At 44.8% G+C, this 131,860-nt stretch overlaps 1 protein-coding gene across 2 annotated transcripts; it reads right to left on the reverse strand.

The window, feature by feature from the left end:
* Window positions 1-63,356: 63,356 nt before the first annotated feature.
* On the reverse strand, window positions 63,357-105,811 carry capns1b (calpain, small subunit 1 b). 2 transcript variants are annotated; one of them, XM_060856045.1, is made up of 11 exons: window positions 105,706-105,811; window positions 105,091-105,214; window positions 94,160-94,178; window positions 91,507-91,599; window positions 86,148-86,205; window positions 84,369-84,433; window positions 79,025-79,093; window positions 75,826-75,904; window positions 73,579-73,695; window positions 68,245-68,303; window positions 63,357-65,233 (listed from the first exon to the last, which is right to left on the reverse strand). In XM_060856045.1, exons 2-11 carry the CDS (start codon window positions 105,180-105,182, stop codon window positions 65,207-65,209), a joined length of 678 nt encoding a protein of 225 aa, XP_060712028.1. In that variant the 5' UTR covers window positions 105,183-105,214; window positions 105,706-105,811; the 3' UTR covers window positions 63,357-65,206. The 2 variants fall into 2 exon arrangements, with proteins under 2 accessions (XP_060712028.1, XP_060712029.1); XM_060856046.1 differs by having other exon boundaries at window positions 105,657-105,738.
* Window positions 105,812-131,860: the final 26,049 nt, after the last annotated feature.

The following is a 131,860-nucleotide window of genomic DNA, read 5'->3' on the forward strand; positions in this document are numbered from 1 at the left end:
TGCATGTCCTCGGTGGAGTGGGAGGGGGAGTTAAAGTGTTGAGCCACGGGGTGATTGGGTTGGTTGGTTCGGGCGGCCCAGAGGTGTTCTCTGAAGCGTTCCGCAAGTAAGCGGCCTGTCTCACCAATATAGAGGAGGCCACATCGGGTGCAGCGGATGCAATAGATGATGTGTGTGGAGGTACAGGTGAACTTGTGGCGGATATGGAAGGATCCCTTGGGGCCTTGGAGGGAAGTGAGTGTGGAGGTGTGGGCGCAAGTTTTACATTTCCTGCGGTTGCAGGGGAAGGTGCCGGGGGTGGAGGTTGGGTTGGTGGGGGGTGTGGATCTGACAAGGGAGTCACGAAGGGAGTGGTCCTTGCGGAACGCTGATAGGGGAGGGGAGGGAAATATATCCTTGGTGGTGGGGTCCGTTTGGAGGTGGCGGAAATGGCGGCGGATAATACGTTGTATGCGCAGGTTGGTGGGGTGGTAGGTGAGAACCAGTGGGGTTCTGTCTTGGTGGCGGTTGGAGGAGCGGGGCTCAAGGGCGGAGGAGCGGGAAGTGGAGGAGATGCGGTGGAGGGCATCGTCGATCACGTCTGGGGGGAATCTGCGGTCCTTGAAGAAGGAGGCCATCTGGGCTGTGCGGTGTTGGAATTGGTCCTCCTGGGAGCAGATGCGGCGGAGACGAAGGAATTGGGAATATGGGATGGCGTTTTTACAGGGGGCAGGGTGGGAGGAGGTGTAGTCCTCCATCCCCCATCACGAAGGACTCAAAGCCCTCCGCTTCTTCCTTTCCCGCCGCACTAACCAGTACCCTTCCACTGACACCCTCCTTCGACTGACTGAACTGGTCCTCACCCTGAATAACTTCTCTTTTCAATCCTCCCACTTCTTCCAAACTAAAGGAGTTGCCATGGGCACCCGCATGGGCCCCAGCTATGCCTGCCTCTTCGTAGGATATGTGGAACAGTCCATCTTCCGCAACTACACTGGCACCACCCCCCACCTTTTCCTCCGCTACATCGATGACTGTATCGGCGCTGCCTCGTGCTCCCACGAGGAGGTTGAACAGTTCATCAACTTTACTAACACCTTCCATCCCGACCTGAAATTCACCTGGACTGTCTCAGACTCCTCCCTCCCCTTCCTAGACCTTTCCATTTCTATCTCGGGTGACCGACTCAACACAGACATCTATTATAAACCGACTGACTCCCACAGCTACCTGGACTACACCTCCTCCCACCCTGCCCCCTGTAAAAACGCCATCCCATATTCCCAATTCCTTCGTCTCCGCCGCATCTGCTCCCAGGAGGACCAATTCCAACACCGCACAACCCAGATGGCCTCCTTCTTCAAGGACCGCAGATTCCCCCAGACGTGATCGACGATGCCCTCCACCGCATCTCCTCCACTTCCCGCTCCTCCGCCCTTGAGCCCCGCTCCTCCAACCGCCACCAAGACAGAATCCCACTGGTTCTCACCTACCACCCCACCAACCTGCGCATACAACGTATTATCCGCCGCCATTTCCGCCACCTCCAAACGGACCCCACCACCAAGGATATATTTCCCTCCCCTCCCCTATCAGCGTTCCGCAAGGACCACTCCCTTCATGACTCCCTTGTCAGATCCACACCCCCCACCAACCCAACCTCCACCCCCGGCACCTTCCCCTGCAACCGCAGGAAATGTAAAACATGCGCCCACACCTCCACACTCACTTCCCTCCAAGGCCCCAAGGGATCCTTCCATATCCGCCACAAGTTCACCTGTACCTCCACACACATCATCTATTGCATCCGCTGCACCCGATGTGGCCTCCTCTATATTGGTGAGACAGGCCGCTTACTTGCGGAACGCTTCAGAGAACACCTCTGGGCCGCCCGAACCAACCAACCCAATCACCCCGTGGCTCAACACTTTAACTCCCCCTCCCACTCCACCGAGGACATGCAGGTCCTTGGACTCCTCCACCGGCAGAACACAACTACACGACGGCTGGAGGAGGAGCGCCTCATCTTCCGCCTGGGAACCCTCCAACCACAAGGTATGAATTCAGATTTCTCCAGCTTCCTCATTTCCCCTCCCCCCACCTTGTCTCAGTCGGTTCCCTCAACTCAGCACCGCCCTCCTAACCTGCAATCCTCTTCCTGACCTCTCCGCCCCCACCCCACTCCGGCCTATCACCCTCACCTTGACCTCCTTCCACCTATCCCACCTCCATCGCCCCTCCCCCTAGTCCCTCCTCCCTACCTTTTATCTCAGCCTGCTTGGCTCTCTCTCTCTTATTCCTGATGAAGGGCTTATGCTCGAAACGTCGAATTCTCTATTCCTGAGATGCTGCCTAACCTGCTGTGCTTTGACCAGCAACACATTTGCAGCAGTCTCTCTCCACAGATGCTGCTTTCCAGCATTTCTTGTTTTGAAAAGAGATAAACAGTCAGTTTATTCATTACTACAAACAAGAATACTAATGCAACACATATATTTCCAATCCATGTGTAAGAGGAGAATCCAAAAAGATAAATTTTATAATCAACAGATATACAGAGCAGTATCTGAATTGTTCATGAAGAGTGGATAGTTAAATGTTGTAGCCATTACTTGTAGCATTGCCATTGGGAAGATGTTTCCCTTGGAGGAAGAGACTAGGACATGAGGGCACAGCATTAGAGAAAAGGTAAGATCTTTTAAAACAGAGAGCCAAGGAGTGGTGAATCTATGGAATTCGCTGCCATGGAAGGCTGTGGATGCCAGGACATTGAGTGTGTTTAAGACGGAGATAGATAGGTTCCTGAGTGTTCAATGAATCAAGGGGAGAAAGTGGGAAAATGGGGTTGAGAAGTTTATCAGCCACGATTGAGTGGCGGAGCAGACTCAATAGACTGAATGGCCTAATTTCAGTTCCTACATTTTATGGTCTTATGATATGTGAACAGCAAACTTCACAATCCTTAGCTTCACAGATTGGTTAAGATTCTGTAGTTATGATGCCTTGCAACCCTGATTGAATTCCAGCATTCAGGAACATGAGAGAATCTTTTATTGCCCTGTCTACATTTTAACTGAATTGCAGCACTCAAATTTGAAGGGATTTTCACTTGTGACATAGGAGTAAGCAGGGGAATACTTCTTCAACTGTGATCTTCACAACATGCAAGTGTCCAGGGATGTGCAGGCTAGGTGGATTAGCCATGGGAAATGCATGGTTACAGAGATAGGGCAGGGGGGTGGATCTGGATGAGATGATCTTCAGAGCATCAGTGTGGACTCTATGGGCCAAAAGGCCTGCAGGAATTCTATGATAATAGGTGGTACACATGAAAACATTCATTTTCATTCATCCCCTCCCAGATGAGTTCAAACTAACTTTTGAACTCCTACAGTTGTGTATTCCTGGAGGGTAAAACAAACATGCCTGCAAGATATGGCTTTCTGCCACTTGGAAGCAATCGTCAGTCCCTTAGCTATCTTATTAAGCTTCTCCCTGTTTGAAGTTTCCCTGAGAATATGTGCATGTAATAATTCAGGCCCTGCAGTCCTGTTCTCTGACACATACTTAAATCATGCTTCTGAAAAGACTGACCTAATTAATATTTAAACCCCTTCGCAAAAATAGACTAACACCCATATGCCACTAGTTTAAAATCCAACATATATTAATCATATCTGTCATAACACCTTCCACAAAGATAACTGAAAATGTCTCATTAAGAAGTATTCCCCCATAAATACCATTTTTCATTTTTGGACGATGAAAATGTAACATGGGAAAATACGGCTTTAAACCAAGACGACTGTGGAAGTAAGTATCACAGTTGTAAAAGAAAATAGCTGCTGGAACTCATTTTGAGTTGTATCTCCAATGTTGTCTAATTCAAGCAGTGGAGGAGAATGCTAGTTACCTCAAGTATGTGTGTGTGTGCATGAACATTCCAGACAGTTCTGCCCACTGATAGACTTTTGTTTGGTTTTTTTTCAATCAAGATCAATTGTGTGTGTGTGTGTGTGTGTGTGTGTGTGTGTGTGTAAAGGAATAATCAGCATAGTACCAGCTTCTTGATTTGCTCACTGGGTGATTGATAATGTAAGTCCAACTGTTCAGCTCTTTTTCTTCTCTGAGCAGAGAAATAAAACAATTATCCTGCACAGCTAATTCCGAGTTATTGCTCACCTTGCAAATTCCCTTCTTGAAAAGAATGAGGGGTGGGTGTCTACTTTCAGAGACCCAGAAAGGGTGAATCTTGAAGGAGTGAATGAAAAGATTGAGCATCAGTTTGTAGTCAAATTTGTGTCCTCATCAAAACATTGAAAGGAATTGAAAGGAAAACAATGTATTGATGCTATAATTCGGACTAGTGTCAGGACTAAGCTTCAATGACTTCCGTCTTCCTTCTGCAACTATAATGTTCATGTCTTGTCTCATGTGTCTGTTTGTATGTGTCTGGGAATATTTTAAAAGCAGTAGAGTTTAAGGTAAAAACCTGGTGTATATATCACTTTAAGTGAACAGTTAGATTAAACTGACAATTCAGTGGTTTAATTAAATTTGCACATTTGAGACAACCTCAAGAATGATGGGACTTGATTTCCAGAGCATTACCTCAGTGAATTGTGATACTCATAAAAAATTATTTTCAACTCTATTTCTATGACGCATTAACAGTAGTAATAATTGGATGTTATACATACAATGAGTTACAAGCCAACCATACTTAAGTCCATTTTCATCATAGCAACCAGTTTACTTCATACATCCTCTTGACAATGTGTCTGCGATAACATACTCTTTTTCTGGCACATGAATGATTTTTGAGTTGTACAGCTGGAGAATTAAACTCCACTGAAACTATTGTACATTCTTGTTCAAACATTTGTCAAAAAAAGAGATGGTGGTTCATATAGATAGCAGCTACTTTCACGTTATTGGTGATATCTATTTCAAAATGATGTAGAGCCAACATACAACTGAAATGTCTCCTCCATCGTCAAATATTTCTGGTGATATGCTGTTAGTTTCTTTGAAAATATCTGACAGGCTGTTTGATATCCATTGCGCCATCTTGTAATAAAATAGCATCCAGACGAATGTCACTGACCTCGACAGCCAATTTTATAATTCACAGCTACCAAACTGTCGTCAGCAGATAGAAAGTCCAGCGGTGGAGGACAAAACTGAGCTAATCTTTAAACAATTATGTAAAGATTTTATTTACCAAGGTACACAAACATATACCTCCTAACCTAGGCACAATCCATTTATAGCAGCACAACTGTTACATACATAGGTGTTTTTATACATTTGTTATAAACATAAATGATACAGATGAAAATGTGAGGGGAATGTTCAGCAAATTTGCAAATAACATCACGAATGGTAGAGTGGTTAAGAGCAAAGATGTTTGTAGGTTACAGGAAATATAATTGGGTCAGTTGGGCAGACCAGTGGCAGATAGTGTTTAACCCTGATAAGTGTGAGGTGATGCACTTTGTAAGAAGAAACAAGCTGAGGGGGTATTTAATGATGGCAGGACACTGGGTAGCTTAGAGGAGCAGAGGGATCTCTGGGTATTTATTCACAGATCCCCCAAGTCGGCGGAGCACATGAATACGATTGTTAAGAAAGCATATAGGAAACTTGCTTTCATCAGTCATAGCAAGGAGGTAATGTTGGGGCTGTAGAGAGCATTGATCAGGCCGCAGCTGGAGTACTGTGTGCAGTTCTGGTCACATCACTTTGGAAGGATGTGATAGCACTGGAGGGGGTACAGACAAGGTTCACAAGGATGTTGCTTGGGATGGGGAAATTGAACTAAAAAGAGAGACTAGGTAGGCTTGGATTGTTTTCTTTTGAACATAGAAGACTGAGTAGGGGACATGATTGAGGTGTGTAAGATATGAGGGGTGTGGGCAGGATGAATAGAGAGCAGCTATTCCCTTTGGTTGAGGGGTCAATCACGAGGGGGGATAATTTTAGGGGAAGGGGCAGGAGATTCAGGGAGGATTTGGGGAAAAAAAATGTTCTCACTCAGTGAGTGGTGGGAATCCAGAACGCACTGTCTGGGAAGTGAGCAGAGACTTGAAACCTTACAAGGTTTAAAAAATATTTGAAAGAATATAACATTCAAGGACATAGGACAAGTGAAGGAAATTGGGATTAGCGCATCTTTAGTGGTAGTAAGTTGGTGCAGACTCAATGGGCTGAAGGGCCTTTTCTGTGCTTTATGAATCTATGAAATGATCCCCATTGTCTCCATCCAATTAACAGATGGGGGCCTCGATTTAATAGCTCACCAAAAAGATTGAAGCTCCAACAGTGCAGTATTCCCTCAAGTGGGTTTTACACTGAAGTCTCTTGCTCTCCCAATCTCTCCATTCCTGTCTGCTTCCTTTATACATGTCGACAAAACACTTTATCCTGTTCCTAATGCCTTATGAATGCAAAATCTTGGTGTTGTCAGAACATTGATTTCTCAGGAACAGTGCAGTACTTTAAGGTGTAATTGGAAAGTGGAACAATGGAGCATTGGGAAGTGTTAGAATTGATAGCAGAAACATCTTCATTGCCCGAGAGGAAGCAGTGGTGTTGATTAATTGCTCTGTGGCGAGGGGCTAACATGTACTCAGCAATCTCTGCTGAAATTCATCATTAGTTCTTTCCAACACATCAAGATAGAGGTTGGAGTCTTCAATTTGAAGAGACAAAACCCTTAAGTTCCTGTGATGGGCACTCATCCAGTTTTTAGCAAGGCTGGGAGAGTTGGCAAGGAGTCAAACACTTTGTTTTGTTTCTGAGGCAGAACAAATTAAAATTTCTGCAATCAAATAAAATCTGCTGTGTTAATTTTCCATCACTACCTGCTCTTTGGTGTTAATAAATTTTAGAGGTAGCTTCCAACATGTTTTTGATCATGTTTATTCTCCTGTTATTCAGAGACTAACAGAAGCTTGTGTTGATTTAGAAAGTTAATTCCGATAATAAGTTTCAGATCAATAATTATTCCCTTCTACAGAGGATTTTGCAACACATTGCCAGAAGTCTAGTTACAGGACAGACTAGCACACAGGTTCACGACATTATAGCACCATTTGGTTTCTAAATTCAGTCAGAATGTGGGAGGACAGCAAAAGAACAGGGAGTGAGGGAAATGGAGCTTAACAAAGGTAAAATGTGGAATCCGGAGGGGACTATGCCTCCTCAAGGACCATTTGGTGGTTAATCCTACCGAAATTTTCATGGACAGATGTATCCCTCTCCTCCCCCCACCCCCGCCGCCAGTCCCTCTCTCTCTCTTGCTCTTTCTCTATCTCTTTCTCTCTTTCTCTCTCTCTCTCTCTCTCTCTCTCTCTCTCTCTCTGTGATAAATGGATTGGTGTGGAGGATAGGGATGGCAGGCTACCTGCCACAGATCTCATCTAGTAGCTATGGCCTTATTCAGTCAGCAATGCTGCTACCAAGCCATTCTTGTTAATGGCCATTGAATACCCCCATGTGGAATGCATTCGGTGTCTTTGCCACCCTCAGCACTTCCTCTGACTGTCATTCAACTTGGAGGAGCACTGATTCATTGCACAGTACTTCGGAGCACAGATTTATGGGCTCCTTTCGTTTTCGATTCTGAGCATCACCATGTGGGATATGCAAATTTATACAAAGGAGCTACTGCCAACTTTGTTGCTTCCCAACATCTGCCACATGCAAAAAGTCAGAAAAGCCTTTCGAATAACACCGGCCAGAATATTCAATTGGCAACACTGTCTAACACTGGTCAACAAACACTTTGTAAGTTAATGTCTTCCAGAATCCAGCAACATATTATTTAATACCCTAGGCTAAATTATATACAAGCTGCTTTCTGCCACGTCTGCATGTAACCTCATTAAAACAGATGTTCTTGGGTATCAGCCATTGTTCAGTGGGTCTCAAATCTGAGTTATAAGATTCTGGGTTCAAATCCCACTCTGAGGACTCAAATACAATAATCTAGACTGATAATTCAGTGGTGCACTGTCAGCTTGTCATATTCCAGGTGAGCTTTCTTTCGTCATTCATGGGATGTGGGCATTGCCAGCTGGGACAGCATTTATTACCTGTTCCTGGTTTTCCTGGTGAAGGTGGTGATGAGCTACCTTCTTGCAGTAAGCATACCCACAATGCCATTAGGGAACTCCAGGATTTTGATCTAGTGACACTGAAGGGACGGTGGTATATTTCCAAGTCTGGATGGCGAATGACGTGGAAGGGAACTTTCAAGGGGTGGTGTTCCCATGCATCTGCTGCCCTTGTCCTTCTAGGTGGACATGATCATGGAAGGTGCTGTCTAAGGAGCTTGGTGAATTTCTGCAGAGTCTTGTTGATCACCCCAAGTGGATGACCACTCTTGTCTAATTTGAAATCCATTTGCCTTGGTTTTCACCATGTTCCTGAATTTACCTGTGTTTCTTTTCTGATTTTCTATTTCCATTTACACAACTTCCCCCCCACCCCACTATTTATCTCTCCACCCATTCCTGATGAAGGGCTTTTGCCTGAAACGTCGATTTTCCTGCTCCTCGGCTGCTGCCTGACCTGCTGTGCTTTTCCAGCACCACTCTGATCTAAACTCTGGTTTCCAGCATCTGCAGTCCTCACTTTTACCCAACTTATAATGCTGCCTACTTTGGTATTGTCAGCAAGTTTCAGTATCTGGTTTTCTATCCAGTTATCTAAGTAGTTATTAAATAAAGTGACTATATGTGGCCTCCTCACATAAAAACAGGAAGACGAGTAGGCCATTCAGCCCTTTAAGCTCAGGTGAAGTGGGGGCTCATTCAGAATCTCGTATTAGCCACTGTCAGGACTGCAGATTGTCCTCAATGAGGGAGTTTGTACCACAGACTGGCACTGCTCTGGATCTCTTCACTTCTGCCTGTGGATCCCATACTCAGGGTCTTGTCTCCTTCTCAACCATCCTCCCTCTCTGATGGCTGTCCTCCAAGTGCAGCTGGAGAGATCCTCATCTCTGACGGCCTCGATCTCAGAGGAGCCAGCTCCCATTCCCAGTCATTCACTTCCTGATGTTCAGATGGAATCTAAGCAGCTGCTGTCCTGATGCCAGAAGGATGATGATCTCCTGAACTGGCAACTTGGTGGGCGGCACGATGGCACAGTGGTTAGCAGGCGACTGACTGTGTGGAGTTTGCACATTCTCCCCGTGTCTGCGTGGGTTTCCTCTGGGTGCTCCGGTTTCCTCCCACAGTCCAAAGATGTGTGGGTCAGGTGAATTGGCCATGCTAAATTGCCCATAGTGTTAGGTAAGGGGTAAATGTAGGGGTATGGGTGGGTTGCGCTTCGGCGGGTTGGTGTGGACTTGTTGGGCCGAAGGGCCTGTTTCCACACTGTAAGTAATCTAATCTAATCAAAGTTTCGCATTCTATCCAGACTTCTCTCCTGACTTGTCACGGGCTGCTATAACATTTACTTCAAGGAGGTAGGTGTTTAGATTTACCTTTTAAAACTTACCCTGCCTCATCACTCACCCCGAAATGAATAGGAAGGGTTTACAGGGATATGGGCCAAATGCTGGCTAATGGGACTCGATCGGTTCAGGATATCTGGTCGGCAAGTTGGACCAAAAGGTCTATTTCCAAATTATATGACTCTCTGAGTCTCTGGGTCTTTGCTTGCCTCCAGCTACTTTCCAAGAAAATGCAAAAGGTGTCCAGAGATGGGCTTTAACAAGCCATTACCGAGATTAAATGGGCTGCTGAGGGGGTCTGGTGAGATCAGATGTACGCACACCTTTCTCAGCCTCACAATGGTACAGGACACAGAGGTGGGGTGTTTGGCTGCACAATGCTTCCCGCCATTTCTCTGTCCATCTGCTCCATCTCAAAGCAAGCCACAAACTCTGTCCCCATAGTGCCTGCCTTCAGCTACACTAACTGGTGGATGCTTCCCATTGAAGAAGGGAAACACAGAAAAGTTACAACACAAAGAAAGGCCATTCACCCCATCATGTCTATACTGGCTGAATAAAATAGCAGCCCATTCTAATCACCCTTACCAGCACCTCGTAGCTAGCCTCACTCTTCAGAGGCAGATCCAGATTCATTTTAAATAAGGTGAGGGTCTCTGGCCCAACAACCAAATGGGGAGGCGAATTCTAGATCCTGACCAGCCTCTGGGTGAAAACTGTTCTCCTCATGTCCCCTTCAAATCTCCTGTCAATCACCTTAAATCTGTATGCCCTGGGTCACTGATTTCTGGTGGGCAAACAATTACAGAGTCATAGAGATATACAGCACAAAAACAGACCATTCAGTCCAACTCATTCATGCCACCCAGACATTCTAATCTGATCTATTCCATTTGCCAGCACTTGGCCCATATCCCTCTAAACCCTTCCTATTCATATACCCATTCAGTTACCTTTTAAATGCTGTAATTGCACCAGCCTCCACCACTCCCTCGGGTAGCTCATTCCATACATGCACCAACCTCTGCGTGAAAAATTTGCCCCTTAGTCTCTTTTTTATCTTTCCCCTCTCACCTTGAACCTATGCCCCCTAGTTCTGGACTCCCTCACACAAGAGAAAAGGCCTTGTCTATTTATCCCGTCCATGCCCCTCATGATTTTATCTATATCTGTAAGGTCAGCCCCCTCAGCCTCCAATGCTCCAGGGAAAACAGCCCCAGGCTGTTCAGCCTCTCCCTAGAGCTCAAATCCTCCAACCCTGGCAACATTCTTGTAAATCTTTTCTGAACCCTTTCAAGTTTCACAACATCTTTCCGATAGGAAGGAGACCAGAATTGCACACAATATTCCAACAGTGGTCTCACCAATGTCCTGTACAGCCACAACATGACCTCCCAACTCCTGTACTCAATACTCTGACCAATAAAGGAAAGCATGCCAAACGCCTTCTTCACTATCCTATCTACCTGTGACTCTCCAAGCTTCTCATTATATTGGATGTAAGTTTGCTCGCTGAGCTGAAAGGTTCATTTCCAGATGTTTTGTTACCCTACTAGATAACATCTTCAGTGGGCCTCAGGTGAAGCAATGCTGAAAACTCCTGCTTTCTATTAATAAATTTAAATTTCTATTAAGAATTTTAAAATACAAACAAAAAGTGCTAGAGAAACTCAGCAGGTCTGACAGTATCTGTAGACAGAGACACAGTTGTAACATTTGGAGTCCAGTATGACCCATCCAATCTTTTTTCACAGTTGCAATTTTCAAGACTGTGGAATGCTCTTGTAGTTCACCTGATAACTCCTTATTTTTCTCTCTAAACTTTCTTAGAGAGCAAAGGGGCAAGCATCTTACTGCAATTTAAGGGAATTTATCCCGAACAGAACTTTAGAAGGTTATAATTAAGGAATAAGGTAGCTTAGTAGTTAGCACTGCTGCCTCACAGTGCCAGGGGCCTAGATTCAATACCCACCTCAGGCGACTGTGTGGAGTTTGCACATTCTCCCCGTGTCTGCATGGGTTTCCTCCAGGTGCTCTGGTTTCCTCCCACAATCCAAAGATGTGCAAGTCAGGTGAATTAACCATGCTTAATTGTCCATAGTGTTAGATGCCATTAGTCAGGATAAATATAGGGTAGGGGTCTGGGTGGGTTTCTCTTCAGAGGGTTGGTGTGGACATGTTGGGCCAAATGGCCTGTTTCTATACTGTAGGGATTCTAATCTAATGAATTCGCACTTACTTCCTTTAAAATCCTGGAATGGGGACTATCTGATTCTGGGGGCTTATCATTCTTAAAACCCATTATCTACTTCACTATTGGTTTTTTATTGACATTACTTTTGAGAGTCCTTGATCCCAATTCAATAGTAGCCTCCTTGAAATTTCCAAAATGTCTATTCCACACTTTGTTCTTTCAGTATTTGTGTTCTCTTCCATCCTTTTTTTTATCATCTATGCTTCTAATTTTTGGCACAGAGAGCTCTTGTGTCCTAAGTGTATAAATGGACTCTGTATCACATTAAGTTGTTTTGCAGTGACTCTCGCTAATCTTCCATTTTTACCCTGTCAGACTTACCTAACGCTAGCCTCTCAGCCGCTCTTTCACATTTCTCCCCTTCAAGCACTATGTTGAATTTGACCTACTTTGGTCTCTCAATCCTCCCTTCCTTGACCTTTCACCTTCCCTCCCACCCTTTCTGGGGCATTGAGCATTCCGCCTTTGAACAAGGTTCCTGGTACCTCATTGCTCCCACTGTGGTGGGAGGGAAGGTGAAGAAGGACTCATGCCCGAAACGTCGATTCTCCTGCTCCTTGGATGCTGCCTGACCTGCTGCGCTTTTTCAGCAACACATTTTCAGTTCCTTCAACAACACTGTCTCAGGTCAAAGAACTTACATACACACAAATAACCTAAAATGCTCTGTGTGGTTATTCATTCTTAAACATTTTAATCCCCTTATTTCAATATCTGAAAAAAATCAATTTTTTTTTGTTGCGTAGTTTCAAAATACAACAAAAACAACAAATGGCAATTTTTAAATATATAATTTCCTTTGCTTCTGTATTACAAAGAGAAAAATTAAATTATGACAGGCTGTCTCCAACTGACAAAATAACAAAAAAGAAAAGCACACAGTCGAATTTATTAATTGACGCATAATTACTTTTAACATGCAAATGTGGGCAATGTTTTGATCTTTGGTACATACATAGGTAAAGAGACATTGCCATCACATATGCATTCCAGTATCTAGTTGTGTGCAAAATCAAAATCTTCACACCCTCCACCCCATTCTAATGTACATCATTTGCATCCACCTTATGGAGCACCTCCAACCAAGTGTGAGGATGCGGGACCCTGACAAATGATCTGATATCTATTTGAAATGTTTTGCCTGCTTAAGTATATTGGACCATTCCGTACCATCTGTCCATCGTGGAGAAATTTATGAAGAAAAACACCTTTGACCACAAGTCCATCAGGAAGTGGTCAGCACATAGTGTCCTTGAGACCCTTCGGGAAAAGGAGAGGGTGGATCCTATCGAGCGGTTCCCTGAGCAGACTGTCAAAGCCATTTGGCAGAATGCCTCATCACCAGAACTTTCCAACAAGCACCAAGACATGGCTTGGCTGGTAGTGAGAAGGGCTCTGCCTGTGAGATCCTTTATGCATGCCCGGACTCTCAGCCCAGACTCAAAGTGGCTGTGGGGGGGAGCGAGACTGTCATACACCTCCTCCTGGAATGTGCCTACGCAAAGGAATTCTGGAGAGGAAGCAGTGGTGTTTGTCGAGGTTCGTCCCGAGAAGCACCGTGATACGGGACTCTGTGCTCTACAGTCTGTTTCCTGGGACGCACACCGATACGAACATCAAATGTGCCTGGAGGATCATCAACTCGGTGAAGGACGCTCTCTGGGCGGTCCGAAACCTGTTGATCTTCCAGCTAAGGAGTTGACCCCGACTGAGTGTTGCAGACTGGCACATTCCAAGGTCCAGGACTACGTGTTGAGGGACGCGCTGAAGCTTGGGGCAGCTGCCGCCAAGGCGCGGTGGGGAAAGACCACCGTGTGACATCTGCCTGCCTAAGCACAGGGGTCCGACGCAGTAAGGGGGCTCCGCTGACCCCCCAGCTAAATATGTGGAGAGTAATCTTACAGACCTGTATATATGAATGATTATTCTGTCTCTGTATGCAAAGAAATGGAATGTTTACTTATGTATGGCATGACCAATTGTACAGATCATCAAAGTATTTTATGAATAAACTATATTTTTGAAATTAAAAAAAATTTTTGTAATATTAAAAAAAATCACTGCCTTCCCTCAGCTTCCTTACACATGGGCGTTGCTGGCTGGGCCTTGCATTTATTGTCCATTCCTAGTTGCCCCTTGAGAAGGTGGGAGTGAGCTGCCATCTTGAACTGCTGCAGTCCATCTGCTGTAGGTAGACCCACAGTGCCCTTAGGGAGACAATTCCAGGATTTTGGCCCAGCGACAGTGATTTCCAAATCAGAATGGCGAGTGGCTGATGGGGAACTTGCAGGTGATGGTGTTCACATGTATCTTCTGCCCTTATCCTTCTAGGTGGAGTAGTCATGTGTTTGGAAGGTGCATTTGGAGGAGCCTTGAGTGAGTTACTGCAGTGCATCTTGTAGATGTGGCACACTGTGGTGGGTGGAGAAGGGACTGAACTTAGAAGGTGGTAGATGGGGAGCGCACTGGGCTGGCTTAGTCCTGAATGATGTTGATCTTAAGTGTTGGTGCAGGTGTAATCATCCACACACCCTTAGAGCTTTACAATACTCCATTTCACCTGAAGACATTGGAACCCACAGTCTCAGCCACTCAATGGCCTCAATGTTCTCCCAGCACCACCCATCTCCAGTGTGCCCGCTTTGAAATTCTAACGCATGCCCTCAAGTCTCGGCACGGACATTCCCCATCCTACCGTGAAGGTCACCACCTGGATATTCTCTGATGCTCTTCAAAATGTATTGCCAAGGTGCAGCTTTCTGGAAGCACAGCATTCCCCAGGCACAGCATTCCCCAGGCGCACCATTCCCCAGGTACAGCTTTCCCTAGGAGCAGCATTCCCCTGGCACAGCCTTCCCATGGCATAGCATTCCCCAGGTGCAGCATTTCCTAGGTGCAGCATTCCCTGGCACAGCATTTCCCAGGTGCAGCATTCCCCAGGCACAGCATTTCCCAGACACAGCATTCCCCAGGCACAGCATTTCCCAGGAACAGCATTCCCCAGGTACAGCATACCCCAGGCATAGCATTCCCCAGGTGCAGTATTCCCTAAGAGCAGCATTCCCCAGGTACAGCATTCTGCAGGAATAGCATTCCACAGGCACAGCATTCCCCAGACATAGCATTCCCCAGGCACAGCATTTCCCAGGTGCAGCATTCCCTAGGAACAGCATTCCCCCGGCACAGCATTTCCCAGACACAGCATTCCCCAGGCACAGCATTTCCCAGGTGCAGCATTCCCCAGGAACAGCATTCCCCAGGCACAGCATTTCCCAGACACAGCATTCCCCAGGCACAACATTTCCCAGGTACAGCATTCCCCAGACACAGCATTCCCCAGGTGCACCTTTCAGGCAACACCTTAAATGAAAGCCCCTCCCGTCCTTCCTGGTGACCATGAAGAGTCACATGGAATATGGCCCTATCGGATTCTCAGTCTTTCATACTGGATGTTAGAATGAGATCCAGTCTGCCCCCTCCCAAAAAATCCTATTTTATTAATTTGAAGGTGAACAGGGTGTGTGATTTCCCTTGGCCATTAACAGTAATGGATTACCTTCTCATTCTCACAGTCTGAACACGAGACCTCAGTGTGTGTAAACTGGCTGCTGCAGCTCCCCCTCATCATGACAGCATTGCAGAATCACTTATTGGCTGCAAAGTGCTATGGGATCTCCCAAAGTCGTGAAAAGTCTTGCCTTCAAACAAAAACACGGGCATTTTCAAACCACTAAGGGCAAGATACTAAGTCCTCACCCCCAATTCTGTCCAGACCCATGATGACAATCTGTCTGAATTTTGCCTTGAAGGATCTTAGTGGAGATGAACTTGGGTGACTTTATCATGGGTCCCAACAGAAATGACCTTGAAATTGCTCTCAAGAGAATTACATAAGGTTAAGAGGAGGCCATTCAGCCCTTTGAGCCTGCTCCATCATTCAATCAGATCAAGACTGACCTGTGACCTAACTCCAAATGTTTTCCCTGGATCCATAAGCTTTGAAAGTCTTACTCAATAAAAATTTGTCTGTCAGATTTAAATTTAACAACTGAATTTGCATTGACTGCTGTTGAGGAAGAGTGTTCCAGACCTCCACTCCTCTTTGTGTGTAGAAATGCTCTTGACCATCTCTCCTGGATGGCCTGGCCCTAATTCTTAGTCTATGCCCCTGCTTCTAGAAACTTCAACCCAGTGAAAATAGTTTGTCTTTATCTACCCTCTTTCCTGCTAAGATGCTGAAGACCTCGATCAGATTACTCCTTAACCTTCTAAGCTCTAGAGAATAATGGCCTAATTTGACTAATCTCTCCTCATAACTTAGTTCCTTAAGTCCAGGCATCTTCCTTGAACACCTGCAGTGAACTTTCTCCAGGGCCAAAGCACTCTTTCCAAGGTGTGATGGTCAGATCACTAAGTGGGATCTACCTAGGGTTCGGTATAACTGCAGCATAACATCTGCATCCCTATAGTCCAGTCCTTAGAACATTTCTTTGGCTTTCTTAATTATTTTCTGCATCGCTTCATGACATTTTAAAGAGCTATGCATTTGAATGCCCAAATCTCAATGGACATCCACTGTGTTTAACTTCAAAAAATACCATGATCTCTCACTTTCAGTCTGACCTTGCACTTGCTTACATTAAAAATACCTCTGCCAAAACTTTGCCAATTCTCCCAACCTATCAATATCTTGTTGTAATTTTATACTGTCATCAACACTATCTACAATGCTGCCCAATTTTGTGTCATCAGCAAATCTGGATATTTGACATTTTATGCCATTGTCTAAGTCAAAAAGAACATTGTGTCTCAAAACGGATTCCTGCAGGACACCACTACTGCCAAACTAACTACTTACCCATCATTCCAACTCTGTTTCCTGCCAATTTCCTATCCATGTCAGTAATTGGCCCTTGATTCCATAGGCTTCCACCTTAGCTAACAGTCTCTTGAGTAGGACTTTAGCAAAAGTCTTCCGGAAGTCAATATAAACAATAGCCATTGATACATATCTGTCCAGTATCTTTCTCACCTATTCAAGAAACTCTGAGGTTTGTCAGGCATGACCCAGCCTTTTGAATCCAAGCTGACCCTCCCTGATTAACTGAATTTTTTTGAGGTCATTGGTTACCCTTTCCTTGATTACAGACTCCAACAACTTCCCCATTACAGACGTCAGATTAACTGGTCTGCAATTCTCTGGGTCTCCTTCTGTCATCCTTTATAAAGAGTGGAGCAAATTTCTAGACATGAGCAAATTTCCAATCCAGAGAACTCTGAAAGGTTATAGTTGGAGCAATGTGGAATCCCTGGAGGGATATAGGGGATACAAGAGTTTACTGAAGAAGGAAATCAGGCAGGTGAAAAGGGGGCATGAGATGGCCTTCGCTGAGAAGATCAGGGTGGATCCAAAGATGTTCTTTAAGTATATTAAAGGAAAAAAAAACTAGAGATAGAATAAGACCCTTCAAGGACCAAAGTGGACATGTTTGTAAGGAACTGGAGGAGATGGGTGAGGTCCTCAATGAATTTTTCTCCCTATGTTTACCATGGCGAAAGACATGAAGACTTGGGAACTCGGGACAGTCCATATCACAGTAGAAGAGGTGTTAGACCTATCAGAATATATGAACTTGGATAAATCTCCTTATCCTGACCAGATATAGCCAAGAGCTAGAAGCTAAAGCAGAAATTGCAGGGGCCTTGGCTGATACATTTGCATCAGCGTTAGCCCACGGGTGAGATCCTGGAAGACTGGAGGGTAGAGAATGTTGTGCTCTTTTTCAAGAAGGGCTGCAAAGAAAAACCTGGAATCATCTGTGGTGGGTAAATTAATTGAGAAGATTCTGAGAGATAAGGTATACAAGCATTTGGAATGACAGGGTTCGGTTAGGAATAGTCACCGTGGCTTTGGGCATGGGAGATCATGCCTCACAAATGTGTTACAGTTCTTTGATAAAGTGATCAGGAAGGTTGATGAGGGCAGGGCTGTAGACATAGTCTATATGGATTTCAGTAAGGCCTTTGATAAGGTTTCACATAGTAGGCTGTTCTGGAAGGTTAGATCACATGGAATCCAAGAACAGCTGGCAAATTGGATACACAATGGGCTTGATGATAGGAAGCAGAGGGTAATAGTGGAAGGGATGCTTGTCAGACTGGAGGCCTGTGACTAGCGGAGTGCCTCAGGGGTCCATGCTGGGCCCATTGCTGTTTGTTATTGATATCAATGATTTGGATGAGAATGTACAAGGCATTATTAGTACGTTTGCAGATGACACTGAAATATGCAATATCGTGAGCAGTGAGGAAGGTTATCAGAAATCGCAGCAGGACCTTGATCAGCTGGAGAAGTGGCCTGAGAAATGGCAAATAGAGTTTAATTTCGATTAGTGTGAGGTGTTGTATTTTGGAAAGTCAAGTCAAAGAAGGAGTTTCATGGTGAATGGACAGTCTTAAGGAATGTAGTGGAACAGAGGAACTTTAGAGTTCAGGTACACTGTTCTCTGAAAGTGGAGTCACATGTAGACAAGGCAGTGAAGTTGGCTTTTGGACAACTGGCCTTCATCAATCAGGACATTGAGTATAGAAGTTGGGAAGTTATGTTCCAGTTGTACAGGACATTCAGAAGGCTGCATTTGGAGTATTGTGTTCAATTGTGGTCACCTTGCTACGGGAAGGATGACGTTTTTCCTTAGCGTGTAGGAGACTGAGGGGGGATCTTATAGAAGTATATAAGATCATGAGAGGCACGGATAGGGTGAATGCACTCTCTTTTTCCTAGGGTTGAGGAATCGAAGATGAGAGGACATCAGTTTAAGGTCAGAGGGAAATGAATAAAAGGGAACCTGAGGGGCAATGTTTTTCACAGAGGGTGGTATCATATGGAATGAGCTGCCAGTAGAAGTTGGTGAGGTGGGGGGGGGGGGGGGTGGGGGGGGGAGGTAAATTAACATCTTTTAAAAGGCATTTGGACAATTACATGGATAGGAAAGTTTTAGAAGGATATGGGCCATGTGCAGAGAAATGGGGTTAGCATGAGCGGACATTTTGGTCAGCGTGGACCAGTTTGGGCTGAAGAGCTTGTCTCTGTGCTGTAGGCCTCTCTGACTTCTGTGAAGACCCATGGATGGAAACCATCAGGTCTTGTGGATTTGTCACTCTCCAGTTCCAGCAACTTCCCCGTTATCGATTATTTACTTCAGCTGGTGTTATTGAAACCCTGTCCCTGATCCACTGTTAATTTCCCAAATTGGCAGGTGTTGCCACTTTTCTGCTGTGAATACTGAAGCAAAATAATTGTTCAGCTTGTCATTGACAATACCCCCACTCTCAGGCTTCAGTGGGCCAATGGTATCTTAACCAGCCACTTTCCTTATAGATGACTATAAAATCTCTTATTGTCTTATATGTCCCTTGCACGTTCCCTTTCCTTATCTTTTTAGCCGCACTTATAAGCCGCTTTGTGGTCTTTCCGTTTGTCCCATTCTGTGGGATTTGAACAGCCCTTTGCATTTCGATAAGTCCTTTCTTTACTGATTAATTACAGATTACAGAATAACTGTGATAGGCATTTTCAGAATCAATTACACCACTGAAGGTCATCTGGTCACCTCAGAATGAGCAAAACATCTAGAACCATGCTTGTCCCTCTCTGCATGGCCCTATACATTGTTTTGCTTCAGATAATAATCCAATTCCCTCTTTAATACCTCGAATGAATCTTCCTCCACCACACTCTCAGGCAGTGCATTCTATTCTAACTACTCGCTGTGTGAAAACACAGAATAAAATAATCTAGATGATCACAGAGGCTCCCCAACTGAGTCTAACTTGATCACTGCCTAAGAATCACACTCTCCATCTCTGGACCAGGGTCCTTATCTGAGGAACAATCCAACAATTTGAGGGCAGCATGGTGGCTCAGTGGTTAGCACTGCTGCCTCACAGCGCCAGGGACCCAGGTTCGATTCCAGCCTCGGGTGACTGTCTGTGTGGAGTTTGCACATTCTCTCCATGTCTGCGTGGGTCCCCTCCGGGTGCTCTGGTTTCCTCCCACAATCCAAAGATCTGCAGGTTAGGTGAATTGGCCATGCTAAATTGCCCATAGTGTTCAGGGATGTGTAGGTTAGCTGCATTAGTAAGGAGAATGGATCTGGGTAGGTTACTCTGCAAAGGGTTAGTGTGGACTTGTTGGGCTGAAGGGCCTGTTTCCACACTGTAGGAATTCTATTTTTTTATTAAAAAAAACAGGTCATTCAGTCCCTTGAGCTCTGTCAGTCAACAGATTATCTGCACCTCACGCCCAATTTCCTCTCAAATCCCAAACTACCCTTTCTCATCAAAAATCACATCGTTCTCAATTTGAAAAACTTCAACTGACCAGCGCCACTCTAGTCAACAGATTGCACTGGTCTCTGGATTAGAAGGTGAGGTGTCCAAATCCCACTCTGGGATTGAGCATAACACAAAGTAACACATCCAATTGCCGTTATAGCCCATAACTGTGGTGGGGAGTCAAAGTTCCTTGCTTTGCTACCCATCTCCCCAATATCTACTCCTGCCCATCCAGGGTCCGGTAAGATTTCAGGTTAATGAGCTCACTTCAAACTCTGATTTTTTTGTGTGCCTCTGCAGATTCTGTGCGAACCCAGTGCATGTCGAGCAATAATGTTCTGTTTTGACTTCAGCTCAGTTCATGAACTGGACATCCCTGGCTGAATACAGCACCAGTGAGAGCAGTTTCCTACTGAACACTCTCACCTTTGAGCAGGCTCTGCACTGTCGCAGTCCTGAAATGGTTAATTCCACATTGTGCAGAAAGCACACAGTTACTATTATTTCTGTTTTGTTTCCTGTTGGGAGCGTTCTCCTGGTAACTGAATATAAAAAGCAGGTCACACGGTAAACAGATTATTTGCTTTGTAGGAAGGCAACCTCAGGATGAAACAATCCCCTTGATGACAGCAAAGTCTCCACTACCAAGCACAGCTGCACTGCCCAGCATGTGGAAGATTCCCAATGTATCATCAATAAAGGACAGAGTCTCCCTCTCTCACTAACCCCCCCCCCCCCCCACCCCCACCCCACTCCATACTGGGTTATGGAGTTCACAGAGAAGCAGAATCCCACAAGGAACAGGGTCTGTTCAAGCTGCTCTTTTCAGTGACACAATGGGGCTAATGCTGAAATCCTAAAACCATGAGAACTGGGTGACTAATGGAGCCATTATACATAATGCCAAGATGGACCCAGCCACTGCGTGAACAGGAGAGACAGCTGACCTCAGCTGACCATGACACTCCACAGGAAGCACAGCTGAGCACGACACAAGCTGGGATAAGGGGTAAAACAGGGCGGGCAAAGGGGTGGGGGAGACAGAGGGTGAGGCTGGGTGTGAGGGGAAAATGGGAGTACGGAGTGAAGTGAGGCTGGGGGTGAGGAATAGGGTGAGGCTGGCGGTGAGGGGAAAATGGGGGTGAGGAGTGGAGTGAGGCTGGGGGTGAGGGGATAATGGGGTGAGGAGTGGAGTAAGGCTAGGGGGTGAGGGGAAAATGGGGGTGAGGAGTGAAGTGAGGCTGGGGGTGAGGCGTAGGGTGAGGCTGGTGGTGAGGGGAAAATGGGGGTGAGGAGAATGGAGAAGTTGGGGTTGAAGGGGTAGTAAAAGCAGATATCCCTGGGTAGCTGGAGGTAGTGGCTGGGGGTGTGTATTTACTCCAGGCAGGATTATATTCTGGGTGGATCGGTATATCAGTGGGCCGGAGTGCATGCTGCTGGGCATCAATGGAAATTCCAGAGAAGGTTGTAAATTCAGGGACCAGTCATTTAATGGAGGTTGTAGGGAGACAGAAATGCCTCCCCCTCATTGAGTAACCCTCTAGGGCCAGGACCCTGGAGCAGGTGGGCAGGTCCTAAAACCTCCAGTGGTGGGATTGGAACCTCAAGGTAGCGGGGGGGGCGGAGCTATGCACAAAGGGGACATTTTGCTGGCCAATCAATTGAAGACCCTATTCACAAATATAATGGAGAGCTGCCTCCATTTACCTGGCAGAATCTCTGCATTAGTCAGCAGCCGACATCAGTAAAAGGTTGGAGGTGGTGGTGGGAACCATTCATTTGCTTAACTGAGACCCCACCTGAGCGCTAAAGGGCCTCCTCAACACCATCATTCCCAAAATATTACGCAACAAAGTATAGGCTCTCCTTCTGATGCTTTTTCCTGCCACACACCTCCCCCCCAACTGCAGAGGGTTAATAATTTGTGTCAGAGCCTTTGTCTCCCTATTCTTTGTGTCACTGTTTGTTTAAACGCCTTATTAAGGAGCATGTACAGTGGGAGGGCACATCTGTACATGAGTGTGCGCGGCTGCATGAGTGTGAGATTGTGCACGAGTCTATGGGCAAGTGTGTCTGAGAGAGTGGAGGCACATGTGAGAGTGTATGTATGAGGGAGAGTGTGTATATGAACGTGTTAATGGGTTAATTGATGTGTGAATGCATACAGAAGTGTTTGTGACAGCGTGTGTGAATGTACTAGTCTGTATGGAGTGGGTTTGTGAGTAAGAGTTGTATAGGTGCACTCAGATATAACAGGGCAAGACTAATCTCTGGTATGACGCATGCCAAGGTCAAATAACCAATTAGCAAGGTAGTCACGGGCTGCTGTCATCTGTAGAATTACATCCAGTAAAATCCTTCAAAACAGGAGCAGGCAAAACATCCTCATCTTGTGATAAAGATGACACGGAGAGAGAGAGAGTGAGATAAGATTTTCCTACAAGTACTCCCACTCGCCTTTCTTTACGTAATACACTGCTTTGCACAGGCTTTACAAATTTGTTAACAATGTCCTTATTTCAGTATCACAGCAACACCAGAATCTAAAGATCTGACCTTATGTAAAGGATAGTAAAAATGCTCCCTGAACGTGGAAGTGAGTCTTGACAAACCTTGAATTACTTAAACATTTACTGTTGTGTTTGTAGAAGCAGAGCATCATACAGCACAGAGGGAGGCCATTTGGCCCATTATGCCAATACTGGTTCTTCAAAGAGTATAATTCAAATAGTGCCACTTCTCTTCTCTCACACTGTAGCCCTGCAAGGTTTTGTTCATTTGGTACTATTTGACTTCCACTATCTTCTCAAACAGTGTGTTCTAAAACACAAGAACTTTCTGAATAAAAGAAATTCCAATCTGCACCTGACTATGTGCACACCCGTGACTATCCTGAAGCTTCTGTAAGTCAGGGTTCTCCTGCTCTTCAGATGCTACCTGACCTGCTGTGCTTTTCCAGCACCACTTTCTCGGCTTCTGTAAGTCAACCCCATTTACTCTTTTTCAAACTTGCCCTTTAGCAGGAAATATCAATAGTAAAATTTAGAAACAGCACATACAGTAACGTGTCTTGAAAATGAAACTCCAGTCCAATCAATATCTTCATTTCCAAGTTGTTTTTGTTAAAGTTTGTTATTTCTTCTGGGTTGACACCAAGCACATTGATGAAAGATTCACTGCACGTGTCTGGAATATCCTAGTGTTGGCCAACAAAGCTTCTGCCATTTTGCCTCTCCCTACTGCTGGCTGGGGGTGATGTGAGGAAAACGTTTGTTACCCAGAGGGTGGAGACAGTCCACCATGCACTGCCTGGGAGGCTGCTAGAGGCCAGTTGCCTTCTGAGGCTGACCTTTCAGGTTCTGGCCTTAAAAAAGTACCTGGATGAGCTCTTGGCACATTCAAGGCTGTGGACCAAGAGCAGGTACACAAAATTAGGTTGAAGCTCAGGTGTCTCTCACATGTCAGTGCAGACTCAATGAGCTGAAGGCCCTCTTTTGCATGATCCATGATCTGGTCAGCAAAATATGCTGTGGAGGTCTAGTGTTGGACGGTTTGTTACACTTTGTCTTTGAAGGAAGTGAGGGTCACTTTGAGGTAAGCGTCGTGGGATCTGCAAGATTATCTAGTTGGATCATTACACTGAAGTCCTCCAGCCAGATTATTATTGAGCGTAAGGCAGGGTGAAGTGCATGTGCTTATCTCCCTCTACATGGGCTGCAGGAAGCATGGAGCCTGCATCCATGAACATGGGTGTGGGAGTCACCAACACATCGAGTTAGAGCACATCTACCACCCCTGAGAAAAGGAACAGTAAGTGACTTCACCACAGGGAATAACATCACCTCAGAAAATGACGTCACCAACCCAAAGAAACCCAAACATATAAATAGTAAGCAGGAATTTTCAGCATTGCTTCATCTGAAGCCCATTGAAGATGTTACCTCGTAGGGTAAAGAAACATCTGGAAATGAACCTTGCAGCTCAGCGAGCAAACTACATCCAGAACCTCAACCTGAGCTACAAATCTTCTCAAAACTCGCTAAGCCACCAACTAATACCAGATGTTTGGCCAATCGAATTAACACCTCATTGGTTTCTATGAACAGAATGCTTGCATTTGACACCAAGATTCTCCATCACCAGGCATTGAGGGCAAGGTTGTGTTGATCTTTGGACAGATACAAGTATGTTCCATACACTACCTGCTAATACTTGCAATGATCTGTAAAACCATTAGCTGGCGAGCAGGTTAGGATGAACTCTTAATTGGGAAACCAAGCCTCATAGCTGTGGACAATGGATGATACTACATAGGAAATAGAAGCAGGGGGAGGCCTTTCAGTTCCTCCATTATGGTTCGCAATTAAACCCAAAAGTAGCCAAACCTCCACCTCAAAACCATTTTCCCAAACCATCCCTGTATCCATTGATATCTGCAGAAATCTATCAAGCTCTGTCATGAACATCTTCAATGACTGAACTTCCACAGCCCTCTGGGTCAGTGGATTCTAAAGATTGACCACATCCTCAGTGAAGACATTCCTGCTGAAATCGGTATCAAATTATTCCGATAGCCTGTCCCCAGTTGTACATCCCCAATCCACACCAGCACACTGGAGAGGGTGCAGAGGAGATACACCTGACTGGAGTGGGATGGAGCTATGAAGACATGCTGGATAAGCTCAAATTGTTAGCTTTGGAGCAAAGAAGATTGAGGGGGGGGTTTGTTTTCCTGACAGAGATGCTTGTGATCATGAGGGGGCAAGGCCAGGTTGAAGAGAAAGCAACAGTTCCTTTTTAGATTAGATTAGATTCCCTACAGTGTGGAAACAGGCCCTTCGGCCCAACTAGTCCACACCAACCCTGTGAAGATTAACCCACCCAGACCTATTTCCCTCTAACTAATGCATCTAGCACTATGGGCAATTTAGCATGACCAATTCACCTGACCTACACATCTTTGGACTGTGGGATGAAACCGGAGTAAACCCACACAGACACGGGGAGAATGTGCAAACTCCACACAGACAGTCACCCAAGGCTTGAATCGAACCTGGGACCCTGGTGCTATGAGGCAGCAGTGCTAACCTCTGAGACACTGTGCCGCCCTTTTGTTGAATGGTAAATAACAAGGAGCATAATTTTAAGGTGAAAGGCAGGAGGTTTAGAAGGGATTTGACGAAATTTTGTTTCACCCAGACAGGGTGGGCGTCTGGGTCAGAAAAAGGTTGGAATAATGAGTTTGCCTGGGCAGTCCTGTTTGTGGATTTTGGGAAAAAGGTGGGAGTGGGGTAGACTGTCCAGATATTCTCTACTTCCCCGTAGCTGGCCTGAACTCTGCACTTTCTTTGACTGGAGTGTGGACTGAGAATAACAACAAAGCTATAAACTGACTTCTACATTTACTCCATTACAACAGTGAGCTGGCTTCAAGGGCTTTTGCCTGAAACATCGAATTTCCTGCTCCTTGGATGCTGTCTGACCCGCTGTGCTTTTCCAGCAGCACACTCTCAACTTGAGGGTTGGAGTATTTGAGCTATAGGGAGAGGCTGAACAGCCTCGGGGCTGTTTTCCCTGGAGCATTGGAGACTGAGGGGTGACCTTATAGAGGTTTATAGAGAGGCATGGATCGGATAAATAGACAAAGTATTTTGCCTGGGGTGGGGTATAGGGTTAGGGTGAGAAGGGAAAGATGTAAAAGAGACCTAAGGGGCAACTTTTTCACGCAGAGTGTGGTGCATGTATGGAATGAGCTGTCAGAGGAAGTGGTGGAGGCTGGTGCATTGTAACATTTAAAAGGCATCTGGATGGGTTTATGAATCTGGAAGGGTTTAGAGGGATATGGGCCGGGTGCTGACAGGTGGGACTAAATTGGGTCATTTTGAGTTTATTTTGAGTTTAGAGTTAGAAGTTATATTTACAAAATTAATGAGAAAATTCAACAGGAAATCAAAGACAAGGAAAGATAAGTATTCTTCTTCATTTTAGAATTAAGTTGCCTTTCACTACAGAGCATCTTCATGAAAGCACACATTAATTGAAGTCCTCTTTGCCTATGATTGTAACTCGAGTTAACTGTCCTCACAGAAATTCTACTTAATACTCAAACAATTTCTGCCTCACTTCAGTATCCCACATCCAGAGACCAACCCCGCCGCTCAGACACCCCCATTGGTTTATCTGCTAAATATCATCTATCCGATTGGGCATCTACCTGTCAGTTAAATAATGTAGGGGAGGCGGGACCAGTTGCAGATCGTAGCCATTCATTGGACACGAGGTCTGTCAGTCTGCGGTTTCCTTGGTGAATCCAGTTGTGCAGGGTTCTGTTTCTGGAGAGCCCTATACTCCTCATACGCTCTCACACCCCATAGCTGACACCCCACCAGTCCTCCCAGACCCCACTCCAATCTCTGACCCCCTTGAAACCCCTCCACCCCACACTCCCCTCCCCAACTCTCACCCCCTGACACCCCACTGCTGTCTCACACTGTCACAGACCCACTCTCAGGCAACTGCCTGTGTGGAGTTTGTACATCCTCCCGGTTTCTCTATGGGCTCCCTCTCCAAGTCCAAAGATGTGCAGATTAGGTGGATTGGTCACACTACATTACCATAGCATCCAGAGATGTGCAGGCTAGGTGGATTAACTGTGGGAAATGCAGGGTTACAGGGATAGGGTGGGATGTTCTTTGTAGAGTCGTTGTGGATTCAAAGGGCCAAATGGCCTGCTTTCATGCTGTAGGGCTTCTATGAGTTATGAAGAGAGAGTGGATCAGTTTGGACTATATTTACTGTCATCTAAAAGAATGGGAGGAAAGAATCTCATAGAAACCTGTAAAGATTTATCAAGATTAGACAGCGTAAACACAGGAAGAATCTCCCAATGCCCAGCAATCACAGTCTAGGGATATGGAGTAGCTATTTAGGACTGAGATGAGCAATTTCTTCATCCAGAGAGTGTGGAATTCTCTGCCACAGAAAATAGTTGAAGCCTAAACGTTTTCAAGAACTAGTTAGATATAGTTCTTACTGCAAAAGGGATTGAAGGGTATGGGGAGAAAGTGAGAACAGAGTGTAGCAAGGAAGAGGCCCTGGACCCAAAATGTTACCTCTGATTTCCCTCCACAAATGCTGCCAGACCTGCTGAGCTTTTCCAGCAATTTCTGGTTTTGTAACTGGGTATACTGAGTTGGATGATTATCCATGATCATATTAAATGGCAAAGCGGTCTCGAGGGTCCAATGGCCTACCTCTGTTCCACTTTTCTATGTTTCTGTGATTAGTTCAATGGGACAAGTGCTCACAGGCTTGGAGCTTGTTGTGGACTTCTCACCTTTCACCCATTGGCCAGAGGTCCCTCCTGAAACCATCTTCACTTCTCCTGAGGGTCAGGCTCAGGAGGAATAGAACCTGATGAGAGGCTTCAGTCCACAGTACTGTCTGGGGAGGGGCTCTTTTCATTTGTTAAAAATACTGATGATTCCAGGATGAACCTCAAATGTAAATATAACCCTTGACTTCTTTTCTCGACTGTGAACTATTACCTTAAACCCCTCTCTCCTGTAACCTTCATGTCCAATAACAAAAGCGAGATCTCCATGGACTTGTTTGTCACTGAGGTTAAGATCACGGTGAGCTGTCTCTGTGTCTGCCCTCCCTTCCCTTTACCCAACAAGCCAAACCCCCAAAGCACACCCTCCCCAACCTCCACTTTAACTCTGAGTTTGCATCTTCCTTCAGTTTCTTTTCTCTCCCTCTCATGTCCTGTACACACTCATCTTGTTCAAGAGACCTACCAACTGCTCCTTTGACCCTAATTCCATTAAGCTTCTGACCATCCAACTTTCCCTCCCAGTCTCCAGGTTAGATGATTGATGTTCATGGTTCTCCCTCTTTAAATACTGTCCCTCTCTCTCTATCCAAGAACAAAGAACAAAGAAAATCACAGCACAGGAACAGGCCCTTCAGCCCTCCAAGCCTGTGTCCATCCAGATCCTCTATCTAAACCTGTTGCTTATTCTCTAAAGGTCTGTATCCCTTTGCTCCCTGTCCATTCATGTGTCTGTCTAGATACTTCTTAAGTGACACTATCGTGCCCAGCTCTATCACATCTGCTGGCAATGTGTTCCATGCACCCATCACCCTTTGCGTAAAGAACTTTCCACGCAGAGTTAAAGTCTTATAAATTGTATCATGACCTACCAACTCTTGTACTCAATACCCCATCCAATGAAGGAAAGCATGCCACATGCCTTCTTGACAACTCTATTGACCTGCGCTGCCACCTTCAGGGTACAATGGACCTGAACCCAGATCTCTATGTACATCAATTTTATCCAGAATTAGATTAGATTAGATTATCTACAGTGTGGAAACAGGTCCTTCAACCCAACAAGCCCACACCATCCCTCCAAAAAGAAACCCACCCAAACTCATTCCCCTACCCTATATTTACCTCTGACTAATGCACCTAACACTACGGGCAATTAAGCATGGCCAATTCACCTGACCTGCAAATCTTTGGATTGTGGGAGGAAACTGGAGCACCTGGAGGAAACCCACACAGACATGGAGAGAATGTTCAAACTCCACACAGATGGGTGGGAATCAAACCTGGGTTACTGGTGCTGTGAGGCAGCAGTGCTAACCACTGAGCCACCGTGCCAGCCAACTTTCCATTTACCATATAGTTTGCTGTTGAATCAGATCTTCCAAAATGCATCACTTCGCATTTATCTGTATTGAACTCTATCTGCCATTTCTCTGCTCAACTCTCCAATCTAACTATATTCTGCTGTATTCTCTGACAGTCCCCTCACTATTTGCTACTCCACCAATTAGTGTCATCTGCAAACTTGCTAATTAAACCACCTACACCTTCCTCCAAATCATTTATGTATATCACAAACATCAGTGGTCCCAGCACAGATCCCTGTGGAACACAATGGTCACAGGTCTTCATTTTGAGAAACGTTCTCTACCACTCTCTGTTTCTTGTTGCCCAGCCAGTTCTCTATCCATCTAGCTGGTACACCCTGGACCCCACGCGACTTCACCTTCTCCATCAGCCTACCGTGGGGAACCTTATCAAATGCCTGTCTGAAGTCCATGTATATGACATCGACAGCCCTTCCTTCATCAATCAACTTTGTCACTTCCTGAAAGAATTATATTAAGTTGGTAAGACATGACCTTCCCTTCACAAAACCCTGTTGCCTATCACTGATAAGCCCATTTTCTTCCAAATGGGAATAGATCTTATCCCTCAGTATTTTCTCCAGCAGCTTCCCTACCACTGACATCAGGCTCATTGGTCTATAATTACCTGATTATCCCTGCAACTCTTCTTAAACAAGAGGACAATGTTACCAATTTTCCAGTCTTTCAGGACCTCACCTGTGCTCAAGGATACTGTATAGTTATCTATTAAGGCCCCAGCTGTTTCCTCTTTCATTTCCCTCAGTAACCTGGGATAGATCCCATCCAGACCTGGGGACTTGTCCTCCTTAATGCCTTTTAGAATACCCAACACTTCCTCCCTCCTTATGCTAACTTGATCTAGAGTAATCAAACATCTATCCCTGTCCTCAACATCCATCATGTCCCTGTCCTCAGTGAGAATGCAAAGTACTCGTTAAGAATCTCACCCATTGAAAGCCACATCATCATATTCCTCCTCAAATACTTCCTGTGGCCTCTCCGTTATTGCAAACTACACTCCATCTCCAGCTTCCCTTGCTCTCTAATGTCCTTAAGCTTGTTACCTCACAAGTATGTGCCCACTTTTCTTGGTCATCTATGTTTAAATCACTGGGGTCAGATTTCCACCACTATTACACTGCTGTTATGGGAGATTACTGGGGCCCTGACAGATATCAAACTGAGAAATCAAGAAACTACTTAAAGTTGCTGAGAAATCCACAGGAACATATTCTCAATGGTAAAACATTGGCAATCCACTCGCACTATACTCTTGGCATTGTACAGTATCACTAGCACTATATCACCAGCAGTGTTCACACTGTACCACTGGCACTGTATCACCAGCGGTGTTAGTACCGTACCACTGGCACTGTATCACCAGCAGTAATTAGCACTGTACCACCAGCAGTGTTCACACCGTACCACTGGCACTGTATCACCAGCAGTGTTCACACCATACCACTGGCACTGTATCACCAGCGGTGTTAGCACCGTACCACTAGCACTGTATCACCAGCAGATTTAGCACCGTACCACTGGCACTGTATCACCAGCAGTGTTACCACTGTACCATTGGCACTGTATCACCAGCAGTGTTCACACCGTACCACTCGCACTGTGTCACCAGCAGTGTTACCACTGTACCATTGGCACTGTATCACCAGCAGTGTTCACACCGTACCACTAGCACTGTATCACCAGCGGTGTTAGCACCGTATCACTAGCACTGTATCACCAGCAGTGTTCACACTGTACCACTAGCACTGTATCACCAGTGGTGTTAGCACCGTACCACTAGCACTGTATCACCAGCGGTGTTAGCACCGTACCACTAGCACCGTACCACTAGCACTGTATCACCAGCGGTGTTAGCACTGTACCACTGGCACTGTATCATCAGCGGTGTTAGCACCGTACCACTGGCACTGTATCACCAGCAGTGTTAGCACCGTACCACTAGCACTGTATCACCAGCAGTGTTAGCACTGTACCACTAGCACTGTATCACCAGCGGTGTTGCACTGTAACACTGGCATTGTATCACCAGCGGTGTTAGCACCGTACCACTGGCACTGTATCACCGGCAGTGTTAGCACCGTATCACTAGCACTGTATCACCAGCAGTGTTCACACTGTACCACTAGCACTGTATCACCAGTGGTGTTAGCACCGTACCACTAGCACTGTATCACCAGCGGTGTTAGCACCGTACCACTAGCACCGTACCACTAGCACTGTATCACCAGCGGTGTTAGCACTGTACCACTGGCACTGTATCACCAGCGGTGTTCACACCGTACCACTGGCACTGTATCATCAGCGGTGTTAGCACCGTACCACTGGCACTGTATCACCAGCAGTGTTAGCACCGTACCACTAGCACTGTATCACCAGCAGTGTTAGCACTGTACCACTAGCACTGTATCACCAGCGGTGTTGCACTGTAACACTGGCACTGTATCACCAGCAGTGTTAGCACCGTACCGCTGGCACTGTATCACCAGCAGTGTTAGCACCGTACCACTAGCACTGTATCACCAGCAGTGTTAGCACCGTACCACTAGCACTGTATCACCAGCGGTGTTAGCACCGTACCACTGGCATTGTATCACCAGCGGTGTTAGCACCGCACCACTGGCACTGTATCACCAGCGGTGTTAGCACCGTACCACTAGCACTGTATCACCAGCGGTGTTAGCACCGTACCACTGGCACTGTATCACCAGTGGTGTTAGCACCGTACCACTAGCACTGTATCACTAGCAGTGTTAGCACCGTACCACTAGCACTGTATCACCAGCGGTGTTAGCACTGTACCACTGGCACTGTATCACCAGCAGTGTTCACACCGTACCACTAGCACTGTATCACCAGCGGTGTTAGCACCGTACCACTGGCATTGTATCACCAGCAGTGTTAGCACCGTACCACTAGCACTGTATCACCAGCGGTGTTAGCACCGTACCGCTGGCACTGTATCACCAGCAGTGTTAGCACCGTACCACTAGCACTGTATCACCAGCGGCGTTAGCACCGTACTACTAGCACTGTATCACCGGCAGTGTTTGCACTGTACCACTAGCACTGTATCACCGGCAGTGTTTGCACCGTACCACTAGCACTGTATCACCAGCAGTGTTAGCACCGTACCACTAGCACCGTACTACTAGCACTGTATCACCAGCGGTGTCAGCACCGTACCGCTAGCACTGTATCACCAGCAGTGTTCACACCGTACCACTAGCACTGTATCACCAGCGGTGTTAGCACCGTACCACTGGCATTGTATCACCAGCAGTGTTAGCACCGTACCACTAGCACCGTACCACTAACACTGTATCACCAGCAGTGTTAGCACCGTACCACTGGCAGTGTTACCACTATACCACTGGCACTGTCTCACCAGCAGGGTTTGAACCATACCACTAGCACTGTATCACCAGCGGTGTTAGCACTACACCACTGGCACTGTGCTGGCACTGTATCAATGACAATGTCCTGGGAACACAACACTGACAGTGTACTGACACTCACTATTAGAGTGTTCACACTCAATGTACTCTCATAGGTGCCCTGACATCACCCATCATACCAGAAGCAGAAAACAGTTGGAGAATCTGTTTGAGGTTGTAATCTGCCAGAGAGTGGGGGGCGAGGAGGGGAGGGGGGCATAAGAATGAAACTCACCAGTAGAGGGAGTGACAGAGATTAATGGTTTTTATGCATGTCTAGTGGAGCTTGATAAACATGAGAGTTGATTGAATTTGTTAAGGAAAGGAGGGTCAAGGCCAGGGAGAGAGGCTTATCTGTCAATATGGACTGGATAGCCTGGATGACCTATTTCTGAATTGGGTATTTGCTGTAATTCATAGAAACAAAAAATATTTATGGCTCAACATTCGGCCATTTAGACCAGTGTGTGTGTGTGTGTGTGAGCTGACTGCTAAAAAACAATCCAGCCTGATCCCACTTCCTGCTCTATAACCCCATGAGTGACAACATGTCATGTGCATATCCAAATATGTTATAAATGGGATGGAAGTTTCTTCCTTCTTACTATCTATTTATGGGATGTGGGCCTCACTGGGCAGGTCATGACTTAATGTTCATCCCTAATTATCTTGCAGAAAGTGCTGGTGGGCTTCCTTCTTGATCTGCTGTAGTCCATAAGACCATAAGACCATAAGACATAGGAGTGGAAGTAAGGCCATTCGGCCCATTGAGTCCACTCCGCCATTCAATCATGGCTGATGGGCATTTCAACTCCACTTACCCGCATTCTCCCTGTACCCCTTAATTCCTTGTGACATCAAAAATTTATCAATCTCTGCCTTGAAGACTTTTAGTGTCCCGGCCTCCACTGCACTCCGCGGCAATGAATTCCACAGGCCCACCACTCTCTGGCTGAAGAAATGTCTCCGCATTTCTGTTCTGAATTGACCCCCTCTAATTCTAAGGCTGTGTCCACGGGTCCTTGTCTCCTCGCCTAACGGAAACAATTTCCTAGCGTCCACCCTTTCCAAGCCATGTATTATCTTGTGAGTTTCTATTAGATCCCCCCTTAATCTTCTAAACTCCAATGAATACAATCCCAGGATCCTCAGCCGTTCCTCGTATGTTAGACCTACCATTCCAGGGATCATCCGTGTGGATCTCTGCAGAGTGTAGAGACACCCACCATGCTATAAGACAGGGGCTTCCAGGATATTGACCCAACAACACTGAAGGAATATCGATATACTTCCAAGTCAGAATGGCATGTAACTTGGAGGGGAACTAATAAATAGGGTGTTCCCAGGTATCTGCTGCTCTTGTCCTTCTAGGGGTTAAAGGTCATGGATTTGGAAGGTGCTGTCGCAGGAATCATGACAAGTTACTGTCGTACATTTTGTGGATTAGTATACTATGGGGCTGAAGGGAGTCGCTGTTTAATATGATAGTTGGGATGTATTCAAGTAGCTGTTTTGTCCTGGTGGGTCTACACACTTCCAGGTAAGCGCAGAAAACTCCAAAACATCCCCGGTCTTGTACCTTGTACCTTGTAGATGCTGGACAAGTTTTGGGGAGTTGGGAGGTGAATTCCTTTGCTGCAAAATTCAGAACTTCTGACTTATTTTTGTAGCCACACTTTTTATACAGCAGATACAGTTGAGTATGTAGTCAATGGTAGCCTACAGGATATTAATAATGGGGAATTCAGTGATGGTAATGCCGCTGAATATCAAGAAGAGTTTCTTTTTGGAGATAGACATTGCCTGTCCATCTACGATGCAGAAATTACTGGCCACTTATCAGCCCAAGCTTGGATATTGTCCAGGCTTCTAGACACCACTGTTTCACAATCTCAGCTTCCACCACCCTTTAATGAAGCGATTTCCACATCCCACCCACTCCATCTGCACCTCCCACTATCCTTTCTAACAGTTACTTTAAATCCTGATTATTGCTGTCTCTCCTAAGGATTAAGTACTTTTTTTATCCAGATCATCAAAGCTGCTAATAATTTTGGAGACGTGAATTAGATTTTTCTTCTGCTTCCTCCATTCTAAAGAAACTAGCCTACTCCCATCCAATCTTATCTCATAGGTAAAAACTTCCATTTATGACAATGCACTCTGTATCCTCTCTAATGTGATCATTTGCTTCCTGTAATAGTGATCAGAACTATACAGTGTATATGGGTCTTGCTGTTCTAATCATAGACTCGTTACAGTGTGGAAGCAAGCCATTCAGCCCACACCACCCCTCCAAAAAGCATCCCACCCAAACCCACACCTTTATCGTATCCCTGTAACCCTGCATTTCCCATGGCTAATCCATCTAACCTACACATCCCTGAACACCTCCTCTCTCTGCAAGGACGGCATCAATGTGGACTTCACCAGTTTCCTCATTTCCCCTCCCCTGACCTTATCCCAGTCCCAATTTTCCAATTCGGCACTGCACTCATGACCTGTCCATCTTTCTTCCCACTTATCCACTCCACCCCGACCTATCACCATCACACACACACCTCCCCCCCCCATCTATTGTACTCTCAGTTACCTTCTCCCCTGTCCCACCCCTCCTCCCATTTATCTCACCACCCCCTCAGCTCACAGCCTCATTCCTGATAAAGGCCTTTGCCTGAAACGTCGAATGTCCTGCTCCTGGGATAGTGCCTGACCTGCTGTGCTTTTCCAGCACCACACTCGACTCTGATCTCCAGGATCTGCTGTCCTCACATTCTCCTGGGAAATTGAGCATGGCCAGTCCACCATAACCTACACATCTTTGGACTGTGGGAGGAAACCCATGCAGACATGGGGCGAATGTGCAAACCCCACACAGTCGCCTGAAGGTGGAATTGAACCCAGGTCCCTGGCGCTGTGAGTCACCATGTCACTGCTGTTATTGTATCCAGGTCTAGCATAACCCCACAGCTTTAATTCAAGGCTCAAACTCCAAAAGATCAAAGCCTAGAAGTCTTCTTGACCACCTTATTCAGCTGTCCTGCTATCTCAGGTAGCCACACAGTGGTAAGTCCACTTACATCTCTCAACATCCTGCCATTTATTGTATATTCCTTTACCTTGCTTTTCCTCTGCAAATTGATCATCTCACACTTCTCCAGTTTGAATTTCATTTACCAGTTTTCTGTCCATCTGGTTGGTCCATTGCCATCTTTCTGCAATCTACAATTTTCTTCCTTCTTTATCAAGCACTGGGCCACTTCTGTCTCATTTGTTGACGACTTAATCATACCTTATACAGTTTAATTGAAATCCTCACCTCATTCAGGGGTCCGTCTTGATCCTTGCAGAACACCACTCAACAACTTCCAGTTAGAAAATCACCCATTGGTCAGTAGCCTCTGCTTCCTGCCTCTGCATCCATTTTGGAAGCAACTTGCCACTTTTCCTTGGATCCTGTGGCCTCTTACCGGGCAGTCATGATGGACCTTGACAAAAACCTAGCTGCACTCAATATAGATTCCACCAATTAAACTGCTCTCATGGGCTCACATTGTTATCTCTTCCACAAGTTCAATCAGTTTAATTTAGATAAACGTGAGGTGCTGTATATTGGAAAAACAAATCAGGGCATGACATGTACACTTAATAGTAAGGTCCTGGGGAGTGTTGCTGAACAAAGAGACCTTGGAGTGCAGGTTACAGGATATTAAAGGCGGCATTTGGTATGCTTTCCTTTATTGGTCAGTGCATTGAATATGGGAGTTTGGAGGTCATGTTGTGGCTGTGCAGGACATTAGTTAGGCCACTGTTGGAATATTATGTGCAATTCTGGTCTCCTTCCTATCGGAAGAATGTTGTGAAACTTGAAAGGGTTCAGAAAAGATTTACAAGGATGTTGCCAGGGTTGGAGCATTTGAGCTATAGAGAGAGGCTGAACAGGCTGGGGCTGTTTTCCCTGGATCATCGGAGGCTGAGGGGTGACCTTATAGAATCATTAGGGGCATGGATAAGGTAAACAGACAAGGTTATTTCCCTGGGATGGGGGGGGAGGGGGGAGTCCAAAAGTACATAGAACAGTACAGCATACAACAGGCCCTTCAGCCCACAATGTTGTGCCGACCATTGATCCTCATGTACGCACCCTCAAATTTCTGTGACCATATGCATGTCCAGCAGTCTCTTAAATGCCCCCAATGACCTCGCTTCCACAACTGCTGCTGGCAACGCATTCCATGCTCTCACAACTCTCTGCATAAAGTACCCGCCTCTGACATCCCCTCTATACTTTCCGCCAAACAGCTTAGGACTATGACCCCTCATGTTAGCCATTTCTGCTCTGGAAAAAAGTTTCTGGCTATCAACTCTATCTATGCCTCTCATTATCTTGTACACCTCAATTTGGTCCCCTCTCTTCCTTCTTTGAAAATGAAAAAAGTCCAAGCTCAGTCAACCTCTCTTCGTAAGATGAGCCCTCCAATCCAAGCATCATCCTGGTAAACCTTCTCTGAACCCTCTCCAAAGCATCCACATCTTTCGTATAATAGGGCGACAAGAACTGGACAAAGTATTCTAAGTGCGGTCTAACCAAAGTTTTATAGAGCTGCAACAAGATCTCACAGCTCTTAAACTCAATACCCCTGTTAATGAAATCCAAAATACCATATGCTTTCTTAACAACCCTGTCCACCTGGGTGGCAATTTTAAGGGATCTATGTACCTACAGATCAAGATCCCTCTGTTCCTCCACACTGCCAAATAGAGGCCTTAGGTTTAAGGTGAGAGGGGAAAAGATATCAAAGAGACCTAAGAGGCAACTTTTTCACACAGAGGGTGGTACGTGTATAGAATGAGCTGCCAGAGGAATTGGTGGAGGCTAGTACAATTGCAACATTTAAAAGGCATCTGTATGGGGTTACGAATATGAAGGGTTTAGAGGGATATGAGTCAAGAGATGGCAAATGGGACTAGACTAATTTAGGATATCTGGTCAGCATGGCCGAATTGGACCAAAGGGTCTGTTTCTGTGCTGTACATCTCTGTGACTCTATGACTCTTATTTTCATCAGACATGACCTTTCCTTAACAAATCAATCAGATGCTTCCTGGCCTGTTGTTCATCCCCAGTATTTCACTTTTTTTATCTCAGATTTCCGTCATCTGCAGTAACCTACTGTGTTAGTTACTCGAATGTCCAATCCTCCCTATTTAAACAAGAACACAAAATCCTCAGCTGCTCCAGCAACACTGGATTAGAAATGGTCTGAATTTCTGCTATTTTCTCCTTTGGTTCTTTTAGCAGCCTGGGATACAGATATAATTTAAGAAGATGATCCAATTGAAAGATGCCCAACCACTTAATATTTCTTCTCTCATTGTGTTTATTCAATCTAATACCTTACATTCCCCCTCCTCCTCCATAACTACAGCATGGGCATGATCATCCCCTCTCTCGTGAAGACAGATGTGGAGAATTCACCAAGACCCACTCCCAGCTTGTTTTGCCTCTCTACCTTTGATCACTAATTGGCCCTACCCTTTCCTCAGTATTTTCATGGAAATTGGATGAGGTCGAGATTGATCTCAACTCTGATGAACCCCCCTGTCACTTAAGGGTAAAAGTTTTTGTCAGTGTTATACATCACACTGTTCCACTGGTTAACATCTGCAGGAAGGTGGTGGGAGGATGAAGCTGATTTAATGTTCAAGTATTGTTTTCAGTGATGATAGGAGTGGGGGGAGGAAGACAAGCTCAGACTGAAGTGAACAGTACCACCTTTTGGGTTTTATGAGAATAACACTACGCATTGTATCAGAGATTCAGCCCATGTTGGGTTTATCAACTGATCTGTCAAAAAAAACAGATTCAGTCTGGAGGCGCTTAAATTATCATCCAACTGAAGTCGTCTGATCTCGGAAACTTTCAAACAAAAATCAACCTGATTTAATAGATTGGAGAATGCAAAATAACAACATTTCTGGACTTTACACATGCTATGACAAAATAATGTTCTTTACTCAGTGCAATATAGAACATAGAACATTCCAGCACAGTACAGGCCCTACGGCCCTCGATGTTGCACCGACCTGTGAAACCAACCTGAAGCCCATCAACCTACATGATTCTATTATGATCCATATGCCTATCCAATGGCCATTTAAATACCCATAAAGTTGGCAAGTCTACAACTGTTGCAGGCGGTGCATTCCACACCCCTACAACTCTCTGAGTAAAGAAACTACCTCTGACATCTGTCCTATATCTATCACCCCACAATTTAAAGCTATGCTCCCTCTTGCTAGCCATCACCATCTGAGGAAAAAGGCTCGCACTGTCCACCCGATCTAACCCTCTGAGCAACTTATATGTCTCAATTAAATCATCTCTCAACCTTCTCTCTAACGAAAACAGCCTCAGTTCCCTCAGCCTTTCCTCAAAAGACTTTCCATCCATACCTGGCAACATCCTAGTAAATCTCCTCTGAACCTTTTCCAAAGCTTCCACATCCTTCCTATAATGCAGTGACTAGAACTGTGCACAATACACCAAGTGTGGCTGCACCAGAGATTTGTACAACTGCAACATGAACGTATGTTTCCGAAACTCGATCCCTCTATGAATAAAAGCTAACACACAGTACACCTTCTTAACAGCCCAATTAGCCTGGGTGACAACTTTGAGGGATCTATGTACATGGACATCGAGATCTCTCTGCTCATCTACACTCCCAAGAATCTTACCACTAGCCCAGTACTCTTTATTCCTGTTGCTCCTTCCAAAGTGAATCACCTCACACTTTTCTGCATTAAACTCCATTTGCCACCTCTCAGCCCAGCTCTGTCCCTCTGTAACCTGCAATATCCTTCAGCACTATCCACAACTCTATGACCTTAGTGTCATCTGCAAATTTACTCACCCATTCTTCTATGACTTAATCCAGGTTGTTTATAAAATTGATAATCAGCAGTGGACCCAAAACAGATCCTTGCGGTACACCACTAGTAACTGAACTCCAGGATGAACATTTCCCACCAACCACCACCCTCTGTCTTCTTTCAGCTAGCCAATTTCTGATCCATACCGCTAAATCACCCTCAATCCCACGCTTCCATATTTTGTGCAATAGCCTACCATGGGAAACCTTATCAAAAGCCTTATTGAAATCCATGTACACCACATCAACTGCTTTACCCTCATCCACCTGTTTAGTCACCTTCTCGAAGAACTCAATAAGGTTTGTGAGGCACGACCTACCCTTCACAAAACCATGCTGGCTATCCCTAATCAACTTATTCCTATCAAGATGATTATAATTCCTATCTCTCATAATCTTTTTCAACACTTTATCCACAACAGAAGTAAGGCTCACTGGTCTACAATTACCAGGGTTGTCTCTACTCCCCTTCTTGAACAAGGAGACAACATTTGCTATCCTCCAGTCTCTGGCACCATTCCTGGAGACAATGATGACATAAAGATCAAAGCCAAAGACTCTGCAATCTCCTCCCTGGCTTCCCAGAAAATCCTAAGATAAATCTCATCCAGTCCAGGGGATTTATCTGTTTTCACACTTTCCAGAATTGCTAACACCTCTTCCTTGTGAACCTGAATCCCATCTAGTCCAGTAACCTGTGTCTCAGTATTCTCCTCAACAATGCTATCTTTTTCGAATGCGAATACTGATGAAAAATATTCATTTAGCACTACCCCTATCTCCTCTGACTCCACACACAACTTCCCACTACTTCCTTGATTAGCCCTAATCTTACTCTAGTCATTCTTTTATCCATTATATACCTTTAGAAAGCTTTAGGGTTTTCCCTGATCCTGTCCTTCAATAACATCTCATGTTCCCCTCCCCACATATCTTAGGTCTCTCTTTAGGTCTTTCCTCGCTGCCTTGTAACTCTCAATCGCTCTAACTGAGCCTTCATGTCTCATCCTGACATAAGTCTTCTTCTTCCTGTTGACAAGCAATTCAACTTTCTTACTAAACCATGGTTCCCTTGCTCGACAACTTCCTCCCTGTCTGACGTGTACATACTTATCAAGAACTCGCAGTAGCTGTTCCTTGAATAAGTTCCACATTTCCATTATGCCCAACTATTGCATTTTCCTTCCCCATCTTATGTATACTAGATTTTGTCTCATCACATCATAATTGCCTTTTCTCTGGTATATACCTATCACTTTCCATCACTGAATTATGGTCACTTTCACCAAAGTGCTCACCCACCTCCAAATCTAACATCTAGCCTGGTTCATTACCCAGTACCAAATCTAATGTGGCCTTGTTCCTTGTTAGCCTGTCTACATACTGTGTCAGAAAACCCTCCTGCACACATTGGACAAAAACTGACCCATCTAAAGTACTTGAACTAGAGTATTCCCAGTCTATATTTGGGAAGTTGAAATCCCCCATAACAACTTCACTGTCACTCTCGTTCCTACTGCGAACCATCTTAACTGGAATAATATATTTCACCATGGCTGTGCCTTTCATGTCTGAGTCACAATGTTGTAGGTTCAAGTCCCACTGCTGACTGACTTTCCAATTCAGTATTGAGGGAGCTCCCCCCAGTGTCCAAAGTTTACCAGCCAGAAACCAAGTAGAAATCAGATTTATCCGGTCACTCTCACATTACTGATGGTTGAACATTACTGTGTACAAAATGACATAGCACAGGAAGAGGCTTTTCAGCCAGTCCCACTATTCAGCGTGATCATGGTTGTGTTATCACCTAACTCCAGAGACCTGCCAGTGCCCCACATCCTGTATTGTTTGGTGGTCAGCAAATTTCTGTCAATCTCAGAACATTGACATTAACAAGTGATCTAGAATTAATAGCCATTTGCAGCAGAAGGTTCCAAATGTCTGCAGAAGTAACTCTATTCCTGAAAGGCCTGATTGTAATTTCTGACTCAAACTCCTCAACCATCAGAAATAGTTTCCCTCTCTCTTTTCTATCAGCATTAGATGCACAGGAATTAGGTGCCATTTGGCCCCTTGAGCCTCCTTTGTCTTTCAGCTGGATCATAGCTGAACTTATGAAATGCATTAACGTAGATACATCCTTGGGGCATGATGGGATATATCCTGGGATACTAAGGGAGGTAAGGGAAGAGATTGCTGACAGAGGTCTTTGTATCCTCTTTATTGAAGTCTTAGAACGTGGACAATAGACCATGTTGTTCCTTTAAGGAGGCCAAAAGGGATAATCCAGGAAATTATAGGCTTGAAAGCCTTACATCAATGATAGAGAAATTATTGGAGAAGATTTTTTAGGGACAGGATTTACTGGCATTTAGAGAATAACAAAAACTTATTAGTGATAGTCAGCTTGGTGCTATGCAGCAGAGGTCTTGTCTCACAAACCTGATTGAGTTTTTTTGAGGAAGTTATGAAGATGATTGATAAGGCGAGGCAGTATGTGTTGTCTCCATGAACTTTACTAAAGCATTTGACAATAGTAGGCTGATCCAGAAGATCAAATTGCACGGAATCCATTGTGAGTTGGCAAGATGGATATTAAATTGGACTCGGCTATAGAAGACAGAGAATAGTTATGGATGGGGTGTTTTTCTGACTGGAGGTCTGTGATACAAAGATCAATGCTGGGATCTTTGTTATTGTAATATATATAAATGATTTGTATGAAAATGTTGGTGGTAGATGACACAAAAATTAATGGAATGGGGACATAACCTCCAAAGAATCTCTACAATGTAGAAGCAGGCCATTTGGCCCATCACATCCACACCAACTCTCTGATGAGCATCCCACCCAGACTCATCCCCCCAACCTATCCCTGTAACCCTGCATTTCCCATGGCTAATGCACCTAATCTACACACCCCTGAACAATATGGGTAATTTAGCATGGTCAATCCACATAACTTGCTCATCTTTGGAGTGCAGGAGGAAACCGGAGCACCTGGTGGAAATCCACGCAGACACAGGGAGAACGTGAACATCTCACACAGACAGTCACCCAAGGGTGGAATCAAACCTGGGTCCCTGGGACTGTGGGGCAGAATGGATCACTGAGCCACCGTGCTGCCCTAACTCATAAAGTCGTAGAGTCATAGAGATGTACAGCATGGAAACAGACCCTTCGGTCCAACCCGTTCATGCCGACCAAATATCCCAACCCAATCTAGTCCCACCTGCCAGCACCCGGCCCTTATCCCTCCAAACTCTTCCTATTCATATACCCATCCAAATGCCTCTTAAATGTTGCAATTGTACCAGCCTCCATCACCTCCTCTGGCAGCTCATTCCATACATGTACCACCCTCTGCATGAAAAAGTTGCCCCTTAGGTCTCTTTTATATCTTTCCCCTCTCACCTAAACCTATGCCCTCTAGTTCTGGACTCCCCCGTCCCAAGGAAAAGACTTTGTCTATTTATCCTATCCATTCCCCTCATAATTTTGTAAACCTCTATAAGATCACCCCTCAGCCTCCGACGCTCCAGGGAAAACAGCCCTAGCCTGTTCAGCCTCTCCCTGTAGTTCAGATCCTCCAACCCTGGCAACATCCTTGGAAATCTTTTCTGAACCTTTTCAAGTTTCACAACATCTTTCCAATAGGAAGGAGACCAGAATTGCATGCAGTATTCCAACAGTGGCCTAACCAATGTCCTGTACAGCCGCAACATGACCTCCCAACTCCTGTACTCAATACACTGACCAATAAAGGAAAGCATACCAAATGCCTTCTTCACTATCCTATCTACCTGCGATTCCACTTTCAAGGAGCTATGAACCTGCACTCCAAGGTCTCTTTGTTCAGCAACACTCCCTAGGACCTTACCATTAAGTGCATAAGTCCTGCTAAGATTTGTTTTCCCAAAATGCAGCACCTCGCATTTACCTGCATTAAACTCCATCTGCCACTTCTCAGCCCATTGGCTCGTCTGGTCCAGATGGTAGTGAGGAAGGATATCAAGGACCTACAGGGATATAGACCAGCTGGAAAGTTGGGTGGAGAAATGGCAGTTGGAGTTTAATCTGGGCAAGTGTGAGGTGTGACATTTTGGGAGAAAAATGCACGATGAAAATATATAGTAAATGGCAGGTCCCTGAGGAGCATTCGTGAATAAGGTGGTAAAGAAGGCATATGACACCCTTGTCTTCATTGGTCAGAGCACTGAGTACACAAGTTGGCAAGCCTTTTTGCAGATTTTAGTCAGGCCAGATTTTGAGGATTGCGAGCAGTTCTGATCCCCTCACTATAGGAAGGATGTGGAGGCTTTGGAGAGGGTGCAAAGTAGTTTACCAGGATGTTACCTGGATTAGAGTGTATTAGCTCTAAGGAGAGGTTGGACAAACTTGGATTGTTTTCACAAGAACATCGGAGGCTGAGGGGGCAATGTGATTAAAATACCATATGTACACAAGTAAAAGCCAATCTCATGTAAAAGGCAACTTCCTATTTTTGAAAGAAAATCTGGAATTTTCCAGATATCTTGTGTAAAAGTCAACACTAGTTCTTCACAGATCAACATTTGTGAGTGAAGGTGTAATCCTGTACATAAATGTTATGGTGAGGAAATTAATTTTCTTTTTCATGCTATTATGCATATTGATGTGCAATTCACACCAATTTGGCGCAAAAGTTTAAGACGCATCAGGTCAGAGTCAGGTGACAACCTCCGTTTGTGTGCAGCTCAGCTGAGCTCAGTTCCCCTGTAGCTCTCATGGAATGCAGTCATATACCTAGCTGAGGTTTTGAAATTTCATCATCACTTTGTGTGAAAATGCCCTCTAGAAACAAAAACAGAAAATAAACAGCAGCATTTCAACTGAAAAGTATTTGGAGTTGCAGAGAAGACGAATGACTGTGTAGCAGCAAGAGACGTGTGTGTTTCGGAGAAACCTGTGAGAGACTGGAGAAAGATATCGAACCAACCTCAGACAAAGCCCTAACAAAAATGTGCCAACAGTGGTAAACCCAACCACGACTGGAGAAAAAAAAATTGCTGAGTCACTTCTTGAAAATTGTGGAAGTGCGTTAGTAATGAAGCCATCCGAATCCACACATGAAACGATTCAAGGGAGGATGGAATTTCGGATTTTAAGGCAAGTGCTGGATGGTGTGCAGGTTTCATGAGAAGGCTGAGTACTTTGGCAGAGAATGAAGATTGCACAAAAATGCCTGATAAACGAGAAGACAAGACATTACGGTTTCACCAGGTTGTAATCAGAAATCAGCAGAAGGAAGTCTGCAAGTTATCATGCAGAAACATAGACAAAACACTTATACTCTCAACATGTCGGAGAACAGAACTGTGCCGTGAAAAGGAAAAAAAATGTATTGGTGAAAACCACAGGCCATGAGAAAAATAGGTTTACTTTTAGTTGTTTCATGTATGACTGATGGCACTAAGTTAAAATCGATAACTGTTTTTAAGAGAAAAACTTCGCCAAAGGAGAAATTTCCAAAGGGAATTGTTGCCCAATATGGATGAAGGTGGATGTAGAAAATGGAGAAAGGAAGTTTGGAATTTAGGACCTGATGGTCTACGCAAGGAAAAAGGCTTGCTCATCTGGGGCCAGCTTAGATCACACTGAGTGAAGGATGTTGTTGATAATACCCAATCACAAAATCCTGATGTAGCTGTAATTCCCAGCAGACTTACAAGGGTTTTGCAACCAATAAATGTTGGGATCAATAAGCCATTTATGAACATGATGAGAATGAAGTGGAATAACTGGAGAAAAAGCAAACACAAAGGAGGCAGTATGCAGTCTCCATCACCGCCGCTGATGTGTGAATGGATCGTCGATTCGTGGAAGGAAATAACAGCTGACACTATTTTCAAATCAGTCAAGAGGTGTGAAATTTCGAAGGCTTTGGTCAGTACAGAGGATGGTTATCTATGGGATTTGGAGGTGCTGGAGTTGGGACTGGGATGGACAAAGTTAAAAATCACGCAACACCAGGTTATAGTCCAACAGGTTTAATTGGAAGCACTAGCTTCCGAGGCACTGCATCTTCATCAGGTGGTTTTGGAACATGACCATATGACACAGAATTTATAGCAAAAGTGTTACAGTGTCATGGAATTGTAATGATATATTAAACAACTTTTAACTGGAAACCTTTTGCTATAAATTTTGTGCTGAATGGTCATGTTCCAAAACCACTCTCCGAAAGCTAGTGCTTCTAAATAAACCTGTTGGCCAACCTGGTGTTGTGTGATTTTTAACTTTATCGATGTGATGTCACAGATGAAGATGGTGAGCTACTGCTAACTACAGACAGTGAGGATGAAGAGCATCCACACATAATATCATTCATGCTGATGATTATGAAGACTTATTCGGTGCTGGATTTTAATGAACTTTAGCATTTGACATGTTTAATTTAAGATGTACCGTGTAATTGTGATTTAAAGCTGTATTGTATTTCTACATCAGTTTTTGTATATATAAATAAAAGCTTACTAATTCATTTTTGTTTCTATTGTCTTTATCTGGCAATTACCATAATTCTTTTTTTTCTTTATTTGTTTAGAGATCAGTTGGGCTTCAGCTAATGATAAGGTATTTTGGACTGTAGCATGATTTCAGCCCATCAAAAGTAGTATTTCTGTAATACTTTACCCCATAAATTTAACCTTAAAAAGTGTCTAAAAAAAAATTGACTTTTACACAAGTGTATAACGGTATATAAAATTATGAGAGGCATGGAGAGGGTGGATAGTTGGAGTCTCTTTCCAACTATAGAAGTAATCAACTAGGAGAAAGTGAGGACAGCAGATGCTGGAGATCAGAGTCGAGAGTGTAGTGCTGGAAAAGCACAATAGGGCCAGATAGCATCTGAGGAGCAGGAGAGTCAATGTTTTGAACATAAGCCCTTCATCACGAATGAGGCTAGTGGGCCAAGGGGGCTGAGAGATAAATTGGAGGGAGGTGGAGCTCGGGAGAAGGTAGCTGGGAATGTGATGGGTAGATGAAGTTGGAGAGGAGAGTAGAACAGATGGGTGGGAAGGAAAATGGAGAGGTAGGACCATTCAAGAGGCTGGTGCCGAGTTGGAAACTTGGAACTGGGATAAGGTGGGGGGAAGGGGAAGTGGGGAAACTATGCAGTCCACATTGATGCCATGGGGTTGGAGGGTCCCAAGGTGGAAGATGAAGTGTTCTTCCTCCAGACATCGGGTGGTTAGGGTTTGGCGATGGAGAGGCCCAGGACTTGTATGTCCTTGCCAGAGTGGGAGGGGGAGTTAAAGTGTTCAGCCACATGGCAGTGGGGTTGGTTAGTGCTATTAGCATCACACTCTTCGATCCAGAGTGGAAGTGTCAATACCATGGGACATAGGTTTAAAGTAAGGGGGAAAGTTTAAAGGGAGACGTGCAAGAAACATTTTCTTTTGCAGACATAATGCCAGGGTTAGTAGCAAAGTTTAAGGTCACTAAGAGACATGAATAGGCAGGGAATAGAGGGATATGGACCATGTACTGATAGATGGGATTAGTTTAGAATGACATCATGGCCAGCAGATATGACGGGCCTACTGGCCTAGTCTGTGCTGTACTATTCTAGGACAGCTCTGTCACCCTTGACTTACTACCACAGCATTTCCAATAACTTCTGCTCCCACCCCTACTGCCGTTTGAATGGCTTTCTGTACCATGGTCTGTTTGCTCATCAGCCTGTAGACCCCACTTTCATTGATTCAGACCCTTAGACAGTTTTAAAGGTTGAGGCTTCTCCACTTCTATCTTGTTAAATCTCATATTTACACTATTAACAATCACAAACCTCCTACTCCCTGACCATGGATCAAATCAGAGGACCCTATCATAAGGCAGTGATCATCTCCCAGAACAAAGTGTTGAGATAATATTCCACCTCATGATCTCCTAGTTTCTGCAGCTTGACATCTCAACCAAATATTAATCCAGACGTATTTGCCTCGGATCACCCAGGCAGCTATAAGCTTCCACATGCTCCACCTACCACTGACTCTGCTGTCTTAATGGCTCCTGTCCTGGTTACATTCTTGTTTTGATAAATGTTTTGGTTGAAATGCTGTTCTAAAGTTTTTCAGACTTTTTAAAAAATAACCAATTTTTCTAATCAAGCCATTCAGAGATGTTATTACACACCTCTGGAACAGGTGGGTTTGGAACTCAGGGGTCCTGTCTAGGAGTAGGGACATTACCACTGCACCCTAAGACAGCCCTGAAATTCACTTGTAAAGATAAATACTCCCCAGCCAATCTAATAGATTCGCCCCTTAATACATTGATGACTATCAAATCACACTTTCATCATCTAAGATTCTAGGAAAAACTCACCTGAGTTTTACAATCTCTCCTGATAATTTAAAGCTTAGAAACCAATCATCATCTTAGTAAAGTTCATTCTGGGTCAAACGTATCCTTCCCGAGTGTGGTGCCCAGAGCTGCTCTCAGTAACTCAACGTGGTTTAATAAGAATCTTCTCTGAACATTCTTTGCTGGTTTGTGCATTTTGTCCAATCTTCTGACTTGCCAATTGTCTTTGCACAGCTATATTATGTTTCTTAAAGTTCAAAAGATATTATCAAGTTGGTTTAGTTATCCGCAGATGGTGGATCCTCCCCTTATATTTTAAGAGTAAGGAAAAAATAAATCCATCTATCCTTGACGTTGAGGAGCCAGCGTTGGACTAGAGTGGACCAAGTTAAAAATCACCCAACAGGAGAAAGTGAGGACTGCAGATGCTGGAGATCAGAGCTGAAAATGTGTTGCTGGAAAAGCACAGCAGGTCAGGCAGCATCCAAGGAACAGGAGAATCGACGTTTCAAGCATGATCCCTTCTTCAGGAATGAGGAAAGTGTGTCCAGCAGGCTAAGATAAAAGGTAGGGAGGAGGGACTTGGGAGAGGGGCGTTGGAAATGCGATAGGTGGAAGGAGGTCAAGGTGAGGGTGATAGGCCGGAGTGAGGGTGGGGGCGGAGAGGTCAGGAAGAAGATTGCAGGTTAGGAAGGTGGTGCTGAGTTTGAGGGATTTGACTGAGACAAGGTGGAGGGAGGGGAAATGAGGAAACATGAGAAATCTGAGTTCATTCCTTGTGGTTGGAAGGTTCCTCGGTGGAAGATGAGGCGCTCTTCCTCCAGCCGTCGTGTTGCTATAGTCTGGCGATTAAGGAGTCCAAGGACCTGCATGTCCTTGGTGGAGTAGGAGGGGGAGTTGAAGTGCTGAGCCACGGGGTGGTTGGGTTGGTTAGTTCGGGTGTCCCAGAGGTGTTCTCTGACATGTTCCGCAAATAGGCGGCCTGTCCCCCCAATATGGAGGAGGCCACATCGGGTGCAGTGGATGCAATAAATGATGTATGTGGAGGTGCAGGTGAATTTATGGCGGTTATGGAAGGATCCCTTGGGGCCTTGGAGGGAAGTAAGGGGGGAGGTGTGGATGCAAGTTTTGCATTTCTTGTGGTTGCAGAAGGTGCCGGGAGTGGAGGTTGGGTTGGTGGGGGGAAAGAGATCCTCCCACTGCCTCCAAACCAAAGGAGTAGCCATGGGCACCCGCATGGGCCCCAGCTATGCCTGCCTCTTTGTAGGATATGTGGAACAGTCCATCTTTCACAGCTACACTGGCACCACCCCCCCACATTTTCCTCCACTACATCGATGACGGTATCCCACGAGGAGGTTGAACAGTTCATCCTCTTTACTAACACCTTCCACCCCGACCTCAAATTTACCTGGACCATCTCAGACTCCTTCCTCCCCTTCCTAGACCTATCCATTTCTATCTCGGGCGACCGAATCAACATGGATATTTACTATAAACCAACCAACTCCCACAGCTACCTAGACTACACCTCCTCCCACCCTGCCCCCTGTAAAAGCACCATCCCATAATCCCAATTCCTTCGTCTCCGCTGCATCTGCTCCCAGGAGGACCAGTTCCAATACCGTACAACCCAGATGGTCTCCTTCTTCAAAGACCACAATTTCCCCCCAGACATGATTGACGATGCCCTTCACTGCATCTCCTCCACTTCCCGCTCCTCCACCCTTGAGCCCCGTCCTTCCAATCGCCACCAGGACAGAACCCCACTGGTTCTCACCTACCACCCCACCAACCTCCATATACATCGTATCATCCGTCGTCATTTCAGCCACCTCCAAACGGACCCCACCACCAGGGATATATTTCCCTCCCCTCCCTTATCAGCGTTCCAAAAAGACCACTCCCTCCGTGACTCACTCGTCAGGTCCACACCCCCCACCAACCCAACCTCCACTCCCGGCACCTTCCCCTGCAACCGCAAGAAATGCAAAACTTGCGCCCACACCTCCCCCCTTACTGCCCACCAAGGCCCCAAGGGATCCTTCCATATCCGCCACAAATTCACCTGCACCGCCACACACATCATTTACTGCATCCGCTGCACCCGATGTGGCCTCCTCTATACTGGGGAGACAGGCCACCTACTTGCGGAATGTTTCAGAGAACACCTCTGGGACACCCGGACTAACCAACCCAACCACCCTGTGGCTCAACACTTCAACTCCCCCTCCTACTCCACCAAGGACATGCAGGTCCTTGGACTCCTCCATCGCCAGACCATAGCAACACGACAGCTGGAGGAAGAGCGCCTCATCTTCCATCTGGGAACCCTCCAACCACAAGGGATGAACTCAGATTTCTCATGTTTCCTCATTTCCCCTCCCCCCACCTTGTCTCAGTCAAATCCCTCGAACTCAGCACTGCCTTCCTAACCTGCAATCTTCTTCCTGACCTCTCCGTCCCCACCCTCACTCCGGCCTATCACCCTCACCTTGACCTCCTTCCACCCATCATATTTCCAACGCCCCTCCCCCAAGTCCCTCCTCCCTACTTTATCTTAGCCTGCTGGACACACTTTCCTCATTCCTGAAGAAGGGCTCATGCCCTAAACGTCGATTCTCCTGCTCTTTGGATGCTGCCTGACCTGCTGCGCTTTTCCAGCAACACATTTTCAGCTAAAAATCACCCAACACCAGGTTATAGTCCAACAGGATTATTTGGAAGCACTAGTTTTTGGAGTACTGCCTCTTCAACACCTGATGAAGGAGCAGCGCTCCGAAAGCTAGTGCTTCCAAATAAACCTGGCAAATGTGAGGACTGCAGATGCTGGAGATTAGAGTCAAGGGAAAGTCAAGAGTGTGGCACTGGAAAAGCACAGCAAATCAGGCAGCAATATTGCACTCTCACAATCTTCCCCCCAGCCCCACCCCACTCCCATTTATCTCTCCACCCTCAAGGCTCTCAGATTCATTCCTGATTAAGGGCTTTTGCTCGAAACATCGATTTTCCTGCTCCTCGGATGCTGCTTGACGTGCTGTGCTTTTCCAGTGCCACATTCTTGACTTCCAAATAAACCTGTTGGGCTATAACTTGCTGTGTGATTTGTAACTATGCAGGTATATACAGGTATAAACATTTTGCAGTTAAAATAAAGTTATCAATCAAAGTCTTTGCTTGTGTCAGGAGGTGCGGATGTGCTTCTGTGTGGTTTGTTCTGTGAGGCTTTCGGTCTTCCCCCAGGGAAGACCATCTTATCTGCCGTTCCTGTGTGCGCCTTTGGAATGGTCAATGACATTAGTTTGGTCACAGGAGTCTTTAAACAGGTTTTAGATGGGCTCAGTGCTTCCATGTGCCTTTTCCTTTACTGTCTAGGCAGGCCCAGGTGTCCCCACGTTTTACCACATCGAATGGCTCATTCCATTTTGGGGTAAAGCCTGGTTTGTCGGGCAGTGCTCGCACCAGGACACGGCTTCCTGCTGCTGTGGCCTCAGGGAAGATATTGAGTTCCCCTGCCTTGACCTTTTTGTCTTGTTTATCAATTACAGATTTCTGCATCATTTCCAACTGGGTGCTTAATTCTATCACATACCACTAAATTTTGTCCTTGAGTGGACCCACATCGATTATTGTCTCTGCCAATTGCATTGCTCGCCTGGTCATTAATTCAGATGGTGTTAGCCTCGTTGCCTGATTCATGGTGATTCATTAGTCTAGCTGGCAACACTTCAGCCCATGTCCTGCCTGAGGTTTGCATAGCCTTAGCTAAAGTATTTTTGAATGTTCTATTCATTCCCTCTCCAATCCCTGAGCTCCGGGGGTGATAGGGAATGTGAAATTCTTGTCTAATGCCAAATAATTGGCAGACAGCCTTCATGAGCTTGCCTGTAAAATGCGTTCCTCGGTCAGAGTCGACCTGGAGGGGTAACCCCCACCCTGGGATTACCTCCTGGCTACAGTGGTCGCAGTGCAGCTTTTGGTCGGGAATGCCTCTACCCATTGGGTGAATTGTTCTATGATGACCAGGAAGTACGTTTTCCCATGGGAATTTGGTAGTGGCCTGTAAAATCCACCTGAAGGTGTTCCCAGGGTCCCCTAGGTCTGGGCTGGTGTCCCACCCTAACTTTTATGATTAGATTAGATTCCCTACAGTGTGGAAACAGGCCCTTCGGCCCAACAAGTCCACACCAACCCTCAGAAGAGTAACCCACACAGATCCATTCCCCTGACTAATGCACCTATCCTGCGGGCAATTTTACCATGGCCAACCCACCTGATCTGCACATCTTTGGACTGTGGGAGGAAACCGGAGCACCCGGAGGAAACCCACGCAGATTCGGGGAGAATGCGCAAATTCCACAGACAGTCACCCGAGGCTGGAATCGAACCCGGATTGCTGGTGCTGTGAGGCAGCAGTGCTTACCACTGAGCTATCGAGCCACCCAAATGACCCTTTGTGGGTTTCCCTGGGTTATGTTGTGCACAAACCATGCATCTGCGACAGTACTTGACCACGTATCTTCCCATTCCCTTCCCTAGGCTTGTGATCATGGCCTCTCTACCTGTACGGGGGAGAGCCCGTGGTGCAGTTCGAGCAATGTGTTTTGTTAACACGCTGATGCTATCACCTTGTCAGCTCACCTCCAGATACCATCCTCCCCTTTGAATTCCCCCTGTAGTTTCCATTTCTCTCACTCTTCCTGCAGGGTGTCCTCCTGTAGCTGTTGAATTTGGATAGCGTCTTTCACTAATTCAATAGGTGGCTATTGCAGCCTCGTCAATGGCTTTGTTTTTCTAGGGCTTTCTGAGCTGCTCAGTCTGCTGCCTGGTTTCCTTTGAATTTTAACCAACTTGGACTTATGTTTGCTAATTCCTTTTGATGGGCTTTTATTTCTATTACTGCAGCCTCTGTTGTCCGTTCACTGGCATGCAATATTGCCTGAATTCTTAGTTGGTGTCTGATAGGGGATGTCCCCACAGTAGTGAACCCTCTTCTACCCCATGCCACCATGTAGTCATGAACTACACCGAAGGCATATTGACTGTCCGTATATATATATTCACGGTTTTTCCTTTTGCTCGTTCCTGTGCTTTGGTGAGTGCTACCAGTTCTGCTCCCAGTGTAGACTGACTTCCATCAATGCTCCCGGACATAACTGTTTGTAATTGATCATTTACCTCAGCCCATCCTGTTTGGGGTGACCCTGCTATGTATTTTCGTGACCCATCCACGAACAGGGTCTCCTCAGCTGTGGCTAGGCGGGTACCTTTTACTCTCCCCCTATATTCATCCCCATCTATATCCCCACAGTTGTACGGTTTCCCTGTGTCCAGAATTCCCTCAGCTGAGTTTCCTCCCGTATCCCTAACTATTACCACGGACCGACTTGGGGGTAAAAAAACTGCCTCCCACTTTGCCCTTCTCATATTGGAGACAGCCCTCAGTTTCCCAGTGTTTAGCATCTCTACTAGGGTGAGTTTAGTGTGGAGGATGACATTCCCAGTCATTACTCTGGGCTCGCTAACTCTAACGGCCCAAGCAGCACAGTCTAAGGCTGCAATGCTCCTGGGTAAGCCAGTGACTACTGGCCCTTCTGTAGTTGAGTAGTACCCTACGGGCCTTCTCCTGCTACCATGGTCTTGGGTGACCACTGCAGAGTAAAATCCTCCCACATTATTACAGTGGATGTGAAAATCCTTGCTGGGATCTGGCTGCCCCAGCCTGGGGGCTGATATGAGTCGAGTTTTAAGCTGACTGTATGGTGCCTCCTGTTCTGGCCCCCAGGTTACAGGTTCCAAGGTGGGCTTGCCTCCTTTAGTTAATCTCTGGATCGGTTCAGCCAACTTTGCAAACTCAGGTATAAAGCTCCAACTGTAGTTGAATAGCCCCATGACCTTTCTGACTCCCCTGACAGTGGCAGGTTGGGCCTTCTTGCCATCGTTTCTTTGAGTCCCTGGGATATGATGTGTCCCAGGTATAAGACTTGTGTTGTGCCAATTTATGCCTTTGTGGGGCTAACTTTTAACCCTGAGGTTGCCAATTCCTGCAATACTAGACATAAAGCTTCCTGGTGTCCTGACTCGGCCTCTGGGGCAATTAGGATATCATCTACATATTGGAGGGCAGTGCTACCTTCTGGTAGATCTATGCTCTTCAGAATGTCACTTATCACCCTGTGAAAAACGGTGGGGTTGTTGTGGAATCCTTCTGGCAGGCGAGTCCACCTATAATGCCTGTCCCTTACTGTAAAAGCAAATTTATTCTGAGACTCAGGGTATAATGGGATAGACCAGAACCCATTGGCTATGTCTAAAACAGTAAACATCTTGTGTTTGGGGACCAAGCCGTAAAATGGTGGAGGGGTCTGCTACAACGGGGTGCAATTTGGGGGTGATCTTATTTAGACCTGCATAATCAATGGTGAGCATGTAGCTCCCATCAGGCTTTATTACTGGCCACATCAGGGAATTAGTTGTACTTGTGGTTTCTTTCAGGATTCCCTGTCTCACTAGTCCCTGCACTACCTCCACAATTGCTTGCTCTGCTTCGGGTTTTATTGGGTATTATCGGTGGGGCTTATGCTTCGGTCCGGGAACCCTTATTGGGTCGATGTTAACACGACCTGTATCTAACTTTGTTTCTGCCCGTGCTCCCGGGACGGAGGCACGAATAGCTCTGAATCCCCCCTTTTCAATGTTCCAGTCCCTACTGGTGACTGTAGCCACTTTAATAGTTTCAAGGTGACTTGTAAGTTTCCCAATCCCAGTCTTGCGACCGTGCTGTCTGGGCCAAATCAATTTCCCTTTTGCACAATGGATTAGAACATTATGTTCTCTCACGAGATCATTGCCCATTATAATGCCCTCGTTATTTTGGCATACATAGAAATAAACAGTACAAATATCCCCATGAAATTCTACAAGGGTAGCTTCGCTTCAGTAAGATGGTGCTTTATCCCCTCCTATTCCAGTTAGGTGAATCATTTTATTTGTGTGGGGTAAGGGTAAGTTTGTGATAGATACGGCCGCTCCTGTGTCTACGAGCATTTCACGTTTCCTCCCTCCTATTACTGCAGGGATGTAAACTCTTCCCCTCTCCCTTACCCTCACTAATAGGGGCAGCTGGTTGTCAGCTCTGCTGACCTCAGGATCCCTGCGGTTCCATGGTGTTCCAGGTGGTGTTTAGGAGTGCCCCATGCTTTTCCTAACACACTGCTTCCATATCTCCTATACTGTTGCAGTAGCTGCAGTATTTTACATTGTTCCCTGCTCTATTCTCTGCTCATGGGACCCTACATTTTCTAGCCAAGTGTCCCTGCCACCCACAGTCCTGCTTTGTCAGGACTTGCCTTTATCACAGGATCTTCTGCATCCTGCATCCCACTAGCCCACTCAACTAGATCATCATAATCCTGGGACATTATTACTCCCGTTTTCAGGATGGCTTGTTGGACGCTGGAGAGCCCATTTTTAAAATCTTGGATGATTGCCCATTTCCACCCCCACCCCCCAACCCGATCTGGGTTTGCTTACCTCGAGCATTCCTAATAGACCCTAAATAATCATTCCCCATACTCAGAGCCTCCTTTCCCTTTAAGTTGCTTAGTGGTCTTGATCCTGCTCCAGTTCGTGTGAGCATTCCCTAGCACCTTCCGAATTTCATCTTTAAAGTCAGCATGTACCCACCGTCCTCCCCTAAAGTCTTGGGCTGCTGTGGCATCAGGTGCACCAGTTACTTGCCCACACTTGTCCACTGGGCAAGCTGCCTGGTCCAGCTGGTGTATGCCCTTCAGGTCTAGTTGATGCCCTACTTATACACTTCCCAGCTCTTCCCAGAACCTGGTGTTTGCGCTCTGGGGCTGTAATTTGCCCAGTGAGGCCATAATTTGCTGTCTCTCCTCAGGGGTGAAGGATTTATAATTCACTTTGGGCTGCAAGTCTGTTCCTCCTCTGGTAACAGGCCCCAAGTTATATTCTTGCATCGTTCTTCCAATAGGGGGAGCAGTTGGTCCCTGCTGAATGGTTCCATAGGAGGGGTGAGTCAGTTTCGCTTTCCTCTTGGATTTATTCTAATCTATGTTCTCGCTCCTTTATCCTGTCCTCCAGATCCTCACTTCATACTTGGCCTTTTCTGCACCTGCTAGTGGAGGCACCTACTTGTTCAATTAGGCCTGCTAATTGGTACACTAACATTACCCCTATCTTTTTAGTTTTATTTCATTTCTGTTTGTCTACCCCCCTCTCTCTGTTACACTAATATCGGAGATAGGTCCCAACTACTCTTCCTGATTTGCTCTGTCAGCCCTTGTCTGTCTTCCTTGTATTTCTCAATAAGGGAACCTACAGTATCCCCCTTAAAACTGTGATCTGCCATTTAGCAGATTGTGTAACCCTGGATATCATCAACAGTAAAGTGTTCCTAACCACTTGGGACTTCTCTACCCCCCTGGCCAATAATACTGTCCCAGCACCATCTATACGACCGCAGCAGCCTTCGAGCATGGTGTGCTCTCTACCAGTGGGACTTCTCTACCCTCTCAGCCACAACTACTAGCCGGTACCTACTGGTAGTCTGGAAATGTTGCCTCAATAGGGTGTGCTCTCTACCACCTCTACTGACCCAACACCTCCCGATAGGCCCAGAAACCTACCTCTAGTCCAGTGTGCTCTCCACTATTGGGACTCTTTACCCTCCCCGCCACCATCACTTTTCAAGTTCTGTCATTCTACTCTGGATTGACAGTGTCCACACTCCCCACTTTGGCAACGGGCGCTCCACTGAGGGTTGGTCAGAGTGATCAGCTCCTCTCCCTCACCTCATTGGAAGTTACAAGGACAGACAGCACCCAACTTTTAACTTAAACTCTAACTGAAATCTGCATTATTCACCCCTACAGAGTCCAGAGATACCTTACATTGCCACTTGTGCTTCACAACTCCCAGTGCCCTTGGCACCGCAATTCCCACTTCAAATCCCAACCTGCGTGTTGGGAGGTGGGGGGGGTGGGCAAATGGGCTACGTCTCTTCACCGGTTTAGGGCAGGGATTTTGAGACAGGCACAACCTTATCCTCTGGCTGTTTCAGCACAAGCACCAGGTCCTGAGATCAGTTAGTACAGTTAAACACTTATTCTCCATAGACATGCACAAAACTTTTTTTTTAAACTCAGTACTGTAGCAAATTAGACATTCCCATCAGTATACCCTTTAAATGGTGTCCTTGACCCGGTCTGACTCTTCCCATTTGCAGGTACAAATTGGTTCCTACCCCAGCTCCCCGATCATGGCCTCTGACCAGGGCACCAGTAATAAGAACCCAGCTCACAGCGCCAATTGTTGTGGGGAAAATCACCAGCCTCGGTGTCAGAGTCGGGGTTAAATGACAAAGTTTATTGTACGAGGAAACACCAGAACTCCGGGAAGAGAGAGACACCAACAGCACAGTGGTCAGCTACGAGTCTTCTCTTGACCCAGAGCGCATGTCAAGATATTTTTACACATTTTGTAATAATAGATCAGTGATTAGGGTATTGTCTTTGTAACATGGTTTGTTTATTGTAAACATTGAAGAACCATTAATTTAGATTACTTACAGTGTGGAAACAGGCTCTTCGGCCCAACAAGTCCACACCGACCCGCCGAAGCGCAACCCACCCATACCACTACATTTACCCCTTACCTAACAGTGGTTAGTGGTTCTCTGCTGTCTCTCTCCTTATTGTAGTCTGGCAGCCATCTTGTGTGTCAAGTGGCCAACTTGTGGCTCAGTGGCCATTTTGTGTGTCCATGAGCCAAGTGGCACCCTGGCTATGCCATCCCCCGTTTCAAGTGCAGTGTGTAATATTGAAAATGCGCCGTCTACAATAGTGTTTCTTAGCCTTATATTTTGAAGCTACGAGTAAAAAGTGAGGTCTGCAGATGCTGAAGATCCAAGCTGAAAATGTGTTGCTGGTTAGTTAAAGCACAGCAGGTTAGGCAGCATCCAAGGAACAGAAAATTCGATGTTTCGGGCCAGAGACCTTCCTGATGAAGGGCTCTGGCCCGAAACGTCGAAGTTCCTGTTCCTTGGATGCTGCCTAACCTGCTGTGCTTTAACCAGCACCACATTTTCAGCTATTTTGAAGCTATACAAACATGTCATTCAGTGATTAAATCTTCCCACCAAGACTAGTACTCTAACAGCACTCTAACAACAATTTAATCTAACTTTTCTTCCAATCCATTCAAACTCTTTGCTCCTGATCACCAGAAACCCATGTTTTAAAAAGACGTAAAAATACTTTACCTTTTTGATTTTAGAGGGCCAATTTAAAAGAGAAACCTGCATGACAGGCTCCACTTATCCCCCCAAACCAACTTTTCCTAAAGACTAGACTCATTCTGGAGTCTCCACACATGAAAGACCACTGGAGATAGCAGATGGAGCAATTTTGGCTACAATTTGTGACACAATGGGAAGGATGAGCAGCTATTCAGGCCTCAGTTCACCATCCTCATTTTTATCCCTCAACAGGGAAAAAACTCTTACTTTTGAATATACTCAACACCAGAGACACTATAGCTCTCTAGTGCAGATTTCAAAACATCTCAACTTGAAGTGAAGATTCCTGAAAAAGGGCTCATGCCCGAAACGCCGATTCTCCTGTTCCTTGGATGCTGCCTGACCTGCTGTGCTTTTCCAGCAACACATTTTCAGCTTTGAAGTGATTAATGTTTGTCATCAGAGTCCGAAATGGCTTTTTATTTTACCTTTTTAAAAAGGTGGAACATTACAGTGCCACATACTGACTGACTCCATCTGGTCACTCTGGCAGTACAGTCTGGAGCTGGGCAGGTACCAATGCAAACAGTTTGTAAAGCATCTCTCTTTTCCTAGGGACATTGACCAAGTTCTGTAGATGAGTTTTAAGCTTCTTTTTAATCACCATTTCAACAGCTGGCTGAGTGGAAGGTAAAAATAAAAAAAACCTCTGTGTATTGACAATAAACATTAGAATCTCAAACACTATTGAAAGCAGACTAATACACTTTATCCATTAGACAATGGACTCTCATGCATCTGAATGCTTCCACAACATTAGTCAATTTAATATTCATTTATCTTTCAAGAACAAAGCACCCAGTTGCTACGATAAAAACACACAATCTTGTCTAATTAGGATGTGAAGCTAGCAACAACTTTTCCAAATTGAGAATGGTCTAAGCTCACAGTTCACGACCCCTCATCTTAATTTGCACAAACTTCAGAAACCCCCCTGGTCTCACTGAATCAAACTCAAAGGAGATGTAAAGTTGAGGTAGGATTAAAAGAATGATGATCTGTCATGCCTCCCCCTGCTCTAGTCAACATAGTGCCCAGCAGGAACAGGATCACGATTACAGAATTCTGGCTTCACCCCATCTCGACACTTCACCCCAATTCATGTCTGCTCAGTTTGAGTCACCCCAATCAGTAACATCAAATCCTTGCCCTGCAGATCAGATTCTAGATTCGGCAGTGTTTAAGTATCTAACCTGTCAAATACATAAAAGTTTAAAGGTTTATGCTATTATGGAATCCATACAGCGTGAAAGCAGGCCATTCAGCCCATCAAGTCTACATCAACCTTCCGAAGAGCATCCTACCCGGACCCTGCATTTCTCATGATTAATCCACCTAGCCCACACATCCCTGGACACTTAGGGCAACTTAGCACGGCCAATCCACCCTAACCTGCACACCTTCAGACTGGAGGAGGAAACTGGAGCACCCAGATGAAACCCACACAGACATGGGGAGAATACCTGTCACCCACGGCTGGAATTGAACCTGGGTCCCCAGCATTGTGAGGCAGCAGGGTTAACCCACTGTGCCGTCCCAATCAAATCACCTCAATTTTCTAAGTTTTGGTCATAAAATCATTGATATACCATATCCAAGAAAGTCCTTCCTCTGATTTTGTGCACAATACCCAGGTATGGTCTCAATTTAGAGACCATACCCATAGCTATTTTGTCATTCTAAACTAATCCCATCAGCCTACAAGGGGTCCATACATCTCTATCCCCTGCCTGTTCATGTCATAGAGTCATAGAGATGTACAGCATGGAAACAGACCCTTCAGTCCAACCCGTCCATGCCAACCAGATATCCCAATCCAATCTAGTCCCACCTGCCAGCACCCGGCCCATATCCCTCCAAACCCTTCCTATTCATATACCCATCCAAATGCCTCTTAAATGTTGCAATTGTACCAGCCTCCACCACATCCTCTGGCAGCTCATTCCATACACGTACCACCCTCTGCATGAAAAAGTTGCCCCTTAGGTCTCTTTTATATCTTTCCCCTCTCACCCTTAACCTATGCCCTCTAGGTCTGGACTCCCCAACACCAGGGAAAAGACATGGTGTATTTATCCTATTCACGCCCCTCAGGTTTAATTTTGTAAACCTCTATAAGGTCACCCCTCAGCCTCCCACACTCCAGGGAAAACAGCCCCAGCCTGTTCAGCCTTTCCCTGTAGCTCAAATCCTCCAACCCTGGCAACATCCTTGTGAAACTTGAAAGGGTTCAGAAAAGATTTACAACAGCTTTCCAATAGGAAGGAGACCAAAATTGCATGCAATATTCCAACAGTAGCCTAACCCATGTCCTGTACAGCCGCAACATGACCTCCCAACTCCTGTACTCAATACTCTGACCAATAAAGGAAAGTATATCAAACGCCTCCTTCACTATCCTATCTACCTGCGACTCCACTTTCAAGGAGCTATGAACCTGCACTCCAAGGTCTCTTTGTTCAGTAACACTCCCTAGGACCTTATCATTATGTGTATAAGTCCTGCTAAGATTTGCTTTCCCAAAATGCAGCAGCTCACATTTATCTGAATTAAACTCCATCTGCCACTTCTCAGCTCATTGGCCCATCTGGTCAAGATCCTGTTGTAATCTGAGGTAACCCTCTTCTCTGTCCACTACACCTCCAATTTGGTGTCACCTACAAACTTACTAACCGTACCTCATATGCTTGCATCCAAATCATTTATGTAAATGACAAAAAGTAGAAGACCCAGCACTGATCCTTGTGGCACTCCACTGATCACAGGCCTCCAGTCTGAAAACCAACCCTCCACCACCACCCTCTGTCTTCTACCTTTGAGCCAGTTCTGTATTCAAATGGCTAGTTCTCCCTTTATTCCATGAGATCTAACCTTGCTAATCAGTCAACCATGGGGAATCTATGTGGCCTCACTGAAGTCCACATAGATCACATCTACTGCTCTACCCTCATCATTGTTACTTCTTCAAAAAACTCAATCAAGTTTGTGAGACATGATTTCCCACGCACAAAGCAGTGTCGACTATCCCTTGTCTTTCCAAATACATGCACATCCTGTCCCTCAGGATTCCCTCCAACAACTTGCCCACCACTGACGTCAGGCTCACCGATCTATAGTTCTCTGGCTTGTCTTTACTTCTCTTCTTAAACATTGGCACCACATTTGCCAACCTCCAGTCTTCTGGCACCTTACTTGTGACTATCGATGTTACAAATATCTCTGCAAGAGGCCCAGAAATCACTTCTCCAGCTTCCCACGGAGTTCTCAGGTACACCTGATCAGATCCTGGGGATTTACCCACCTTTAACCATTTCAAGACATCCAGCACTTCCTCCTCTGTAATCTGGACATTTTGCAAGATCTCACCATCTATTTCCCTACAATCTATATCTTCCATATCCTTTTCCACAGTAAATACTGATGCAAAATATTCATTTAGTATCTCCCCATTCTCTGTGGCTCCACACAAAGGCTGCCTTGCTGATCTTTGAGGGGCCCCTACTCTCCCACTAGTTATCCTTTTGTCCTTAATATATTTGTAAAAACCCTTTGGATTCTCCTTAATTCTATTTGCCAAAGCTATCTCATGTCCCTGTTGTGCCCTCCTGATTTCCCTCTTAAGTATACTCCTACTTTCTTTATACTCTAAGGATTCACTAGATCTATCCTATCTGTACCGATATATGCTTCCTTCTTTTTCTTAACCAAACCCTCAATTTCTTTAGTCATCCAGCATTCCCTACACCTACCAGCCTTCCCTTTCACCCTGACAGGAATATACTTTAAAGTTTGGGAGAAGATTTGTAGCTCGGGTGCTCATTGTTGTGGTTCTGTTCGCCGAGCTGGGAGTTTGTGTTGCAAATGTTTCGTCCCCTTTCTAGGTGACATCCTCAGTGCTTGGGAGCCTCCTGTGAAGCGCTTCTGTGATGTTTCCTCTGGCATTTATAATGGTTTGTCTCTGCCGCTTCCGGTTGTCAGTTGCTGTCCGCTGCAGTGGCCGGTATATTGGGTCCAGGTCGATGTGTTTGTTGATAGAATCTGTGGATGACAACGGAACGAGGACATGCCGCAACCCAAAGGACTAGCCACACTACCATACATCAAAAACATTTCTGAACTGACAGCCAGACTGCTGCGACCACTAGGACTCATAACAGCACACAAACCAACAGCCACTCTCAGACAACAACTCACTAGGACAACGGACCCGATACCCAGCATGAGCAAAACCAATGTAGTGTACAAAATCCCATGCAAGGACTGCACAAAACACTACATAGGACAAACAGGAAGACAGCTAACAACCTGCATCCACGAACACCAACTAGCCATGAAACGACATGACCAGCTATCCTTAGTAGCCACACACGCAGATGACAAACAGCATGAATTCGACTGGGACCACACTACTATTATAGCGCAAGCCAAACAGAGAACAGCCAGGGAATTCCTAGAGGCATGGCACTCATCCACAGATTTCAACAAACACATCGACCTAGACCCAATATACCGGCCACTGCAGCGGACAGCAACTGACAACCGGAAGCGGCAGAGACAAGCCATTATAAATGCCGGAGGAAACAGCACAGAAGTGCTTCACAGGAGGCTCCCAAGCACTGAGGATGTCACCTAGAAAGGGGACGAAACGTTTGCAACACAAACTCCCAGCTCAGCGAACAGAACCACAACAGGAATATACTTTCTCTGGATTCTTGTTATCTCATTTGTGAAGGCTTCCCATTTTCCAGCCGTACCTGCGAACACCTGCCTCCAATCAACTTTAGAAAGTTCTTTCCTAATACTCTCAAAATTGACCTTTCGCCAATTTAGAACTTCAACTTTTCGATCTGGTCTACCCTTTTCCATCACTATTTTAAAACAAATAGAATTATGGTGGCTGGCCCCAAATTGCTCCCCCACTGACACCTCAGTCACTTGCCCAGCCTTAATCCCCAAGAGTAGGTCCAGTTTTGCACCTTCTCTAGTAGGTACATCCACATACTGATTCAGAAAATGTTCTTGTACACACTTAAGAAATTCCTCTCCATCTAAACCTTTAACACTATGGCAGTCCCAGTCGATGTTTGGAAAGTTAAAATCCCCTACCATAACCATTATTCTTACAGATAGATGAGATCGCCTTACAAGTTTGTTTCTCAATTTCCCTCTGACTATTGGGGGGTCTATAATACAATCCCAATATGGTGATCATCCCTTTCTTATTTCTCTGTTCCACCCAAATAACTTCCCAGGATGTATTTCCGGGAATATCCTCCCTCAGCACAGCTGTAATGCCATCCCTCATCAGAAATGCCACTCCCCCTCCTCTCTTGCCTCCCTTTCTATCTTTCCTGTAAAATGCATCTTAAATGTTGTTACTGTGTTCACTTCCACCACCCTCCCCTGGCAGCAGACTCCAGGCTCCTGCCACGCCTTGTGCAAATAATAGCTTGCCTTTCACATTTCCCTTAAAACGTATCTCCTTATTTTAAATCTACGCCCCGTAGTATTTGACATTTCCACCTTGGGAAAAGTAAAGACTCTTTACAGCTGATTAGTTACTAATACATTTACTTTTTTTTTTAAAAAGGCTAATAGATTTCCTTTTATTAAAAATCTCAAATTCTGGCCATTGGAAGGGAGAGAAAAATAAAAGCAGGTTAATATCACAAAGAGCAGATTAGCAAATTTAAAATCACATATTCACCCCAACTGCCTCAGTGCTTTGTTACAATATGGTAGATCCAATGGGACTTCAGCATTAAAAGAACACAGAGGCTCTGGCATATCATGAGATTTTTGGCAAGGGAGGAATGGGATTTGATGCTCCCACTTCAAAACACTGCAACTTTGATTCATCTTGAAATGGGCTGAGCTGGAGCAGTTCTCAACCTTCCCAAATGGAGAGCCCTGCGCCTTGGCAACGTTCTGGGTCCAGGTGATTGAACGGCTATTCCACACGGTTAATGAGTGTCAGGATGAGAAAAGGCACGGCCCATCTCTGCAATTAAACATGGTGCCAAATGGCTAAATATGTTGAACCACCTCAAAAAGGCAAGACTCAGAATTGGTTTTACTTGCAGACAAATTTGGGTTTTGAGAACGCTAAAGCAATGGAATACAGGTTTTTACACAGATTGATGAAATAAAAATGTCTTTACCCAAATGATTATTAACAGAAAACCATTATCTCACCAGTACTGATTAGTGGTATTGCAGTTATACAAAAGAGAAAGAAACTGACCAGACTGATTGCATTGCTCTTGGGCAATACATCACAGATTTGACAAACCAATGGCTTACTACCTCTAATGGAGTAATAATCAGGAAATGGGCCCTTGTACATTTGAAAGGTTAGGAAGCCTCCCCTAGCTCAGGCACACCTCCATGAAGAAGGAAATGTATTTCCAGAATTCCAATCTTTGGACCATTGGCACAAGCACCTTCTGCAACACCATCGTTTGCTGGGGCTGCTGTTTTGTGCAAAGGGAGAGGCTGCAATGAATTGCCAGGGGATCATAAATAAAGTTTTTTATACTTTGGGCATAAAGCAGCAAGATCAAACAGCAGACAGACAGGTGACAGCACTCAATAGATCAAGTTCCTGTACACAACAGCACTTAAAGAACCTTTATAATACCCCACAAAGTACAAAGCACAACATTGCAAGAATAAGCTTGACCTTTCCAAAGCTCCAGTTACTGGCAAACAGAACTCGTCTGTTGTGTGCAAAGAAGCATTCATTAAGTGCTCCTTGGCACACAACATCTCCCCACGCCCTCCACACACCAGATTCAACAAGGGATGCTTTCAAGTTTGGCTTCTCCATAAAATAAGGAGAACAAATACTCAAGCGTGTGAATAAATCTTAAAACTACAGCTTCCGATCGGGCTGTGACCTTTAACATTGTTTAAAAATAAATTGTTTTCCTCAGTCTTTTAGGCACACGCACAAGGAAATATTCGAGGGCAACAGATTCAAACAAGAAAGGAAAAGCTCACAGGAGAATGAAACGATTGTTTTTTTCCAAGAAGCTTGTGGATCTGAGAGGGGGGTCAATGGTCAGTGATACTGACCTTTAATCTCCCATTTCCAAAGCTCATTCTCAACAAGACCTTTCTTTCAAACATTATCTTTTTCTTGATTTTGGCAATCTCAGAAGAAAGTAGTCTTGAAGTTTGGAATGGTCAAGGTTAACCACTGTGCTTCCAACAAGCTGAGTTTACAGAGATCTCAGGAACAGTAAAAAGCCTACATGCAGAAAAATATATTTTCACCCTCTTTCTTCCCCACCCCCCCCACCCCCCCATCCTCAGCCAAGCAAAGGGCTATTGCTCTGATAGATAAGTAGTGACAAGGAGATCTTCAGTTTTCTTTGATGAGCTGATCCCAAGGCATTTGCTTTAGGAATACATGGTGAGTTGTAGAAACTAAAAGAGAAAATGGACAGTCATTAGTCACCTTTTTTTGTGATCAATGTGTACTTTACCATGATTATCGACAAGGTAACCCACACACATCCAATAAATGTGTGGCTACATTATCAGATTAATACGGCAGAGATCAGAACAAAAATAAACAATTGCAGATAGGCACTCATATCTTCACCATGGCTATTTGAGATTTTCAATTCCATTTGCAACAAAACCATGAAAAAAAAATTTTAAATGCTGATTGAAGTGACTGAAGTTCTTGGTAGTCAAACCTCCATACCCTGAGGCCCAGCATAAAAGGGAGGGAGGCAGACAGACAGACAGACAGGGCGGGTAGGTTGGTTCAGTGGTCAGCAATGCTGTGTCACAGAGCCAGGGACGTGGGTTCGGTTCCAGCTTCAGGCGACTGTCTGTGTGGAGTTTGTACTTTCAGCCATGACCACACACCCCTCTGTCCAGATTCAATCCCATCCTCAACCATAAAATAGACCTGGCATCATTCATTTGCTGTTTTTCCCTGTGTCATCTGCCATTCTGTCGCCCAGGAAGCTCCACATTTGTTTGCTATTCCTTCCCCTGCCCTTTGCGAAACTGTACCCCAACTGCCTCCTCTTTACAAGGCAGTCCCCAGTTCTGTTACAGGTCATTTCTGATCATAAGTTGCCAGGGTCAAATCCGTTCCCATCCCACGGTTGTTGGTGCCATCTCATTGATTTTCACTCTAGGCTGCTCCTTTTAGGAGTAAGAGTAGACCATTCAGCCAATCAAACTTGCCTCACCATTCGAGATCATGGCTGGTCATCTCATCAATACCACTCGCCTGCACCTCCATATCTCTTCCTGCTATTAATTTCCAGAAACCTATTGGTCTGTCTTGAACATGTTCAATGATTACACTTCCACAGCCCTCTGGCAGAGGGGAATTCAAAAGCTTCACCACAGTCAGTAAAAAAATTCCTCCTCAGAGCTGTACACACCACTGGAACAGGCCCTTCAGCCCACAATACTGTACTGAATATGACACCATATTAAATCAATCCTTCTGCCTGCCCTTGACCAACATCCCTCCATTCCTTGCATATTTGTGTCCTTGACTAAAAGTCTCTCAAAAACTTTGAACAAGGGGCAACATGGTCGCTCAGTGGTTAGCACTGCTGCCTCACAACACCAGGGTCCCAGGTTAGACTCCAGCCTTGGGTGACTGTCTGTGTGGAGTTTGCACATTTTCCCAGTGTCTGCGTGGGTTTCTCTTCGGTGGGTCGGTGTGGACTTGTTGGGCCAAAGGGCCTGTTTCCACACTGTAGGGAAAATCCACCTCCACCCCACCCCAGCAACATGTTCCAGACTCCTATCACTCTCTATATAAAAATGACTCTCACATTTCCTTTAAGCTTTCCCCTTCTTACCTTAGTGCCCCCTAGATTTGACATTTGAACTCTGGGAAAATGATATTGATTGTCAACCCTCTGCTGCTCCAGTTTTTCTAGCCTCTCCTTAAGCTCATCTCAGTCTTAACCATCTTACATCTTTATCCTGAGCTTGTGTCTCTGATTCTACAGCCAGCAGCCAGGGAGAACGTCCTGGTTACATCCAGCCTGTGGTGAATTGTCTAAGTTTCCCAATGAGATTACCTAACATTCTTCAAAATGCCCAACTGCTCCTCAAAAGACAATCCTGCCAACCCAGAAATTAGTCCAATAAATCTTAGAATTCCAGATAACACCATTATTGCAATCTCCTAAAAGTTGCCCCACTGGCATTTCACCCATCCCATTCTCAAGAGTCAAACTGAGCATACAGTGTCAAATATTCTTCAGAACTCACTACAAACTCTGTTCTTCACTCTATTACAATCTCTGAGTCAGCATGGACAAGTTTGATTAGATTGGATTCCCTACAACGTAGAAACAGGCCCTTAGGCCCAACAAGTCCACACCGAACCTCCGAAGAGTAACCAGACCCATTTCCCTCTATGGACAATTTAGCATGGCCAATTCACCTGACCTGCACATCTTTGGATTGTGGGAGGAAACTGGAGCACCCGGAAGAAATCCACGCAGACGCGGGGAGAATGTCTTTGTGGAGTTTGCATAGTCACCCAAGGCTGGAATCGAACTTGGGACCCTGGTGCTGTGAGGCAGCAGTGCTAACCACTGAGCTGCACAAATTGGACAGAAGGGTCCATTTCTGTGCTGTATGACTCTCTCAAAAGAGAAAGCAGTTTGGTGGAGGAAACCTCCACGACTTATACACTTAATGGCAAGGTCCTAGGGAATGTTGCTGAACAAAGAGGCCTTGGAATACATGTTCATAGTTCCTTGAAAATGGAGTCGCAAGTAGATAGGATAGTGAAGTAGTGTTTGGTATGCTTTCCTTTATTGGTCAGAGCATTGAGTACAGGAGTTGGGAGGTCATGTTGCAGCTGTACAGGACATTGGTTAGGCCACTCTTGGAACAGTGCATGCAATTCTGGTCTCCATCCTATCATAAAGCTGTTGTGAAACTTGAAAGGGTTCAGAAAAGATTTACAAGGATGTTACCAGGGTTGGAGGATTTGAGCTATAGGGAGACGCTGAACAAGCTGGGGCTGTTTTCTCTGGAGCGTCAGAGGCTGAGGGGTGACCTTATAGAGGTTTATAAAATCATTAGGGGCATGGATAGGACACATAGACCAAGTCTCCTTTCTGGTGTGGGTGAGTCCAGAGGGCATTGGTTTAGAGTGAGGGGGGAAAAGATATAAAAAAGAGATCTAAGGGGCAAGAGAGTGGTATGTGTTTGGAATGAGCTGCCAGAGGAAGTGGTGGCGGCTGGTAAATTGCAACATTTAAAAGGCATCTGGATGGGTATATGAATAGGAAGGGTTTGGAGGGATATGGGCCGGATGCTGACAGGTGCGATTAGATTGGTTTGGGATATCTGGTTGGCATGGACAGGTTGGACCGAAGGGTCCGTTTCCGTGCTGTGCATCTCCATGACTAATACTAATACTACTGGGGATATGATCCTACCTCCACTATGTTCACTCTGATGGAGCCATTGCCGTCTTTATCCAAAGCCTTGAACGATCCTGCAAGTGAAAAAAGACAAGGAATGATTAACCAGCTCTGCTCAACAGTGATGTGCATTTATATAGTTTCTTTAAATGTAGATAAAATGTCACCAATCACTTCACAAAACCTATTACCAAGCATATTTGTTAGGGAGTCACTTAAAGAAATTGTTAGGACAGATGGCCAAACACAAGGGCTTCAAAAGGACCATCTGGAAAAGAAGAGCAAGGGGTTGAACAAGGATATTTCAGAACTGTGGGACTAGACAGCTAGAGGCATGATGAAGGGCTTTTGCTCAAAATGCCAATCTTCCTGCTCCTCAGATGCTGCCTGACCTGCTGTGCTTTTCCAGCACCACTCTAATCTGGATTCTAATCTCCAGCATCTGCAGTACCCACCTCCACCTAGCTAGAGATAGGACCAGCAACAAAGGATAACAGCAATATACGAGAGGCTAGAATTGGAAAAAAAAAGCAAAGAAAGTTTAAGTTTGCTGATCTGGTGGAGGTTTGAGAACACAGGACAGGCCAGATATCATGGAAGGATTTAAAAAAGGACAACTATATTTTTAGATTTCAGATATAAGAGCAGAGATTGGTGAGCAACCTGGACTTGACATGAATGAGGACACAATCAGAGTCTTGAATTAACTTTAAGTCCACTTTTTCTTTTTAAATACAGTTGCTGTTCACAAGCCTTGAAACCTGAACACACGGTGACTAAAACTTTCAGATTTAAGAGATGGAGGGAAGTGGGAAGGTGAATAAATAGACTAAAGAATTGTCCTTTAATTGAAGCAACAATTATGGAATGCACTATCTGAAGTGGCAGTAGGGGTAGATTCAATAACAACTTCTCTAGGAGACAGGAGCAAACCCTAACCCTGCTCCACTATTCAATATAAATCATTCATCTCAATGCCTTAAATCCTGCCACTTTCTGTACATTCAGCCAAAAGAGCTTCATCTCCTTGAAAACACAAGGTTTTGGCCTGAACCATTTTGTGGAAAATGAACTCCATAAGTTTCTCAATGTCCGAGTATTTTCTTCACGCATCTCACTCCTAAAAAGGTTTACCCCTTAAACTAAGGCCCACAGCTCTGGACACCTCATGATCACGGACATCCTTCCTGCATTTAATCCATCTCACTATTAGAAATCTATGAAATTCTATGTGATCACTGCACCCCACCCCCATTCTTTCAAACTTCGGTGAATGCAATCCTAACTAAAATCAGTCTCTCTTCATATGGGTCAGCCCTGCCAGGAATCAGTTCGGGAAACCTTTGTTACAATCCCTCAAAAGCAGGAGCATCCTTCCTCGTAAGGTGACCAAGCAAGCACACAATATACCCGGTGTGGCTTGTATAATCCAACGTGCAGTTTGATTAGATTAGATTCCCTATAGTATGGAAACAGGCCCTTTGGCCCAACAAGTCCACATCCACCCTCCAAAGAGTAACTCACCCAGACCCATTCCCCTACCCTACCCTGACTAATGCACCTAAAACAATGGGGAGTTTAGTCTGGCCAAATCACCTGACCTGCACTTTTTCTTTGGAGTTTGCCTTCTACACCTGCACACTTACTTTCAGTGACTGGTACATGGGGACTTCCAAGCTTTGCTGAACATTTCCCCTCTTACTTGCAGCCCTTTAAATAAATATCTGCCTTTCTATTTTGATTACCAAAACGGATAACATATTTTTCCCCCATTATCCTGCAGCTGCCATGCATTTGCCCCCTCAGCCTGTCCAAGTCACATTACAACATCTCTACATTCTCCTCACAGCTCACTCTTCCACCCAGCTTTGTGTCACTTGGAAATTTGGAGATACAGGTAGACAACCCTTTATCCGATTTCCGAAAATCTCCAAAGTCCAAAGGTTTTTTGTAAAGTGTTTTTTCCCTCGTTAACAAGGATGTATGGGTTAACTGTTTGTTTGCACACCAAGTCGACACCCACTCCATGCATGTCACTGTGATGTGACATTGTGAGCGTGGCCCTGAAATGGCAGGCCTCAATTTTGCCTCAGGGCCTGTTTTACTCAGAGTCTGCTCCTCCCGGAAAGATTTTTTAAATTTCACCAAACTGTCACTTGCTTTGAAATTCGAAAAATTCTGAATTCCGAAAAATGGCAAGTTCCAAGCATGTCAGATAAAGGATTGTGCACCTGTACTACACTTAGTTCCTTCGTCCAAATCATTAACATATATTGAGAATAACGGAGATCCTTAAATTAATCCCCAGCGTACCTTATTAGCTATTGCCTGCGATGCAAAAAAAAACCCATTTTTTCTTACCATTTCCTGCCTAACCAATTTTCTAACCACCTCAATACAATACCCCCCAATTTCATGCACGTTCATTTTGCACATGAATCTTTCACATTGCACAGTGTCAAAGGCCCTTTCAAAGTCCCCAAAAAAAATCCCCATGCTCAACACTTTTAGTTACATCCTCAAAGAACTTCAGTAGATTTGTCAAGTATGATTTCTTTTTTGTAAATCCATGCTGCATCTGATCTATCACTATTTTCCCTTCAAGCGCTCTGCTATAAAATCCATGGTAATGGACTCTAGCATCTTCCCCACAACCATCAGATTCCTAATCTATAATTCCCTGTTTTCTACCACTATTTTCAAATTGTGGGTTACATTAGCTACCCTTCAAATCGGTAAAAGCTGTTCCAGAATCTAAAGAATCTTAGAAGATGACCAATGCATCCATATATTTCCCGGGCCATTTAGGGATGCAGATTATCAGGTCCAGGAACTTTCAAAAGAGAATTGGATAAATGTTTGAAAATGATAAACATTTCAAATCTGCGAGGAATGAACAGAGGGAACAGAATTAATTGAAGAGCTCAGCTTTTCGTAATTTATATAAATGATTTGAATGAGAACACAGGAGGAATAATTAGTAAGTTTGCAGATGACACCAAAATGGGAGGTGTAATAGACAGCGAAGAGGAGGACAATGGGATCTTGATCAGATGGGCCAATGGGCCAAGGAGTGGCAGATGGAGTTTAATGTAGATAAATGTGAGGTGCGGCATTTTGGAAAGGCAAGTCAGGGCTGGACTTATACACTTAACATTAGGGTCCTGGGAGTGTTGCTGAACAAAGAGACCTTGGAGTGCAGGTTCATAGCTCCTTGAAAGGAGAGTCACAGGTAAATAGGATAGTGAAGGTGGCGTTTGGTATGCTTTCCTTTATTGGTCAGACCATTGAGTATAAGAGTTGGGAAGTCACATTACGGCAGTACAGAACATTGGTTAGGCCACATTTGAAATATTGTGTGCAATTCTGGGCTCCCTGATATAAGGATGATGCTAGGAAACCTGAAAGGGTTTAGAAAAGAATTACAAGGATGTTGGAGGGTTTGAGCTCGATGGAGAAGTTGAATAGGCTTGGGCTGTTTTCCCTGGACCGGCAGAGGCTGAGGGGTGACCTTATAGCAGTCTATAAAACCAAGAGGGCATGGATAGAATAAATAGACAGTCAAGGTCTTTTCCCTGGGGAGGGGAGGGGGGGGGAAAGAGAGAGAAAGAGTCCAAAACTAGAGGGCTTTGATTTAGCGTGAGAGGAGAAAGATGTAAAAGGGACCCAAGGGGCAAATTTTTTACGCAGATGGTGATGTAAGGAATGAGCTACCAGGGGAAGTGGTAGAGGTTGGTACAATTACAGCATTTAAAAAGCATTTGGATGGACATGGGCCAATGCTGGCAAATGGGACTAGATTAGGTTGGGACATGTGGTCGGCATGGACGGGTTGAACCGAAGGGTCTGTTTCTGTGCCGTAAGACCCTCTGAAAAGGGTGACCCAAACACAAAGAATGAAATGGCCTGCTCTTCAAGCGGCCCGACTCTGCCGTTTACAGACTTTAAGCATCTGTTGATCTTCTCCAAACAAACTTACACTAAACAAAATAAAACGGTACACTATCAGCCTGAGGCTGCAATTAAGAAGCATAGCTCACTTCAGAAAAATGCCTTTTTACCCACAGCTGTCAATTAGGTCCAGATGTGAAACTAAAATTCTGCTATCAACACACTCAATACATTCCCATTTGGGAAGTCTCATGATTTGGATCTCACTCAGTTCCTGCTAAATGCAGCAAACAGGCAGGATCTGTCACACTGTATTCTATCTCTCTGAACTGTAGCCTGAATCCTTGCATCTAGTGACTAGGCAAAGGAACCCATTCCATACAGCGATCAGATTTACTGCACCAAACCTGGCCATTCAGACCAAACGGTTTCTGCTCCCCAGGCAGCTCCTCTCTTCCACACTCTAACATTTCCTCTCACTCATTATCATAACCTTCACTGCTTTCTCCATCATCTCATCACCTCACTTCCCTTTGCTATACACTTCAACCACTCCCTCAGTTCGCCAGTTCCACATGCTCACCACTCCCTGGGTGAAAGAGGGTCTGTCCATCCATCCATATTGTGTTTTAAGAGCCCTGAGTTTTCAATCACTGCACAAATGAATACCTGCATCTACCCCCATCAAACCTCCCAATCCTGCTTTATTGGAGAAGATGGGGCTGGGGCTGAAAATGTGTTGCTGGAAAAGCGCAGCAGGTCAGGCAGCATCCAAAGAGCAGGAGAATCGACGTTTCGGGCATGAGCTCTTCTTCAGGAATGAGGAAAGTCACTTTCCTCATTCCTGAAGGGCTCATGCCCGAAACGTCGATTCTCCTGGTCTTTGGATGCTGCCTGACCTGCTGCGCTTTTCCAGCGACACATTTTCAGTTCTGATCTCCAGCATCTGCAGTCCTCACTTTCTCCTCGAAGATGCGGCTGGGTCTATTCTAATCTGGAGTGCAATGGGTCAGTTTCAGAATGTCCACATCTGTCTATTGTACATTCTCAATATCAATTTATGAGGAGACAAGTATGCACAGCACTCAGCTTTTTGTTGGTTTTATTTCTAGTTTCATACACAGCACATGCCTCAATATTGTCACTGAGCTGTGCCAGGCAGCAATGTCACAGGAATGGCTCCAAACTGATTGGAGAAAGTGAAGTCTGCAGATGCTGGAAATCAGAGCTGAAAATGTGTGGCTGGAAAAGTGCAGCAAGTCAGGTAGCATCCAAGGAACAAGAGATTCGACGTTACGGGCATAAGCCCTTCTTCAAATTCCTGAAGAAGGGATTATGCCTGAAACGTCAAATCTCCTGTTCCTTGGATGCTGCCTGACCTGCTGCGCTTTTCCAGCCACACATTTTCAGCTCCAAACTGATTGGTCAAGTTAATAGGTGCTAACAGAACCCACTTACTGAGCATGGCATCCAACCGGACTAAGCAGGCAATGTAGTTGTCAAAGTCCATGTCACCAGACTCATTGGCATATCGACGATACAGCAGTCGGTAAAGTTCATCATTCAGAGGATATCCTTTGGACAGAAGGAGACAGAAGTAGAGAAGGTTAAATGTCAAAATCCAACCAAGCAATGATAAAAGAACAGTAACATATTTCCAAGTCAGGACGAGAGGAGACCTGGAGGGTGGTGCAGAGAATTGGCCATGCTAAATTGCCCATAGTGTTCAGGGATGTGCAGGTTAGGTGCATTCGTCAGAGGTAAGTGTAGAGTTGGGGAATGGATCTAGGTGGGTTACTCTTCGGAGGATCAGAGTGGACTTGTTGGGCCAAACGGCCTGTTTCCACACTGTCAGGATTCTATGATTTCGACGAAATGTGGGAATTTTCTCCGTGAGTCTGCTCTCCTTTAGACTGAGGTTGCAGGCTTGGAAAGTACTATCATGAAAACCTTGGCAGACTTGGTGCTATGACAGTCAGTGACGAGAAAGCTTTTCAAGGCTATTTTCTGCAATAATGGATTTTTAAAATTATAAACACCAATCTGAGGCTGAGAGCATAGGCGACTTTTGGAATGATCTCTGTACTATTTGAGACTCATGTACTGAGATATTTCAGTCAACAGAGCTGAACTACCCATTTGATAGTGCCTCAAGTAATCAAAAAAAATTGAATAATTGCCCCATTTTAAGACACTTGTAAAGGAGTGAAAGTCCAAAAAAAACAACTGTTTGAAAGTACTTTTTGCAATTGAAGGTAAAGGGAAAAACCAAAGGTTTCCTGTTGTGCAGAAAGTAATTCAGGGCATAGGTCCAGTGAATGCAAAAAGTAAAAAGGTGGGATAGAATGAAAAATCTATCAACCTTAAAACTGGAGAAGAAAATTTAGTTCAAAAAAAAGACAAGATCAACCAAAATCTTCTATTGTCAGAGCACTTGAAAGGGACATAATGAAAGAACACTGAAGGCATTTTTATTCGAGTCCGAGACATACGCACTAAACAACCCCACAGCCCTGTGGCTGACTACTTCAACTCCCCCTCCGCCAAGGACATGCAAGTCCTGGGCCGCCTCCACCACCAAATCCAAGCCACCTGACGCCTGGAGGAAGAATCTCTCATTTTCTGCCCTGGGACCCTCCAACCACACGGCATCAATGTTGATTTCACTAGTTTCCTCATCTCCACCACCCCACCCCACCCCACCCCACCTGCCACCATCTCATCCCAGATCCAACCCTCCAACTCCCCACTGCCCTCTTGAACTGTCCTACCTGTCCATCTTCCTTCCCACCTATCCACTCCACCCTCAACTCTGACCTATCACCATCATCCCTCACCTCCATCTACCTATTGCATTCCTAGCTACCTTCCACCTCGAAGCACCTCCATCTGCAAGTTCCACTTGAACTCCTGGCTATCCTGATGTGGAAATACATCGCTGTTCCTTCACACTGTGTTAAAATCCTGAATCTACCTTCTAAACAGCACTATGGGTCTACCTACACCCCACAGAGTTCAACTTCACCTTCAAGGGGCAATTAGGGATGGACAATAAATGCTGGCCTAGCAAGCAATGCCCTTAAGCTAGGCAGGAGAAAGGAACTACCAGTAATTGTTGAAATTAAAATCAGAAGTCTCATAGCACCAAGTTATACTCCAACAGGTTTATTTGAAATCACAAGCTTTCAGAGTGCTGCCCCTCTGTGGGTGAAGTGACTACACCTGACAAAGGAACAGGGCTCCAAATAAACCTGTTGAATTATAACCTAGTGTCCTGTGACTTCTGACACAGTCCACCCCAATCCAACACAGGCACTTCCACATCAATTAAAATACACAAGACAGAGCCAGATCATTTGGCTGATTCAAAGGCCCTTGCCCACTCTAGTCATCTCCTCTCACCCAACCTCCCATTCGTTCTTCTTAATGTCCTCATCCAACCTGTCCTTCATTTAAATCTATACTAGTCACCTCACACCTTTCACGTTGCTGCATGCCCTTAGCACACTGAAGGGTCTCCTGAATTCCTGATCAGACTCATGCTAGGCAGGGAAATGTTGAGAACTGCTCCCTCATAGTACCAGCACTGATGGACTGAATGGTCTCCTCCTGCATTATAACACATGTATGAATGTGCCCTTGGCACCACCGTCTCCCCACAGCCCCCTCCATGGAGTTATAGGTCAGTTGATCAACATGTCCTACCTGCTGCTGCAAAAGCCCCAGGAAGCTCTTGGCAATTAATGGTTCCTGATTTGTCGGCATCGAAACTTTTGTAGACAGCCTGTGGAGGGTGAATTACATATTTAGTTCAAACTGCATACAGGGTCAGAATGACTAGCAAGGGCACAGATTCACTGGAGGGTGGGGTACAAACAGTCAAGCCACAGATTTGACAAGTGCACAAATTTAGACAGAAAAGCTATTGGAGGATATACACATCTCACCATTGATTGCCAGCAAGAGGCAGTAGGCAATTAGTGGCAGATAGCTAGTCGCACCGTTTTCAGTCTCCGTTCTCGAAAATAATCCAAAGATATCAGCCAATGTCAGCACAGCATGGGGGCTCAGTGGTTAGCACTGCTGCCTCACAGCACGTGGGTTTCCTCTGGGTGCTGTGGTTTCCTCCCACAGGGGGGTGAATTGGCCGTGCTAAATTACCCATAGTGTCCAGGGATATGCAGGCAAGGTGGATTAGCCATGGGAAATGTAGGGGGTGGGTTTGGGTGGGATGCTGTTTGGAAGTTCACTGTGGACTCAAATGGGCCAAATGGCCTGCGTCCACATAGTGTAGGTACTGTTTCCCCAAACTAGAAACAGCTCAGCTCACAGGCCAACGTGGAGAGCATTATATCACTGAAGCAAGATTCAGTGATTGTCTCCAAGGAGACAGTTGGAACAAGGTTGCTGTTCACAAGCAGATCTGGGAACATGACCAAAAGACAGATATGTTGAGCTGGGAAAGGTCACAGTCCAGATTGACAAGAATGACACTGGATTAGAAAGCTGGAGTGACAAGCTTCATTTCTGTGGACCAGGCCTGTATTTCCTTCACATATAACAAATCCAAGGGAGCGGTTATGGTGCAATGGTAACGTTCCTACCTCAGAGACCAGAAGGTCCAGTTTCAAAGTTCAACCTGCCTGGACATTTGCCATAACACCCTTGAATAGGCTAAATAATTTTATTGCAGATTAAGGGGACATCTAATAAAGTGTTTTAAGTTTCACACAGGGTAAATAGAGACACCATTCACTCTGGTGACAGTACCTAGAACGAGATGAGCAAGTTACATTTAGAACCAAAGGCCATTCTGACGAAAACCTGTATCCACAACCCCGCCCACCCAAAAGCTGCTGAAAATGCGAAAACAGAGATGGATATGTATTTTTTTCCCACCGGGGAAAGGTGTTAAGATTTATGGAACCTCTGGGGTTGAGATACCAGACCAGAAAGATAGGGAGTGAGTTAGAGGGGGCAGAATAACATACTCCCATTTAGAGTCATAGAGATGCACAGCATGGAAACAGACCCTTCGGTCAAACCTGTCCATGCCGACCAGATATCCCAAGGCAATCTAGTCCCACCTGCCAGCACCCGGCCCATATCCCTCCAAACCCTTCCTATTGATATACCCATCCAAATGCCTCTTAAATGTTGTAATTGTACCAGCCTCTACCACTTCCTCTGGCAGCTCATTCCATACACGTACCACCCTCTGCATGAAAAAGTTGCCCCTTAGGTCTCTTTTATATCTTTCCCCTCTCACTTTAAACCTATGCCCTCTAGTTCTGGACTCCCCAACCCCAGGGAAAATACTTTGCCCATTTATCCTATCCATGCCCCTCAATTTTGCAAACCTCTCAGCCTCCGACGCTCCAGGGAAAACAGCCCCAGCCTGTTCAGCCTCTCCCTGTAGCTCAGATCCTCCAACACTGGCAACATCCTTGTAAATCTTTTCTGAATCCTTTCAAGTTTTCAATGCTTCGGCTTCTTAACAATCACAATGTAAACTTTTCATTGCAGAAATTGATTGCATTTTTGAAAAAAAAATCAACTCAATTTGCAAAATTGTAAATGTCACATGGAAGTTTAATGTAGAAGAGTGGGAAATGATCAGGGGTCGGGTGGCGGGGGGGGTGTCGCAGGTGTGGAGAGAGAAGTGGGGAAGAAACATAAAAAATTGTAAAAAGAAATTCAGGGGGAGGATGACCCAGGGATATACGGGCACCTATACCGGGTGTGGGGGTCCAGAACTAGAGGGCATAGGTTTAGGGTGAGAGGGGAAAGATACAAGAGGCCTATGGGGCAACTTTTTCACACAGAGGGTAATATCCTGAGAGCGAGGGCGGGGGTTGTAGGTTCACTCAAGTTGTTAGGGTCTGGAATATCCGAGAGTGAGGGGGGAGGCAGTTTCACTTTCTTGTTGTAATGACAGGGATTCTCTAGTCCTGTCCATCGAAGGAGTGCTCCCCGACCGGGCAAATCTCCCAAGATCCAAATAAAATCTGACATGTTAAACATGGAATTTGCAAAGCTGCAAAATAGAAGTAATCAAAAAGGGTATATAGAGAAAAGGGTAACAGAGAGATAGGGGGCTATAGGGAGTCCTCCACACAAGAGGTGAAAGTTACACAAAGTACAGTAGACAACCATCACAGGACTAACTTCATTCCAGAAAGAAACTGCTCAACATTGTCCAGGAGTGAGATATTCACCAATGGGGCAGTACGGTGGCTGAGTGGTTAGCACTGCTGCCTCACAGCACCAGGGTCCCAGGTTCGATTCCAGCCTTCGGCGACTGTCTGCATGGAGTTTGCACATTGGTGAATTGGCCATGCTAAATTGCCTTTGGTGTTAGGTGCACTAGTCAGAGAGAAATGGGTCTGGGTGGTTTACTCTTCGGACGGTCGGTATGGACTTATTGGGCCGAAGGCCTGTTTCCACAATGTAGGGGAATCTAACCTAATCCTGTTGGCATTGTACTGCCAAAAGTCAGCTTTAGCAAAGTATTGATGTCAGTCATAAAGATTCACTGAGTGAATTTTATACACACACACACACACACACACACACACACACACACACAAAGTCTGAGCTAAAGCTTCATTTACAGCCAGTGTCTGTATGCCTGTTTTGATGACGAGTCACATTAACTCTGCTTTCTCCCCACAGATACTGCCAGACCTGCTGAGTTTTTGTCAGCAATCTGTTTTTGTTACAGGCAGCGTGCTTAGTTTGGTTACCCAGTGAACACGGGACTTTTCTGATCCATGGCACAACAGTCACATTGAATCCAAAGTATGCCTGTTACAATGAGCCTGAGGGATGCAATCCCCAGTACATCTGAACTGCTGTGTACAGACATAGGTATGTGGACTTACTAACTTAGAGACATACACACCTGCCATTTCTTAATCTTATCCCAAAGGTATTTAAATTCTTCAAAGCCCAGCCTTCCAGTGCTGTCAGCCTGAAATCGATGGGTTAAGGCAGTGTAACAAACTCAGTTCAACACTAACAGATACTCCAAGCCAAAACATCTGTGGAATTCTCCTGAACTTGAACATGAAAATAAAACCTCCATTGATCAACTACTTTTCATTACCAGACATCTCAAAGTACATTTTCAACTGCAGCCAATGTTGTGGTGCAAGAAGCACAGGCATATACAGTATATAATTCAAAAATAAAATTAACCCAGTCCATCCAACACACTGTCTCCAGAATCAGCAACTCAAGCAGCAGGTCTCCACAGTAATTTCAAAGATCGAGTTGTGTTTCTGGAACAGGCTCCAATTCCTCACTGATGGTGAAGTTTACGGGTGGAACACAGGATATTGAGTGGGAGCAATTGATCAGAGACCAGCACTCAAGATGGATACACTGATCACATCTAATCCACTTCATCCCTGGCAGCTAGAGATCACGATACAGAGAAGCTGCACTAACACAGCAAGATCCTCAGAGAATTAGGAGAAAGGTCTAATGAAGGGCTTATGCCCGAAATGTTGATTCGCCTGACCTGCTGGGCTTTTCCAGCACCACACTCTTGACTCTGACCTCAGAATTATCTGACATCAAGTCAAAAAGGGAGACACTGGGCACAATTCATAGGTGTAAAGGAGTGTCTTAAAAAGTGGGAGAGAGGCAAGAGAAGGATTGTCAGAAATGGGCACCCAGCCAGCTGAAAGCACAACCGTCAATGGTAGGGTGACAGACTTTAAAGTCCACAGGTCAAAATGGCAGGAGGTCCAAGAGAGTTGCAGGGTTTGATATGGAAGCCAAGAAAGGGAGGGAGGATGAGACTTGAGGGAACGGAATAGAAGGTGAACAGTTGAAACAAGGCAGCACTGAAGCAGGAGCCAATGAGCAGAGTGGTGGTAAGAGATTAGAAGTTGATGCGTTAGGTCAGTATTAGAGCAGCAGATGGAGTCTGGGGTCTGAGCAAGGGGAGGACTGTCCCATAACAGAAGCAAGCTCTGCCCATTCAACATTCAAAAAATATTTTAAGCTGCTTCACGTAATAAATCAGATCAGGGGACTGAGACACACAAGGAGGTCAGTAGGGATAACCGACAGCTCAGTTGGATAGGTTTTAGAATATTAACAGTGCAGTACAGGCCCTTCGGCCCTCGATGTTGTGCCAATGTAAGGAGGAGTGTCTTAAAAAGATGGGAAATGGAGTTAGAGTGGGGAAGGAGGTTGACTGAAGGAAGGAGAGATTTTAGGTCCCATGCAGCTGAAGGAACAGCCACTGATGGGGAACAATTAAAATCTTGGAACACTAGTTTCAAAAGTTCAGTAGTTAGCATTTTAGACCATAATTTTAAGGGTAAGAGTAGCTCTCAGGTGAAAGTATAAAATTGGAGGAAGGCAAACTAAAAATATTAAGTAGGAACTAGGGAATGTATCTTGGGAGCAACTATTGGAGGATAAATCCACATCTGGCACGTGGGAATCTTTTAAAGGCCAGTTGATTAGAGTTTAGGACCAGTGTGTTACTGTGAAAACTAAGGAGAAGGATGGCAAGAATTGGGAACCTTGGATGACAAGAGAAAAAGTGAGAGCTTCGTCAACAAGAAAAAGGAGGTATATGCAAGGTTGAGGAAACTAAAAGACAAAGAGGCCTCAAAAAATGCAAAGATAGCAGGAAAAAACTCAAGCAAGGAAAGTGAAACCTTCCAAAAGGTGAAACCACACGGAAAGATCAGCTGATAAGATGGATACAGAACTGGCTCAGCCATCAAAGAGAGTGTAGTGGTTGAGGCTGTTTTTCTGACTGGAGATCAGTGACCAGGGGTGTTTTGCAGGGGTCAGTGCTGAGACCCAGATGGTTTGTAATAGGTGTAGCAGGTGATTAGTAAGATGGTGAATGACACAAAGATTGTGGGGAGCTGTGGACAGTGTGAAGAATTGCCAGAGGATACAGCAGGACAGAGATAGGCTGCAGACTTGGACAGAGAAATGGCAGATGACATTTAATCTAGAAAAGTGCAAGGGGATGTATTTTGAAAACTGTAATGCAGGAGAGAAGTAGAACAGTAAACAGCAGAACCCTAAGAAACATCGTAGAGAGAGATCTAGGTATACAGGTCCACAGCTCTCTGAAAGTGGCAACACAAATGGATAAGATGGTTAAGATATACAACAAACTCACCTTCATCAGTTGGGGAATGAAATATAAAAACTGGCAAATCACATTAGGGCTGTACAGAACTTTAGTTTGCCCATTTTTGGACTATTGTGTACAACTCAGGTTGCCACAGAAGGATATGAAGGTCTTGGAGGCAATACAGAAACAGTTTACCAGGGTGTTGCCTGGTTTGGAAGGCATTCACTATTAGGAGAGATTGGACATTTACTTGAATATCGAAGGATGAGTGTGACCTTATCGTAGTTTACAAAATTATGAGACGCATTGACATATTGGATAGTTAGACTCTATTGTTATCTCCCCTCCCAGGGCAGAAATATCAATTATGAGGGAAATACCTCTGAGGTAAACGAGGGTAAGTTTAAACAAACCAGAAAATGCTGGAAAATCTCAGCAGGTCTGGCAGCATCTGTAAGGAGAGAAAAGAGCTGACGTTTCGAATCTAACTGACCCTTTGTCACAGCTTTGACAAAGGGTCAGTTAGATTCGAAACATCAGCTCTTTTCTCTCCTTACAGATGCTGCCAGACCTGCTGAGATTTTCCAGCATTTTCTCTTTTGGTTTCAGATTACAGCATCTGCAGTAATTTGCTTTTATCGAGGGTAAGTTTAATGCAGAGTTGTTTTTTAAAAGTATTAAGTGCTTGGAATATGCCGCCACTGGAGATGGTGGAGCCAGACATGACGGCAACATTTTGGAGACATCTTGTCAGATACACGAATAGACAGGAACGAGAGGATTATGGACTGCATAGAGGCAAAAGGGTTGTAGTTTACAAAGGCATCATCCGTCAGCACTGGCCCGTTCCTGTGCTATTTGTTTTTTATTGTTTTATAAGAGACAAGAAGTGGAAGCAGAGATATCTCAAAGGTGTTTGGCTTTGCAAGGTATAACAGAGACCGGGAGGGGCAAGGACACAGAATGGTTTGGAAACACGAATGAGAACTTGGGTTCGCCATCTGCCTCTCAAAGAACTAGCATTGGTCAGCAAGCATTCAATGGGCAAAAGGCAGTTTGGCGTGAGGCAGAGTTTTCAATGACCTAAGGTTTAGAGCGCGGTAGTGAACAAAAGTTGAACCATTAGGGGATACCAGAGATTGAAACCAGCCACCTGAGGGATAGCACGGATGTGCTGGCAGAAGCTCATCATCCCTGGATTAAATAGGGCACCAATCAGATACACTTGCCTTGGACCGTTTCCCAGAAGAGAGATGGAACTGGTGAAGAGTGTGAAATTTGGAATAGAGACACGAATCAATAGCTTCACACCTCTGATGTTTTATAGGAGCCCATGAGTGAATGTCAGAGAAACAAATAAGATTGTTCAGCACTGCTCCAGAGAGGTGCTTGTGAGATCAAGTCAGCTTTCATCAATGCACATGAGAACCATGTTTTTGGATGGTGTCAGCAAGAGGTAGCAATAATCATTATGTTGGAGCAACCACTTGCTAATGGCTAAATCCTCAGCATACAGAGGTTAATGGTGCAGGAATGGGAAGGGGTGTCACTCAGGATTGCGAATTGGTCAACAAACACAGAAGCTGAAGGGTGAAGGGATTGGTCTGAGTACTGACACAGGTGGCAGTTGGTGCAGCTCCAGTAACAATGGTGAAGATGGATGGAATTAGGAGAGAGTGGGTCCACCAACTCGACAACAGGGTAATCGAGAAAATCACCAGCTTTGCAGGAACATCAAGGGGACTAAGAACGGTTAACGTTTGTCCCATGATGTTAAAAATCCCTCACCCAACCCAGCTGAGACTCTTAGTTTATGCTAAGACATATATTAAAAAAAAACAAGGACAGGAGTAGGCCATTCGGTCCCTTGAGCATGCCCCACCATTCAACAGAATCATGGCTGATCTTGCATTCCTCATGTCCCCTTTCCTGCTTTTTTCCCATAACCCTCAATTCTCCAACTGGTCAAGAATCAATACCTATCCCAGCCTTAAATATACACCAGGACTCCAACCCCACAGCTCTCTATGACAACAAACTCCAAAGCACTCAACCCTCAGAAGAAAAGCTTTACCAGATTCTTAAATTGGTGGCCCTTTACGGCCCCTGCTACTAGACCCTCCCATAAAAGGGGAAACATTCTCTCAGCGTTTACCCCGTCAAGCCCCTTAAGAAACCTAAATGCTTCAAACTCCTCAGTCTCAGTAAAGGTCACCATGACACTACATTGTTACAAAATCCCATCTGGTTCACTAATGTTCTTGAAGGAAATCTGCTGTCTTTAACTGGTCGGGCCTACTTAAGACTCCAAACCCACAGGAATGTGGTTGACTGTTAACTGTCCTCAAAAGGACACCCTTGAAAGAATTTTGTTTTATAAGTTTCTCTACCCCCAATGTCCTCTGTTGAAAGTCAGTGTCGTGAAGTACAGAAACAAAACTCTTTGTTCCAATCAGACCACGCCAACCATAACAATTAAGTAGTCCCATCTCCCTCCAAACCTTTCTTATTCATTTATTTATCCAAAATATCTTTTAAACAATGTAACTATACCCATATCCACCATTCCCCCAGGGACTTCACTGCACACACAAACCACTGTGTAAAACAAAAAATTTACCATAGCTTTTTAAAAATCTTTCTTACCTTAAAAATATGCCATCTAGTCTCGAAATCCCCTACCCTAGGGAAATGATACCAGCCATTCAACTTACCTATACCTCTCATAATTTATCAACCTTTATGAGGTCACCTCTCAAACTCCTATATTCCAGTGAGAAGCGGTCCCAGCCTATCAGTTCTCTACTCACAACGCAAACCTGGCAACATCCTGGTAAATCTTTTCTGAACCCTCTCTGGCTCTAATAATATTCTTCCCATAACAGGGTGACCAGAACAGCCCGGTGGTCAAGTGTCAAATTACTCTGTTGCATATAAAGAACAGTTATACAGTGTGGCTTTACATAGGTCTCCAGACACACGCAGTGGACTCTGAACTGCCATCTGAAGGGCTCAACAATTCAACTGTACAATTCAACAGTTCAAATAAAGAACAATAGTGTTGGAAAGAGCCAAGGCCCTCAGCCATTTTGAGTCAAGCTGATAATCAGTTTGACCCTTTTCAAAAGGATACATCCATAACAGCAACCATACTGCGGCAAGACTCCAAGCTGAACCCATCAGTCTTCAGATCGGGATCTGTGACAGAGAATAAAACATCAGCAGAATTAAAAGTCAGGAAATCACTCTTTTTACCCAGAGGAACAACCAGAGAGCTGGCCAGATCAAAATCTGACATCTCTAAGCACTGCTCAAAACTAAACACTGTTTTACCACTTCAGTTTTAATACAGCCATTGGTAAGAGCAACCAAAAAAGGGTATCTCTTTGAATACAAAAGTTATAATAATTAGAAAATGTAATTTTAAAGAAAGGGAACTCAAACACTTTTTCCACAGTAGGGAATTTCCTGCTCAAACCTCTCCAATTATGTCTCACTTTCTTCCTTTAACATACTACCAAAAAAAATCTACATTTCCTCCCAGGTTTCGTCAAGTCAGATGACCATCGCCTTATGTTGCCCCCAGTGTCACATGATGTTCAACATTATTGTAAACCTTTTTGGGGGAAGTTTCATCATGTTAAAAAAGGTGTTATAAAGCTTGTGTCCACCACATACTCCAGTCTCCAATTTGGGAGGCTGAGTAAGTTGGATCCATACTCTCTGGAGTGTATAGAAACAGGGGGAATCTCTTTGAAGAATTCAAGGTTCTAAAGGGCCAGTCTACGTAATGGTGACAGTGAAGTTATCATTTTTTTTTAAAAAAAAAGCACACACACACTCATAACCTGATTCTCTAAGACTTTGGAATGGAAAGCGGTCATTCTTACCTCGTGTGGCTTTACATAGGTCTCCAGACACACGCAGTGGACTCTGAACTGCCATCTGAAGTGCTCAACAATTCAACTGTACAAAACACCAATAGCTGTTCACAGCAACTGCTCGTCACCAAGAGAGGGCGATAGACACCAGAGGGACAGACAGAACCAGGGAAACCAACGTCCAGGGAACGAGCCTTCAAAACATCCCATTTCCAGGATAACCAGCCCTCCGAAAGCAGAGTTTGATATCTCACCAACTGATGTACCAGTCAGCACAGGGACAATTAGACACAGGGCAAAAGTGAGGATTGCAGATGCTGGAGATCAGAATCTATATTAGAATGGTGCTGGAAAGGCACAGCAGGTCAGGCAGCATCCAAGCAGCAGGAAAGTTGATGTTTCAGGCAAAAAGCCTTTATCAGGAGCGAAGGCCTGACGAAGGGCTTTTGCCCGAAACGTCGATTTCCCTGCTCCTCGGATGCTGCCTGACCTGTGATTTTCCAGCACCACCCAAATCTTGACTCTAAAGGGGGAACTTATCATCTGATCGGAATCTCAACACACACAAAAAAAAAGTACAAATCAAAGCAGGATTATTCAAATGCTTTCCAAGAGTTAAGTTATGGCACAGACTCCTGTTCTAGAGAGTTTAGCTTGTGGGCAATTCGATTGATATTAAAAGGACACAAATTGTGAGAAATTACTTCTGCTTATTCTTCTGGAGTTCAGGAGTAAGAGGCAGTTGTATTTAAAAACCAAAATTGGAGCTACACCTTTAAGAAATGAAACAACATTTTTCATTAGCTGGTACACATTTGGACCTCTCTTGACAATTGATGGCAAACCAAATTGCTCATCTTTAAACCAAGATGGTTAAATGTGTGTTAGCCCTTGATATTGAGGAATAGGGATAGAATTAGGTCTCAGTTCTGAGACTCTAGTTTGCTGATCCCTACAAAAGCAATTTAAATATAGTTGCATCACATAAGACAGTGTCAAGGCCGTGAGAAATACTAAAAGCCTATACTTACGTCTGCAGACAATCTTGTTGAGTATGTTCTTCAGCTCAACAGGACTCACCTCCATGTCCTGCAAAGAATCAAGACTCTTAGATCACAACAGAATCACTCAACAATTCACCAAGGCTCCCCTGACAACACCTTCCAAACCCACAATCTCTACCATCTCCAATGTTAAGGGCAGAAGATGCATGGAACCCCACACCCTGCAAGTTCCCCTCCAAGCCATGCACCATCTTGACTTGCAAGTATATTACTGTTCCTTCAGAGTCGCTGGGTCAAAATCCTAGACTTCCGTCCCCACTGGCATTGTGGGTCTACCTACAGCAAAAGGACTGCAGTTGTTCAAAAGGACAACTCACCACCACCTCCTCCAAGGCATAGCCAGAAATATCCATGTCCCATGTGGGAATAAGAACTATTTCAATTCCATTACTTTACAGGAGGAACAGAAAGATCAAGCTGCAAGATTTTCTCTTAACTTAAGACATTGCGGTTTTAATGTGAAACAAGTCACCCTGTTCTCTTCACCCTCTAATGTTAATGAGAGGTCATTACGAGCTGGAAAATGGGTCAGAATCATTTCTCACATTGTAGCCAATGGCTATATGGGTTTCATGCACTGAAATATCAAATAGCAGCTTCTGGGTTGAGTTGAATCCATCTTGCTTCAATGGCTGAGCCTCAATTGGACATCAGCAGAGAGTATGTTCCTCTACTCTCTTTGCTTGGCTCCCTTACTAGTCAGTGCCAAAGGGTGGAATAGCAGCTCCTTCTCAGACAGGTAAAAACAAGGACTGCAGATGCTGGAAACCAGAGTCTGGATTAGAGTGGTGCTGGAAAAGCACAGCAGTTCAGGCAGCATCCGAGGAGCAGGAAAATCAACATTTTGGGCAAAAGCCCTCATGATGAAGGGCTTTTGCCCGAAACATCGATTTTCCTGCTCCACGGATGCTGCCTGAACTGCTGTGCTTTTCCAGCACCACTCTAATCTAGAAGCTCCTTCTCAGATACAGAATATAGAATTGCAGTGAAACCTCAGGAGTTCACCCCAGACACTGAACAATTCTGGAAACAGAAAATAGGCAGAATTGGCCATACGGCCCTTTGGCCCTATTCTGCCTTCAACATGACCATAGCTGATCATTCAACTCAGTCCTCCGCTTCCTGCTTCTCCCCAGTACCTTTTGATCAATTTAGCCCTAACAACTATTCCAACATCTTCTTGAAAACATTCAATGTATAGGCCTCAACTGCTTTCCATGACAGAGAATTCCACTAGGGGCTCCACTCTCTGGATGAAGCCATTTCTCATCTTTTCGCCCTTTCCCAGGGACACAGCAAATCCTAATGTCCACTCTGTCCAGGCCATTCCGTATTCTAGAAGTTTCAGATACCCCGCTCCCCCATCTTTCTAAACTCTGTCAAGTCCTAGAGTCCTCAAACATTCCTCATATGTTAAAGCTTTTCAACCCTGGGATCATTCTTGTGAACCTCCTCTGGATCCACTCCAGGGCCAATACAGCTTTCCTGACGGATGGGACTCAAAATGGTCCCTAAACTATAACACCAGCGACTCCGATAATGATCGGGAGACCCAGATTTAAATCGTGCCTGGCAGATGGCAGGATCTGAATCAATAAATGATGACCATGAAACATTGCCAATTGTCCATGCAACTCCAGATCACAGCAACGTGGGTGACTCTTAATTAGGGTCAGGCTATAAATGCTGGCTTACCCTTTTAGGATTTAAAAAAAGGGTCACATGACCAACTATCACATGATTGTAGGTCTTATCAACTGCCTGGGAATGAATGTAAATTTTTTAAAAAATTGGCAGAGTTGGTTGCAGTTTGAGCCAACTGTTTCAGCTAATACTGACTGCTAGGAAAACAGACAATACTTTTGTTTTTACCAAAAATAATGACTGCAGATGCTGGAAACCAGATTCTGGATTAGAGTGGTGCTGGAAAAGCACAGCAGTTCAGGCAGCATCTGAGGAGCAGGAAAATCGACGTTTCAGACAAAAGCCCTTCATCAGGAAGGGCTCCTGCTCCTCAGATGCTGCCTGAACTGCTGTGCTTTTCCAGAACCACTCTAACCCAGAATACTTTATTTTTAATCATTGCTCTTTTAACAGGAAATGGGACATGCCTAATCATCTTTGAACAAAGCAACTGGCTCGGCCAGTTCAGAGGGCAGTTAAGAGTGAACCACTCCTCTACGGGTCTGGAGTCCCATTTCGGCCAGACCAGGTAAGGACAGGAGTTTCCTTCCCTCAAGGACATTAGCGAACCAGATGGGTTTTTTTTTGACAATTAACTGGCACCAAAGCTGCTATTTGAGACCAGCGTGATACTTCAGATTTATTAATGGAATTTTATTTAACCAACTGCCTCGGTGGGATTTGAATCCATATCTACAAAGCATTGTATGGAGGAGCCGGTGTTGGACTGGGGTGGACAAAGTTAAAAATCACACAACACCAGGTTATAGTCCAACAGGTTTATTTGGAAGCACTAGCTTGCGAAGCACCGCTCCTTCATCAGGTAGCTCGTGGGGCAGGATCATTAGACACAGTTTTACTATCAATTTGTGTCTTATACTTCCAAATAACCCTGTTGGACTATAACCTGGTGTTCTGAGATTTTTAACTACAAAGTGTTAGACCGGGCTTCTGGGGTTAGGCAGATGCTGGAGATCAGAGTCAAGATTAGAGCGGTGCTGGAAAAGCACAGCAGGTCAGGCAGCATCCGGGGAGCAGGAAAATCGACAAAAGTCATTCATCAGGAATGAGGCTGGGAGCCTCAGGGGTGGAGAGATAAATGGCTTCTGGGGTTACCAGCTCAGTGACATAACCACAGTGTCACCACTGTATGGCAACATCGGATAGAATGAGCTTTTGTAAACCTTTCCAGTGATAACTTGTGCATAAAACCCAGGTGTGATTACACATTATTGAAGTTTATGAGCCAATTGTTAAACCTATCATTGGTTAAGTTTGAAGAAAAAAACCACAACATTTTAAAATAAATCACATCTCTACTTTTACCAATTTGTTTCTCAAAATTAGGTGACACTGGGGTTGGCATGTTCCAGTCTCTCGAATCATAGGAGAGTAATCCAAAAAGTAGGGACATAGCAAGCGTCTGTTCTTTCAGCTGCGCCTTCACAGGTTTGTGAGGAAATAGTCACAGGCTGATCTGATGACTCACATTCCAAGAAAACATATATGAGTCAACCATAACTGCACTCAGTGTCCTGACCCCACCCTCCAAACTAAATGGCTGCATTAATGCTGTAAGTTACAAAATTTCAAGTTGTTAAAGTGAGAGGAGTACATTGGCTGGGTGAACGGCAACAAGCAGGTGGCCCGCTCCCAAATCCCTACTTAACAACAAGTGAGAGGAGCCATTTTCTTAAATTTAAAATGCAGTTATGAAACAGGGGTGTGACTGGCTACTCTAACATTTGTTGCCCAAACCAAATTGTCCAGAGGAATGTAAGAGTCAAACACAATGCTGTGGGTCTGGAATCACACTTGGGACAGAACAGGGAATGGTGGCAGCTACCCACCCCAGAAGTGATTAGTGAATGATAAGAGTGTTTAATGACACTAACAGAACACCATTAGACCAGGTTTTAATCCGGATTTCTACTGGGTTCAAACTTCATTGGTTTGAATCCTACCTTGGTAGACAATGTACTCAGAATGCTTAACTCGATTACTAAGCAGGAGACACACACACACACACACACACACGCACAGAGAAACCATTTGCAACCACAGAAGCATCCAGTGACCATAAGGCTGCTTTTCTGTTGCAGAGCCAATTTTGGATCCAAGTCACCAGCAGTATCCAACGGGATCTCATTTTTCTGAATAAACTGTCATGCGACCTGATCAAAAACCTTACTAAAATTCACAACGGTAACAGCTACAGTACTATCTTCATTGTTACTTCCTCAAAAAGTATGATTCAGTTAATAAGATACAATCTTCTGTTAGAACTGTGGTGGGAGGAAGGTGCTGATAATCAAGCTTCATAACTGTCTCGGTCACATCATTAACACAAACACTTTGACTCAATCATCAAAACGATCAAAAAGGAAAGAGAGAGCCAGTGTGCACGAGAGCGAACTTCCAATCACAGAAACATCCATTGACCATAAACCTAATTCCCTGTTGCTGAGCCAATTTTGGATTCAACTCACCACCAATATCCCATGGGATCTCACTTTTCTGACTAAACTGTCATGTGCGTCCTTATTAAAAAAAAACTTAGTAAAATTCACAGTGACAAGTTACAGTATTGTGTTCATCAATCTTCATTGTTACTTCCTCAAAAAGTATGATTCAGTAAATAAGATACAATTTTCTGTTAGAACTGTGGTGGGAGGAAGGTGCTGATAATGAAGCTCCACAACTGCCTCGGTCCCATTATTAATACAAATGCTTTGGTTTGGTCATGGGGCAGGGGACAATGGGTTGGGGGGGGGGAAAAAGAGGGATGCTTCCCTTTATGGAAGGCAATTTAAAAATCAGAAGTCTCCCATCTGGATAAAAGGTGGCATGGTGTCCCTGAATCCAATTGGCCATGATCTTACTGAATGGTGGAACAGGCGAGGACCTGAACACCTCCAGCAGCTCCGAGTCCTCGTATCAGCCTTGACTGACGTTCCTCTCCAAATTTTCTCCTCTTTAAAACCTTGGCGGGCTGTACAACCGAAGGACCCTTTACCAATAGGGGGCGGCGCGGTGGCTCAGTGGTTAGCACTGTTGCCTCAGTGCCAGGGACCCAGGTTCAATTCACCCTTGGGCGACTGTCTGTGTAGAGTTTGCACATTCTCCCCATGTCTGTGTGGGTTTCCTCTGAGTGCTCCAGTTTCCTCCTACAGTCCAAAGATATGCAGGTCAGGTGAATTGGCCATGCTAAATTGCCCAGTGTTAGGTGCATTAGTCAGGGGTGAACGTAGGGGAATGGGTCTGTGTGGGTTGCTCTTCAGAGGATTAGTGTGGACTTGTTGGGCCGAAGGGCCTGTTTCCATATTCCAGGGAATCTAATCTAATATGTCACCTGCTTCAAACACAAGCTCAAGTTTAAACCTCAGCCAATATTCAATGTGTAATTGAGTTAGTTGAAAATAGACACAGTCTCCCAGATGCAGGGGAGGTACAATGAAACAAGACATTATCACCCAAATTTATAATTCATAACAGAGAGTGTCGACTCTCTTGCTCTTCTGATGCTGCTTGACCTGCTGTGCCTTCTCCAGCTCCATATTTGATCGACTGTGCCCGACAGAGGGTAAACATAAAAAGTTCAGAACAGCTCATAAACAGGTGAACTTGTCCCTGTAACGCTTACATCTCCAGCCAGTTGCTTGAAGATCCCTCGGAACCTTCGCTCCTCCTCGTTCTCGCAGGACTCAATCTGAGAAACATGGCGGGGTTGTTCGGCCTAGGAAACAGGCAACAGATGGTTAGTAATGACAGGCCCTTCATAGGAATGTCAAAACAAACAGACTAGAATGTTATCATCTCATTGTCAATGTTCTCTCTCTCTCTGTCAAAACTCAGAGGCATTTAGAGCTGGTTTTAAAATGGACAGATAGAATACAAGAGGCTCAGGAATGGTGTTTGCCAACTCTGGTTTGACAGGGTCCTGTAGGTAATCACATGACCTGCTCACAAGCACCCAGTTGAAGCCTCTTTCTTTACTCCATTGAAGAAATCTGGTTTTAAAAATGTGAACAGGAATCCTAAGGGCATTACATGCTGCAGAGTATCACTCATTTATTCCTGAATTATCCCAAAGATTGTTCACCTTGACACATGACAGTGGACCAGTAAATGTTCAGGCCATTTGCAAACAGCAGATTGCCTAGAGTGAGGGAGGGAAGCAATAAAGGTTTTCCAGATCAAGATGGCGTGAAGAGAGTACACGTTTCAGACAGGAGGAAGCACATTTGGGCCAAAATTATTTAAAAGACAACAGAGAAATAAATGATAATTTCATAACCTATGAAATAATAACCACAGTATCCAACAAAACAGTAAATAATCCCTGTATGTCAATCTCCTCTTACAGAAGAGCACAATATATCTTCCGATTACCCTCTTTCGTGCTAACAAAAAACAATTTCCCCACCTCGTTTGATCAGAACTATTCATTTTTCCTCTAGCCAATCACCTCAACCTTCTCAGCACCAAGAATAATCCTGGTACCGGGCACCAGGTTGACCTCCAGGGAGGCATGGGCGCCAGTCAGCCAGTGGACAGTCTTTTGGGTTCAGCGGGAAAAAAAGATAAACAGGAGGGTCAGAGGTTCTGTTCACTCCCGAGACCTGGCTCTGAGGAAGCTGGACCAGTATCAGGGACTGTTCGTGTGTAAGTAAAGGGTGACTGGTGACAGGATATCAGTATCTGTGGAGTATTTCAGTGGTGATGAGAGAAAGGTACACTCCTGGAGAAATTCACTCAGTCATCACTGAGTAGGGGTAAACATTTCGGGCATCATACAATTATTTGAGAAGCTTAATTCATTAGACCCTGCCATCACAAACCAGACCCAGTAAAAAGAGAAAAGAAAACAATAAGAACAATCCTGGTTTCCCTATGTGGCTGAAGGAAAAGGCAGCTTAGCACCATTGTGTTGTCTTTCTACAATTCCCAATGGAACCCATTTTGGGTGGAACCCTGTATTCCTCATATCTCCCTATGCTCAGTTTATCATGCCCTTTCTGGGAATCTTGGCTGCAGTTTGTTAATTGGTGAATGAAAGGACTCAGATTTTACCCAGTCCGGACTCACCAACGTGAAATGAGATGCTTCCCTGAATAGTTGATGTCATTACACTCTAACACAGAATTCATATAGCACAGTGCAAACCCTTGGGCAACTGTACTCCTCGTTAATGGCATTATGGGTCTATACCACATGGACTGCAATGCTTCAAGATGGCAGTTCACAGCCACTTTAAGGGCATCTAGAGGTGGCAAGCAATTGCTGGCCCATTCAGTAATGACCACATCCCATTTAGAACTTTCTTTTAAAAAAAAATTCAGTGTCATTGTTAAACGTGTATTTGTAAAGGTTGGGTTTATTTTGCCATAAGACTAGGGGACACACAAACTGTCGCTTCTACATTCAAGTGAACAAATTGGCTTGACATGAGAGTAGGAGAAAGTGAGGACTGCAGATGCTGGAGATCAGAGCTGAAAATGTGTTGCTGGAAAAGCGCAGCAGGTCAGGTAGCATCCAAGGAGCAGGAGAATCGACGTTTCGGGCATAAGCCCTTCTTCAGGAATCCTGAAGAAGAACTCATGCCCGAAACATCGATTGACATGAGACGAACAATATCATTCAGACCTTAACCAATTGCAAGTTCCTATATCCATGAACCCTATCAGGCTTCAAATGCCTCCTATCCAAAACAAGCCTCTGACAATTCAGTGAATTTAAAATAAATAAACAAAACAGCAAACTTCAGTCAATGATGATCCTAACTTCCAGTGGGGAGAATTGAGTGATACTTTTAAATCAATATAATTATATTTAATGAAATACTTTTGAAAAAGTATTTCATGCACATAAGCCAGCTGTTCCTAGCATACTTCCAGCTAGACATTTGTATGGTTCCAGATATTGCTTCCACATCTGGACACAAGAAAACTCTTGAAGGCATTACCTCATGCCAAGACATGCATTCACAGCCACTAGTTGTTCTACAACAGAATTCAACCAAGGAGTTATTCTTCCTGCCTCAATAAGGGCACTGAGCATTGATGGCTTCAGTCATACCGTACCAGACAATGGTCCCTGGAGACAGGACAATGCAACCATCATCCTAGCTGATTCCCAGTGGGCTACAGCAGTAAAGACAACTTGCTAAAACTCTAATCAAAAAGAGAATCTGGGGTCACAGTTTAACTTAGAAACAAGTAATACATTTAACGTTTAGTTTAAATCAAATGCAGTTTTAATTAATTTAAAACCAAGAAAAGATTCAAGATACTTACTTGGCCAGCTACCATTTGTCTGGAGGGCGAAACATAAGAAAGAGCAGAAAAATAAAAATTAACATGTTGTAAACATGAAACATTTCAAACAGATTTGAGATATGAAACTTTAACCAAAATTATTCAACCCAGAGTTCATGCTCCAGACTATCCATCTCCCATTCTTGGGACATTGTGCTTCAGCTTTATTGAAATGTACAGCACAGACCCATCGGTCCAACCCGTCCATGCCGACCAGATATCCCAACCCAATCTAGTTCCACCTGTCAGCACCCGGCCCATATCCCTCCAAACCCTTCCTATTCATATACCCATCCAAATGCCTCTTAAATGCTGCAATTGTACCAGCCTCCACCACTTCCTCTGGCAGCTCATTCCATACATGCACCACCCTCTGAAAAATTTGCCCCTTTAGGTCTCTTTTATATCTTTCCCCTCCACCCTAAACCTATGCCCTCTAGTTCTAGACTTCCTCACCCCAGGGAAAAGACCTTGTTTCCCCTAAATAAACAACATTTCAAAGTCCTCAAGTATGCTACATTCTGTGGACAACCAGCCTCCAATAATTGCGGTTAGAAACCTCTTCAACTTGCCTAAGTATGTTAACAGCAGTTACCGAAATTGCTCTGATTTTTAAAAAAAAGTAATCTGAACCGTAGACATTTATAGCAGTAGGACAATAATTAGACACATTTGGGATAGATGCCTCACTGACCCCTTGTCTAACCGTCCTGGTACACCTAAGAAACCAAACAAAAACCAGAACTACGGCTGCCAAAAATCTGGCAGAAATAGCTGGAGAAACTCAGTAGGTTCGGGGGCATCTGTGGAGAGAAAATAGACTTAACATTTATGCCCCAATGACCTTTCTTCAGTACTGAAACACTGACTGTGCTCTCTCTCCACAGATGGTACCTGACTTGTTGAGTTCCTACAGTCACTTCTGTTTTTATTTCTGTATTTCAAGGATCCCTCTTCAGCAACAGTTATAATACATCAAAAAAAATGTTTTTACATCAAAAATATTCTCTTATGTGCATCCTGTATTTCTATGCTGCTAAGAAGTGGCCTTTTAAGTGCAATGAAGGAAGATGGTCATTTTGTAAACGTCGGTTCAAGTTACAGACTCATTTCTAACCTCCGGGACCTAGGTCTCAGCTCTCCGCTTGGTAACTTGACTTTCTGACCCTACAGACCTCAATCAATAAGAATAAGCGACACCACTCCCTTTGCCATAATCCTTAACACTAGTGCCCTGCAAGGCTACATACTCAGCCTCCTATTGTACTCGTTATACACTCACAGTGTGTTCACATTCCACTCGGACTCCATTTGCAAGCTTGCTGATGACGCTGCTGTTGCAGATCGGGTCTCAAACAACGACAGAACAGAATACAGGAAAGAGATGGAGTTCTTCAAAGGCATGGGGTGTAAGATAACAATCTCTTCATCAACGTCAGCCAAACGAAGGAGCTGGTCATTGAGTGAACGAAGTGGAGTCAAGGGCACACCCCAGGCACTGAGGCAGAGATGGTCAACAGCGTCAGCTCCCAGGAGTGATGATCAGTTACAATCTGTCCTGGTCCAGCCACGTCGACACAATGGTCAAAGCACAAAGTCTCTACTTCCTCAGGAGGCGAAGGAAATTCATATCTCCACAATGACTCTGATCAATATTTATTGATACATCGTAGAAAGCGTCCTATCTACATCGTAGAAAGCGTCCTATCTAGATGCAACGTAGCACGGTATGGCAACTGCTCTTCCCAAGACTAAGTAACGGCAGAAAATCATGAACAAGCCCAGTCCATCAAACAAACCAGCTTCCTATCCATTGACTCCACGTAGATTTCCTACTGCCTCAAGAAAGCAACCAAATGATCCCTCTCACCCCAGACAGAAGATTGTGCAAGTTCAAATTCACACATGAATAGATTCTTCCTTGCTGTTAGCAGACTTTTGAGCTGACCTCTCAACTGTTGCATCTGATCTCTCGCTGTCTGCACCCTTCTCTGTGGCTGTATTCTGCATTCTATTCTGTTACCCTGATGCACTTTATATGGTACAAACTGCCCGTACAGAATGCAAAACACCTTTCACTGTATCTTTCACATGTGACAACAATTTTTTTAAAAACCAAATTAATTTAAGTAAATTTCCAGATTAGAAGTTTCTTGTTAAGTTCTATATTGCAAGGCAGAATTCAAATAAATACCTCACTCCTTTGGATGGTCTAGATACTCTGACTTGTGTCTTTGCTCCAGTTTTTAAACTGGTGGGGCTTAGGAGTGTGGGGTGGGCGTGGTTTAGAGCGATGGGCTGTCTTTTTATCTCACAAATGACACAAAGTGGAACATGAACCCACTGATATACAGATGGTCAACACTCAACAGTCAACTTACTATGACTAAAATGTAATAATACGTAAAGATGACATTTAGATTAGATTACCTACGGTGTTTAAACAGGCCCTTCGGCCCAACCAGTCCACACCGACCCTGCGAAGAATAACCCACCCAGAACCATTTCCCTCTGACTAATGCACCTAATACAATGGGCAATTTAGCACAGCCAATTCAACTAACCTGCATATCTTTGGACTGTGGGAGGAAACCGCAGCACCCGGAGGAAACCCACACAGACACTGGGAGAATGTGCAAACTCCACACAGTCACCCGAGGCTGGAATTGAACATGGGACCCTGGTGCTGTAAGGGACAATGCTAACCACTGTGCCACCTCTAGTCTCATTTAAGAGAATGTTAGTTTCATTTGCAAAAGGTAGCAGGATAGGAGGTGAGAGGATTATTTTTCTCTGAACATGAGTTAAGCCCAGTGGTACAACTGCCCATTCTGTTGGCTGGTTGTTTAGACTCTAGTGACAGAGAGAGGTTGCAAGGGAAAGAAAATAAAAAAGGGTGAAATAGGAGATAATTCAAAAATAAACTGCGCATAGTGAACCAGAAATTGCTGAGAAAATTCAGCAGATCTGGAAGGAAAGTAGAGTTAATATTTCAGGTCCAGCGACCCTTCTTCAGAACAGATTGTAACCAGGAAAATGGTGGTATATATGCTGAAGATGGCGTTGTGATGGTGGGGCAGTCTGAGCAAAAGGAGATGAGTAAACAATAGATGGAGGCAGAGAGGGAGAAAAAGAATGAACAACGGTGGGTCAGACAAAGGAAGGAGTCAAAGTCAGCCTGGGGAAATCAATAGCTGCTAATGGCGACCATTAGTAACTGGCAATGTGCCATGCGTAGTAGCAGCTCATGTGATGATAAGGCCTGGTGTGGTGAGGTTGGGCTAAGGACACGGGAGAAGGTGCTCAAGCCTGAAAATTAATAAACTCCAATACTGAGCCCCAAAGACTGCAGAGGCCCCTAGTCTAAACTAAGATGTTGCTCTTCTACTATCATTATAATTCAGCCCACTTCTCAATTCAGAGATTGTCACTTGGAATCAACTGGTCAAACCTGAAATTACGTAGAAACCTAACAACGCAGTAAATCTCCAGGGTGGGGACAAAGTAGAGGGGGGTAAAGTATTTGAAAAAGTGATTTGCCCACTCCCTCAGTTTGGCGGTGGTGAGTTACCCACCCCACACCCTGCCAACTGTCTGACCTGCTCTCTAGAAATGGATCTTCAACCAAGGGTATCTGCTAACTGAGTAAACTGCATAGCTCAAAGTGAGATGGCAATGGTCTTTAACAGGGAGGGAGATGACGGGTCGGGTCAGTGGTTCAAATCACACTCCAGTACATCTCAGGTGAACTTTTATGGTGAAAGGCAGGAGTCATAGAATCAGACACGTACAGCATGGAAACAGACCCTTCGGTACAATCTGTCCATGCCGACCAGATATCCCAACCCATTCTACTATCACCTGCCAACACCCGGCCCACATCCCTCCAAACACTTCCTATTCTTTTACCCATCCAAATGCCTCTTAAATGTTGCAATTGTACCAGCTTCCACCATTTCCTCCTGCAGCTCATTCCATACCCATACCACCCTCTCCATGAAAATGTTGCCTCGTAAGTCTCATATCTTTCCCCTCTCACCTTAAACCTATGCCCCCTAGGTCTGGACGCCCCGACCCAGAGAAAAGGTTTTGTCTATTTATCCTATCCATGCCCCTCAATTTTGTAAACCTCTATAAAGGTCACCCCTCAGCCTCCGGCACTCCAGGGAAAACAGCCCCAGCCTGTTCAGCCTCTCCCTATAGCTCAAACCCTCCAACCCTGGCAACATCCTTGTAAATCTTTTCTGAACACTTTCAAGTTTCACAACATCCCTTCTGATAGGAAGGAGAATACAATTGCTTGCAATATTCCAACAGTGGTCTAACCAATGTCCTGTACAACCGCAACATGACTTCCCAACTCCTGTACTCAATACTCTGACCAATAAAGGAAAGCATACCAAACGCCTTCTTCACTGTCCTATCTACCTGCGACTCCACTTTCAAGGAGCTATGAACCTGCATTCCAAGGTCTCTTTGTTCAGCAACACTCCCTAGGACCTTACCATTAAGTGTATAAGTCCTGCTAAGATTTGCTTTCCCAAAATGCAGCACCGCGCATTTATCTGAATTAAACTCCATCTGCCACTTCTCAGTGCATTGGCCCATCTGGTCCAGATCCTGTTGTAATCTGTGGTAGCCCTCTTCACTCTCCACTACACCTCCAATTTTGGTGTAATCTGCAATTTACTAAATGTACCTCTTATGCTTGCATCCAAATCATTTATGTAAATGACAAAAAGTAGAGGACCCAGCACTGATCCTTTTGGCACTCCACTAGTCACAGGCCTCCAGTCTGAAAAACAACCCTCCACCACCACTTTCTGTCTCAGAAGGAATTGAAGAAATCCTCTCCCCCAACCTTGCCCTGACAATGGGAGAGGTCTGGAACGCACTGTCTAGGAGGGGAGTTGTGATGGGTAACCTGCTGAAAATGTGTTGCTGGTTAAAGCACAGCAGGTCAGGCAGCATCCAAGGAAAAGGAAATTTGACGTTTCGGGCCAGAGCCCTTCATCAGGAATGATGGGTAACCTCACAACTTTTAAATAATGATATTTGAATGGGTACTTGAAATTCAAGGCTATAGAGCTAGTAGCTGGAAAGTGGAACCAGTGTAACAGTCACCAGGATATTACCTGGGCTGGAAGGTATGTACCATCTGGAGATTGAGATTGTTTTCCTTAATTAGAGACAAAAAAAAATAACCTGCAGATGCTGAAATCTAAAACAGACAGGCAGCATCTGGAGGTGCAATCCTGAAGAAGGGTTACACCCAAAATGTTGTCTTCTCCACCTTCTGATGCTGCCTGGCTTGCTGTGTTCTTCCAGCCTCCTGACTGTCTCTATGGTTTTCCTTGGGGCAGTGAAGGTTGAGAGGGGACTTGACAAAGATTTGAGGGGTGTTGATAGGAAGGCACTTTTCCATTAGTAAAGGGGTCAATGACCAAGGATCATAGATTTAAGGTAAGAGGCCGAAACGTCGGTGGGAGTCTGGGGCTCACTGCCTGAAAGGGCGTTGGAGACAGAAACTCTCGTTAACACTTCAGTATTTGTTCAGTTACATTGTCATATCCTCCAGGACAAGGGTCAAGATGAAAAATGGAATGAATAGAGTCAGATCTTTGACCAACATAGACCTGTCTGAATGGCCTCATGCTGTAAATGTCTGATTCTGTGAACACTCCATTGTTTTGTAACACTAGATCTTGATGCAGTGTGGTGGATATATATCCTTTTGACTGACCACAGCTTCATTTGCATAACCAGGATAGCATTATGATCATGCTCAAGAAGAATTGAGGAGCTGGAAGTTTGTATTTGCACCTGTAATAAAAAACAGTCATGCATATGGAATAAGTGCTGATTAAATGATCGATTTGCAACTTGTCAATGCAAGCTTCACTCTGAGGGGGTTGGAAGAATGAACGTAAATCTGCTTGAGTGAGTGAGTTTATGGGTTACTGTTGGTGTTTAAATCCTATGATTTGTGTATCACAAGCAGCACACAGCAATATCGAACAAACAATGCAGTCATGATCAAACAGCAATATGGTAATGATCTAATCTGTGTTGATGTTGGCTGGGGAATTGGCAGGGTGCCATGGAGTGGTGGTGATGGTGCCATGGTATCTTTCTGGAAGAAAAGATGGAGGCCTAGCTTTTAGTGCAGCGTTCATTGAATCACACAGACCAGAAGAGACTCTTTGGCCTATCGAGTCTGTACTGCCAGAAATACATAATCTACACTATCTTAGATTCCAGCATCTGCAGATTTATTTTTTGTCTCTAATCAAGGAAAACAATCCCAATCTCTCCAGTTGGCACAGACCTTCCAGCCCAGGTAATATCCTGGTCAATCTCCGCTGCATCCTCTCTCATTCAACCCCATCCTTCCTATAACCTCAAGATCAGAACGACATGCAGTATTCCAGCTGTGACTTAACCAGCATTTTATACAATTCCAGCATAACATTCCTGCTCTTGTATTGTGTGTCATGGCTACTAAAGGCAAGAATCCTGAAGGATTTCTTGATCACCTCAGCTGCCTGCCCTGCTACCATCAGGGAACTATGGATATGCACATCAAGGTCCCTCTGATCTTCAATGTACTCCAGGACCCAAGCATTCCAAATGTCATCCCTCACCTTGTTAGCCCTCCACAAGAGCATGAGCCCAGAGTTTTGTCAGACTGAATTCCATCTGCCACCACTGTGCATGACTGTCCTGTCAGTTGTGGACAATGGACTGGTGCAGTGTCAAACGCCTGATGGAAAAGCTGTCAGGACCTGTCCTCCACTGAGCCGTCATGTAACTAACATCAGGGAAGGGCTCAGCAGCTCATTACATGAAAAAAATGTGGAAGAACCAACCCTGTTAAAAGCCACACCTGCCGATGGAAGAGGCTGAGTTACTCATAAGCGCACACCCATCTTTTAATTGTTGGCACAGGGGGGCCCCCTTGTGGTGCAGGGGCAGTGCTTCTGCCTCTGGACCAGAGCTGCCTGGCATCAAGTCCCATCTGCTCCTGAAGAGTGTAATAATATCTGAAAAATAGGTTAATTTTTTTAAATGCAACATTCCCACAGATATTCCCAGGCTGGATACTGCACATGAGGACAACTTTCGTGCCCATTTCCTCACCTTTTTACCCCAGCGACTTCATAGAAAAATAGGAGTGTAGGCCATTGGGCCCATCCACCTGCCCCACAACTCAATATGATCACAACTGATTTTCTAGCTAAATGCCATACTCCCACGTTCTCCCCATACCTCTTGACAGCTTTAACACAAACCTCAATTTCAGAAAGACATTGAACCAATGACTTGACCCCTACAGCATAGACAATTCCACAGGCTCCCTACCTTCCCAGTTAAAGACATTGCTCATCATTCCTAAAGGCCTACCCAATATTCTGGGACTGTAAACATCCAAGCCAGAGGACCCTGCATCCAGTCTGTCCAGGCCTGTCAGAATTTTACACATCTCATTGAAATCGTCCCCACCTCACCCCCCCATCATTCTTCTCAATGCTGGTGAACACCACCCCAGCCAAACCACTCTCGCTTCCTCTAATCCCAGGAATCAGTCTGGTGAACCCTTCACTGTATACTCTCCATGTCTACTATGTCCTGTCTTTGGGGAAAGAGACCAAACCTGCACATGGTGTGGTCTCCAGGTGTGGTCTCACCAAGCCCAGTAAAGTTACAGTAAGGTATCACACTCCTTTAATTGGATCCTCTTGTAATGAAGATCAAAGGGCGATATTTTTTAAACTGTTGCTGCACCAACATGCTTGCTTTGAGTAACTATTGTACAAGGACATCTAGTTCTTTTCGTGCACTGATATTTCTCAACCTATCACCATTTTAATAATACTCTGCTATTCTATTTTGTCATACTGAGGTGAATACCTTCACATTTATCCATCAAGCATCTGTCCACTCAATCAACTTGTCTAAATTGCTTTGAACCCTCTCATCCTCCTCATCACTCAATTCCTTTTTGTGTCTTCAGCAAACTCAAATATTATATTTGATTTTCCCAAACAAATAAGTCAGATCATTGAAAATAGCTGGGATCCGGGTACTGATCCTTGCGGAACCCCAGTTGTCACTGCCTTCCCACTGAAAATGACCCACCTATTCCTGCAGTTTCCTGCTTACCAACTCATTCTCAATTAAGGCCAGTATATTACCACCAAACTTAAGTGCTTTGAAGTTTTATGTAGGACTTTAATAATAGGGTTTTTGCAAAGTTTGTAGCTCAGGTTGAGGTTTAGGGTGTAGATTTGCTTGCTGAGCTGTAGGTTTGATATCCAGACGTTTCATTACCTGACTAAGTAACATCAGTGGCGACCTCCAAGTGAAGCGAAGCTGTTGTCTCCTACTTTCTATTTATATCTTTCTCCTGGATGGGGTTCGTGGTGATGTCATTTCCTGTTCATTATCAGACGGGTTGATAGATGGTATCAAGATCTGTGAGTTTGTTTATGGCGCTGTGGTTGGAGTGCCAGGCCTCTAGGAATTCTCTGGCATGTCTTTGCTTAGCCTGTCCCAGGAAAGATGTGCTGTCCCAGTCGAAGTGGTGGTTTTTATTCCTCGGTGTGTAGGCCTACGAGAGAGTGAGTGTTGTGCCTTTTTGTGGCTAACTGGTGTTCGTGTATCCTGGTGGCTAACTTTCTTCATGTTTGTCCTACGTAGTGTTTGTGGCAGTCCTTGCATGAAATTTTTGTAGACAACACTGGTTTTATCCATGGGTTGCACTGGGTCTTTTAAGTTTGTTAGTTTTTGTTTGCGTGTTGGTGGGTTTGTGTGCTACTACGATTCCGAGGGGTCTTAGTAGTCTGGCTGTCATTTCTGAAACTTCTTTGATGTATGGTAAGGTGGTTAGGGTTTCTGGCTGTGTTTGGTCTGCTTGTCGTAGTTTGTTCTTGAGGAATATGCGCACTGTATTTTTTGAGTATCCGTTCTTCTTGAATACGTTGTATAGGTGGTTCTCCTCTGTTTTCCGAAGTTCGTCTGTGCTGCAGTGCAATGTGGCTTGTTGGAATAGTGTTCTGATACGGCTTCGTTTGTGTGTGTTGGGATGGTTGCTGGTGTAGTTAAGTATTTGGTCAGTGTTTGTCGGTTTTCTGTATACGCAGGTCTGTAGTTCTCTATTGTCCTTTCTTTCGACTGTGACGTCCAAGAATGTGAGTTTGTTGTCGGTTTCTTCCTCCTTGGCGAACTTTATGCCTGTGAGGGTGTTGTTGATGATGTTAAATGTCTCTTCTATCTTGTTTCATTTTGTGATGACAAAGGTGTCATCTACGTAGCGGACCAAGATTTTTGGTTTGATGGTTGGTAGGGCTGTTTGTTCTAGTCTTTGCATTACCGCTTCCGCTATGAATCCTGATAGCAGAGATCCCATGGGTATGCCGTTGGTTTGTTTGTAGATTATGTTGTTGAAGGTGAAGTGGGTGGTGAGGCACAGGTCCACTAGCTTCATGATGTTTTCGTTGGTAATGTAATTGATGTGGTTAGGGTGTGTGTGATGGTCTCTTCTAAAAGTGTGGTGTTTCCTTTGCCAGGTCGATGTTGATGGAGGTGAACAGTGCTGTTATGTCGAATGAGATCATTGTTTCGTCTTCCTCTATTTTGGTGTTTTTGATGATTTTTAGGAATTCCTGGGTGAAATGGATCGAGTGCTGTGACTCTTCTGCGAAGTATTTCAGTCTTGCATGTAGTTCTTTGGCCAGTCTGTAAGTTCCGGGTAGTGAGACTATGGGTCTGAGGGGGGCTCCTGGTTTATGGATTTTTGGTAGTCCGTAGAATCGTGGGGAATTCCATCACCCCGTCCCTACCCAGCACATAGTCAGGACTTGGGAAAGAGATGGAGGCAAGTTCAACTGAGGCAGAGAGCACTGGAAGAACCTTTTGTTGCCTAGTATACTCTGAAGTGCTCTCCAGCCAATGAACTACTTTAGAAGTGCAGCAACTGCTGAAATTCAAGCAAACTGTATTTCTGAAATGCTGTATTTCAATGGGTCCAGCAATGCAGCAGAGATCTCCACGAGCACTCAAAGGTACACACTTCAGCCAGCCATAATCACAGCTGGAAGGTGGTTACCGAAAATCTTTCATGACAAAGCTCACTCAAGCTTCCTACCCCTTCACTGATCTAACAAACTTCAGTAAACAAACTTCACTGAACTAATCCCTTGCCCAAACCACTACATGGGTGAATTGGAGCAACAGGGAATTTACATCAGAAAGAAGCCATGAAATTAACCATCTTAATGGCTGAGTTTTGCTCAAGTGATCAGCTTTGGTAATCAATTCCTTGGACCCAGGGTGCTCGGGTCAGTATCCAAACGGTCTTGTGGAGCAATGGTAGTGTCAGAAGCTCTGGGTTGAGTCTCTGTCAATAACATATCAGCACAGATTGATTGAAAATAATCCTAAATGGTCATTATTCCATGTGTGTCAGGAATTTAAAACTACAACAACGATATGGGCAGGGAATTGAGTTTGCAGAATTCTGTAATCAGCATGGGAAAATGCAATAGCCTGCCTTGTGCTCAACTTCCTTCAATGCACTGCGATGTTTTCAATTTACAAACAGGCACCGCCAACAGGATACTGAAAGCTTTGATCCCAGACCAAATCCTGTTAGGCCTGAGCTAAAACGCTTCTCAAATCGGATGAATTTTGTTGAGCACGGGAGTTGATGAACCCCACCCATTCAAAATACTGTGGAACTGCATGTACAATATGAGGCAGTTTGATGAACAGGGAGACAGTATTGCAAGTTTACACAAAGTAATTGAATCTTAAAAAGTGACGAGAGGGTGGTTTGAAATAGTCAAGGTTGTCATTTTTGTTTGGAAACCCCAATCTGACTCAGGCAGTTTTTAAACGAAGTCACTTACCCAATAACGCCGGCCAATCCCTGGAGTAATTGGCCCGAAAGGCCGCTGCTACCGCCACCACCACCAGCTAAACCCTTCAAAATGCTGAACATGGCGAGAGTGAAGATTCAGACAAGTGCAAGAGCTGCAAAAAGACAGAGACATCAATCTAGAGCCTCAGCGAAATCCCGTCAGTTTCAGAGCCCGGGCCTGGGGATACAATGTAACAATCCCGTCAGTTTCAGAGCCCGGGCCTGGGGATACAATGTAACAATCCCGTCAGTTTCAGAGCCCCGGCCTGGGGATACAATGTAACAATCCCGTCAGTTTCAGGGCCCCGGCCTGGGGATACAATGTAACAATCCCGTCAGTTTCAGGGCCCCGGCCTGGGGATACAATGTAACAATCCCGTCAGTTTCAGAGCCCGGGGCTGGGGATAGAATGTAACAATCCCGTCAGTTTCAGGGGCCGGGCCTGGGGATACAATGTAACAATCCCGTCAGTCTCAGGGCCTGGGGATACAATGTAACAATCCCGTCAGTTTCAGGGCACAAAATATGACATTCATTATCTTAAAGAAACCTCACACATTTAGGTTCTGTTTAGAAGCGATGTCACTCAGAGATTTCTCCTTACCGATTGCAATCCAGCTGGAAATGTGAACGGCACAGCCTCTCGTTTTCTGCAGCCGGATTAGGGCGTGAAAAACTGTCAATCCGGTTAGACAGCCTGACCCCGTCCTTGTCCCCTCCCCCGGGCGGAGCCATCTCTGGGTCCGACCGCACCCTCATCTTTGAATAAAGCTCCAGAACTAAATGGGCGGGGCTTCATTTCTGAGTATTGTCATGGAGCAGGAGAATGCCACTGCGATCTCAGAATAAGCAGTTTATTCAAATCACGTCCCCCAGTTTCTCTTCATAACCCTGAACCTTCCTTTTTGAAACAATGGTCTCATTCCAAACACAGCCAGTACTGGAGATCACAGCGTCCATGGAGAGAAAGCGCGCTGGCGTTTGGGGCCTAGATGACTCTTCACCAGAGCTCTCATTCCCTTTTGAACGTGTCGATTGCCTGTCCCCTCCTCTGGACCCTCTGCAAAAGTCCCCAACTCTAAGCAAAAGGACAAGTTCCTACAGATCTGACATTCCTGGTTAGAATCACGGCTAGCACATTGTTGCAGTTGTCGGAGGTCATCATCGTGGATGGCAAACTAGCCATCCAATCAACTCAGCTAACTGACCCCTCCTTTCCCTGAGTCACTGGGGCTAGACCTCAGCTGAGGTGATGTGCCTGGGCAGCTCAGACCATACCCTCAGCACTCTCTGTCTAAACCTTTTTTTTTGCCACTTATCACAGCCATTGACAATTGCAAAGTATTCACTGCCTACTCTGACCTGACTCCTCACAAATTGGAACAACTCAATCAAATCTCCCCAAGGCCTTCTTTCCTCCAAGATAAGCATTTTCAGTCTTGATATCTGAGATTCCTTATCCCTGGAACCACCCTCATTACTCTGTCCTGAACCCTCTCCAATGCCTTGACATCCTTCTGAAAGAATGGCGCCCAGGCACAACATTTCAGCTGATGTCTAACCCCAGTGACCCAGTGGGGAGGAGGGGTCAGTTAGCTGAGTTGATTGGATGGCTGGTCTGCCAATCACGATGATGACCTCCAACAACTGCACTCCATGTGCTAGGTATGATTCTAACCAGCAACGTCAGAACTATCCAAACTTGTCCTCCTCTTGCTCAGAGTTGGAGACTTTTGCAGAGGGTCCGGAGCAGGGGACCAGTGGGTCAGGCAAATTTCCCATCAGACGTTCAAACCTGCTGTGAAATTCCACAGGACCAGCACGATGGGAATTCCGAGCGTTTAGTGTCTCGGGCTCATACATCTGGCAAAGCCACGGGAACTGGGAGCAGAGAAGGCCATTCACTCCCACAGGTTCATCTCAGGCTTTCAATGAGACTGTAGCTGATCTGTGCCTCAGTTGCAGTCTCATTGGGGCAAAGGAGAGACGTCCACAAGATCCAACATTACATTCTAACAGCTTGGCCTGGAATTTCTTGGGAACTGACATGAATGCGCAACCACAGTTGTGGTAAATTCCGGATGCACTGCACTCACACCTTGCTCAAGTGAAGGACTAAAGGATTTCAGATCAGCACTTTATTTCTAAACCATGTACAATGTATTTATAGTACACATATGCTAGTGAGGGTAGGAATTTGAGGATTGAGCAGATGAATGCATGGCTGAGGAGCTGGCATAGGGGGAAAGGATTCACATTTTTGGATCATTGGAATCTCTTCTAGGGTGGAAGTGATCTGTACAAGGACGGATGGCACCTGAGTTGGAAGGGGACTAATATCCTGGCAGGGAGATTTGCTAGAGCTGCTCAGGAGGATTTAAGCTAGTGAGGTGAGAGGATGGGACCCGGTGAAATAGTGAGGAAAAAGATCATTCTCAGATTGGTACAGTTGAGAAAAGAAGTGAGTCAAACAGTCAGAGCAGGCAGGGACAAAGCAGAGAACAAGGTAGGACTGATAAATTAAACTGCATTTATTTCAATGCAAGAGGCCTAACAGGGAAGGCAGATGAACTCAGGGCATAGTTAGGAACATGGGACTGGGGTATCACAGTAATTACAGAAACATGGCTCGGGATGGGCAGGATTGGCAGCTTAATGTTCCAGGAGACAAATGCTACAGGAAGGACAGAAAAGAAGGCAAGAGAGGAGGGGGAGTGGCATTTTTGATAATGGATATTGGGGGAGGATACTCCCGGAAATACATCCAGGGAGGTTATCTGGGTGGAACTAAGAAGTAAGAAAGGGATGATCACCTTATTGGGATGGTATTATAGACCCCCCAATAGACAGAAGGAAATTGAGAAATAACTTTGTAAGGAGATATCCGTTTTCTGTAAGAATAATACGGTGATTATGGTAGGGGATTTTAACTTTCCAAACATACACTGGTGTTAAGGGTTTAGATGGAGAGGAATTTGTTAAGTGTGTGGCTTTACCAGATGTATGAGCCCGAGACACTAATCGCTCGGAATTCCCATTTTCTGATTCAGTATGTGGATGTCCTCGAGAAGGTGCAAAACTTGACCTACTCTTGGAGAATAAGGCAGGGCAGGTGACTGAGGTGTCAGTGGGGGAGCACTTTGGGGCCAGCTACCATAATTCTATTGGATTTAAAATAGTCATGGAAAAGGATAGACCAGATCTGAAAGTTGAAGGTCTAAATTGGAGAAAGGCCAATTTTGACCATATTAGGCAAGAACTTTCAAAAGCTGATTGAGGGCAGATGTTCACAGGTAAAGGGACGGCTAAAAAATGAGAAGCCTTCAGAAATTAGATAACGAGAATACAGGGAAAGTATATTCCTATTAGGGTGAAAGTAAAGGCTGGTAGGTGTAGGGAATGCTGAATGACTAAACAAATTAAGGGTTTGGCTAAGAAAAAGAAAGAAGCATATGTCAGGTATAGACAGGTTAGATCGAGTGGATCCTCAGAAGGGTATAAAGGCAATAGGAGTATATATAAGAGGGAAATCAGGAGGGTAAAAAGGGGACATGAGATAGCTTTGGCAAATAGAATTAAGGAGAATCAAAAGGGTTTTTACAAATACATTGAAGACAAAAGGGTAACTTGGGGGAGAATAGGGCCCCTCAAACATCAGCAAGGCAGCCTTTGTGTGGAGCCGCAGGAGATGGGAGAGCTACTAAAGAGTATTTTGCATCAGTGTTTACTGTGGAAAAGGACATGGAAGAAATAGAATGTAGAAAAATAGATGGTGACATCTTGAAAAATGTCCATATTACAGAGAAGGAAGTGCTGGATGTCTTGAAGCACAGAAACATAGATAGATCCCCAGGACCTGACCAGAACTCTATGGGAAGCTAGGGAAGTTATACCCTTGCTGAGATGTTTGCATCATCGATAGTCACAGGTAAGGAGCCAAAAGACTGGAGGTTGGCTAACATGGTGCCACTGTTTAAGAAAGGTGGTAAGGACAAGCCAGGGAACTGTAGACCAGTAAGCCTGAGGTCAGTGGTGGGCAAACTGTTAGAGGGAATCCTGAGGGATAGGATGTACATGTATTTGGAAAGGCAAGGACTGATTAGGGATAGTCAACATGGCTTTGTGCGTGGGAAATCAGGTCTCACAAACTTGATTGTGTTTGAAGTAACAAAGAGGATTGATGAGGACTGAGCAGTAGATGTGACTTCAGTGAGGTGTTTGACAAGATTCCCCATGGGAGACTGGTGAGCAAGGTTAGATCTCATGGAATACAGGGAGAACTAGCCATGTGGATACAGAACTGGCTCAAAGGTAGAAGACAGAGGGTGGTGGTGGAGGGTTGTTCTTCAGACTGGAGGCCTGTGACCAGTGAAGTGCCACAAGGATTGGTGCTGGGTCCACTACTTTTGTCATTGATATAAATTATTTGGATGTGAGCATAAGAGGTACAATTAGCAAGTTTGCAGCTGACACCAAAATTGGAGGTGTAGTGGACAGTGAAGCAGTTTACATCAGTTTACAATGGGATCTTGACCAGATGGGTCAGTGGGCTGAGAAGTGGCAGATGGAGTTTAATTTAGATAAATGCGACGTGCTGCAATTTGGGAAGGCAAATCTTAGCCAGACTTATATTCTTAATAGTAAGGTCCCGGAGAGTGTTGCTGAACAAAGAGACCTTGGAGTGCAGGTTCACAGCTCCTTGAAAGTAGAGTCGCAGGTAGCTAGGATAGTGAAGAAGACGTTTGGTATGCTTTCCTTTATTGGTCAGATTGTTGAGTAGAGGAGTTGGGAGGTCATGTTATATCTGTACAGGAAATTGTTTAGACCATTTTTGGAATATTGCAAGCAATTGTATTGTCCTTCCTATCGGAAGGATGTTGTGAAACCTCAAAGGGTTCAGAAAAGATTTACAAGGATGTTGCCTGGGTTGGAGGATTTGAGCTATAGGCAGAGGTTGAATAGTCTGGGGCTGTTTTCCGTGGAGGATCAGAGGCTGAGGGGTGACCTTATAGAGGTTTATAAAACCATGAGTGGCATGGATAGGATAAATAGACAAAGTCTTTTCCCTGGGGTGGGGGAGTCCAGAACTAGAGGGCATGAGTTTAGGTTGAGAGGGGAAAGGTATAAAAGAGACCTAAGGGGCAACATTTTCACGCAGAGGGTGGCATGTGCATGGAATGAGCTGCTAGAGGAAGTGGTGGAGGCTGGTACAATTACAAAATTTAAAAGGCATCTGGATGGGTATAAATAGGAAGAGTTTAGATAGATATGAGCCAAGTGCAGGCAAATTGGACTAGATTAGGTTGGGATATCTGGTCGGCAGGGACAGGTTAGACTGAAGGATCTGTTTCTGTCCTGGAGATCTCTATGACTCTAAGATTCTATACACAGTTAGATGGGAGGAGACCATTATTAACAATGAATCAGCCTTATGGTATGTCTGCAGGCAACCACACCCTAGAATGATGGTTCTATTGGAGTATGTTGCTTGAATTCTTTCGTGTGATTTCCCAGTGAGCACTTTAAACGATGCTCACTGGGTTAGCGATCCAAAACCCTCAGCTGATGTTCTGGGGACCTGGGTTCAAATCCTACCATGGTCAATGTTGAAATTCAAATTCAATAAAAATGACCTGGATTAAAGGAGCTGGTCTCATGGTGACCACAGAGCTACCTGGTACATTCATTCGTTCCAAGGAAGAAAATCTGATTTACACATGACTCCAGACCCACAGAGATGCCTTTCCTGCCCACTGGCCTAACCAGCGATACCTTGTCCCATTTTTAAAACAAAATTGTTGCCTCTGCTAAGAGAAACTGGTCCTTCCTGTTCACTATACATGAGGCCTTCATCATTTTACTGATCTCATTTCAATCCTATCTCAATCTCCTCTATTACAGTCCTAGTCAAGTGAATATTTTCCAATCCAGTCCCCCCTTCCTCTCTGTTCCTCATCCAATTTGATCGGGTGCATCTTGTCATGTGGCCACTAAAATTGCACACCATTCTCTAGCTGTGGAACAACTTGTGTTTAGTTCTGAAAAAATGTTATGCCGGACTCAAAGTGTTAACTGTGTTTCACTCTCCACAAATGCTGCCATACCCACTGAGCTTCTCTAATGCAGTTTCTCTCTGCGGGATCCACACTACTTGGCTTTTATTTTAGAATTTTACACAGTTTTAGTATCGCCTCTCTGTTCTGACATTGGCTGAGCCAAAGAAAGGGCTGTGAGTTTGTGCAGCATGGTGGTACAGTGGTTAGCATTGCTGCCTCACAGCACCAGGGTTCAATTCCAGCCTTGCACCACTGCACATTCACACTCATATCCCTCTAAACCCTTCCTATTCATATACCCACCCAGATGCCTTTTAAATGTTCTAATTGTATCAGCCTCCACCACTTCCTCTGGCAGCTCATTCCATGCAAATGCCACCCTCTGGGATTCCTTTGGATGCTCTGGTTTCCTCTACAGTATGAAAATATGTAGGTTCAGTGAATTATTCCCAAAACATTGATTCTCCTGTTCCTCGAATGCTGCCTGGCCTGCTGTGTTTTTCCAGCACCACACTCTCGATGTTAAATTGTCCTGTAGTCTTCCGGTTAAATGTGGTCAATTTGGGGTGGGATTTGGAGGGCCAGTACAGAGTCAATGGGCTGAATTATCTCTATCTGCGCTGCATTGTCTCCCCTTAGAAACAAAAGCAGTGACTATTTTGTTAGGTAGTTGTAATTAATTGTGATTTTTAATGGGCTGTACCCAACCCTAAGACTTTGCCCATTGAGTAACTGAGTACAATCATTTTCAGGACTTTCACAAACATTCACACCCATGGGAGTGTAAGATCCAATAATCAGTAGACCACATAGTATTGATGTTCAAATGAAAATAGAAAATGCTGGAAATACTAAGCAGGTGTGGCAGCAGTGAGTGGGCACAGGTATTGACTGAAGAAATGGAATTTTTGTTAAAGGTTTCAATAAGCACAATTTACATAAGGAAATATTAAAGGTACACAGACACACAATCTCTCTCTCTCTCTCTCTAATACACACACAGCATAATCTTTCTCTCTCTCTCTCTCTCGCTCGCTCTCTCTGATACACACAGTACAATCTCTATCTAGAACATAGAACAATACAGCACAGAACAGGCCCTTCGGCAACGATGTTGTGCTGAACATTTGTCCTAGTTTAAGCACCTATCCATGTACCTATCCAATTGCCGCTTAAAGGTCACCAATGATTCTGACTCTGCCACTCCCACAGGCAGCGCATTCCATGCCCCCACCACTCTCTGGGTAAAGAACCTACCCCTGACATCCCCCCTATACCTTCCACCCTTCACCTTAACTTTATGTTCCCTTATAACACTCTGTTGTACCCGGGGAAAAAGTCTCTGACTGTCTACTCTATCTATTCCCCTGATCATCTTATAAACCTCCATCAAGTCACCCCTCATCCTTCGCCGTTCCAACGAGAAAAGGCCGAGCACTCTCAACCTATCCTCGTACAACCTATTCTCCATTCCAGACAACATCCTGGTAAACCTCCTCTGCACCCTCTCCAAAGCTTCCAAATCTTTCCTAAAGTGAGGCGACCAGAACTGCACACAGTACTCCAAATGTGGCCTTACCAAGGTCCTGTACAGCTGCAACATCACCTCACGACTCTTGAATTCAATCCCTCTGCTAATGAACGCTAATACACCATAGGTTTTCTTACAAGCTCTATCCACTTGAGTGGCAACTTTCAAAGAGCTATGAACATAGACCCCAAGATCCCTCTGCTCCTCCACCTTACTAAGATCCCTACCGTTAACCCTGTATTCCGCATTCTTATTTGTCCTTCCAAAATGGACAACCTCACACTTGACAGGGTTAAATTCCATCTGCAACTCCTCAGCCCAGCTCTGCATCATATCTAAGTCCCTTTGCAGCTGACAACAGCCCTCCTCACTATCCACAACTCCACCTATCTTCGTATCGTCTGCAAATTTACTGACCCACCCTTCGACTCCCTCGACCAAGTCATTAATAAAAATTACAAACAGCAGAGGACCCAGAACTGATCCCTGCGGAACTCCACTTGTAACTGGGCTCCAGGCTGAATATTTACCATCTACCACCACTTTCTGACTTCAACCGGTTAGCCGGTTCTCTATCCAACAGGCCAAATTTCCCACTATCCCATGCCTCCTGACTTTCCACATAAGCCTACCATGGGGAACCTTATCAAATATCTTACTAAAATCCATGTACACTACATCCACTGCTCTACCCTCATCCACAAGCTTGGTCACCTCCTTAAAGAATTCAATTAGACTTGTAAGGCAAGACCTACCCCTCACAAATCCATGCTGGCTGTCCCTAATCAAGCCGTGTCTTTCCAGATACTCATAAATCCTATCCCTCAGTACCCTTTCCAATTACTTTGCCTACCACCGAAGTAAGACTAACTGGCCTGTAATTCCCGGGGTTATCCCTATTCCCTTTTTTGAACAGGGGCACAACATTCACCACTCTCCAGTCCCCTGGTACCACCCCCGTTGACAGTGAAGACAAAAAGATCATTGCAATTTCCTCTCTTGCTTCCCACATAATCCTAGGATCTATCCCGTCAGGCCTGGGGGACTTGTCTATCCTCAAGTTTTCCAAATTGCCCAACACATCTTCCTCCCTAACAAGTATCTCCTCTAGCTTACCAGTCCGTTTCATACTCTCCACTTCAACATTATGGTCTCTCTCATTTGTAAATACTGAAGAAAAGTACTCATTCAAAACCTCTCCTATCTCTTCTGACCCAATACACAGTCTCCTATTACTGTCCTTGATAGGACCTACCCTCGTTCTCATCATTCTCATGTTTCTCACATACGCATAAAAGGCCTTGGGGTTATCCTTGATCCTACCCGCCAAAGATTTTTCATGCCCTCTGTTAGCTCTCCTAATCCCTTTCTTCAGCTCCCTCATTGCTATCCTGTATCCCTCCAATGCCCTCTCTGAACCTTGTTTCCTCAACCTTATGTAAGCCTCCTTCTTTCTCCTTACAAGACATTCAACCTCCCTCGTCAACCAAGGTTCCCTCACACGACCATCTCTTTCCTGCCTTACAAGTACATACATATCAAGGACACATCGTATCTGTTCCTTGAAAAAGTTCCACATTTCAATGACATCCTTCCCTGACAGCCTATGCTCCCAACTTATGCTCCTCAGATCCTGTCTTGCAGCATTGTATTTATCCTTCCCCCAATTGTAAAATCTACCCTGTTGCATGCGCCTATCTCTCTCCATAACCAAGGTGAAAGTCACAGAATTGTGGTCACCATCACCAAAATGCTCACCCACTAACAAGCCCATCACTTGTCCCGGTTCGTTACCGAGTACCAAATCCAATATGGCCTCCCCTCTGGTCGGACAATCTATATACTGAGTTAGAAAAGCTTCCTGAACACACTGCACAAACACCGCCCCATCCAATCTACCTGCTCTAAAGAGCTTCCAATCAATATTTGGGAAGTTGAAATCGCCCATGACTACTTGTGGCTTCTGCACCTTTCCAAAATCTATTTCCCAATCTGTTTCTCCACATCTCTGCTGCTATTGGGGGGCCTATAATCAAGGTAAGTTCTTAAATAACAATCACTTACCTTCCCAACCGGCTTTGCGCTCCGACTTCACCTCCGTCCAGCTCCCGCCACTCTCTCTGATACATACACAGCACAATCTCTATCTCTCTCTGATATACACACACAGCACAATCTCTATCTCTCTTTCTCTCTCTGATACACACACAGCACAATCTCTACCTCTCTCTCTCATATACACACACTACAATCTCTACCTCTCTGATACACACACAGCACAATCTCTCTCTCTCTCTTTCTCTGATGCACACACACAGCACTTGACTTTCAATGATGCTACTACTACCTACCTACTGAATCCACAACAATTAACATCCAAATATTCATTGATAAGAAACCGAACTGGCCATACAAATACAATGGCTACAAGAGCAGCTCAGGGGCTAGGAATCCTGCAACAAGTGAGTCACCTCCTATTTTCCAAAGCCTATCCATCTTCCATAAGACACAAGTCAGGAATGTGATGGAATACTCCCCACCTACCTGGATGAGTGCAGCTCCTATAACATCCATAATGCTTGACACCATCCAGGACAAAGAAGCCTGCTTGATTGGCACCAAATCCACAAACATTCACTCCCTCCAGCTCTCAAGCACAGTAGCAGCAATGTGTACCATTTGCAAGATTCACCGCAGAAATTCACTAAAGTTCCTAGTCAGCACCCACCAAATCAATGACCAATACCATCTAAAAGGACAAGGCCAGCAGATATATAGGAATACCACCAATTGCAAATTCCCATAACATTTGTCACCATCCTTTCGGGGTAGCACAGTGGTTCAGTGGTTAGCACTACTGCCTCACAGCGCCAGGGACCCGGGTTGATCCCAGCTTCGGGCGACTATCTGTGCGGAGTTTGCACATTCTCCCCGTGAGTTTCTTTCGGGTGCTCCGGTTCCCTCCCACTATCCAAAGATGTGCAACTCAGGTGAATTGGCCGTGCTAAATTGCCCACAGTGTTAGGTGTATTATTCAGAGGGAAATGGATCTGGGTGGGTTGATCTTCGGAGGGTCGGTGTGGACTTGTTGGGCCAAAAGGCCTGATTCCACACTGTAGGGAATCTAATCTAACCTAACGCTGACTTAGGAAAATATCACCGTTCCTTCAGTATGATGGAATCAATATTCTAATCCTCTTTCTATAATAGCAATGTGGATGTATTTCTACCAAATTGACCTCACTGCAGCTCTGTCATATCAGAGGGAAACTAGACACATCCCCTTGTTATAGCACTTAGCTGCCATAAGATTGGTTTGAATTTCCAGTGTGAGCATTAGTGAGTGAGTGGGTGAACGTTTAGAGTGGATAGGTCAGTGACTTGTCAGCTGGGTAAGCTGGTAAGTGGGTGAGTGTGTAATTTCACCAGGGGCTAGTTCGGTTCCCCCAGGGGGTGGTGGGACAATGCCAAATCTGGTCAGGCGTTACTATGACAGTCATTCAATGCCCTGCCATTGAAAGCCCACAGTCCTGCCACAGCCTCAAGTCCTGCGCTGGGCCCACAAACGTCAGAGATCGCCCAGCCCACACATTCGGTTTCAGCTGGGCCCAGTCACCCCCCGATCAAGCAGCCAACTCCACTCTCTCTCACCATGCTGCGCTCAGTCTCCCCAATGAGCCAACTCCACTCTCTCTCCCCATGCTGGGCTCAGTCTCCCCAGGGGGCCAACTCCACTCTTTCTCCCCACGCTGGGCTCAGTCTCCCCAAGGAGCCAACTCCACTCTCTCTCCCCATGCTGGGCTCAGTCTCCCCAGGGGGCCAATTCCACTCTTTCTCCCCATGCTGCACTCATCTCCCCAATGAGCCAACTCCACACTCTCTCCCCATGCTGGGCTCAGTCTCCCGAAGGAGCCAACTCCACTCTCTCTCCCCCTGCTGGGCTCAGTCTCCCGAAGGAGCCAACTCCACTCTCTCTCCCCATGCTCGGCTCAGTCTCCCCAAGGAGCCACCTCCGCTCTCTCTCCCCATGCTGGGCTCTGTCTCCCCAAGGAGCCAACTCCACTCTCTCTCCCCATGCTCGGCTCAGTCTCCCTAAGGAGCCACCTCCGCTCTCTCTCCCCATGCTGGGCTCAGTCTCCCCAAGGAGCCAACTCCTGCTCATGTGCTTGTGAGGCCGGCCCACTCAGTGTTGTGAAATAGTTTGGGAAGGTAAGGTGGGAAGGTAGGGTGGTTTTGAGGTGAAGGCAAGAGTTGAGAAGTCTTTGTGACTGAGGGAGAGTCAATTGTACAGGGCCCTCGTTAGATGAGCTGTTTTTATGTTCAACGTTTCCTGGGTAAATACCACAAAACTATCCAAACAGCACAATCTCTCATAGTCAGACACCACAGCTCAATCTCTCACAAACACACACACTCACACATCATTATTTCTTTTTGAGACACACACAGCTCTATCTCTCTTACACATGCACATTCACTCTCAGAGCATACTCTCACACACACACAGCACAGTCACATGCTATCACTCACATACACACACACCCTCTGTCTCACATACATACATCACATTCTCTCTCTCACTCACACACAGTCCAATCTCTCTCTTTCGTAGACACACGCACGCACACTCATTTCCCCCCCTCCAAAAACACAGTCACATGTACATTCTCTGTCTCTCTCACACAGTAAGGCACAGCATGAATATTTGGTAAAGCTGGGAATAAGCTAGCAAGAAATAGTGCGGGAGGGCCCTGATGAGTGTACTTACGGAACAAATATCATTAAACGGGTCAAAATGAATACAATGAGAATCTGTACCTTGATCTGGAGGTGCTGAAACACAAAGCTCCCAATCCTCATGGGAGCTCAGTGGGATTGTGGAGAGTGACAGTTGGCAAACTGAAATCAGTAAAAGGGAAACGGTGTCCTGTGAGTGGCTGTATTACAAGCACAGTTTGAATTAAATAGCTCCTTTGCTATACATTTGCCTACAAACAACCAGCACACTTAGTATTATTGGTTTTAAAACCATCGCTATGGTTTACTGGGAAATGTCAGAGGCTCACACACAGCTGCCATAAAAAAAGCAAGAACTTACATTTATATAGCACCTTTCACAGCCTCAGAACATCTCAAAGCCCTTTGGTGCCAACAACATGTGTACAAAGTGAACTTTTTGGATTTCAAAATGTATTTTATTCATAAAAAATATGACACACACAGTCACAAACTGTACAGTAGCATTGGAAACAAACATGTCTTATAAAAATTCTCAGTTTTGTGGTGTACCATACTTGTGAGAATATCCAAGGCGACAGGCCCTTGGCGTTTTCAGATACCCAATCTAGCAAGATATTCTTTCTTGCACTAAAAGTGAGGAGTAATCGGGTCCTTCTCCACCCTTACACCCAAAATCCTCTCCATTGTACCTGTCACTCCAGTATGTTTGACCGGAGACAATGGGTCAGAGTGCCTGTACAGACCTTGTACTTGGGACATGTTGAAGATACCCCTGATTTAAATTTTAACAAACAGTCCGGAGCCAAGTGGACCTTGTGGAGGACCTACAACTGTAAAGCATGGGTTCTATTGCAAATTGATATCGTTCTTGCATTTTCCCAAATATCTTCCCATGCCTCTGAGGAGACTTCAACACCTAGCTCTCTCTCCCATACTCTGCAGAGTCAATCAAACTTACCTGAGGGGACACCTCAGATTGATGATATAAAGTGCTGACAGATAACATACTCTTTGGACTAAGCACCCTCCTCTCAATGTTGGATTTGTCAGGTTAAGTCAAAAGTGTAGTCTTTTTTTGAAAATAACGCAACAGGTCCCTATTAGATAGCTCATATTTCTGTGTTAACTGATTGAAGGACATCATTGTGTCTCCCTCAAATAAATCGCTAATGCAAGACACATCCCTAGCCACCCAATGTTTGAATCCTGAATCTATTAGCCCCACTAAAGGTGTAAACAAAGATGTTTTGTCAATATTGCCTTCCCTCTGCTGAATTGCCCTCCGTGCTTTAACAGTATTGATAACTATTGGGTTATGGCAATATTCCTTAACTATCCTCATTTTGTCCAAAAACAACAAGCTGGTAAGGGGGCACACTGCTTGGAGGTTTTGATATCTAACCATTTTAAAAGAGGGTCCCCACAAGCCCAATCATTGACATACGATAAAAGCAAGCTTAGTTGGTAGCTTTTAATGTCTGGGAGATCCACTCGCCCCAATCTGTGAGGTAGTTGCAGTTGAGCTAACTTAATGAGGGGCTGCTTACAATGCCAGATAATAGACCTGAACCAGCTGCTCAGTCTCCTGAATATTTGCTCATTGAAAATCAGGGGAACCATCCAAATAGGGTATAGCAAATGGGGGAGAATATTTATCTTAATAAGTGCTATCTGACCCAACCCTGAGACCAGATGCGCCTCCCATCTTTGAAGGTCTTGTTAGATTTTGTCAAATAATTGAACAAAATTGGCTTTGAACAGCCGATCCAGAACTGGGGCAATGAAAATGCCGAAATACAGAAAATCCCCCCGTGACCACTTAAATGGGAATCAATATTTGCCCTCAAGACCTTTCTCAAGGCCATCCATAGGCATAGCCTCTGATTTAGCAAAATTAATCTTGTATCCCAAAATGGCACCAAATGTGCAGATGCATTGAATCAGGTGAGGCACTGAAACTGCTGGATTTGATTTAAAAATTAGGATATTGTCCGCATACAACAAAATCTTATGTAATTTTGACCCCACTTCTAGAGCTGATACATTAGGATCCCCACAAATGGCCTCCACCAATGGTTAAATCACCAACATAAAAATCAGTGCTAAAAGGGGAGAGTCCTGCCAGCTGCCCCTAAAAAAATGTTAAAATTACTTGATCATATCCCATTGGTGATGACCGCAGTGAGAGGGCCACTCTAGAGAATCTTTACCCGTCTTATAAAGATTTTGCGCAAACCCAACTGCTCCAGAGTATAGAAAAGGCACGGCCACTCAACTCTGTTACATGCCTTCTCTGCATCTAGAGAAATCACCAATCCCTGTAACGACCGTTGCTGACATACTTGAGTTACATTTAGCAGCTTCCGAACATTATTGGAGAACTCCAACCCTCTATGAAGCCCGTTTGGTCTTCTTTAACAATAGTGGGTAACACAGTCTCCAGCCTTAACGCAAGAGACTTAGAGAGGATTTTAAAGTCCATATTTAGGAGTGAAATGGGACTGTATGAAGCACAATCCTCCAGGACCTTCTCTTTATTAAGAATAAGTGAAATATTGGCCTCTCTCAGAGATGGCGGGAAACAATCATGGCTGTATGAGTCATTAAACATATTGAGCATCAGGCCTGACAGTATGCTTATAACCCCTTATAGAATTCCACTCTGAAGCTGCCTCTCAGCTTCCTGCATCTCTTGCTCTGATAAGGGAACATTGAGAAAAGACTCTTGTTTGAGGGTCACACCTGGGAGCTCCAGATCCTTAAAAAAAAATTCCATCTTAACCTGCCCCTCCTCACAACCCTCAGATTGATATAACTTAGAGCAAAATCTCTGGAATGCCAATTAATCTTTTTGGAGTCACACGTTAAGTTTCCAGACCCTTCCCTAATCGCTGTAATGGCTTGAAAGGCATTCCTTTGCCTGGCGAGATATGCTAAACATTTGCCTGGCCTGTCACCGTGCTCATATAACCTGTCACCGTGCTCAGCAAAAGGTAAGCTTCTTCTTTGCCATCTGTGTGAGCACAGTACTCAATGCAGACCGCAGCGCTGTACCCATCCTTTGGTGTAATGCAACTTAAAAATTGAAAGTACACATCTCAACTGCCACCAAACATAGTTTACACCCAATTATTACCAATAGAAATATATATATATATATATAGGAAAAGAAAGCTCCAACTGGATTTTCTGGTTTTTTTTAATAAGACATATCCAAACAACACTACCATTTGTACATAACATTGTTCAGATTGGATTAATTTGTCCGCAAAGTCTCTTGCCTTCTCTGACGTGTCAAAGAGAGATGTACGGATCCTGCTAAGGTGATCCAAAGCACCGCTGGATACCTCAGAGAGTATTGAATCCCAAGCTCCCTCAGTCTTTTCTTGACACCGTCATAAGATTTTCGTTTCTGGATCACTACCGCTGAGAAGTCCTGGAAAAACATGATCCTATAAGCCTCGTAAATTAGGGCCTTCGGATCCTTTCCCTGGATTCTGAAAGCTTCCACAATTCTATCCTTTTGGCTATGGAGATTAAACTGCACAAGGAGAGGACGAGGACGTTGACCCAAACTTGACCTCATGCTGTGACCCAGTGAGCCCTCTCAATCTCCAAGCCTCTCATGCCAACCTCCAAGTTCAGACAGTTCGACAGCCAGCCCTCAATAAATTCCGCAGGCTGCTCACCTTTCTTACCCCCAGGCAGACCGATGATCTGAATGTTTTTATCTCCTGCCTGTTCACATGATCATCCACTTGGTAGTGCAAATTACAGACCTGCGTCTCCAGGGCTTCTGTAGCATGATAGAGATTGGGGCCAGCTTCTCCTCTGTCTGTTTATGCAGCATCTTGTTGGACTTTGCAAGCTCCTTCACCAGGGCTTGGAAAGTAACCAACTCCAAGGATCCTGCAGGCTGGGCCCCGGTTCCGGAATTGGACACTCCTCCTCCCTTCTTCAGCATCGCTGAACGACAAGAAATGCAGGTAAGTTTACTTTTTAGTTTCCTGGGACTCCCCTACCTTTCTAGAGTCCCAGGATATTGCGATAGTCCGGGAAGGGTGGGTTAAAAGTTTGTCCTGTTTGTGTCGCGGTGCGGAGCTCTGCAACACGATCGTCTCAGATTGCCGCCATCTTGGTATTTGGACGGGTACTTTAAATTCAAGGCTACAGGCCCAGTGCTGGAAAGTGGGACCTGAGTAGATTATGTATTTCTGGCAGTACAGACTCGATAGGCCAAAGAGCCTCTTCTGGTCTGTGTGATTCAATGAACGCCGCACTAAAAGCTAGGCCTCCATCTTTTCTTCCAGAAAGATACCATGGCACCATCACCACCACTCCATGGCACCCTGCCAATTCCCCAGCCAACATCAACACAGATTAGATCATTACCATATTGCTGTTTGATCATGACCGCATTGTTTGTTCGATCTTGCTGTGTGCTGCTTGTGACACACAAATCATAGGATTTAAACACCGACAGTAACCCATAAACTCATTCACTCAAGCAGATTTATGTTCAATCTTCCAATCCTCTCAGAATGAAGCTTGCATTGACAAGCTGCAAATCAATCATTTAATCAGCACTCATTCCATATGTAAGGTTGTGTTTTATTACATGTGCAAATACAAACTTCCAGCTCCTCAATTCTTCCTGAACATGTTCTAAATTTGCATAATGCTATCCTGGTTATGCAAATGAAGCTGTGGTCAGTCAAAAGGATATATATCCACCACACTGCATCAAGATCTAGTGTTACAAAACAATGGAGTGTTCACAGAATCAGACATTTACAGCATGAGGCCATTCAGCCAGGTCTATGCTGGTCAAAGATCTGACTCCCACATACAAGCTCATCCTTCCTGACTAGAACTACACGCAGTACTCCCGCTGTGACTTAACCTGTATAACATTCCTGCTCTTGTATTGTGTGTGTCATGGCTACTAAAGGCAAGTATCCTGCAGGATTTCTTAATCACCTTATCTCCCTGTCCTGCTACCATCAGGGAACTATGGATATGCACATCAAGGTCCCTCCGATCTTCAATACACTCCAAGATCCAAGCATTCCAAATGTTTGCCCTCCACAAGTGCATGAGCCCAGAGTTTTGTCAGATTGAATTCCATCTGCCACCACTGTGCCTGACTGTCCTGTCAGTTGTGGACAATGGCAGTCTGACTGATGCAGTGTCAAACGCCTGATGAAAAAGCTGTCAGGACCTGTCCTCCACTGAGCTATCATGTAGCTAACCTCAGGGAAGGGCTCAGCAGCTCATTACAAGAAAAAATGCAGAAGAACCAACCCTGTTAAAAGCCACACCTGCTGATGGAAGAGGCCGAGTTACTCATAAGTGCACACCCATCTTTTAATTGTTGGCACAGGGGGGCCCCCTTGTGGTGCAGGGGCAGTGCTTCTGCCTCTGGACCAGAGCTGCCTGGCATCAAGTCCCATCTGCTCCTGACGTGCAGATATCTCTGAACAAGTTGAATAGAAAAATAGGTCAATTTTTAAAATGCAACATTCCCACAGATATTCTCAGGCTGGATACTGCACAATGACAACTTTCCTGTAAATTTCCTCACCTCTTTATCCCAGCAATAGGAGAGGAGGCTATTGGGCCCATCCAGCCTTCCCTACAATTCAATATGATCACAACTGATTTTCTAGCTAAATGCCATACTCCCAGGTTCTCCCCATACCTCTTGACAGCTTTAACACTCAGACCTCAATTTCAGAAAGACATTGGTTCAGTGACTTGATCTCTACCGCATAGACAATTCCACAGGCTCACTACCTTCCCAGTTAATGACATTTCTCATCATTCCTAAAGGCCTACCCAATATCGTGGGACTGTAAACATCCAAGACAGAGGACCCTGCATCCAGTCTGTCCAGGCCTGTCAGAAATTTACACATCTCAATGAAATCGTCCCCACCTTCCCCCCCATCATTCTTCTCAATGCTGGTGAACACCACCCCAGCCAAACCACTCTCGCTTCCTCTAATCCCAGGAATCAGTCTGGTGAATCTTCACTATATACTCTCCATGTCTACAATGTCCTGTCTTTGGGGAAAGAGATCAAACCTGCACGTGGCTCTCCAGGTGTAGTCTCGCCAAGCCCAGTAAAGTTACAGTAAGGTATCGCACTCCTTTAATTGGATCCTCTTGTAATGAAGGTCAAAGGGCGACTTGCCTTTCGAACTGTTGCTGCACCAACATGCTTGCTTTGAGTAACTATTGTACAAGGACATCTAGGTCTCTTTGTGCACTGATATTTCTCAATCTATCACTATTTTAATAATACTTGACAATTCATTTTTGCCACACTGCAGTAAATAACTTCACATTGATCTAGATTATGCTCTATCCACCAAGCATCTGACCACTCAATCAACTTGCCTAAATTGCTTTGAACCCTCTACATCCTCCTCATCATTCGATTCCTTTTTGTGTCACCAGCAAACTTGGAAATATTACATTTGATTTTCCCAAACAAATAAGTCAGATCATTGAAAATAGCTGGGATCTGGTACTGATCCTTGCAGAACCCCAGTTGTCACTGCCTTCCCACTGAAAATGACCCACCTATTCCTGCAGTTTCCTGCTTACTAATTTATTCTCAATCAAGGCCTGTATATTACCACCAAACTTAAGTGCTTTGAAGTTCTTATGCAGGACTTTAATCATAGTGTCCTTGGTGTTGTAAAGGAGCAATGCTAGCCACTGAGTCACTTTGCTACCATTGTGGAAAGCCTTCTGAAAATCCAAGCACACTCTACTGGTTCTCCCTTATCTATTCTGTTAGTTTACACGCTAACAAAGTAAGGGTGCCTTGAGAATTCCATCACTCCATCCCCACCCACCACATGGTCAGGACTTGGAAAAGAGATGGAGGTGGGTTCAACTGAGGCAGCGGGCATTGGAAGAACCTTTTGTTGCCTCATATATTCTCAAGTGCTCTCTAGCCAAGGAATTACTCTAGAAATGCAACAACTGCTGAAATGCAGAGAAACACATAATCTGAACACAGCGAGATCCCGCAAACACTGAGGACAGTTGTGTCGAGGGGACTTGGGGAGAGGCAACCAAGCCATGGGAGCGATTTTGATGGGGTCAGGGAGACAAAATTAGTGAAGAGTTTCATACGGGGGAATGTGGCAAACAAATGTTAGAATTCGAATCCAATTAAAAAAAAACTTAAGAGTCTAATGATGACCCTGTCTATTGTCAGAAAACCGCATCTGACTTGTTAATGTCCTTTCGGGAGAGAACTGCCATCCTTACCTGATCTGGCCTACATGTGACTCCAGACCCACAATACAGTTGTCTCTCAAATGCCCTCTGGGCAATTAGAGATGGCAATAAATCTGGCCTTGGCAGTGATGCCCACCTCCCAGAAATGAATACAACATTTGTTTGGGCATCCTTACAGAAACTGTTGTTCCCTCACAGTGCCCCAAACCCCTGCCAGAAAACCACCTGCCTACCACGGTGCTCAAAGTGTCCCTTATTATTTTCCCTCTGAGGGGGTCAGCCTGGTTTTAGGGAACCTGAAGCTACAAGCGATGCCAATACCCAGGAGGTCTCTCTGTTGTGGCAGTAAATCTGGTCACACCAGTCAAAGATTAAGTTCTCTTCACTATCTTTACTCAGCTGCTGAGAGTATGACCATACCACAGAGAGCAGGAATCGGGCCATTCCCTTCTCTCAAGTCTTTTCAGGAAGTACTTTCCAAAAGAGACACAACCCACTGGAAAAGTCTTTGCCTCATCTCTTTTTAGATGGACAGACAATGACCCTTGGCTCTGGACTCACTGACAGGGGGAAAGATCATCTTTACAGCCACCCTGTCAAGACCCCTCAGGATCTTATATTTTATCAATCAAGCCACCTCATACTTCAGAACCCCAGCACACAGAAGCCTAGACAGTCCAACCTTTCACCATCACCTCTCCCCCACCATTCTGGCATATTAGTCTGACAGACCTTCAGAATTACTCTAACGTGTTTACATTTTTCTTGAATTAAAAAAGGGGTCAACACTGTATTCCAATGGCCCTAGCAATGCAGCAGAGATCTTCAAGTGCACACACACACTTCAGCCAGCCATAATCACAGCTGGAAGGAGGTTACCTAAAACCTCTGAGCAAAAGGACAAGTTCATACAGATCTGACATTCCTGGTCAGAATCATGGCTAGCAAATTGTTGCAGTTGTTGGAGGTCATCAAACTAACCATCCAATCAACTCAACTAATTGACCCCTCCTTCCCCTGGGTCACTGGGGCCAGACCTCAGCTGAGGTGTTGTGCCTGGGCAGCTCAAAGCACACCCTCAGCACTGTCTAAACCTTTTTTTTTGCCACTTATTATGAAGTTATACCCTCACAGCCTTTGACAAATGCAAAGTATCCACTATCCATTCTGACCTGACTCCTCACAAATTGGAACAACTCAATCAAATCTCCCCAAGGCCTTCTTTCCTCCAAGATAAGCATTCTCAGTCTTGATATCTGAGATTCCTTATCCCTGGAACCACCCTCATTACTCTGTCCTGAACCCTCTCCAATGCCTTGACGTCCTTCCGAAAGAATGGCACCCAGGCACAACATTTCAGCTGAGGTCTAACCCCAGTGACCCAGTGGGGAGGAGGGGTCAGTTAGCTGAGTTGATTGGATGGCTTGTCTGCCAATCACGATGATGACCTCCAACAACTGCAATCGAAGTGCTAGGTATGATTCTAACCAGCAACGTCAGAACTGTCCAAACTTGTCCTCCTCTTGCTCAGAGTTGGAGACTTTTGCAGAGGGTCCGGAGCAGGGGACCAGTGGGTCAGGCAAATTTCCCATCAAATGTTCAAACCTGCTGTGAACTTCCACAGGACCAGCACGATGGGAATTCCGAGCGATTAGTGCCTCGGGCTCATACATCTGGCAAAGCCACGGGAACTGGGAGCAGAGAAGGCCATTCACTCCCACAGGTTCATCTCAGGCTTTCAATGAGACTGTAGCTGATCTGTGCCTCAGTTGCAGTCTCATTGGGGCAAAGGAGAGACGTCCACAAGATCCAACATTACATTCTAACAGCTTGGCCTGGAATTTCTTGGGAACTGACATGAATGCACAATCACAGTTGTGGTAAATTCCGGATGCACTGCACTCACACCTTGCTCAAGTGAAGGACTAAAGGATTTCAGATCAGCACTTTATTTCTAAACCATGTACAATGTATTTATAGTACATATATGCTAGTGAGGGTAGAAGTGATCTGTACAAGGACGGATTGCACCTGAATTGGAAGGGGACTAATATCCTGACAGAGAGATTTGCTAGAGCTGCTCAGGAGGATTTAAGCTAGTGGGGTGAGAGGATGGGACCCGGTGAAATAGTGAGGAAAAAGATCATTCTCAGACTGGTACAGTTGAGAAAAGAAGTGAGTCAAACAGTCAGAGCAGGCAGGGACAAAGCAGAGAGCAAGGTAGGACTGATAAATTAAACTGCATTTATTTCAATGCAAGAGGCCTAACAGGGAAGGTGACTAGGATATCATAGCAATTACAGAAATGTGGCTCAGGGATGCGCAGGACTGGCAGCTTAATGTTCCAGGATACAAATGCTACAGGAAGGATAGAAAGGGAGGCAAGAGAGGAGGGGGAGTGGTGTTTTTGATAAGGGATAGCATTACAGCTGATCTGAGGGAGGACATTCCAAGAAATAAATCCAGAGAAGTTATTTGGGTGGAACTGCGAAATAAGAAAGGGATGGTATTATAGCACCTCTAATAGTCAGCGGGAAATTGAGAAACAAATTTGTCAGGAGAGCTTAGTTATCTGTAGAACAATAGGGTGGTTATGGTAGGGGATTTTAACTTTCCAAACATAGACAGGGACTGCCATAGTGTTAAAGGTTTAGATGGAGAGGAGTTTGTTAAATTTTCTGATTCAGTATATGGATGTACAGACTAGAGAAGGTGCAAAACTTGTCTGACTCTTGGGAAATAAGGCAGGGTAGGTGACTGAGGTGTCAGTGGGGGAGCACTTTGGGGCCAGCTACCATAATTCTATTAGATTTAAAATAGTCATGGAAAAGGATAGACTAGATCTAAAAGTTGAAGTTCTAAATTGGAGAAAGGCTAATTTTGACGGTATTAGGCGAGAACATTCAAAAGCTGATTGGGGGCAGATGTTCGCAGGTAAAGGAACAGTTGGAAAATGGGAAGCCTTCAGAAATGAGATAACGAGAGTTCAGAGACAGTATATTCCTGTTAGGGTGAAAGGAAAGGCTGGTAGGTGGAAGGAATGCTGGATGACTAGAGAAATTAAGGGTTTGGTTCAGAAAAAGAAGCAAGTATATCTCAGGTATTGACAGGATAGATCGAGTGAATCCTTGGAAGACTATAAAGGCAGCAGGAGTATACTTAACAGGGAAATCAGGAGGGCAAAACGGGGACATGAGATAGCTTTGGCAAATAGAGTTAAGGAGAATCCAAAGAGTTTTACAAATACATTAAGGACAAAAGAGTAACTAGGGAGAGAATAGGGCCCCTCAAAGATCAGCAAGGCAGCCTTCGTGTAGAGCCACAGGAGATGGAGCAGATACTAAACAAGTATTTAGCATCAGTGATTAGATTAGATTCCCTAGAGTGTGGAAACAGGCCCTTCGGCCCAACCAGTCCACACTGAACCTCCGAAGAGTAACCCACGCTGACCCATTTCCCTCTGACTAAAGCACCTAACACGATGAGCAATTTAGCATGGCCAATTCACCTGACCTGCACATCTTTGGAAGAAACCCACACAGACATGGGGAGAATGTGCAAACTCCACAAAGACAGTCACCCAAGGCCGGAATTGAACCAGTGCTTACTGTGGAAAAGGACATGGAAGATGCAGAATGTAGGGAAATAGATGGTGACATCTTGAAAAATGCCCATATTACAGAGGAGGAGGTGCTGGATGTCTTGAAATGTATAAAAGTGGATAAATCCCCAGGACCTGATCAGGTATAACCCGAGAACCTTGTGGGAAGCTAGGGAAGTGATTACTGGGCCCCTTGCTAAGATATTTGTATCATCGATAGTCACAGGTGAGGAGCTGGAAGACTGGAGGTTGGCTAATATGGTGCCACTGTTTAAGGAAGGTGGTAAGGACTAGTCAGGGAACTATAGACTGGTGAACATGACGTCAATGGTGAGCAAGTTGTTGGATGGAATCCTGAGGGACAGGATTTAAATGTATTTGGAAAGGCAAGGACTGATTAGGGATGTTCAACATAGCTTTGTGCATGGGAAATCATGTCTCACAAACTTGATTGTGTTCGAAGTAACAAAGAGGATTGATGAGGACTGAGCAGTAGATGTGACTTCAGTGAGGTTTTTTGAAGAAATAATAAAGAGGATTGATGAAGGCAGAGCAGTAGACATGATTTATATGAATTTCAGTAAGGCGTTTGACAAGGTTCCCCATGGGAGACTGGTTAGCAAGGTTAGATCTCATGGAATACAGGGAGAACTAGCCATTTGGATACAGAACTGGCTCAAAGGTAGAAGACAGAAGGTGGTGGTGAAGGGTTGTTTTTCAGACTGGAGACCTGTGACCAGTGGAGTGCCACAAGGATCGGTGCTGGGTCCACTACTTTTCATCATTTACATAAATTATTTGGATGTGAGCAGAAGAGGTATAGTTCGCAAGTTTGCAGATGACACCAAAATTAGAGGTGTAGTATACAGTGAAGAAAGTTACCTCAGATTACAACAGGATCTTGATCAGATGGGCCAATGGGCTGAGAAGTGGCAGATGGAGTCTAATTTAGATAAACACAAGATGCTGCATTTTGGGAAAGCAAATCTTAGCAGGAATTGTACACTTAATGGTATGGTCTTAGGGAGTGTTGCTGAACAAAGAGACCTTGGAGTGTAGGTTCATAGTTCCTTGAAATTAGAATTGCAGGTAGGTAGGATAGTGAAGAAGGTGTTTGGTATGTTTTCCTTTATTGGTCAGAGCATTGAGTACAGGAGTTGGGAGGTCATGTTGCAGCTGTACAGGACATTGGTTAGGTCACTTTTGGAATATTGCGTGCAATTCTGGTCTCCTTCCTATTGGAAGGCTGTTGTAAAACTTGAGAGGGTTCAGAAAAGATTTACAAGGATGTTGCCAGGATTGGATGATTTTAGCTAAAGGAAGAGGCTGAATAGGCTGGTGCTGTTTTCTTTTGAGTATCGGAGGCTGGGGGGTGACCTTATAGAGGTTTTTAAAATCATGAGGGCCATGATAGGATAAATAGACAAGGTCCTTTCCATGGGGTTGTGGAGTCCAGAACTAGAGGGCATAGGTTTAGGGTGAGGGGGAAAGATATAAAAGGGTCCCAAAGGGCAACATTTTCAGACATGGGATGGTGCATCATGTAATGAGCTGCCAGAGGAAGTGGCGGAGACTGGTAGAATTACAGCATTTCAGAGGCTCCTGGATGGGTATATGAAAAGGAAGGGTTTCGAGGGAAATGGGCCAAGTGCTGGCAAATGAGACTAGAATAGGTTAGGATATTTGGTTAGCATGGACGAGTTGGACTGAAGGATCTGTTTCCGTGCTGTACATCTCTATGACTATATGAATCTAATAGACCAATATGTGAAATGGTTTAATGTCTTATGAGGAAAAGTTGCATAGGCTGGGCTTATATCTGTAACTGCATCAGAACATTATTTCAATGAGCCAACACACACTGCAGCACAAAGGAAGTACGCAGAACAGAGGACATCACCTATACCCTGTATTCAAAAAGAATAGGTACCCAATGAACATAGTTCGTCGATTTCTCAGCAACAAACTCAAACAAGCAGACGAAACATGTCCAGAAACCCTAGCCACACTCCCCTACATCAAAGACATCTCGGAAATGACTGTCAGACTACTCAGACCCTTTGGCAACATGGTAGCCCACAAACCCACCAACACACTAAAACAGCAGCTAATGAACTTGAAAGACCCTATACAGATTACAAGCAAAACTAATGTCATTTAGAAAATACAGTGCAAGGACTGCAACAAACATTACATTGGACAAACAGGCAGAAAACTAGCCACCAGGATACATGAACACCAACTAGCCACAAAAAGACATGACCCTCTTTCACACGTATCCTTACATACAGATAAGGAAGGACACCACTTCAACTGGGACAACACATCCATCCTAGGAGAAGCCAAACAAAGACATGCACGAGAATTCCTAGAGGAACTCTATCAACAAACACATCGAGTTAGACCCCATTTACCACCCCCTGAGAAAAAGAACAAGAAGTGACTTCACCACAGGAAATGACATCACCAACCCAAAGAAACCCAAACATATAAACAGAAAGCAGGAATTATCAGCAGTGCTTCGCCCAAAGGCTCACTGAAGACGTTACCTAGCATGGTGATGAAACATCTGGAAATGAACCTTCCAGCTCAGCGAGCAAACCCATATCCAGAACCTCAACCTGAGCTCCAAGTCTTCTCAAAACTTGTACGCTTATATTTGCTGGAATTAAGAATAGTCACAGGCTGGAAATTCCAGTGGGCACAGTCATGGTTAATGTGAAATTTTCTTTTTATTGAGGTGCAGGAAGCACATACAAATTGCTATCTCATTTGGAAAGAGTGTTTGGGACTATGGATGGTGAGGAGAGAACAGGCATGTGTTGCATCTTCTCTGCTTGCAATGAATGCTGCCACAATTACTCGATTTAGGCTAATTGAGGAATGGAACAGATATCCCAGAGAGAAACTTGCCCAATTGGGATGGTGAAAAGAGAAGGGAGAACATAGGGAGATGGGCCTGTACTCATTGGTGTGGAGGTGCCGGTATTGGACCAAGGTGGACAAGATCAGAAGTCACAGAACATTAGGTTATAGTCCAATAGGTTTGTTTGAAATCACAGGCTTTCGGAGCACAGCTCTTTCGTCATGTGAACTTCACCTGAAGAAGGAGCAACATTCTGAATGCCTCTGATTTCAAATAAACCAGTTAGATTATAATCTAGTGTCGTGTGACTTCTGACTTTGTACTCATTGGAACACAGAAGGCATCAAGGTGATCTTATTGAAACATTACAAGATTCTTAGGGCAGAGTGGATGCAGAAAGGTTGTATTTCCTCGTGGGAGAGTGTAAGACCAAACAATATAATCTCAGAATAAACAGTCAGCAATTTCATCTTTCAGAGGGTAGTGAATCTGTGGAATCTTTATTGCAGAGGCTTATCAAGACCATTGTGACACAGACAGCCTCACAGGGAGTTAACACCTTCAATATATTATCTGGGTCGACAGGACACCAACTATTAAAGCGCACTTGAGAATATAACTTTTTAAAAAGAGTTTTGCAATTTACATATGAAAGAACTGAAACCAACATGGTAATTCTAAAAGATGAGAGATTTAACAAACAATCCAG

Source organism: Hemiscyllium ocellatum, chromosome 47 (assembly GCF_020745735.1).
Source record: "Hemiscyllium ocellatum isolate sHemOce1 chromosome 47, sHemOce1.pat.X.cur, whole genome shotgun sequence".
Taxonomy (NCBI): Eukaryota; Metazoa; Chordata; class Chondrichthyes; order Orectolobiformes; family Hemiscylliidae; genus Hemiscyllium; species Hemiscyllium ocellatum.

Bases quoted from the DNA above. Each gene is read 5' to 3' on its own strand.
- capns1b (XM_060856045.1), bottom strand. From the start codon at position 105,182: ATGTTCAGCATTTTGAAGGGTTTAGCTGGTGGTGGTGGCGGTAGCAGC. The intron at 79,094-84,368 runs GTATCCTTTTGA...CATCGATTTCAG, and splicing joins GTATGGTTGCTGTTATGGAT to GCTGACAGCACTGGAAGGCT. The intron at 68,304-73,578 runs GTAAGTGGGTTC...TTTCACTTGCAG, and splicing joins CCGGTTGGATGCCATGCTCA to GATCGTTCAAGGCTTTGGAT.